Genomic DNA, 122,942 nt, shown 5'->3' with positions numbered 1-122,942 from the left:
GATTTTTCGGTGCAAAACTCACCCGGGCGGGTGATACACTCTGGAGTTCTCACGCCTTGAAGAAATGACCCGGGCGGGTGGTGCGATGGCTGCTGTAAAACTCACCCGGGCGGGTGGTTGCTGCTGCTGCGAAACGGAAGCTGTTCGGAGCATTTGGTGTTCATTTCCAGCGGGATTCCGGCAAGACTCTGCCCTCCACGTTGCTGCTATACTTCTCCTTTTGCAGCCAATGGAAATTTATGTGGATGATGAAGCAAAATTGACTCTTCATGGGCTTGTACAGGTACAGTGACATCAAGCTGACGGATTTGGAGAAGAACCGGAAGTTAAATGACTGATGCCTTGGATTTCAAAATTGAAGGCGTAAAAATTGAATATTTGATTTGCATCAAACTCACACCACAAACTCTGAACAATGTTTTTTTTAACATTGCAAAGCTGCCTCAGCAAGATCCTAGAAGTGCATGGGGGCAACAACTACAAAATACCCCACTTGAACAAGGAAAGGCTGAGAAGGACAGTGGGACTTCCTACATCCCTAGAAGTTGGGGAGAATCTGGTCAAAGAGAGCTTGGAGTATCTACTACTACCTCAGAATGATGTGGGTGCCTCATATGACATAGGGCATCTAATGAATGTTTTACAGCTCTAAATAGGCCACTTGGATCTTAGGATTTACAATATAAGCATCAAAGTAGTTTGGTGTTTAGGATGTAAACTTGTTTTTTGGTTATAGCCTACATTTTAGGTTAGGATTAATAGGCTGATTTTTGTGGTATGGTAACTAGGCCTGTTTGTAAATCTATAGCCTACATTTTGTATGAATTCCAAGTGTAATTTTGCAAGTCAGAGCCTCCAAACCATCAAAGGGGTGGCTAGGTTCACAAAAACACAACCAATACAGAGGCATCATAGCTGAGCATGCATAACTCTCAGAAAAAAAATCATCACAGAGGAGCAACATTGCAATTCAGACCCAACAAACCAATCAAAGGCTGCAATTTTGCAAATCAAAGCCTCCAAACCATCAAAGGGGTGGCTAGGTTCACAAAAACACAACCAATACAGAGCACTCACAAAAACTTCATCACAGAGAAGCAACATTGCAGGTCAGAGCCAACAAACCAACCATATACAGCAAAATAGCAAATCACAGCCTCCAAACCATCAAATGGGTGCCCATGTTCACAAAAAACCAACCAATACAGAATGATGTTACTAAGCATGTAGAACTCTCAGAAAATACATCATCACAGAGGTACAAATTTGCAAATCAAAGCCTCCAAACCATCAAAGGGGTGGCTAAGTTCACAAAAACCAACCAATCCAGTCAATACACAGATAATCAGATGTTATTCATCACAAAAACTTCATCATATGACAACAAACAAGATCAATTCAACTGAAACAGCCTCCAAACCAAGCAAAGGGGTGGCTCAGAATTGAGAAAATACCCACAGTTTAGATGAGATCTTTCATGCCAGGCAACAAGATTAGCAGCATAGCTTTCTCATTCTCGGTGTACTCCACCTTTGATGAGGAAGCTGGTTGAGGTCCAGATTCGTTACAGGGGAGGGATGGTTCAGACCCGTCAAAGCCCTCAGCCGGCGGGTGGCGTTCAGACCTGTCAAAGCCCTCAGACGGTGGCTAGGTTTCAGATCCGTCGAAGAAGCAAGCCGGTGGGGGAAGCTCAGATTCATGGACGACCTCAGACCCATCAACGCCCGCAAACCATCTCCAATGTCCAGATCGGTGGTAACAATCGACCACACGGTCGATTTCCCACCGTGCAATCACTTCCGGTGGTGTATCAGGGACGATTAGGGTTTCGGGAGGTGCATCGAAAGATGGCACCGATTCACACTCCGACAGTGGATCCCAACCTTCCACCATGAGAAGCGAATATAGAGAGACGAGAATGGTGGAGTGATAATAGTAGGAACCGATTAGGGTTCCAACAATTTAGATCGGCGATTAGAGTAGGAGCCGATTAGGGTTCCTACAATTGGGAATGGGGGAGACAGGAAATGGTGGAGAGAGAGAGATGAAAGTCAAATGAGGGGGTTGGGGGTGGGGTGGGGTGGGGGTGGGTTATGTTTTGTTTTTTTTTGGGTTTATTTTTGTGTTTATAATGGCATTTGAGTGTAATTTTGTTGAATAATGGGGTAAAATTCTATGTCCAAAAATGGAAAATTCTAAATGTAACTCTAAAACTGGGACGGACTTTTTTGGCAAAATGTCACTCTAAAACTGGGACGGAGGGAGTACATAATTAAAGTCCTAAAAATTTAAAATTACATAATTAAATTCATAAAATTAAAAAACCACTACTTTTCACCGAATTTCGCCCAAATGTGTTTGATTAGGTCTTCTTGTAGCTCCGCTTCAACCATGATATCGGTGAAATTCATTTTTGATTTTTTAGAGAGGGTTTGAGTAAGAGAGGATGATGGATGATGAATGTGTTGTATGAGAAAATGGATGATGAATGTGTGTATTTGTAGATGATTTTGGGATAAAAAAATTAAAAAAACGGTAATAAACGGATATATTTGTTGGGAATCCGTTTTTTTTTTTAATTTTTGGTATTATTTTCTATTTAAAAAAAGGAAATTACAACGGCATTGCCGTTGGCCAATCACACGCTGCCACGTCGACCTGCTCAGCGGCACGGACGTGCTCTTATTATTGAGCAGCGCTGTGCCGTTGGCGCGAGCACAGCGGCGGACGGGGCTGTGTCGCGCCGCTGGCACGGACGCTGTCTGCCCCGGAGAGTAGCGATGGGGATGCTCTTATTTACATAATAATAATAATAATAATAATAATAATAATAATAATAATAATAATTCACACAATTTAATGATTTTAGTATAACATAAACTTCAATTTATATACTGAATACTAGTGGTTAATTATCTTAAAATTATACTACCCCTAGTAAATTAAAATTAAAGAAACGAGTTATCTTTTAATAATACACTAAAATAATCGAACTGGAATAAGAAAATATAAAACACAATAATATAATATTCACCACAACATTTTCCAAGTAAAGTATGCAATGCAAGAACACTCCACAATCCAAGAATTGATGCACTGATTAGCGTAACTGCGGTATTGATCGATGCAAACAAAAAGTATAATTAACTAAGAATAGATCGATCTCATAATCCCAGCTAATTATGATAGTAAGAATGATTTAATTTAGTTTAGTAGTATAAGATAATGGATGTGGGGTTGATAGAGTAAAAGTAGAGAGAAAGAGAGATAAGAATAATGTTAGTAGAGAAAGAAATGTGGGAGCATGTGATCTAAAGGAAATAAGGAAAAAGATGGATTTAGGAATAAAGTAGTGACCAAATACAAACTTAGATGATGAAGAAAAAAAATAAAGCAAAATGGCATTGGATAGTGAAGAATTTTTTAGTCCCACAACCATGTGATTTTGTCCTCATCATTCTCTAGTTTCATGGATATTAATTATTTCTAACATAACAATTCGATTTAATCATACAAGGTTATTAGGTGACATGCATATTATTGACATTATGCAAATTAATAACAACATATGGGGAGCTAAGTCCATTTTCCAATAATATAAGAAAAGTATCCAAGTAAGGAGTCAACATCAAATGAGATGAAATGAAAATGAGTTCAACTCCAGAAATTCGGCTTTCACACAAAACCTTAAGCTTTACGCATTTAATGAATAAGATATAAAACTTAGAGAAATTAAATCACCAACTTTCAACCGCAATTAAATTCTTAAATGGCATTCATCATCTAACTAAATTCAGTCATATCCCATCTAATTCTAACCAACAAAACAGACTTTTTTGCCCAACCTCTCAAAAAAAGCCAAGTAATGATACTATTATAATTCATTGATTCTTGATGGGCATAAACCACCAAAAATTATTTGTCTTTCTAACCACAATTTAGATAGCTAAGTTGTAACCTGCAAATTAGTTTCGAGAAAGCTAATACTCATGGATTTGGGGTTAATTCTTGTTTGGGTGCATTTTTTTGCTTTTCCAAATATGGTGCTTATATTGATGAGTGATGGTTTGGCGAATTTTTGATGGTGATGAATGCAGGAAAATACAGACCACGACACAGAGATTTACGTGGTTCGATTTACTGAGGTAAATCTACGTCCACGGGAAGAAAAGAGGGCAGAGTTGTATTGCTTGATCTGTTTTCTACAGCTTACAATACAGACTTGCTATTTTATCTTTGATCTCTAGAGAACTTAACCCTTCTTTATCTGATCTGAGTTCTATTTATACATTGAACTAAGATCGTGGCTTGCATCACCACCAATGATGGTTGTGAATGTCGTGGAGGTCATGGAGATCCTGCATGGGTCCACTATCCTGCATGAGTCCACTATCTCTGTGCTTGGTCCACTATCCTGCATGTGATCCTGCATGAGTTGACTATCTTCCAGTTCGGTCGAATACTGAGACCGAACTGCTGAACTATTGCCGAGTAGCTTTTGCCGATCTGAGAGTGGAGCTTGATTGGTCGGCTTTTACCGAGCTGTTGGCTGGGGCCGAACTCTTTGGTAATGCCGAACTGATACTCTTCCTTGGGCTTTGGGCTGATGGGCCGTCACTGCTATTGGGCTTGTTTAGTACGTACCCCATCACTACCCCCCCCCGAAAGACGAAGTGAATCACTTCGGCGAAGCGAGTCACTTCGGCATTCTGGATAAAGGTACGGGGGAGGCTGAGGTCAGGGGACGTGCCTTGCGCGTGACTGCATTAAATGCGACAGTAAAATCCGGCCGTTGAATCCTAAAAAGGTGGGATTCGAAACGGTGCGATGATTTTGAAATCTTCTCCGAATCTGATAAATACGTCCTTTCTTCATCAGTTGAACACTTTTGCTATAGCTTCTTCTGCACTCTATCTCCTTTGCGTAAAAATTTCCTTCCGCTTTCAAGAATTTCTTCAGAATTTCTTCAGATTTTGCAAAGAGTAAGAACCATGTCTTCTTCTTCTTCTTCTGAGTTAGGTAGCGGTAGGAAAGGGGGCAAGGGGTCTTCTAGCCGGAAAGAGTCCGGGGAGAAGACTGTAGAATACTTTCACAGCGTCTTGAGTAAGGACACCGTGATATCTCTACACGAAAAATATTTTCTTCCCGGGGGGAAGGCGGTGGTTCCCGACGATGATCATAGGGCTAACGACCCGCCGGAGGGTTATGCCACCGTTTACGAAGCCTGCTTAGAATGCGGGCTTCGTTTCCCTCTTCCCCCACCTTTTGTAGAGCTTCTTGATTTTTTTCAACTCCCTTTAGGTCAGGTGACTCCGAATTCTTGGAGGCACTTGTCGGCTTTTGCTGCCGAACTCCGTAGGCTAGATAAGGATCTGTCTCTGCGGGCAATCCTTAATTTTTTCCAGTTTAAAAGGAAGGGATCTTGGTTTTACTTGATCCCCTTACAGCCTTTTAGGGCATTCTGCAAAACCAAGTGGCCGAAATGGCAAAACCGTTTCTTTTTTTATAATAGGACTTCGGCTCCGGGCTTTCCTTGGAGAGGGCCGAAGTCCGTGATTCCCCATCCTCGGTTAGAACCGTTGGCCGAGCTCGAGGGCGAGCTCAATAAGATTCCTATGATTAGGAAACAATACTCGGAAACTGAGCTCGTCAAGGGCGACCTCGTGTTCAATATCTCGTCTTCGGACGAAGAGACTGAGGGTGAGGATTTCTTTTTTATGCCTTACTGCTTTAGCGGCGAAAACTAACCTTGTTTCCTTGTTTTTCGGTAGTGAACATATTGAATAAGCTGAGCCGCAAATCTTCGGAGTCCAAGGAGCCGGAGAGGCCGAAAACCACCAGCTCGGCGTCTGATGCCGAGAGGACTCCGAAGAGGCAAAAAACCTCTTCGGATCCGAAGAAGCCGGAGTCGACTTCGGCAAGTAGGAAGGGGAAGACCCAGAAGCCCCCGAGAGCGCCAGAGAAAGACGTGGTCTTGGCGCCTCCTTCGGAACATATCTGTGAGCCGTTTTTATGGCCCACGGACTTCGCCGAGGTGAATTCTCTTCTTGATTTTCTGGCCTTGCTTTTTTCCTGTATTTTTTGTGGCCCCTTTGTTGACTTTTTTCTTTATCCATTTTCAGAGGAACGATATGCTCTCCAAGCTCGTCGCCGTCGAACTCTCCAAAGCGTCCAATGACTATGCTGAGATGCAGAGGAAGTTGGCGGCTGCTTGTCATCGGGCCGAACAGGCTGAGGCCAACTTTGAGAAGGCCAGAGCTGCTAGGATTTCGGCCCAGGATGAAGCTCAGTTTGCCAAAAACCAGCTCGTCATCCAGCGAGAGCAGACGAAACGGAGGGATGTTGCTGCCGTGGTTGCCCAAGGAGAGGCTCTCCGTGCTTTCGCGGAGAAACTCTTTCTGAGCAACCAATTTTCAGCCTTTGTCGGTGATCTGCTGAAACTGATGACCGATAAAGCCGAGCAGGGTCCCGAAGTCATCCTGCCGCTGTACGGCCGAGAGATAGCAGCTCGGCTTCAGAGTCTGCCGGTGCTTGAGGAGCTTGCTTCGTCCTCGGTCCTGCTTTCTGCAGACCAAGTTCGTAGTTGCCGAGCTGACCGCGATGAGAACATGGAGGCTATCTTTGCCTCCATAGGGTCAGTTTCACCCGCTCCAATTTTCCATGGAGAGGGTGAGACCGAGCAGCATGAGCGGCAGACCGGCGATGAGCAGGCCGAGCAGGAGGCGCAGCAGATCGGCTACGGTGGCGCCGAGCAGGCTGGGGAGAGCAGGGAGGCCGAGGCTGAAGCTGAAGCAGACAAGGAGAAGGAAGCTGAACCTCACCGAGAAGGCGGAGACGAAGCTAGCGGAGTATGATTTCATCTTCCTTCTCTTAGTTTGGTTTCTTCCTTCTTGTAAAACGGCCTTGAAGCCCTTGTGTAGAAAAAATTTTTTCTTATGAATGAAAAAAATCTTCTTTCTGCTCTTGTGTCTTCGTATAGCCTTTCGTACTCTCTTACTCCTGTTGTGGTTTACTACCTGCTCGGTAAGCTGAAATGCCGAACTGACGTAGCTGCTTTGTATTCTTAACTCTCAAGGAGCTGGAGGTACTTCACTGGAAGCGGCTGTACTCTTCGGCTTTAGACGAAGCTGAGAAAAGAGCTATAGCTGACCAGATGAAGAATGACGAACTCTTGGCTCGTTCAATGAAGCTGGAGGCCGATAATAAGGACTTAGAGTCCGAAAAGAAGGATCTGGAGGCCGAGCTGAACACTGCCGTCGCTGAGAGGACTGCGTATGAGGATTTCATCTACAGGCGTGGGGGAATGACCATCTCTGAAGTTCAGGAACGAGTTGACGAACTGTGGGAGGAATATCATGTACTCCGGAGGAACAATGCGCTGGAGAGCTCGGCTTGCCAACAAGTCGTGAAATCATTGCGGCGCTGGGCTTCTCGGTACGACATCATTCTTTCCCGGCGTCCCTCAATCGAGAGATTCCTTAGGCATTTCCCGTCAACAGATGGTCACACTCCAGCTCAAACCCCTGATTCACTTGCTCAAAACCTTACTCCAAGTCAGCAACGAACTCAGGAACAGCCGGAAACGTCAAGACAAGGACGGACTGAAGTTCGTAGAGGAGCTGTGATTATGAGTGAGCAAGATCAACAAATGCTTCGTGAAGAGACTCTTCGCCGCCGAGGTGCTAGAGCTTCCCGGGCTCAGGGAAGAGGTGGTAGGTCGATTAGAGCATCTCGTCGACCTGCTTATTCTTCAGCTGCCGAGAACGCCCGAACTCGGCTTCACGAGGATTTTGTGAATAGGTGGCTCAACTTTAGCAACCCCGGACAGTAGAATAGTCCTTTGTAATAGCGTAACGCCATTTTGTAGGGTAGCGGAGTTGTATGCCGAACAAGATTTGAAAAATGAAATTTTGTTTTCGCTTCTAACACTGTGTATTTACAGCTTAGCGAAAAAATTTCATCGTACTTGTCCTCGGTCTTATGAAGTAAACTTCTTTGACCGGACTTGGTCCTTGGTCTTATGAAATAAACTTCTTTGACCGGACTCGTCTTTGGTCTGATGAAATAAACATCTTTGACCGGACTCGTCTTTGGTCTGATGAAATAAACATCTTTGACCGGACTCGTCTTTGGTCTGATGAAATAAACATCTTTGACCGGACTAAGCTTGTGTCCTAATTTGGCGAGTTTTATCGCTTGGATCGGACTTTCCGTTGTCCTAATTTGGGGATCGGACTTTCCCTTGTCCTAATTCGGCGAGTTTTATCGCGTGGATCGGACTTTCCCTTGTCCTAATTCAGGCAAGTTTTATCGCGTGAATCGGACTTTTGTTGCAGTTCGTTTCAGACGAAGTGCTTGATTCTTAAGCTGAATTGTGGTCTTGTATCCTCTTTAGAAGCTTGGACTTCACAATCGTTGGCTTATTGCAGTTCGTTTCAGACGAACTGCTTGTTTAAGCTGAATTGTGGTCTTGTATCCTCTTTAGAAGCTTTGACTTCACAATCGTTGGCTTATTGCAGTTCGTTTCAGACGAACCGCTTGTTTAAGCTGAATTGTGGTCTTGTATCCTCTTTAGAAGCTTTGACTCACAATCGTTGGCTTGTATATGTTCTAAGAAGGGGATCAGCCTTCGAAGAACAAGATACCTCAGTAACATTTGTAAGAGACGACACGCACAGAGACAGACAAAACACACAGACAAAACGCACAGAGACAAACAAAGACCAAGCAAACCAAAGAAAGCACATTGACCGAACAGGACTCAAGACTGACTGACCGGACTGTCTCTTACAAATGGAACTTCTTGAGGTTGGAAATGTGCCATGTTCGGGGTACCTGTTCTCCTGACATGTGAGCCAATTTGTAAGACCCTTTGCCGAGGACTTCTGACACCCGATACGGACCTTCCCATGTGGGTTCGAGCTTGCCCAGCTTTTCTGCTCGGCTTACTTCATTGTTTCTCAAGACGAGATCTCCCACTTGAAATTGCAGCTTCTTCACCCTTTGGTTGTAATACCGGGCTACTTGCTCCTTGTACTTGGCTGCTTTTATGCATGCCAATTCTCTTCTTTCTTCGGCAAGATCTAGCTCGGCTCTCAGTCCGTCGTCATTCATTTCTGCTGAGAAATTTAGAGTTCGGGGACTGGGTATGCCGATCTCCACCGGAATCACGGCTTCAGTGCCGTACACAAGACTGTACGGAGTTTCACCGTTGGAGGTTGTGGGTGTAGTTCGGTAGGACCATAGGACTTGAGGGAGATTTTCTACCCATTGTCCTTTGGCTTGTTCTAACCGAGCTTTTAACCCTTTCACCAGGATACGATTTGTTACCTCCGTTTGTCCGTTTGCTTGTGGATGAGAGACCGAAGTGAACCGCTGTTGAATATTCAGCTCTTGGCACCAATTCTTGAACGTCTTGTCGGTGAACTGAGTCCCGTTATCCGAGATGAGGATGTGGGGTATGCCAAATCGGCACACTATGTTCTTCCAGACGAAATCCAATGCCTTCGAGCTCGTTATCGTAGCTAATGGTTCAGCTTCCACCCACTTCGTAAAGTAGTCCACGGCAACGATTAGGAATTTTATTTGCCGAGGAGCTTGTGGTAGTGGTCCTACTATGTCTATACCCCATTGCATAAAAGGCCAAGGGCTTTGCATAGTGGATAGATCGGTCTGCGGCATCCTTGGGATATTTGCATGGATTTGGCACTTCGGGCATGTCTTGACGAGCTGCACTGCTTCTTGTACCAAGGTTGGCCAATAATATCCCCATCTTAGAACTTTTTTAGCTAAAGCTCTAGCTCCGATGTGGCTGCCGCACGATCCTTCATGAACTTCTCTGAGGATGTAGTCCGTCTCTTCTGGCCCTATACATCGTAATAACGGCTGAAGGTAGGACTTTCTGTATAAGACTCCTCCATGAAGTTCGTACCGAAGTGCTCGGCATGTGATTTTCCGAGCTTCTCTCTTATCCTCGGGCAGTTGTCCTTGATCTAGATACTGTAAGATCGGCGTCATCCAGTTCGGCGAGCTGGTTACTGAATGTACCTCAGCTTCATCAATGCTTCGATGCATCAATTCCTCCACCTTTGAGCTTGAACATGCGGCTAACTTACTTAAAGTATCTGCTCGGCTGTTTTCTGCTCTGGGAATGCGGATTATCCGAAAATAAGAGAAACTTCGGCTAATGCTTTGCGCTTTGTCTAAATATTTCCTCATCCTCTCATCACGGGCTTCACTTGTACCCAACATGTGATTCACTATGACTTGTGAATCACAATGGATTTTGAGAGACTTGATACATAGACTTTGCGCTAGCTGGAGTCCGGCAAGGAGGGCTTCGTATTCGGCTTCGTTATTAGTGGTTGGGAATGAGAACCGAAGTGAATAGGTTACCTCGTGTCCATCGGGAGCGATAAGCAGAATACCAGCTCCACTTCCCGTTTTATTCGAAGCTCCATCTACGAATCCGCTCCAGCAGTCCGGCGGCTCTTCTTCGGATTCCAAGGGCTGTGCTAGTTCGGCATTGGCAGAATTTTTCTGTTCGGCAATGACAGGGATTGCTTGATCGAACTTGGCCTCTGCAAGAAAATCTGCCAAGGCTTGTCCCTTGATGGCTTTTCGAGGTAGGTACTCGATTGAGTGTTCTCCCAGCTCTATGGCCCATTTGGCGATTCTGCCTGATGCTTCTGGCTTGGTCAAAACTTGCCGAAGAGGCAGATCGGTTAAGACGCATACCTTGTGAGCATAGAAGTATGGCCGCAGTCTCCTTGCTGCATTTACTAACGCCAGAGCAATTTTTTCCAGAGGTTGATACCTTGTTTCTGGACCTCTTAATGCTCGGCTTGTAAAGTAGATGGGAAACTGCTTTAGGCCTTCTTCTCGTACAAGCACCGCGCTAATGGTTTGATCGGATGCCGCTAAGTATAAGAAAATCACTTCGGCATCTGTTGGAGCAGAGAGAATTGGAAGCTCGGCTAAATAACTTTTGAGCTCGTCAAAAGCCTTTTTCTGCTCGGCTCCCCACTCAAACTTTGGTGCCTTTTTTAACACTTTGAAGAACGGCAGTTGCTTTTCGGCTGCTTGGGAAAGGAATCTATTCAATGCGGCTAGACATCCAGTTAGTCTTTGCACATCGTGTATGGACTTCGGCATCGCCATGTTCTGAATAACTTGAACTTTTGAGGGATTTGCCTTGAGTCCGTCCTTTGAAACCCAACAACCCAGAAATTTTCCCGAATCTACCAAAAAGGTACATTTTTGGGGGTTGAGTTTGAGGTTGGCTTTTCGGAGCACGTCGAGAGTGGATTTGAGGTTGTCTTCGTACTCCGAAGTGCTTTTGCTTTTGACAACTATGTCATCGACATACACTTCAACCTGTTTTCCGATTAGGTGCCGAAAAAGCTTGTCTACCATCCTTTGATAAGTGGCTCCGGCATTCTTTAAACCGAATGGCATCTTTTTATAAGCGAAAATGCCGAAATCGGTAATGAAAGCTGTTTTCGGAGCGTCACTCTCATCCATCAACACTTGGTGATATCCTTTGTATAAATCAAGAAAACAGAAAATTTCGAAGCCGATCAAAGCTTCTACTTTTTTATCTATATTCGGAAGGGGATAGCAATCTTTAGGACAGTGCTTGTTTAGATCGGTAAAATCTATGCACATCCGCCATCCTCCTTCTTTTTTCTTGATCATCACAGGATTGGCCACCCAAGAAGGATATTTCACCTCGAATAGTACATCCGCTTTTAGTAATTGGCGGACTTCGTCATGGATGACTTGGCTTCTTTCTGCCGCAAAGAGTCTTTGCTTCTGTTTTACTGGCCGGATTGAAGGATCAATATTTAACCGATGAGTGATTACCTCGGGGGGCACTCCGGTCATGTCCAACGGAGACCATGCAAAGACATCTTTGTACTCCTTGAGGAGCTGAATGGTCTTTTCCCGGAGTAGAGGCGTTCCTGCGAAGCCGATCTTGACCGTTCTGGATGGATCATCTTCGTATAACTGAACGGTCATTGAGTTCGGCTCTGAAGTGACTTCGGTCATCTCGCTTGCCTCTGACTCCGGTTGCTGTGATTGCTATGCTTGATGGTGCCGAACTGATTGCTCGGCACTTTTAAGCGCAATCTGCAGACATTCTTTTGCTCTCTTTTGATCACCTCGGATGACCGCTATCCCACCTTTAGTGGGGATCTTGATGGTGAGGTGATAAGTAGAGCAAACGGCCCGAACTGTGTTGAGCCAGTCTCTCCCCAGGATGATGTTGTACGGGGACCGAGCTTTCACCACAAAGAACTCGATCATCGTATTGGAGCTTGTAGGCGCTTTTCCCACCGTGATCGGAAGGCTGATAATACCTTCAGGGCGGGTGTCCTCCTGGGCGAAACTTTTCAGAGGAAGTGGAGCCGGACTGAGCCGAGCTGGATCCACTTCCATTTTATCGAAACATTCTTTAAAAAGAATGCTGACTGACGCTCCTGTATCCACAAATACTCTGTGGATCAGTTTGTTTGCCACTCCGGCTTGAATGACAATAGCGTCTTGGTGAGGAGAGATGGCTGGGACGGGATCGGCATCTGAAAATGTAATCACTTCGTCTTTCTTCAGCCTTTTATGTTTTGGCTCCTCTTGATTGGAACCTCTGCGTTCTGCTTTTAGGGACGACTTAGTCTTCCCGGCAGGGAGAGCATCAATAGTCTGGATTACTCCATCATATTGCGGCTCGTCATCGTCTTCGGGATCCTCATGCCTTTTCGGATCCTGAGGATTGCAGTTCGCACCTCTCTGCCTTTTGTTCTTTTTCGGCTGCTTGCTTTGGTATTTTTTTAACGTTCCTGTTTTCACAAGAACATCAATACCTGCAGCCAAATTTCGGCACTCCTCGGTATCGTGACCGTGGGCTTGATGGAAGGAGCAATATTGATCCTGAGGTCGCCGCGCGGCTGATTTCGTCATCCGCTTTGGTTTTTCGAACATATCGGAATGTAGTTCGAAAATTTCCGCTCTTGACTTGTTTAATGGTACGAACTGAGCGGGCGGCTTCTCAGGATTGAGACGTGGCCCCAATCTGCCTTGTACCGGTGCCCTTTGAATTCTTTCAAAAGGAGTTCGGCGAGGAAGCACCTGGCCGCTTTGATCGGGCTTCTTTTTCTCTTCTCGGGATGAGCTGTCTAAAGACCGTTTTCGACGGTCTGCCTCATCCGCACGGGAAAACTGGTCCGCAATGTCCCACATTTCTTGAGCTGTTTGCGGACCGCACTCCACGAGCTTTCTGTAGAGAGCTCCGGGCAGGATTCCATTTTGGAATGCCGAAATGACAAGTAGATCATTGAGATTATCTACTTGTAGGCATTCCTTATGGAATCTCGTCAGGAAGTCGCTGATCTTTTCGTCGCGACCTTGACGTATAGAAAGCAGCTGAGCCGAAGTAATTCGGGCTTCCGCTTTCTGAAAGAACCTCCTGTGGAAAGCATCCATTAGATCTCGGTAGGATCTAATGCTGCCTTGAGGAAGGCTGTCGAACCACCTTCTGGCGTTCCCGATGAGCAGCTCGGGGAACAGCTTGCACATATGGACCTCATTGAGACCCTGGTTCGCCATATTATATTGATAGCATCCCAAGAAGTCATGAGGATCCACTAGCCCGTCATAAGTCATTGACGGTGTCCGGTAGTTCCGCGGCAAAGGAGTTCGGGTGATATCGTCCGAGAACGGAGTCTTTAATGCTCCGTACATGGCGAACCCGACATCTCTTCGGTACGGAGGAGATGGAGTTCTCCTGTGGTTCCGGTACCGAGGAGGAACAGGAACATGTCGGGGTTGAGGATTCTTTCTCCTGGAAGACACGTCACTACTGCGGTAGTGACTTTCATGTCTGGATGAGGAGGGAGAATCCGCCGTTGTCTTCTCCGGCTGTTGGCTCTTCTGCAGGAAGGTTAAGAACTCCTCCTGCTTCTCGGCCAAGAACAGCTTGACAGCTTCATTTAAATCGGGCTGCTGGGAAGACTCGGTGCGATCTCTCCTGGAGTGGCTTGTTCCTTCTTCGTGAGAACCGGAGGTAGATGTCTCCCGAGGCCGTTTTTCAGACCTGCGAGCTGGACTAGCTTCCTCACGGTTATCACGAACGGTATTATGGGTGTTATGTGATCTGGTATGCATTTTTTTTTTTTTTTTGGGGTGGAAAAAGGGTCAAAAATTCGCTTTATCACAAATTTGGTTCTCTGGTTCCCACAGACGGCGCCAGTGATGGTTTGGCGAATTTTTGATGGTGATGAATGCAGGAAAATACAGACCACGACACAGAGATTTACGTGGTTCGATTTACTGAGGTAAATCTACGTCCACGGGAAGAAAAGAGGGCAGAGTTGTATTGCTTGATCTGTTTTCTACAGCTTACAATACAGACTTGCTATTTTATCTTTGATCTCTAGAGAACTTAACCCTTCTTTATCTGATCTGAGTTCTATTTATACATTGAACTAAGATCGTGGCTTGCATCACCACCAATGATGGTTGTGAATGTCGTGGAGGTCATGGAGATCCTGCATGGGTCCACTATCCTGCATGAGTCCACTATCTCTGTGCTTGGTCCACTATCCTGCATGTGATCCTGCATGAGTTGACTATCTTCCAGTTCGGTCGAATACTGAGACCGAACTGCTGAACTATTGCCGAGTAGCTTTTGCCGATCTGAGAGTGGAGCTTGATTGGTCGGCTTTTACCGAGCTGTTGGCTGGGGCCGAACTCTTTGGTAATGCCGAACTGATACTCTTCCTTGGGCTTTGGGCTGATGGGCCGTCACTGCTATTGGGCTTGTTTAGTACGTACCCCATCAATGAGGGACCAATAATGATCTAATTAAATGAATTAATTATAATTGTCAATTTTTGGCTAGGTCTATTATGTTTAGAGTGTTCCCCAATTACACTAATATCTAAAGACTAAAAGTTATAATTGCATAGTACTTAGCCCTAGTAATACAATTTTCGATTATAAAAATGGAGACTAACTGTGAATGAATATAGATATAATCTATGTGAAGCAAGCTAGAAATATAATCTAACTACCAATGATTGACAAACTATAATCTTGAAGGCATGTAACTAATCAACGAAGTGAGGTGGGGACTAATGAGGTTTGTGGAGAGATTTTATTTACTACACCTAACTAAACTAATTAACAATGGGATTAATGGAAAATACAAAGGATTATAATTAGTTAGATCAAGAAATGTGAGTTGGAAAATTTTGAGAAAACTGTGTGAGCTTTCTTACAATTCTATTCCTTATGAGTGAAGTAGTTCAAGAATTAGTGCAAAAGAATTCTGGTGTGGGTTGTGACAGTTTTCTTAACTTGTAGTCCAACGTTGCAGTCGTAAAAACAATAAAATATTGATTCATATATTGACATTTATGGAACATTTCTTTTTGATTTGGGTTCAAGTCATGAATTTCATCTTCTTTTTTTGAGTTCAAAGCAATGTCATTGATTTAGTGGTTCTAGTTTTAGTTCACACTAGCTAGCACTAGTATCTAGCTCCATTATGTCGCTTCCATGAGTTTCTATTTTCTTTGGAATTGGCTATTTGTCGACACTAAATAAATAGTGTAATATCGAAGGTACATGCAATTTTAATATGGAAAAAGATATAGCTCCTTGGGTATAGTTTGGATATCCCTTTTTTTGTAGGGAATAAGTTGAACAAAATCAAAGAAGTATAGGAAGATGGAAATAAAAAAAAAGTGGTGCAATGATCCAAAGATAATTAAATTAATCATAAAAGACACAGGCTAAAAAATATGCAGTTTCCATAAAGAAAATATGGTGAATCTATGCCGATTATAAAAGATTCTTATTTTTACAAAATTTGATTTGCCTAGTATTAGTGAGTGGTTTATTTTAGAACTATCTCAAAATGAGAATTTGAGAACTATTGTTGGAAGTACAAAATATATCAAATGGTAAATAAAATATATTAACTGGAGCAACTGATATGCTTTTTTTTTTTACCATGGACTGATTTTGTGATGTCAACGGATAAGTTCATGAGTTATCATTTTAAAATAGTTCTGAAAATATTGTAATTTGATAGTATAAATTGAATTTGTCTATTTTCTCTATAGTCTCAAATAAATGAATAAAAAAACAAATAACACTGTGATTATAAAACAAACACAAATAATGCTAACATGGAGTAAAAATTGTCTATGAATGAAGCTTGGCATATGTATATAATAGTAACATTTTTATATGACGAGAAATGATACTCATATCCCTAAAAAAATAGTCTCATTTGTGGTTTATACAGATTTTAATAAAAAAAATGGTAAAGTACGAGAAAGAAGAGAAAAAGTATGTAAAGTAAGAAATATAGAGATAAAAAGTGGGTAAAGTATGAGATGAAGAAGAAAAAGTAGAAAAAAGTATGAGAGAGAAATTTTCCATTTTTAGAAATGAGACAGTTTTTTGTGAGCATTCTAAAATGATAAAATGAGATTATTTTTCGTGGATGGATGTAGTATGTTACATACCTTATGTAAGTACCACTATTTCGATGTTTAACGTTGATTCTAAATATATAAAACAAATAAACAACGCTAAAAGTGCATTGAACGGGAGTGTTACTCACATTAGATATGTAGGCTACAACGTATAATTTCCTTCTATAGATAAATCCATATAGAAAAACAAATAAAATTTTAATTAATTGTTACCTTTTAGTACCACAAACTTTTTAGAATATATGCTCCCCCCAAACACTAGGTCCAGATTGGATATAAATGGAGACAATTTATAGGAAGAAAATCGCAATAAATTATTGTTTGGTTTCAATTAAAATGTAGTAAAAACGAAAAAAATGAGAAAATAAAATAGTACTAGTATGGAATATGAGCAATATATTTATATCATAATTATGCAATGGACCAGTGTTTCTAATCGTTTGACATAAAATAGAACAAAGTCAGTGGACCACTCTATTATTGCAATACTCTTCATATTCACTTATTTGTAGCTAATCCATTTTTATTGAATTTTGCGCTTTATGAAATAGACATTACACTTACACATGTAAAGCTGAAAATTGATCTGAATCATTAATTAATTACCTGTTTTTTCTTTGTAGATTAGTTTTGGCTCTCATTGATCCTGTATGATAAATCCTTGTGGAAAAGAAAAAGAAAAACTAGGAGAATATATTCATAAGACTAACCTTGTGAACCCCAGCCAACCATAAAGAGGATTATGAGTGAGATTTTAGTTGTTATTAGTAAAAAATAAAATTGAAGTCTAAATTATGTGTGATTTGTTATATAATCAAATCAAATCAAACATGTCTCATGAAGATAATATCGTTGGATTGCTATTGGCATTAACGAAAGTGTTTGATGTGGTGGATTGAATATTTAGGCAATCATGTAGTAATAATACTGTCGTGGATTTGAATGCAATATTCCAAAAATACATGGAGACTTTTTAAAAAAAATTATACTATTTTGTTGTATATATCCACAAACGCTGCACTGACCAAAGACTAGCCGTTGATATTTGATTAATTAAATCCAAATTATATTCTATGTAAAAAAAATGCTTCAATCAAATAATCTCAGATAAGGAGTATTAGATAAATAAATCATATAGTCACTAGCTAGTGAATTCCAATAATAGAATGCAATAATATAATTATGTGGCATACAAAATGTTCCTTATGAATATTATTATTAATTATATTTCAAATAAATCTTGAAGACAATACTTGTACGGATATAGGAGATATAAAAAAATTATAGCGTGTGACATAATTTGGAGGTGAGCTAGCATTTTGCCAATTATATGTATCATTATTCTATTTTATTTTCTGATTTATCTTGAAAAAGAAGACAAGCATATTCACACATGCATGAAAAAGAATCATCAGAATTTTAGGGTGGACGCCACACATTTATTTGATAAGCCAACAAGAAGTTTGGCAAGATCATGTAATGTACTTTCTCGAACAAAATTAAACTCAGAATATATATGTCAAATAATCAATATTTGTTCGAAATTAATACAAATGATAATCAAAACTAAAGTAATGGTAGATTGTCTATCTTTAGAAATTGGATGCTCTGTATGGCATTTATACATGTAGTAAAAAAGATGGTACTCCTATATCCAAAAGTAAATATAAATTAATAGAAAATCCACGAAGATAAACAACAATTAAACCATAGCCTAGCCAAAAAACTATATCATCATCCATTTTTGAGAATTGAATGTGTCATATGTTGGCGCCGGTCAGCAACTACTAGCGATTTTAAAAGTGAAGATGATTTAGCAAATTTACCGTATCAATACCTACACCAGAGGCGGCCAACCAACGACTAGCACAGATCCATGACGAGAAGTATCAATACCTACACTCTCATACCAGAGGCGGCCAACGACTAGCACAGATCCATGATGAGAAACAACGATTACAGACTAAAGGCAATCAATGAAGAAAATATCATAGATGCAACACACAAAAACAAGCAACAAAAGTACATGAAAAATTGGATAAGTGCTCATGTAACAAGAAATAAAAACCCACAAATAAAATGAGTTAATAGTATATTTTGATGAATGTTCAAAATGAAGTGCCAAGTTTTGGGGGGGGGGGGGGGTTGGTGGGTGGGTGGGTGGGTTAGGTGGGTCCATAGGAGGAAGCCATGTGAGGTAGGAGACCACCAAGGCTGGCTATGTGGGTCTCTGCCCCTTTACTGCACCCCAACCACTATCCCTTTCTTTCTCTCTATTTTTCTTCTTTTCTTCAGCCTTTTTGCTAAACTCCAAATGCATAAATTCTAGTAACTCACATCAACACATATACCCATCTTTTCTCCTTTCTTACCTTGTTGAGACAATATTTATTAACTTCTATTCATGCTATGATTACAAATATAAGCTTACTCATCACAACATCTTTTAGTGCTATATATTTTTATGGGAAAATACTTATCCCAATACTATTTTGATTAGAAATTAATGCCATACACATGACACTAAAACAGTGTTACCAAAATTTAGTTAAATCAATAATTTGACTGTTTAAGTAAACATTTTGTTATACAAATAGGAGTATAATGAGTATTAACTCATGTAATTTTATCAAAAGAAATAAATGGGTTTGTTAATGATAGAATATTTTTACAGCAGGAACATAAAAAGCGGTGGTAAAGTGAAGGTACAAATACTCCAAATCCAAGGTTATAATGATGTACAAACTTATACTATTACAAAACCATGTGCCATAAATTGCCAAGAAATAATGACAATCACCATAATAAACACCAAAATAAATGTACTGCGCTTGGCATAATTATAGTTACCAAAACTTTATGTGGCCACAAAAAAAGAAATAGTTATTAAATAATACTAGTACTAGAACTTATGCAATCGAATCGAATCAGCATCTATTGATTTAGCCATTTAGGTCTGTGTATACGAACCCAAATTTAACAAATGGGTCCACTCCATTATAAAAGTCAAATGTATATATAGAAAAAATACAAAATAATAATCTATTTGTAGTAGTATTTGGCATACTATGGTTTGCAAATGATGTATTAGAATTGTTCCGATTTACATATTTGTCTTTTTTATTTTTATCGGACAAATATGCCTTTTATTCCATTTTGTTACTTCATTATTGGATTTATAAAAAAAAATTGCATGCATTCAATTTTAAGAATATAGTTCTTGTCTCTTGAAATCTTGTAGCCTTTCAATCTGCTAAAGAATCACTACAATAATACTACTACTAGATTTCTTGGTTGATATGTAGCTAGAGTGACTCATAATTTAGCTTATGTTGATAAAAATCTTATCCATAAATGACTTGGTTTTAGTTTCACAAAATTATAAATTAAAAAAATGTTGTAATAATATTTTTTTTCACTATGCAAAGTTTGATTAATATTTATCTTGCTTGTCATCTGTTGTTAGTTATGTTGCCGCACCAAATACGACCTTCTTCATTTTGTTCAATTTTACGGGTTTCATTTCCCGAATAATTATTCCACTATAGCCAAACGTACCCTCTACCTCTAGTCTCTACAAGGGTATACTTGTAATTTCGTCGAGACAGCAACGGGGCAAAGACAACTGCAAAATAAAATAAAAACCGTTGGAAGACGCGCGACCTATTTTGGGAAACACACGCACACTCTCATTTTTAATGTTTTTTTTTATTCAAGAAAATATTTTCACGTTTTTTGATGTATGGGTCCTATTATTACTTTGCAAAATAAATTGAGAGCATATTTGTGAAACCGAAAATAACCATATTTATTTACCCTTTTTTTCAAGTTTAGTCTATTCCAGTTTTACTTATGGCTATGAATATGATTAATTGATTATGAATACAAACGTAGAAGCTTTTAAATATGTGTGTGACTTCCACCCTTCTTGATGCTAATACTTTAAGCTTTTTTTTTCTTTGTTACACTAGACTTAAAATTTAGGAAAACATGATTACCCTATAAGAAAGAAAATAACGTAATATGAGAGCTTTACACTACTACTTATTTACAAATTAATGATTTTTTTTATCGATGTATCCTATATTACTCACTCAAGTACTTATTTACATTTTTTTTTCCTTTAGAACAATATTCCTAATTTTTTTGAGTTAATGAAAATAAAGAAAAGAAGTCCACCAAAACAATCAAAATTCACATCTATTCATAAATATTAAAGAATCTAAAAATACTCCCTAAACATAAAATTGACTTTTAGAAGAATATGGAGTATTCAAAAGAAGGATATATGATTTTTTTTTCCTCTTATACTAACTGAATGGTATGGTCAGCAAATAGGCATTCTTTCTGCAAGTCAGTGATAATGAAGCATTAAATTACAATAAATTATTCGAATACTGAACTCTACGTATTAAATAAAATTCACCTACAATATAGTCTACATAGCTAAGAAACATGACAAAAAAAATACCAATAATTTAACAGCAGCAATAAATAAATTTAATTTGGAGTGTATTGAAGTCCAAACTGCAGCTGTGTAGCAGCAGTCAGTAATGCTACTGACCGTTATAATTAAAATAGGAAAATACTATAAATACTGAAAAAGTAAAAATAAAAACAGAAAAAGCAATTTAATGAATTAAACAATTATATAATAATAAAAATAGAAAAAGTGAAAGTGGTTGTCATTGCAGTTACACACACCACACACACTAATTTACAGATACACACAGCTTCTCCTTCTATTCCCTCAACTACCCTTTACTCTCTCTCTCTCTCTCTCTCTCTCTCTCCATTGATATAGTAGTAGTAACAATCTAGATGCATATTGGCTGTCTCCCTAACTTCTCTCTCTAGTTGCAGCATCATTTTCTGCTGCAAGAAATTCTCTTCTGTCTTTCACCCTTCACTTCTGTGAAAAATAATCAGTTAACTGTTTGTCAAAAATCACACATTGGGAGGGTGTGTTTAAGCTAAAAATCCAATCTTGCTGTCAAAATGGAAACCAATTCATCTGGTGAAGATTGCTGTGTGAAAGTGGCGGTTCATATCAGGCCACTCATAGGAGATGAGAGGATTCAGGGATGCAAAGATTGCGTCACTGTGCAACCTGGGAAGCCCCAGGTACTACAAGCAGACGCAATGTGACTGAGATGGGGAGAATGTGTTTTGGGTTTCTTGAGATGCTTTTGGATTGGTGTATTTCTCTGATGGGATTGATAATTTGGGAGAAAGATCTGATCTTTGAGTCAGTTTGGTTTCATAGCATTGAAATTTTGGGGATTTTTGGAGGCCATGCATGTTGAAGTTTGTGTTCTTGATCTGGAGTTTGAGCAATACAGAGTTCTTTTATTGACTTTTGATTGGATTTTACCTTTTTTATTTATGATTTATTTGGATTTTATGGTTTCAAGAATAAGTAAAAAGGACAAAAAATGGGCTTGATTCTAACAATTTTGAGAAGGGTGACATTTTTCACAATCTGGATTCTTCAAATTACTCATCTGTGAGAGTGAGGAGCCTTTTTTTGGGTGGTAAAGTTCACTCTTTGATTTTAAAAATTACCTTCTGAATTGATTTATGTGAAAATTTCTTTCTTAGATTGTCATATTGACATTCCTGGTTATTCTGTTGCTTTGTTCACATAGATAAATTGTGTGTTGAATATGCTGTTTTATGCATATGTATTACTTTTGTACTATCTTGTTTAGTAGTTATGGTTATGGCTGTGATTCAGGTGCAAATTGGGACCCATTCGTTTACCTTCGATCATGTATATGGCAGCAGCGGCTCCCCCTCGACTGCCATGTACGAAGAGTGCGTTGCGCCTCTGGTTGATGGCTTATTCCAAGGATACAATGCCACTGTTCTCGCCTACGGACAGGTATAGCTGAAAATATGTTGAAAGATAGTTGCAGAAAATAGCTGTTTTGTTAGAACAATGGTAGCAAAATTGATGTGTTAGTTACTAGCTGAATGATACGAGTTTTCAATGTGGTGCAGACGGGGTCAGGGAAAACGTACACCATGGGGACGAGTCTCAAAGATGGAGCACACACCGGGCTCATTCCCAAAGCCATGAATGCTTTGTTCAGCAAGATTGAGATGTTGAAGCATGAAATTGAGTTCCAGTTGAACGTTTCCTTCATTGAGGTTTGCTCTCGCGCCTTAGCTGATACAATTTCTTACATTAGATGCAATTGTTGTTATATGATGTTTTTTGCATTTGAACGATTGAAGATTCATAAAGAAGAAGTGAGAGACCTGCTTGATCCAAACTCCACTCATAAACAAGATATAGCAAATGGGAACACTGCGAAAGTGACCAGCCCTGGTAAACCTCCAATACAGATTCGTGAGACATCGAATGGTGTGATCACACTTGCAGGATCTACAGAGTGCAGTGTGAAGACGCTGAAAGAAATGGCCGATTGCCTTGAGCAAGGATCGCTGAGCAGGGCAACAGGGAGTACGAACATGAACAATCAGTCGAGGTTGGTGATGCAATCGCATTTAAGATTTCCTTTTTTCATTTCCAAAAAATGATCAACACTTGACAATATGCAGTTCAAATATTCTGACTTTACTGGAGAAACCTAGTTTTCATAATACAATCCGATGCAGAAATCATCGTCCTAAATGTGTTTCAGTTATTGATGAATGTGATATTCCTTTTGCTCTTTCAGCCGCTCTCATGCCATCTTCACCATCACGGTGGAGCAGATGCGTAAACTTCACCCTGGTAATCCTAATGATACCAATTATAATGACTGTATGACCGAAGAGTATCTTTGTGCAAAGCTGCATTTGGTAGATCTCGCTGGATCAGAGCGTGCAAAGAGAACAGGATCTGATGGACTACGCTTTAAAGAAGGTATTACAAAAGTGTTCTTGTTGTTGATTCTCCAATCCGCTTCTCGTTTGAATGTTTTGTGACACACCTTTTTGCACAGGAGTTCACATTAACAAGGGGCTTCTTGCCCTTGGGAATGTTATAAGCGCACTTGGTGATGATAAGAAGCGGAAAGAAGGCGTCCACGTGCCATATCGTGATAGTAAACTTACTCGACTATTGCAGGTTCGACATTGACTCAATGAGGAGGACTTTAGGTTCATATTAATGCAATAAAGTTTTATAGCCAACTTGTTATATTTTCGAATCTTAACGTCTTTGGGTGTTGACAGGATTCTCTTGGTGGGAACAGCAGAACAGTGATGATAGGTATTGTCTTTAACTGGCTTCGGACTTCTGTTATACGTTGAAGATTTCAGTAAAAATTAGAAGACTACAAAGTTCCTTTGTCTTATATTTGAACTCCTTTTCTCCAGCATGCATTAGTCCGGCTGACATAAATGCTGAGGAGACTCTGAACACTCTAAAGTATGCGAATCGCGCTCGGAATATCCAGAACAAGCCTGTTGTAAGTTATTCAAGTGTTTGCTCGATTTCCCTTCTGGTTCAGCATGGCATTTCCCGTGTGCTAGGAACCTACTTTTGTCGTAAAATCCTTTCATTGAGATCATTTTCCTTACTTGATGACCAGGTTAATAGAGACCCCATATCGAACGAAATGCTGAAGATGCGCCAGCAATTAGAATTTCTGCAAGCTGAGCTTTGTGCCCGTGGTGGAGGCGTTTCATTTGATGAAATACAGGTAAACTCGATGTTTTGTGTTGTGGACCACATTAGGGTAGTACGAAGTCTTTCCCAAATACTTTACTCCACACTCTACTTTAATAGTAGATCCTAATTCAAAAGTAATTACGATGCAGGTTCTCAAGGACAGAATTGCTTGGTTGGAGGCTACTAATGAGGATCTGTGTCGGGAACTAAATGAGTTTCGCACAAGAGGCAGTTCAGTTGAGCAATTCACGGACAACGCTAAGGTAATTAACTATATGTAACAGGCCATATAATTCTCAAAGAGAAAATGGATCTGTAGTATCACATTCTAACATCAAAGGAACTACAATTTCATAGGTTGGAGCCAATGGTGCCATAAAAAGTGAAGGTCTTAAGAGGGGATTGCAAAGTATCGAATCATGCGACTACCAGATGAGTGAAAGCAGTATGTTTCTGTGCTCCTACTGAAAGTATCTCAAATCCCAAATCTTTTTTTGATTCACTCAAACTTTACAAGTTATGACTTCATATATCCAATTATCATATTTTGTAGGTGATTCAGGAGATATTGATGAAGATACGGCAAAGGAGTTGGAACATACATATTTGCAGAATACTATGGATAAAGAGTTGAGTGAATTAAATCGACAATTGGAAAAAAAAGAGGTACCATTTAAGTCCTAAAATCCAATCCTTATTGTTGTCAATCCAGAGTACATGTTTAGCTTAACATGAAATAAATCTTGCAGTCAGAGATGAAACTATTCGGAGGATACAGCACCACTGCTCTTAAGCAACATTTTGGAAAGAAATTAATGGAGCTTGAAGAGGAAAAAAGGACTGTGCAGGTGTTTTTCTCTAATAGTATAACACTTGGATATACATGAATATAGAATGATTCAATAGTGAAGTTCTTATCTTCATCTGTTTGTTGCTGCAGCTCGAGAGGGATCGGCTGCTGGCAGAAGTTGAAAACCTTTCTGCTAATACCGAGGGGCATACACAAAAAATGCAAGATCTCCATGCACAAAAACTAAAATTTCTTGAATCTCAGGTTCCTTATTTTCCTTTTTTCATAGAAAGAAAAACATATTCCAGATTAGTATTTCTTTCGATCAATCTGCCAAGATTTATAGTCTTGTTTTTTTTTTTCATTTCTCCAACGCCAGATACAAGATCTTAAGAAGAAACAAGAGAATCAGGTGCAGCTTTTAAAACAGAAACAGAAGAGTGATGAAGCAGCGAAAAAGTTGCAAGATGAAATACAATGCATGAAGGCACAAAAGGTCAAATTTTACATTCTCTTTGTCGACGTATTTCCCACTTCACTCTCTGCGCGTAGCTTCTGATACTTCTGGGTTCTTGTAGGTTCAACTGCAAAACAAGATAAAGCAAGAAAGTGAACAGTTTCGACAATGGAAGGCATCCCGGGAGAAAGAACTACTACAGGTAAATTTTGTTGATAATGAAACCCATAAGAAAAGCATTTTTTAACTTATAAAACTGAACCAAACAAGGTTACGAGTTACTTTTTAATGAGTTTTTATCTTGACTGTTTGTACAGTTGAGGAAGGAGGGAAGGAGAAACGAGTATGAAAGACATAAATTACAAGCACTGAACCAGCGCCAGAAAATGGTGAGATACTTAGCTATGCGGATTTAAGGTTCTCACCTTCAGTTTCAAGTTGTTGAAAGAAATGAGAACATTTCGAGGAAATTTTTACAGATTTATGTTGGTTGCAAGCATGTCTTCGTCTTGTTGATCTTTCCCCTAAGCATGATTTTTTGCATTAAACGGAGATGGTGCATAAAATTTACAAGATACTAAAATGTTGTGTACAAAAAATGTATTTCAATTCAGGTTCTTCAAAGGAAGACTGAGGAAGCTGCAATGGCTACCAAGAGGTTGAAAGAATTGCTAGAAGCACGCAAATCTTCAGCTCGTGAAAACTCTGGTAGGTGTTATTTGTTGGTTTACATAGTATCTTATTGTCATTTCATTTACACATATTTTATTTGACTCATGTTGCATCTTTTTCCAGTGACAAGCAACGGGAATGGAGTTCATGCGCAGGTAACGCCTTTCTCGTCCTTGTAGATTAGATGTCAATCTTTTCCACCTATTTGATCAAACCAAGTAAAGTTGATTTTAATTTACAGAGCAACGAAAAGTCCTTGCAGCGATGGCTTGAGCATGAGCTTGAAGTTATGGTCAATGTTCATGAAGTTCGTTATGAGTACGAGAAGCAAAGTGAAGTGTAAGTAGCATTTAGTTTGTTTTTTATTTATCGACCTCTCATGCAGGTGAATGCATGTCTATGTTTACTCTCATCAAATGCTAACCAAGATATCTATGTATATTCTTGTGGGATCCTGTGCAGACGAGCTGCATTGGCAGAAGAGTTGGCGGTTTTGAGACAAGTTGATGAATTTGCTTCGAAGGGAGTAAGCCCCCCTCGAGGAAAAAATGGCCTCTCTAGGTAAGCTTATTTCAAGGACCTCTGTTCTACTTACAAATTCGTCTTACTTAATTTGTTGTTTGTTCAATGTTTAGGGCATCTTCAATGTCACCAAACGCAAGAATGTCGAGAATTGCTTCCCTTGAGAGCATGTTGAGTATCACATCAAATTCACTTGTCTCAATGGCTTCACAGCTTTCAGAAGCAGAAGAACGAGAGCGTGGTGTCATTAATCGTGGACGCTGGAACCAGCTACGTTCTATGGGAGAGGCAAAAGGCCTGCTTCAGTTTATGTTCAATCATCTTGGCAACGCAAGGTAGGCGAGATGGAACCTTTTTTAACGTATAGTTCGTTGAGGCTTCAATAAACAAGCCATTAGTACATTGATTCGATGCCATCAACAGGTGTGAACTGTGGGAAAAGGAAATGGAAATCAAAGAGATGAAAGAGCAAATGAAGGAACTCGTGGGATTACTGCGACAAAGTGAAGTCAGAAGGAAGGAAGTTGAGAAAGAGCTCAAAGTGAGAGAGCAGTCTCTTGCTACTGCGTTGTCGACACCACCATCCGTAAGATTTTTTTATTGTCAATTCGAAAAGTTCTTCGTTCTTTACACATTCGAGTGTCTTGACTTTTCTGTCACTACAGGGAAACTCTCACAAACACATTGTTGATGACATGTGTGGTCCATTGTCTCCAATTCCAGTACCAGCACCGAAGCAACTTAAATATACAGCAGGGATAGCTAATGGCTCGTGTGTAGAGTCAGCAGCATTCGCGGACCAGATGAGGAAGGTTTGTTTTATCTTCCCTAGGCTTACTGATTCTGCATAGTGATTTCTCGTTGCCTTAAGCCGAGTTTCTGTTACGTCCAGATGGTACCTATTGGCCAGTTATCGATGAAAAAACTAGCCCTCGTTGGACATGGTGGGAAACTCTGGAGATGGAAGAGGAGTCATCATCAATGGTCTTTACAGTTCAAATGGAAGTGGCAAAAACCGTGGAAACTCTCGGAATTGATTAGACACAGCGACGAAACGATCATGAGAGCCAGGCCCCGTCCACAGCCTATTTCGGATGCTATGTACAGAAATGGTCACTAGCTTATACATCTGTGTAATGTATATCCTTTACTCACTCCAGCTCCCAAGAGATGATCCTCCGGGAAATACGTTCAATAAGTGCAGGTGAGTTCGTTAAACGCACTATTTCTTCGATAGATTGAGGTCATGATATAACATACACTCATCACAAAGTATAAACGCAGGTCGAGGTATAAGTGGCGGTTGGAGAAAAACATTGTCCGTAGTGTAGAGTATTGGTAGAGATATATATGGTAGCTACGACTCTCAGCAATCGCGTCTTGTTGGATGGTTCGTCTCTGTGAGACTTGGAGGAGAATGCGTTTTCATCGAGGACGGGTTTATTTTAGGTCTACATTTATGTTGTATATATTTGTCCAAAGTTGATTTTAGCGCTTGTGATTTCTTCTTTGGTTTGTTTTTGTGTTTTTCACTCTTCTTTGTAGTTTGTATTGTTTTGGGTAATTGGCGTATGTTGTACATTGTGTGTAAGCACAGTATTTGTTTTGAATAGGAAACAGTCAGTGATACTTAGGCAAAGATGTATATCTACTATTGATTTGTTGTGGATTTTTCATTAATATAACTCTACAACTTAATTGTCCACATCGATGATGCATCGTGGCCACATACAAGTGTAGAACAAATCAATACCAACTTAGGCTATTGAAAATTTCGTATATATGATAATTAAAGGTAGACTAAAATATTTGCGCTTTGATTTAAACCACTATGAATGGCACTTCACCATTCATGTTTGCCTATTCTATTTACTTTGATAGCATTATAATTAGATCTGATGAGCATTTAACGGCATTTCACCATTTTTTTAAATATATTTTTAGTTGATTTGATTATTTCCAAGTCCATTGAATTCACTTTCCTCATAAAATGACTCCATTAGCAAAAACACAGTGACATATAGTATGCATTATCAACAACAGAAATTACACTTAATTTTAAATGTGTCTAATCTACATCAACCATTCCTTCCCACCAACCAAGCCACTGCAAAATTGCTACAAAAAGAAAAAAGAAACCTAACACCCACACTACACCACTCTCAACTCCAAGACTATAAAATGTGATTTGATTCATAGAGTATCAACATATTTCCAAGCTGACTAAGTCAAAATGCACGACACTAAAACTTTCATCAAAGTTCAAATTCTCATAGCCACAATCCTACTAGGTCTAGGCTTCACCGGCGGAATATACGTTCCGCCGCTGGGCCCCACTCCATCAGTTACCGACATAATAACCTTCGCCGACCAGAGGCTAGCCGCCGTATTCCCAATCATTCAGAATTTCAAGAGCATCATAACCTCGGACCCCTTCAACATCACCGCCACGTGGACAGGTGGGGATGTGTGCGCCTACCGAGGCTTCTACTGCGAGAGCCCGCCCGACAACCAGTCCGCCACCGCAGTCGCCTCAATCGACTTCAACGGGTTCCGCCTCGCCGCCCCGACGCTCGACGGCTTCCTCGACCGGCTCCCGGACCTCGCCCTCTTCCACGCCAACTCGAACGACTTCGGCGGCGCGATCCCCTCGAGGGCCGCGTCGCTCCCGTACCTCTACGAGCTCGACGTCAGCAACAACCGCCTCTCGGGCCCGTTCCCCGAGGCCGTCCTCGGCATGTCGGGCCTCGTATTCCTCGACCTCCGGTTCAACGCCCTCTCGGGGGCCGTCCCGCCTCAGCTCTTCGGCCGCGCAGTTGGCCTCGACGCCCTCTTCATCAACAACAACCTACTCGCCACGCGCCTCCCCGACAACCCGGGGGGCCCCACAAGCATCGTGTACCTCACGCTCGCAAATAACCTAATTTTCGGCCCAATCCCGAGGAGTATTTCTAGAACCTTCTCGAATGTCTCCGAGATTCTTCTTCTCAACAACCTCTTGAGCGGCTGCCTCCCATATGAGATCGGGTTTCTCACGGAGGCGGCCGTCATCGACCTAGGCGGCAACCGGCTCACGGGGCCGGTGCCGTGGTCGGTGGGGTGCCTGCGGAGCCTGGAGGTGCTGAACCTCGCCGGAAACCAGCTGTACGGGCAGGTGCCGGAGGTGCTGTGCTGGCTGGGGAAGGCGGCGAACCTGTCGCTATCGGACAACTATTTCACGCGCGTGGGGCCCGCATGCTGGCGCCTGGTGATTAGTGGGGTTTTGGACGTGAGGAGGAATTGCATTCCGGGATTTCCGGCGCAGCGCTCGGTCGCGGAGTGCGCGGCGTTTTTCGGGCGGCCGAGGTTTTGCCCGTACATGCGGATGTACGGCCATATCCCGTGCCGCCTGCCGCCGCGCTACGTGGCCTCCGCCTCTGATCGGCCTCAGCTTGCTCCGTCGCCGTCGTGATCTTCGTTTCTACTAATAGTTTGTCGTTGGATTCATCGTAAAAAATTGTGGATATTTATCATATACGGTAGTATAGTATTTAATTTGCTAGATTTCAGTTTTATAAATTTATTAGTGAAAATTCTTGAATTTTTTTTTAGATTTTAGGAATATTGAACCAACTAGATTGCACTTATTTTTGAGATAATAATAAATGATCGAAATGTAAAATTTGAAATAGTGAACTACGCAAATGGTCCCTGAACTATGCGTTTTGCACGCAAATGGTACCTACACTTTAAAAATATCGTGGGTAGTCCCAGAACTAAAGTGTAATTACATTTTTGATATTTTTTCACTATTTATTACAATTTTGCACCAAAAATGCCCCAATGGTATTTTTTGAACTTTCATATCTAGGTATTGGATTTAATATTTTCTTTACCTTTCTCTCTAGTACTAAATATGATATTTTCTTATAGTTTGAGTACCTAAAATGATATTATTCACTTCATTTTTTCAATCACATAATGTCATATCTTCTTTCTCTTTCTTTCTCTAAATTTTAGGAGGTAAGAAATTAAAATAAAAAAATACACCATGAAGTTCTTAAATGTATGGAATAAAATTTAAAATTACAAATTTAATTATCAAAATAAATTTTAGCTAAATTTAATTTGATTATGATTATTTTTTTAATATTAAATATTATAATTAATTAAAAATTAAGAATTTAGTTTTAAATAAAAAATTAATTTTTAATATTAAAAAAATAATCAAATCACAATCAAAATTAAATTTTGCGACAAATTATTTTTATAATTAAATTTATAATTTTGATTTTTATAATTAATATATTTAAGAATTTCATAGTACTATTTTTTATTTTAATTTTTTACTTCCTAAAATTTTTAGAGAAAGAGAGAAAGAAGATATGACATAAAGTGATTGAAAAAGTGAAGTGAATAATATCATTTTAGGTACTCAAACTATAAGAAAATATCATATTTAGTACTAGAGAGAAATATAAAGAAAATATCAAATCCAATACCTAAATATGAAAGTCCAAAAATACCCTTCATGCATTGGGGGCATTTTTGGTGCAAAATTGTGATAAATAGTGAAAAGTATCAAAAATGTGATTACACCTTAGTTCAGGAACTACCCATGATATTTTTAAAGTTTAGGTACCATTTGTGTGTAAAACGCATAGTTCAGGGTTCATTTGCATAGTTAACTCAATTTGAAAATATATTAAATTGAAATATTGCTTGTTATGATTGTTTCTTACAATATCATGAAAAATAAGTTAGACTTAGCAATTTATTTTTGGGATTACATGTTAATTATTAATACTTATTTTAAGTTTTAATTATTTTTTGGGAGTATTCTCCAACTGCCATAAAATGTACTACTGTTTTGTCATTGCAAGTTTCACTGCCATATTACACACAGATTTCATTATAAAATTAATAATAGAAAAAATATGATTTGCATTTAATAAATATTCCTCACTTACCCTTTCTTCGCATTTTTTTTGTAAAATTCGTGTGAATCTTAAATGAAATAATTAATGAATCAAGAAGGAAATGTATGTAACTTAGTCCCGTCAAATCAAGGATTATATTATAAGTAATTACTACTACTCCATTTGTGACTAATTTATGGTGCTTGTTCCAGTGGTTACGTGACACAAGTTTCAATTTAAAGTAATGAGACGAAAAAAGTCTGGAAAGTTGATGAATTCTTCCAATCGATCGATTTTATTTGAAATTAATCTAAAATATCGAGACAAAAGTATTTTTTTTTCTTTTAATTGTTAAAGCTCACAACTTTGTCAGCAAGCACTGTGCTTACAGCTTAGTTTAGTGAAAATGTGAAATTAATGGATAGTAGTTGAGGTGGCAGGGACTAAGATTGCTTTATATATTGCAGATTATTGAACTTTTTCATAGGTAGTGGAAGCCCTTTTTGCCTTTAGATTGTGGCAAAGCCTGATTTTCTTTGGTTAATTACTTAATTGCATAGGGAAATTATAATAAGTTTATGCTAGAGCTACTTTTATTGGGTGTTAGATTTGTGGTTTTTGAATATATGGTGTGCAAATAAGACGTGTTATTGGTCGATTCAGAAAAAGGTTTCGATAATTGGTTGGTTGAATTGAACGGTGATACCCCTTAATTAAGGGCCACTTTACGTAATTAGTTGTTTTATTAAATATTTTTTAGGTGTATTATGGTTGTTTTCATATTAGACTTGAAGGGGTCGTGCCACTTAAATACGACAATTCACGAGGAAGATAAGTTTGGTGTAGTCCAATAAAATGATGACGACAATGCTGAAATAATGAAAATGATCATTGTTTTATAATAGCTTGAAATTCGCAATGGACTTGCAAAATGGGTTGATGGATCTCATCAGCTTTGATGTATTGTACAGTAGATTTTGGTCAGTCTAATATCGTTTAAGGGGTGAAATCGTCATTTTATTATTTTTAGTGGTATTGATTTCTATAATTTTATTTTATTTCTTTTGGGTGTTCATAGATTTTCAAACCACTTATAAATAGTGACTTTTATTGTTTTTGGAGTTAGGTTTGATCATTAATATATTTTGATTTCAAAAACTAGGTTTTGATATCTCATTTCAGTTATTCTTGACTTCTTGTGCCACGTTTACATCATAGTAGTATTTGATTGTAAATTATCAAATTTAAAGAGTTATTTTTAGTGATCGTGAATAGAAGGCTAAGGCTAAGGCTAAGGCTAAAATAGTCAAAATGGCGGTTTCTTTCAAAATATTTTAAGTGATTAGTTTTAATCTAATCACTTTATAAGTCCGTTGTGAGTAATAATCAATCGCCAAATACGGAAAACGTTGGGCCTACCAAGGCCCAAAACAAAAAACTTGTAAGAAAATTAATTTTATTACTATCCAACGTTGCAATACCTCGCCAAATTCAGAAGGCGCTACAATTATACGAGGCCTTTATTTTTCAATAAATTAGTCCATTGTAGCATACAAGTAGTACTAGATTAAAAGATTTTAACTAATCCATCATACAATATCTATCTTTTTTTAAAGGAAGATCAACGATGGTTCCCCATCTACCCCCGAAGTGACTCGGACCCCGGCCTAACGGTCATACAATATCTAACTCTCTTTTATACTCCATAGAAGATACATACTCCCACGGTCCACAAAAAATAGTCACATGACTCACATTTCTAAAATAAAAAATTTCTTACTTATATTTTACGCATTTTTTCTATTTTTTTCCTTCTCTCTTATTTTACCAATCTCTCGTTAAAATTCGTACAGTCCACAAGTGAAACTATTTTTTTTATGAAAGGAGTATAAAACTTGAAAAACACGTGAAAAGAAAATTTGAAATAATAAGATTTTATCTAAGATTCAAAGCATCAGTAACTAAGGATTTCCTTGAACGTTTCTTAGTTGTATATCACACCACTTCATCTATTACACAATATATACAAGCTCATAAACATAGTAACATACTCACATCTCTTTTGATGATTTCTCACCCCTTTTATTTTTGAACGTTTTAGAGTCTGTGTTAATATTTGCGCCATTGTTATGTGACTTTGTCAGTTGTTGTTTATTAAAAAATGTTTTAATTGAGATTGTTGTTGTTACTTTAAGGCTCGTCATTATTTTGGCTTCAGACAATCAAATCTCTTATTCATTCTCTGTATTATCACTATTCCCACACTGTTATTTATTTAATCATTGTGTTTGAAAATACAAATTTCGCCATAATTTTTTAAATAAATAATTATTAAAATATAAATGCCATGTTGAATTAATGTGCATAAATCAATAGTTTTGCTATATAGAAAGTGCCATATCAATGTCCACTAAAATTTACTAATTGTCACTATAAAATGAGCTCAACAGCGGCGGAACTCATGCCTATATGGTAGAGTATAAAATTATTTTTAGAGGGGCAATAAATATTAGTATTAGTATTAGTAATTTAGTATTGTTCAACAACTCACTAGTATAAAAGACAGGATATTTTATATCTCACTATTTATTTGTTTTCTTTCATAATTGTACTCCAACATAGGTGAAATTAGTAATTAATTACTCCAGTACTTATATTACCAAATTCAACTTTCATTTCTTGTGCCAACAAAATTTACCAATAGTATATCATAGAGTAATTAATGTTCTACTTGATCACTATATGTAAATAGAGTTTTGTAGAGCTGCGACGTCAAATCGGATATTTTAGCTCGAGGATTTTGCTTGTCAATTGGAAAAATAAAATATAAAATGATGTATATGTCCATAATTAATTACAATGTTACTACTAGTATAAAAGTTTTTATGCAAAGAGCCATTTTTTGGACGTCATTCGTGAGGTAAGCATCTAGATATAGTACAATAGCAACATCTAAATATAATGTTACTATATTAATAAGGTCAAGGCGCCGACTGCAATTTTCATAAATAAATTAGTACTACTAATGTTTAAAATGGTCCAATCTTTAAAATATTGCACCCTTTAGAATTGAATAGGGGAATGCTTAGTCATATTGCATAGTGATGCAAAATAATAATTAAAAAACAATCCAATCGCACCTGCGCCATTTGTGCATACCAATGGTCAACATTAGATCTTTAAAAAAGTCATTAAATCCGACATCCTTTGATTTTATTCTCACACAAGATCTTTTTTTAACAACCTCTAATCTTAATTAAATCAATTTGTAATGTGCATCGAAGATTGATACGGTTTAATATTTTTATTCGGTCAAATAATTACTTTATACGGAGTAGGTTATAAGTTGAGGTGATTATGTTCATTTTTAATGACAAAGATTAAAAGTTAAAAAATTTAATACGGGGCTTGTCTCGACAAATAACCATCGAGCTCACGCTCAATTGTTCAATTAGTTAACAATAGAATCGTATTTATGGTTGATCAAGACTCCTTGGAATGAAAACATTGTCAAATCAAAATTATGTTATAATTAAAGTTGTATTAATGGATACTAGTGGCATTAATTGATAATGGTTAATAGTATTTTTTTACATAGTGATGGAATTAAGATAAAATTTTCGAAGATTGGTACCTAATTCCTGACTCGCTATTATAAATTTCTCAAAACTTTGAAAGTGCAAAGAAAAATTATAACTACTACTACTACTACTTATTTTAATGTGTTGTTATGAATTAAATTTTTATTACACCATTAAGTATAGCATTTATCGTCTACAAAGAGGATAGCACTTATGGGGGCATTCATAGTGTTACTCAAGTCAACTTCACATTTATTACCATTCATAACTAAAGGTAGGTTCATAATGAATTGGTGATTTGAATATCTCATTTGCTATTTAACAAATTATTTTTAAATAATTTATCTGTCTATCATCCATAATTAATAATCTTATTTTACAAATTTTAATTTATCCATACAAGTTAATCAACTTTTATTTTTTATATACTTTACAACTTTATTTTAAAATCCGTGTTCTCCATTATTAAAAATGATAATGAACATAGGGAGTATTACAATTGGCTAAGCATCAAAGATTTATTCAATTATCAATACATTACGATGGTCAATAATTTGCTCCTTTTTGTTTGATCTTATCGTTACAAAGCCTATTTTATCAATATAAATACAATGAGTAGTTAAATTAATAGTGCAGGCCCAAAATAATGAAAAATCTTCTAATTGACTTAATATCAATTAACTAGAGTTTCTTATGGATTATAAGTATTTGTAGCATGTTCATTATTTCATGTTGTCGATTATAAAAAAATGAGGAATGTTATTTCATATATATCGGCATATTTTAGCTAATATTTAATTCCCAAAAAATTCCAAGTTTGATCGAGTTGCAATCCTCCACCCACCATCAATTATCTCTTCCAAAATAATGGTCAATAATGTCAACTGCAATATATTCATCACTTGATTTTTCTTGGACCACAATTATTTATTTACTCGTTATATCCATTTTTCAATCAATAAACATTTGGTGCAAGGAAAAGGAATAAGTGGCCAACTCCAAGACATATACATTGCGTGGGCCTTGCTTTATTAAATACAGTATATCCAATTTTCAGTAGTAGAAATTACTAAACTTTAATTTATATATAATTTTATTGTGAGGTGATAGTTTTCTACACACACACACGAATTAATAAAACGAAACTAAATAATAAACAACGTATATTTTGACCAAAATATCCATCCATGATTAAATTTAATCACCCACCAAAGTCCACAATTTCCTCTCCTCACTAAATTCATTTCATACACTAAAAAAAGCAAGAGAGAGAGTGGCAGTAGTAAATAAAACCAAAATGGGGCCCAATGCTTGTCTTTTTTCCGGCCATCGTTGACCAATATGGATTCTCTCTCCTCTTTTTCTCCACGCCTTTTGGACGGCGGAGATCGCATCTTGGGCGTGCGACGAGATCTTGAGCGTCGATCAAGAGGATTCGAGAACGGGCGCCTCCGCATTGGAATGGGCGTGATTGTGATCTCCTTCATACGTTACTATTAGCATTGTCGGGTCGTCCAAGGCCCGCTCCACGTGCTTTCGGGCTGGGCACCCTTTTAAACTACTACACTTGTAATATCCCCTGCATTTCCAAATTCCACATAACAAGCTTTACATCTACTTATTATATTTCCACTTCTTTAATCATTGAACATTAACAAGGAAATAAAGACAACTGGTCCGAAAAAACACAAAATTTTGTCAAATTATGATACATCGCATAACTTTTAATTTCGCATTGTTTGAAATCATCTCGAAACAAAATAGTTAGCGACTTAGTTCGTCTACAAGTACTATAGTATTACGGATGTAATGAATATGTGCCTAGAACTGAATTTGAGAGTGAATCAGAATTTGACTAAATTTCATAATTTTGAGATAGTTTATCCTAAAATAAACAGAAAATTACCTAGGGTGAGGAGAGCCTTTGATGGGCTTTTGACCGTATTTTCTCCAAGAGTAATCATCTGGAGGAATATCGGCCATCTTCATGCTTATAGCTGCAACTCTCACGACCTTTTTCAACCTTGATTTTCTGTCACAGATCACAAAATTCAGAAGAATTAATGGTAATTAACTTTGAATATTTTCTATTTTTCCTATTTTTTGGGGGGTTGACTTGTAATTTTGATTAAATATGTTAGTACCTTTTCTTCGGGCAGTGACAGCGGCTGCCCGACGACGCGCCGCCGCATTTGGCGCTGGAGTCGTCCATGGAGCTGCACTTCCGCTTGAACGACGACGTCGACGCCATCGGCCGGCCGCCCGATGACACTTGGGAGAGGTTCGTGATCTGGAACCCCGACTCGCTGTCGCCGGTCACCGACGAGAGGAACGAGTTCGCCGGCGAAGAGAAATTGATAGTCGTCGTCGACTCCTTCCTCTCAAGCGATCCGTTCCGGATCAGCTGGTGGTGGTGGAGGTGCGGCAGCGGCGGCAGCCGCTGGATCGGCATCGGGTGGTAAATCTTCGAACCCGGTTCTTTCTCCGGTTGAGCGGTCGGACCGGCCGGTTCGGTCACCGGTTCGATTTTTGGTTTCGGATTTGGGGGGTTTGGAATCGGGCCGCGGCGGAAGCGGGCGTGGCCGGTCCGGGTCCGGTCGAGGAGGGAGATGAATTTCTTGAATTTGTCGACGGCGACGTCGGCGGCGGCGCGGTACTCGGCGGAGGGGCTTTGCTGGTGGGAGTGGGAGAGTAGTCTGATTAGCTTCTCGACGCTCTGGAGGCCGGCGGCGGCGGCTTCTTGGGCGGCATTCGCTTCCGTTTTGGCTGAGAAATTGTAGCCCGGCATCAATTCTACTGCCATTTTTCTAGAGAGAGGAAGAAGAGAAAAAACAAGCAGAGTATAGTTGACGGATTTCTCAGAGAAGAAGTACATATAGAGAAGGAGTCAAACATATGTTGCTTTTTCTGTTTTTTAATTAAAAAAAAGTGTTATTTTGAAGAGTGTTTTTTTTTTTACTTTAGTGTCGATTCTGACCCTGCTTTGCTGTTAATTAGAGGAGCCATTGAGATTTCTCCACGTCACCAATTTAGAGAGAGAAAGGGAGACGGCATTGACTAATATTTTTATTGTGTGTGGGGCCATAAGTGGGGTGATGATTATAGGGATACAGAAAGTCAAAAGGATTGTAATGAGCCGTTGGATCGGACAAAGGGTAAGATGGTTGTATTTAATTGATTATGCTAATGCTAATCCCTCCGTCTCATCAAAATAAGTGAGTGAAAACTTTTCGGCACGTAATTTAAGAAAATGGATTTTGTTAGTAAAGTTGAGAGTGAATAAAGTAAGAGACTTAATAAAGTAGAGACAAAAGGTAAGAGAGGGAATGCCAAAAAAGGAAATAACTCACGTATCTTGGAACGTCCCAAAAAGGAATGTGAGTTCTTGGGATAGAGGGAGTATTAAATTAATAATTTAACATTCCTTTTTAGGTTCCATATAATTAAAATACAAAGGATAAATAGCTGAATGGTTCCAATTAATACAAATACATGAGGATAAATAGTTAGAATATTATAAAATTTACTCAAATTTGGTCTGTCACACAATTATAAAATTTAACCAAATCAAAATGTTTGAATTTATTTACAATTATCATACAATGAAATTATGTCTGATATGAAATCATATATGAACGTCATCACAATCCAATTAAATAATATCGGATCCTTATAAGAAAAAAGATGATGTTCGATTAAAGATAAAAATAGTATATTACAAGACCAAACTCTTTTGTCATGATAAATTACGACCATATCTTAATTTTATATTTTTCTAGGCAATTTTTTAAGAGAGAACATCATTTTTGGTCTACGAACTTTGCTAAAGTATCGTTTTAGGTCCGTGAACTTTGAAAATACCATTTTAGGTCCGTGAACTTTGAGTTAGTATCATTTAAGGTACTTTTTACTATTTCCAAGTTTTTTTTGGACGAAAATACCCTCAATACCTTAAAGTGTATATATTTTTAATAAATTTATCATATACTCATAATTTTTTATAAATATCTTTACAATATATTTTTGACAGATTTTCTAAATATAATTTGACCTTAAATATTATCACTTAATTTTGTGACATGCAAGTAAAATTGCTTCTTCAATTTTTTATATTAATTTTTTTAAACTTGAATAAAGAACTTTTCTTTAATAATAAAAAATTGAATAAAGATCTTTTCTGTCACAAAATTAAATGATAATATTGAAGGTCAAATTATATTTAGAAAATTTGTCAAAAATATATTGTAAAGATATTTATAAAAAGATCTCTATTCAATTTTTTATTATTAAAGAAAGTTCTTTATTCAATTTTTTTAAAAAATTAATATAAAAAATTGAAGAAGCAATTTTACTTGCATGTCACAAAATTAAGTGATAATATTTAAGGTCAAATTATATTTAGAAAATTTGTCAAAAATATATTGTAAAGATATTTATAAAAAATTATGAGTATATGATAAATTTATTAAAAATATATACCTTTTAAGGTATTGAGGGTATTTTCGTCCAAAAAAACTTGGAACTAGTAAAAAATACTTCAAATGATACTAACTCAAAGTTCACGGACCTAAAATGATATTTTCAAAGTTCACGGACCTAAAACAATATTTTGGCAAAATTCATGGACAAAAAATGATGTTCCTCTTTTTTTAATCACGAAAGGAACGAGCATTTGATCAAGTTTTTCGCTAGGAAGACCTTGAGATATTTTGTATAGCTAGAGGGACCCACAATTATTCACTATGTCAGCAATTCATATTATTTCAATACGAAATAAGAAAGTTATGAATGGTGTTATCACATGGGATTCCTCTTATGGTTTCGACATTTTTTGGATGATAGGGAATAAAATGACTAGTTTCTCATTATTTTATTTTATCCCTTTAAATTTCTTCCTCAATTAGGGAATTCTTTTGACTTACTTTCTCACCCATAAGGATGACTTGGCTCTATTTTGGGCTCTTATAATAATGTCACAATTAAAGTACTAGTTTTTACAATTATAGAGTTATTTTTTGTTTGGTGAATTAGATGATATTGAATAGTATGAAAATTGTTTAATCCTATAGATTAAGTCAGCTATTTAATTTTGAGATAATATCATAAAGTTTTAATTTTGGATTATGAGTTTGACATTTTTCTATAACAAAATTGATTTACGTTAATTCGGGTCAATTAATCTCTGTACTTGAATATTTTATGTGGAGCTACTGTTTACATATTGTGTTCTACTAAAATTTCTATATACTGTAATTATTATATCAAGTCGGTGTAATCGGATATTGAATATTGAATATTGTATCATGCCGGATCACTCGTATTTAAAATTATGCTCTTACTATTAAGCAAAACAATGTTTGTCAGTGTTGTGGTAAAAAAAAATTGTACTACTACTACTACTATCTTGAATTTGCGTGGGTTAAATTGACCATTTTCTAATACTCCATAAATTAAAACCAAGCACAAATTTGTGATCTTATCCATCACAATATTACGAACAATATTGCTCAACAATAAAAAGCGCCAAATATATAAATAGATTATTTACAATAATCAGATGGTTTAATCAAAATATTGTAAGGATGAAGGTAATCGTATATTTAAAAGTTTTTTTAATGTCTTGAATTCTATTGAAGTGTTTTGATACTCAGTTATAAGATGTGATTTGAATAACTCAGTTATAAGATGTGATTTGAATAGTATACATGCCCTTGATTTTATAATAGAACACCACTCAAATAGTATTGAACTCATCCTCATTTGTATTTACAGTTTTTATATTGCAGTCAATTCCTATATACTGTCTTTATTTTAACATAGAACACGAAAATAATACTCTTATGTTGACTCCATCTTCTTCTAGATGAATTCAACATTATATAAGATATAGTTAAAAACACCTCTAATTATACACCACTATTTAAAGTTTTGAGAGGAAAAAGTTGACAAATTAAATAGTAACTACATGATTTAGAGGATCTCCAATGTACGGATGTCCCACTCGGACATTCACTAGGACTTCCCAAAAACACCTCCTGTCACGTCACTAGGACTTCTCATCCCACTGCCACGTCACTAGAACTTCCCCTGCACAATCCGCCCTTCCCATTGCCCTTCCCACTAGGACTTCCTGCAATAAAAAAATCACAAATTCACAAATAAAGCAATTTACGTTTACGGAAATAAAATTTCAACACGAATACGAACGGGGAAAATTAACAACTTCATTAAAAAAAAATACACGATTCGGAAAAAAAATTACATAGTAATAAAAAAAAATTAATCACATCAAGGTCAACCCCTCCGCGTCCAAACCTCTTCGATAATATGGTGCTGAAGTCGAACATGGGCATCTGTTTGTCGCATGTCGGCAAATGCACGCATCCGCTCGACCTCTCCATGAGGTACCCCCATATTCACATTCGCGGTGGCCACGCCGTGACTTGGACCTGCACCCGTATCATCTTCATTGGTCCACTGAGTCAGTTCCGCAGCTTCATTTTCGACAATCATGTTGTGCATTATGGTACATGCGTACATGACATCGCCGATGTTGGGAATATACCACTGCCCGTATATATAGAGTTTAAAAAAAATTAATATCGGACGTCTGACCCACGCCACAATGGCGGACGTCCGCCCGCCTGTCGCCCGGACGTCCGAGGACATCCGACGTCCTTACGGGACGTCCGTATCCGAGTTGCTTCGTTACAATGGCGGACGTCCCGGTCGCCCGTCGTGGATGTCCGACCGGACGTCCGCCATTGGAGATGCTCTTAGTAGTATTTTGGCAATTGAAATTCAACTTTTTTTAATGCCAACTTCTAAAACTGAAATTTTTCCTTATTCGAAACTGATAAATCTCACATCAAGGTATTTGTGTTTTCGAAAACACCACTCTCATAAATGCATTGCACTATATATTTTGGCAGGAAAAAAAACATGGAAAGACTATTGTATGTGAAATCAATTTGCACATTGAAAATCTAATTTATTAGTGGTTGTTAGAATTCGATTCGACCATCAAACTAGTCTCTATTATTACATAAATCTTTTATTATAAATTTTGAAAATTCACCCTATTAAAACTATAAAAATGAGTCATAGCTGATTTATTACTCAATTTATATACGTCATTCGTCTTAACTTAGAAAACAAAAATCATACTCCTTTGCCATTGACTTCGTCTTAGTTAATTAATAAGTAGGCTTTTTTTCCTTAACTATGAAGAATTGCTTTTCTTCTGATGGGGTACGGACTAAACAAGCCCAACAGCAATGACGGCCCATCAGCCCGAAGCCCAAGGAAGAGTATGAGTTCGGCATGACCAAAGAGTTCGGATGAGTTCGGCATTACCAAAGAGTTCGGCCTCAGCCTACAGCTCGGTAAAAGCCAACCAATCAAGCTCTGCTCTCAGGTCGGCATCAAGCTCTACTCTCAGATCGGCAACCAAAGCAGTTCGGTCTCAGTATTCGACCGAACAAGGAGTTAGTGGACCCATGCAGGATTTCCACAACTTCCAACACACCCACTACCACGTGGCGTCAACTCAGGCCACGATCTTAGGCCATGACCTACACGACATCCACGACCTAGAGTGATGATGTAAGCCACGATCTTAGTTCAATGTATAAATAGAACTTAGATCTGGTAGAAAAGGGTTAGAATCTCTCTAGAGAATTAATCATATAGCAAGTCTGTGTTGTAAGCTGTAATTCGCAGATCAAGCAATACAAACCTGCCCCCATTTCTCCCCGTGGACGTAGATTTACCTCAGTAAATCGAACCACGTAAAATTCTCTGCGTCATAATCTTCATTCTCTACCAGCATTTATTAACATCAATAATTCGCGGAATCATCACTGGCGCCGTCTGTGGGAAACAGAGAACCAAATTTGTGATAAAGCGAATTTTTGACCGTTTTTTCAACCCAAAAAATGCATACCAGATCGCAGAGTACCCGTATTCCTGCCCGTGAGAACCAGGAGGAAGCCAATCCATCCCATAGGTCTGGAAAACAGCCTAGGGATAAATCCACCACCAGTTCTCATGGCGAAGGAACAAGCCGCTCCAAAAGCCGTCACACCGAGTCTTCCCAGCAGCCCGATTTGAACGAGGCTGTCAAGCTGTTTTTGGCTGAAAAGCAGGAGGAATTCTTAACCTTCCTGCAGAGAAGCCAAAAGCAGCCGGAGGCGAAAACGGCGGATTCTCCCTCTCCCTCCATACGAGACAGTCACTACCCGCAGTAGTAGCATGTCTTCCAGAAGAAAGAATCCTCGGTACCGGAATCACAGGAGAACTCCATCTCCTCCATACCGAAGAAATGTCGGGTTCGCCATGTACGGAGCATTGAGGACTCCGTTCTCGGACGATATTACCCGAACTTCCCTACCACAGAACTACCGAACTCCGTCGATAACCTATGACGGACTCGTGGATCCTCATGATTTCTTGGGACGCTATCAATATAATATGGCGAACCAAGGTCTCAATGAGGTCCATATGTGCAAGCTGTTCCCCGAGCTGCTCATCGGGAACGCCAGAAGGTGGTTCGACAGCCTTCCTCAAGGCAGCATTAGATCCTACCGAGATCTGATGGATGCTTTCCACAGGAGGTTCTTTCAGAAAGCGGAAGCCCGAAATACTTCGGCTCAGCTGCTTTCTATACGTCAAGGTCGCGACGAAAAGATCAGCGACTTCCTGACGAGATTCCATAAGGAATGCCTACAGGTAGATAATCTCAATGATCTACTTGTCATTTCGGTATTCCAAAATGGAATCCTGCCCGGAGCTCTCTACAGAAAGCTCGTGGAGTGCGGTCCGCAAACAGCTCAAGAGATGTGGGACATTGCGGACAAGTTTTCTCGTGCCGATGAGGCAGACCGTCGAAAACGGTCTTTAGACAGCTCATCCAGAGAAGACAAAAAGAAGCCCGGTCATAGCGATCAGAGGCATCCTCGCCGAACACCTTCTCCACTAAAGGAGAGATAGCGGTCATCCGAGGTGATCGAAAAAGAGCAAGTGTGTTCGCAGATTGCGCTTAAAAGTGCCGAGCAATCAGTTCGGCACCATCAAGCATAGCAATCACAGCAGCCGGAATCAGAGGCCGGCGAAATGACCGAAGTCACACCGGAGCCGAACTCGATGGTGTACGGCACTGAAGCCGTGATTCGGTTGAGATCGGCATATCCAGTCCCCGAACTCAATTTCTCCTCAGAAATGAATGGTGATGGACTGAGAGCCGAACTAGATCTTGCCGAAGAAAGAAGAGAATTGGCCTGCCTAAAAGCAGCCAAGTACAAGGAGCAAGTAGCCCGGTATTACAACCAAAGGGTGAAGAAGCTGCAATTTCAAGTGGGAGATCTCGTCTTGAGAAACAACGAAGTAAGCCGAGCAGAAAAGCTGGGCGAACTCGAGCCCACATAGGAAGGTCCATATCGGGTGTCAGAAGTCCTCGGCAAAGGGTCTTACAAATTGACTCACGCGTCAGGAGCACAAGTACCCCGAACATGGTACGTTTCCAACCTCAAAAAGTTCCATTTGTAAGAGACAGTCCGGTCAGTCAGTCTTATGTGTTTTCTTTGTTTTTTACTTGTTCTTGTCTCTACGTGCGTTGTGTCTGTCTATGTGAGTGTCGTCTCTTACAAATAAAACTGAGGTATCTCGTTCTTCAAAGGCTGATCCCCTTTTTAGAACATACAAGCCAACGATTGTGCGTCAAAGCTTCTAAAGAGGATACAAGACCACAATTCAGCTTAAACAAGCAGTTCGTCTGAAACGAGCTGCAACAAGCCCACGATTGTGTGTCAAAGCTTCTAAAGAGGATACAAGACCACAATTCTGCTTAAGAATCAAGCACTTCGTCTGAAACGAACTGCAACAAAAGTCCGATTCTCGCGATAAAACTTGCCTGAATTAGGACAAGGGAAAGTCCAATCCACGCGATAAACCTCGCCGAATTAGGACGACCAAGTTCGGTCAAAGCAGTTTACCTCATAAGACCGAGGACGACCATGTCTAGTCAAAGAGGTTTACTGCATAAGACCACTTCGGTTAACTGGGAAAGTCCGATCCACGCGATAAAACTCGCCGAATTAGGACAAGGGAAAGTTCGATCCCAGCGACAAAAATCGCCAAATTAGAACAGACCAAAGACGAGTCCGGTCAAAAGATGTTTATTTCATCAGACCAAAGACCAGTCCGGTCGAAGATGTTTATTTCATCAGACCATAGACAAGTCCGGTCAAAAGATGTTTATTTCATCAGACCAAAGACAAGTCCGGTCAAAGATGTTTATTTCATCAGACCATAGACGAGTCCGGTCAAAGATGTTTATTTCATCAGACCAAAGACGAGTCCGGTCAAAGATGTTTATTTCATCAGACCATAGACGAGTCCGGTCAAAGATGTTTATTTCATCAGACCAAAGACAAGTCCGGTCAAAGATGTTTATTTCATCAGACCAAAGACGAGTCCGGTCAAAGATGTTTATTTCATCAGACCAAAGACGAGTCCGGTCAAAGATGTTTATTTCATCAGACCAAAGACGAGTCCGGTCAAAGATGTTTATTTCATCAGACCAAAGACGAGTCCGGTCAAAGATGTTTATTTCATCAGACCAAGGACCAAGTCCGGTCAAAGAAGTTTACTTCATAAGACCGAGGACAAGTACGATGAAATTTTTTCGCTAAGCTGTAAATACAGTGTTAGAAGCGAAAACAAAATTTCATTTATCAAATCTTGTTCGGCATACAACTCCGCTACCCTACAAAATGGCGTTACGCTATTACAAAGGACTATTCTACTGTCCAGGGTTGCTGAAGTTAAGCCACCTATCTGCAAAATCCTCTGGAAGCCGAGTTCGGTTGTTCCGAGCAGATGAAGAATAAGCAGGTCGACGAGATGCTATCCTCGACCCAACGCCTCTTCCCCGAGCCCGAGAAGTCCTAACACCTCGGCGATGAAGAGTCTCTGCAATAAGCATCTGCTGATCTTGCTCGCTCATAGTCACAACTCCTCGGCGAATTTCAGTCCGTCCCCGTCTTGACGATTCCGGTTGCTCCTGAGCCCGTTCTCGTCTTGACGTTTCCGGCTGTTCCGGAGTTCGTTGTTGGCTGGGAGTAGGATTTTGAACAAGGGAACCAGAGGTTTGATCTGGAGTGCGAGCATCTGTTGGCGCGATATGCCGGAGGAATCTCTCAATTGAGGGACGCCGGGCAAGAACAATGTCATACCGAGAAGCCCAGCGCCGCAATGATTTCACGACTTGTTGGCAAGCCGAGCTCTCCAGCGCATTGTTCCTCCGGAGTACATTATACTCCTCCCACAGTTCGTCAACTCGTTCCTGAACCTCTGATATGGTCATTCCCCCCGCGCACACGGATGTAATCCTCATACGCAGTCCTCTCAGCAATGGCCGTATTCAGCTCGGCCTCCAGATCTTTCTTATCGGACTCTAAGTCCTTGATATCGGCCTCCAGCTTCACTAAACGAGCCAGAAGCTCGTCATTCTTCGTCTGATCGGCTATAGCTCTTCTCTCAGCTTCGTCCAAAGCCGAAGAGTACAGCCGTTTCCAGTGAAGTATCTCCATCTCCTTGGGTACAAAGCAGCTATATCAGTTCGGCAGCTATACCGAGCAGATAGTAAAATACAACAGGAATAAAGGCGAGTACGAAAAGTTATACGAAGACAAATGTAGAGAATTTTTCATTCACAAGGAAAATTTTTTACACTAGGGCTTCAAGGCCATTTTACAAGGAAGAAACTAGACTAAGAGAAGGGAGACGAAATCATACTCCGCCTGCTTCGTCTCCGGCTCCTCGGTCTGGTACAGCTTCCTTCTCCTGGGCTACCTCAGCCTCGGCCTCGCCTCCTGCCGGCCTCGCCTCCGCCTCCTGATCGGCCTCCTTCTCCGGATGCCCGGCCTGATCGACTTCGGCCTCCCGCTCCAGCGGCTCGGCCTCACCCTCTCCGTTGTAAGTCGAAGCGGGTGAAACGGGTCCCACGGAGGCAAAGATAGCCTCCAGGTTCTCGTCCCGATCAGCTCGACAACTCCGGACTCGGTCTGCAGAAAGCAGGACCGAAGATGAAGCGAGCTCCTCAAGGAGCGGCAGATTCTGAAGCCGAGCTGCTATCTCTCGGCTGTACAGAGGCAGCACGACGTCGGCCCCCTGCTCGCCCTTATCGGCAATTAGCCTTACCAGACTACCGACAAAGGCCGAGAACTGGCTGCTCAAAAAGAGTTTCTCCGTGTAAACACGGAGACCCTCTCCTTGGGCAACCACGGCGGCAGCATCGCTCCGCTTCGCCTGCTCTCGCTGGATGACGAGCTGGTTTTTGGCAAACTGAGCTTCATCCTGGGCCGAAATCCTAGCAGCTCTGGCCTTCTCAAATTTAGCCTCAGCCTGTTCGGCCCGATGACAAGCAGCCGCCAACTTCCTCTGCATCTCGGCATAGTCATTGGACGCTTTGGAAAGTTCGACGGCGACGAGCTTGGAGAGCATATCGTTCCTCTGAAAATGGATAAGGAAAAAAGTCAACAGAGGGCACCAAAAATACAGGACAGAAGCCAGGCCAAAGAATCAAGAAGACAATTCACCTCGGCGAAGTCCGTGGGCCATAAAAATGGCTCACAGATATGCTCCGAAGGAGGCGCCAAGACCACGTCTTTCTCTGGCGCTCTCGGGGGCTTCTGGGTCCTCCCCTTCCTACTTGCCGAAGTCGACTCCGGCTTCTTTGGACCCGAAGAGGTCTTTTGCCTCTTCGGATTCTTCTCGGCATCAGGCGCCGAGCTGGTAGCCTTCTCTTTCTCCGGCTCCTCAAGCTCGGAGGACTTTCGGATAGCCTTATTCAGCATGAACACTGCCAAAAAGCAAGAAAACAAGGTTAGTTTTCTTCGTTAAAGCAGTAGAGCATAAAGATAAAGAGAAATCCTCACCCTCGGCCTCTTCGTCCGAAGACGAGATATTGAACACGAGGTCGCCCTTGACGAGCTCAGTTTCCGAATACTGTTTCCTAATCATAGGAATCTTATTGAGCTCGCCCTCAAGCTCGGCCAACGGTTCTAACCGAGGATGGGGAATCACGGACTTCGGCCTTCTCCAAGGAAAGCCCGGAGCCGAAGTCCTATTATAAAAAAAGAAACGGTTTTGCCATTTCGGCCACTTGGTTTTGCAGAAGGCCCTAAAAGGCTGTAAGGGGATCAAGTAAAACCAAGATCCCTTCCTTTTAAACTGGAAAAAATTAAGGATTGCCCTCAGAGACAGATCCTTATCTAGCCTACGCAGTTCGGCAGCAAAAGCCGATAAGTGCCTCCAAGAGTTCGGAGTCACCTGACCTAAAGGGAGTTGAAAAAAATCAAGAAGCTCTACAAAAGGTGGGGGAAGAGGAAAACGAAGCCCGCATTCTAAGCAGGCTTCGTAAACGGTGGCATAACCCTCCGGCGGGTCGTTAGCCCTATGATCATCGTCGGGAACCACCGCCTTCCCCCCAGGTAAAAAATATTTCTCGTGAAGGGATATCACAGTATCCTTACTCAAGATACTGTGAAAATACTCTACGGTCTTCTCCCCGGATTCTTTCCGGCTAGAAGACCCCTTATCCCCTTTCCTGCCGCTACCCGACACCGAAGAAGAAGAAGAAGACATTTTTCTTACTTTTTGAAAGTGAAGAAAGTCTGAAGAAGCTCTTGAAAGCGGAAGAAAATTTCTCGAGAAAGAGAGAGTATAGAAGACGCAACAGCAAAGGTGTTCAAATGAGGAAGAAAGAGCATATTTATCAGATTCGGCGAAGATTTCAAAATCGTCGCACCGTTTCGAATCCCACCTTTTCAGGATTCAACGGCCGGATTTTACTGTCGCATTTAATGCAGTCACATGCAAGGCACGTCCCCTGACGTCAGCCTCCCCCGTACCTTTATCCAGAATGCCGAAGTGACTCGCTTCGCCGAAGTGATTCACTTCGTCTTTCGGGGGGGGGTAGTGATGGGGTACGGACTAAACAAGCCCAACAGCAATGACGGCCCATCAGCCCGAAGCCCAAGGAAGAGTATGAGTTCGGCATGACCAAAGAGTTCGGATGAGTTCGGCATTACCAAAGAGTTCGGCCTCAGCCTACAGCTCGGTAAAAGCCAACCAATCAAGCTCTGCTCTCAGGTCGGCATCAAGCTCTACTCTCAGATCGGCAACCAAAGCAGTTCGGTCTCAGTATTCGACCGAACAAGGAGTTAGTGGACCCATGCAGGATTTCCACAACTTCCAACACACCCACTACCACGTGGCGTCAACTCAGGCCACGATCTTAGGCCATGACCTACACGACATCCACGACCTAGAGTGATGATGTAAGCCACGATCTTAGTTCAATGTATAAATAGAACTTAGATCTGGTAGAAAAGGGTTAGAATCTCTCTAGAGAATTAATCATATAGCAAGTCTGTGTTGTAAGCTGTAATTCGCAGATCAAGCAATACAAACCTGCCCCCATTTCTCCCCGTGGACGTAGATTTACCTCAGTAAATCGAACCACGTAAAATTCTCTGCGTCATAATCTTCATTCTCTACCAGCATTTATTAACATCAATAATTCGCGGAATCATCATCTTCTTTTCTTCACTTTTCTTATTTTAGAGAAGAAAATTATTGGTTGTGCTTTTCTGTGTTGAAAATGAGTTGATTTTTGTTAGTAAACGGATAAAAGCAGGTTTAGGAATGAAGAATAGAATAAGATTCTTCTTATTCAACAATTATTCCATTTTCATACTTTTTGATTATTGATTTTGTCCGATTAATGTCAAGTTATGAAATATCTAGGAATTTTTCTGGATACCTGTAAATTGAGTAGGATTATCATGAATTTGATGTGCTATACTTATATTCATATATTTTCACGTTAAAACCATGCCAAATAAATTTGCAATGATTCGAAAATTTTGAAATATAATTCAAGTAAATATAACATTTTTATGATTAAATTACAGAAATTTAATAAGAATTCAAAAATGTGTCTATTGATATTAATCTTACAATGTAAAAGTAACAGAGATACAAAGTGAATTAGTTGTATAATTAAAGCTAATTTGTTATGAAACACCTTCATCATTCTCAAATTTAATTATTAAAAAAAATTAATTTGAATATTAAACTACTAATACCCCGTAAAAAAATTTAAATTGTTACGGTGCTAGATTTGAATAGCTATCATAGTTTGAGTGCTGATTGGTCAAATTCAATAATAGTAGTATAAGATAGGATTATATTTCACTATTTAGTTTATTTTATTTCATTTTCACTAATTAGTTAAATAGGAGTACTAGTATAAATTTGATGCTCAAATTATGGAATAAGATTTCATCCATTTGATGCTTAAATAGGAGTGTTTTTCACCCATTTGATGCTCAAATTATGTTTCCAATTCCATTCCAACTTGAATAATTTTAAAGCCGAAAGCGGTCATTTATTTCAAAATAATTGAATCAAAAAGCCAAAACCTAAATTTGTACCCTCAAAAGTCTAAAAAATGGAAGGCTCAACTTGAATTCAGTGTAACTTTGTTCTTTGCTTCTCATTTTGTTGTATAATTCTCTTTACATATTTACTACTTTTTCGTATTTTATTTTTTGGCAACGTCCTTCACCCTTCTTTGTGCATGTAAGAATAAAAGTAAACTGAAACAAAGTATAAACTTTAATACTAATTGATAGTATGATAAAAGTATCATACTACTTAGAAACAAATTAATTCTTCAAAAAATCGTGAGTTTCTGAGACAAATTATAAACTTTAATAATCAAGACCCTTAGACCATTCACATGCTTTTGATCCCTCCCACTTATAGTTGAATAAAAAATAAGTACTATACGTTTTCCGATTATATATGAAAAGTTCTTGAAACATGACACTCTTGAAGTCTACAGATTGGATGACAGTATCTATGCGCAAGCATGCAACGGTCGCGTGCTCACCACCTTACAACGTCGTGCTTTGGTGCTAAGCACGCGTGCTCAGTCTTAACGATGGTAATCGAGAGACTTGAAAAGGCTATGCATATTAGAAGCTTTTGGAAGAGAATTGTATTTCTTTTTGATGATTAAACCACACGGTTCTTCTCCCTACTTAAAGGGAAGATTACAATGTAATTTTGGTAGTGAATCAATCTATTCTAGGACTATGTATTTCACATTAATTTCATATCAATTACATATCATTCTTCACTAATTACTTCTCTTCCTTTGGCAAGTCTTGACTTTGGTATATTTGACACTCTCCCTCAAGTTGAGCAATGGTATCTCCAATGCTTAACTTGGTCAATACTTCTTTAAAGATTTTCGGGTGAACCGCCTTGGTTAGGATGTCTGCAAGTTGCTCTTCCGAATGGACAAATGGGAACTCAATAATTCCTCCTTCCAACTTTTCTTTAATGAAGTGCCGATCAACTTCCACGTGCTTTGTTCTGTCATGTTGCACTGGATTTTCAGAGATGCTAATCGCAGCCTTGTTATCACAGAACAATTGGCTCTTTCTAGTAGGTGGGAAGCCAATTTCCGTCAGTAGCCTTATTAGCCATAGGATTTCCATGAGTCCACTTTTCATTCCTCGAAACTCGGCCTCGGCACTTGATAGGGCCACCACCTTTTGTTTCTTACTCCTCCACGTAACCAAGTTTTCACCTATGAAAGTGAAGTAGCCCCCTGTAGATTTTCTATCCACCGGATTACTTGCCCAGTCAGCATCAGTGTATCCATCAATCTCCAGGTCTTCTCGTTTTGCTAGGAATACTCCATATCCTATAGTGTCTTTCAAGTAACGCACTATCCTTAAAGCGGCTTCCATGTGATTAGCTTGAGGTTTGTGCATGAACTGGCTCACGATGCCTACGGCATATGCAATGTCGGGTCTAGTATGTGAGAGATAAATGAGTTTTCCTACCAGCAGTTGGTACCTTTCTTGGTCAGCGAGTTCCACTCCGCCTTCTAGCTTCAAACCATGGTTGGGAATCATTGGAGTGTCAGCTGGCTTGCATTCGAGGAGACCAGTTTCAGCTAACAGGTCTAGGACATACTTTTTCTGTCTTAGGAATATTCCGTGTTTGGATCTCAACACTTCTATCCCCAAGAAGTACTTCAGTGCTCCTAAATCTTTCATCTCAAATTCCTTGAACAGATTTTCCTTCAATTTCTGGATTTCCTCTACATCATCTCCAGTGATAATCATGTCATCAACATAGATAATAAGACATGTTACCTTGTTGTCTCTCCGTTTTGTAAAGAGTGTGTGATCAGACTGACTTTGTTGAAATTCGTGCTTGAACATGGCTTGGCAGAACCGGCCGAACCAGACCCGGGGGGACTGCTTCAACCCATACAAGGTTTTCCGCAGTCGACATACTTCTCCTTCTCCAAATTCTCCGGTTAAGCCTGGTGGGACCTCCATGTATACTTCTTTATTATGTTCTAGCTCTCCATGTAGGAAGGCGTTCATTACATCAAACTGGTGTAGATTCCAGTCTTTGCACGCTGCTACAGATAGTAGTGCTCGAACAGTCTCCATCATAGCAACTGGGGAGAACGTCTCTTCGTAGTCCACTCCATACACTTGGGTGTATCCTTTTGCCACGAGTCTCGCCTTATATCTCTCGATTGAACCATCTGCTCTCCTTTTTATGGTGAATATCCACCGACATCCAACTGGCTTCTTTCCTTTTGGCAACGTACACTTCTCCCATGTGCCATTCTTGACTAGGGCATCTATTTCCTTTTTCATAGCTTCTCTCTAGTGTTTGTGTTTGCTTGCCTCCTCAAAAGTCTGTGGAATTTCTTCTTCCTCATATAGAGCAGTCTCGAAGGCCCGTGCCATTTCCGATAGGTGACTTTGTGCAATATTAGATACTGCGTATTTCGCCTTTCTCCCTTTCCAGTCCGGTGAGTATCGTCGAGGAGGCACTCCTCTTGTTCTCCTTGGGGGCAACTCGTATGGATCCATTTCACTTCTTCCACTGGTTCCGCTTTCCTCATTATTTCCCCTATCAAGGTTAGTACCGTCCACAGGTATGTTATCAGAATCTGAACTAGTTACCTCAGGAATCGCAGGCGGGGTTGACGGTTGATTCGTGTCACCTTGCTCGTCGTTCTGTATTACCGGATGTGACGGCCCAGCGGTGTTGCTAGCTTTTTCAGGTGGACCAACGTCTGTGACAGGATTTGGCTGTGACTCTCCCCCTGTCTGTGGTTCCCCTGATGGCTCTCCCCCTAATTGGTAGTTTTGAGTATCTGGTAGCCAATCTAGGGGGTCATTCTTTGGACTATGGTCTGAAGGTTGTGTCTCCCCCTGACTACTAGATTGGGTGAAGAAGTATTCCCCTTCCACAAAATCACAGTTCATGGTGGTATGTATTCTACGGGTCTTAGGGTCATAGCATCTGTAACCTTTTTTATTTTTTCCATAGCCTAGGAAAACACATTTGAGAGCGCAGGGATCAAATTTAGACCGCTCGTGTTTAGGAATGTGGACAAAGACCGAGCATCCAAAAACTTTAGGTTCTAGGGATAGAGATGATGGGATGTCGAAGTGTTGGGAAAAAATATCTAAGGGAGTTTTGAAGTTGAGAATGCCAGTAGGTAGACGATTTAGGAGGTACACAGCGGTTGCTACAGCTTCTGGCCAAAAAGACTTCGGTACTTTAGATTCAATTAAGAGAGCTCGGGTAATTTCGAGTATGTACCTGTTTTTCCTTTTGGCTACCCCATTTTGTTCTGGATTGTACGCACACGAGGTTTGATGGACTAATCCCTTACTCCTAAAAAACTCTTGCATTTTATTGTTGACAAATTCCCCCCCATTGTCTGATCTAAGGATATGGATGGTGTGTTGAAACTGAGTTTGAATAAGATTATAGAAATCTACGAACCTATCAAACACGTCATGTTTATTTTTCAAGAAATAGATCCAAGTCATGCGAGAGTAGTCATCAATAAAAAGCACAAAATAACGAAAACCTTGTCCCCCAGGGATAGGAGCGGGACCCCAAACATCCGAATGTACTAAAGCAAATGGGGATTTTACTCTCGTGTTGTTCAATTTGAAGGAATGTCTATGGTTCTTAGCCAACACACAAGTATCACAATGAAAGGAGTTCAAGGATCTAGCTAATTTAGGAAAAAGAAGACGAAAGTATCCCAAAGATGGGTGCCCTAGCCGACGATGCCAAAGCCAAGCTTGTCTGTCTGTCGGTCCGGGAGTCAGCATCATTGCAGCACTCTGTTGGGCTATCTCGTCCACGTAGTACAGTCCGTCTCGCTCAGTGCCACGCCCAACTATTGTCCCCGTCTTGATATCCTTTAACATGCAGAAACGAGGTTGCATCAGTAATTTGCAGTTCAGTTCTCTAGTCACATGACTTATTGATAACAATTTATGTGATAAAGACGGAACAAAAAGACAATTCGAGAGGCATAGAGTGGCGAGATATTGATTGTGCCTGCCCCCGTAACTTGTGCTAGGTCCCCACTGGCAGTTTGGACATAGGATTTTTTTGATTTGGCTATGGAAACAAAATCGGAGGCTTCAAACGATTTCGTGTCTGTTGCCCCACAGTCAAAAATCCATTGAGGGTCTTTTGGACCGGAAACAGTTGTAGAGGAACAGGCTAAGGCATCAAAGGAGTTCCGGCAGGATATGGTTGGCTGATAGTTGAATTGTTCGGAAGGTTGGGGTGCAATTTGCAAAGTTTTTGCAAGTGGGGGGGCAGTTTGGATTTTTCCGGAAGTTTGGGGGTGTTCTTTGTGTTTTTCTTTCGGTGGGGGTGAAACTGGGATTTTTGTGAATTCAGGGGATGGCTTTGGGATTTTCAGGAATTTTGGGGTGTATTTTCATTTTTGTCGAAACTTTGGGTTGTATTCTCGGAAATTCGGACAAAAGGGGGTTTTTCTGCAATTTTTTGGTCAACTGGGGCAGATTTGGTAATATCATAATTGACTTGGGGGGAAATTAGTAGGGATTTTTGGTGTGAGGTTTATTTTGGGATTTTCTCAAAATTGAGGGACTTATTTGCAAAATGGAGGGGGTATTTAGAAAACCCCCAAATCGGACAGAAGTTGATCCTAGCCGCCTCTAATACTTTCTCCTTCACTTCTTCTTTCTTCCCCACCGCAAAGCCTCCACCGCCAACGCTCTTTTTGGATATGTGACAATTGGAAGGCGGCGGTGGATCGGTGCAATCCGTCGGAGCGTTGGCCTCGCGCCTCCTCTATTTCTTCCTCCTTCCCCACCGCAAAGCTGCCGACGCTCCTTCACCCTCCGAGAGCTCTAGCGCCGACGAACCATTATGGTTAGGGCACTGAGCGAAGGGGCGGTTGATGAAGGGGATACCGATTTGGTTGGTAGTTGAGTCGTGCGTGCCTGACCACACGGTCTGGTTGATCCGGAGCTTGTCTGGATTGAGGGTGGACATCCAGTTTTTTCGATCGGAAGGCGAACCATTGCGGTGGTTACGCGAGCGGGAGTCGGTGGCGCTGCCAAATTCTTCCGTTGTGTCAGGTTTAGATTCACCGTCACTTGTCTTCTTCGAATGGTAGGAATTTTGGTTTTGATTTGTGTTGGCTTTGTACAAATCAATTAGATTTGAGATTGTCTCGATCAATAGCTCGAGAGTGTGTATTTGGCTAACCTCCATTTGAGGTTTTTTGTTGATTTCCTGCTCTGATACCATCTTAACGATGGTAATCGAGAGACTTGAAAAGACTATGCATATTAGAAGCTTTTGGGAGAGAATTGTATTTCTTTTTGATGATTAAACCACACGGTCATTCTCCCTACTTAAGGGAAGATTACAATGTAATTTTGGTAGTGGATCAATCTATTCTAGGACTATGTATTTCACATTAATTTCATATCAATTACATATCATTCTTCACTAATTACTTCTCTTCCTTTGGTAAGTCTTGACTTTGGTATATTTGACACTCAGCACCACTCGTTGAAGAACACGAATGCTGAATGCCCTAAGTTAGTGACATTAAAAAAACACCACAATATAGACCATAAAAGTTATTTCTAGCCCTTTTTAATTTTAGTAGTATTATATTTTTGCTCAAACCATACCATAATTAAATTAGGGATATTGGCATTTAATATAACAAAACTTTCAAAAAGTTGGGTTTTTCCCCCGAACTTTAAAATTGACAATAATATCACGAACTTTACCCCGAGTTTGTTTTTTCCCACGAAAGAAAAAATTCATGTTATTTTAGTAGATTAAAAAAATAATTTTGGAGGGTGTGATTCAAGAAAAACTATTTTCAAAGATTGAAAAACTTGAAACTCTCAAAATTGTTGTCGAGAAATTACGAAAAAAATTCGTATCATAATATTATTTGTGGGAATTTTTTCAATCGTGGGAAAAAACAAACCCAAGGTAAAGTTCGTGATATTATTTGACAATTTTAAAGTTCGTGTGAAAAACTCAACTTTTTGAAAGATTTGTGATATTAGATGTCAATATCCCTTTTAATTATTCACGTGACATTTCAATTTTTTAGGTATATCATATAAAGATCAATAATGATAGCACAAATCATATTCATAATTTAAATTCTAGTACTAATTATTTTTATACTCTTATTTAATTTTATATATATTTATTACATTTCGATTCTTTCAGAAAATTTAAATAAATATAATTGAAAAGTCAAAAATTACATTGAAATTGAAATAATTACACGGAAATTGTGTTTAGCGAGGGAAGTAAATTAAACTGATTTGGTTAAATTCACCAATTGGGTCAAATCACCGACGGCCGGCGCAACGCCTCTCCCAACTCCGACCGCCGCCTCCCTGTAAATGTAACTTTCATCATTTCTGATTTTGTTTTCGGATAATAAAGCAATTGAATTTCATTCTACATTCATATGCTGACTTTGATCGGCTTGATTCAGTAGTAGTGAAGGAAGAAGAGATGAACCAACTGCAGCAATCGGCTCTTCTCAACGCCGCGTCTCGCTTCCCCATACCAGCAGGAGCGAAGTTTTCGTACGGCACATCAGGATTTAGGGCGGATGCTTCGTTGCTCGAATCAACGTTGTTTCGCGTGGGTATATTGGCGGCTCTGCGGTCCATCCAGACGAGGTCAGTGATCGGCCTGATGATCACCGCTTCACACAATCAGGTTTCCGATAACGGTGTCAAATTAGCTGATCCATCTGGTGGAATGCTCACTCAGAGCTGGGAACCCTTCGCCGACACCCTTGCTAATGCCTCAGATCCCCATTCCCTCCTCCAGGTTCGATTAGCTACCTCTCATTGTTGATGAATTTTTTTGTTTTTGAGACTTCTGTTTGGAGCCTATCCGTTGATTGAATCATAATTGTGATCAATGAACCATAATTGGGGACTGATGAATCCTAATTGGGAATTAATGTACCCTAATTGGGGTGGATGCATTTTACATCAAGATGTACAGAAGTTTTTGCCAAATTTGTGATCTTTTGTGCGTTAGGGCGGTTTTAATTTGGGAGAAGCGAAGTCTCGACTTCTATGTGATGATTTTTGTTTTAGTTTTTGGAGCTATGCTTTTGTTTGACTTGGTAATCGAGGTTTGGGCGATTGTGAGATATTGGCATGGTGCTGGATGTGCATGCTTTCTATAATTGAAGTTCGATTCATGTGGAGGTTTCAGTCCTGGTTGAATCAGAGATCTTCTTTTGCTTATTGAAACAGTTGCTTGGTGATTTCATTAAGAAGGAAAACATTATACTTGAAGGAGCCCCTGCAGGGGAAGTTTTATTGGGAAGAGATACTCGGCCCAGTGGGGAGACTCTTCACGAGGCTGCTAAACAAGTAATGCTTTTGCTACCCTTTTTTTGTGAGTATAAACTCATGTCATCTAGTATTTGGTAGCATCTAACATAATGTTGCATTTTGATGCCTATTTATTGTTTTTCATTTGATTTCTTACAGAAATTGGATATGTATCATGCATTCTCTTATCTAAAAATTTTTTTCAAACCGAACTTGGCCCTTTCGTATCCATTTTGTTTCAATCCTAGGTAGGGTTTTGTTGTTTAAAAGTACTGATGGGGGCAAGCTCATTAACATTTAATAGGGCATAACTTCAATTATGGGCACCACTGCCTCAGATATGGGAATCCTGACAACTCCTCAACTGCACTGGATGGTTCGTGCAAAAAATAAGGGCATTGAAGCAACTGAACTCAATTATTATAACCAGATGTTGACGTCCTTTAGGTTAGTTTTAGCATTGTTCATTGGAATATTTTATACTATGTGATTATCAGTCTGGCATTGAGATTTTCGTCAGAGGTGCCATGTAAATCTGTATGTGATATTTCAGGTGCTTGTTGGATTATATTCCCCAAGGAGATAGCAGCAAAAATGTGAGCGATAAATTGATTGTGGATGGCGCTGATGGTGTGGGAGGAGCAAAGCTTGAAAATTTGAAGACATTGTTAGGTTATTTGACCATTGATGTTCGCAATTGCGGTGAGGGTGTACTTAATGAAGGTGTAGGTGCTGACTATGTGCAGAAAGAGAAGATGGTTCCTCGTAATTTTGGCCCCGCTGATGCTGGCATGAGGTGTGCTATCTTCCTTCTTGATCCTATATTAAATTAGCCATGCGTTTTCATGTAAGGGCCGCATCACTTTAAGGTTTATCTCTAAAATGCGTAAAAATTGTAAATTTTTACATTTGTTATTGTTTTTTTGTCTGAGTGATGGTGTACAAGTATCTTCCTTTCATGAAGTTGTTGTCTTTTGATTGGTAAAGGATGTTTTGCACAGTTTTTTTAATGAATGCATGTATAATTATTTTGGGGAAATGTCAAAGAAGGCTTCATGAGTTGTAGTACAACTCAAAATAATATTAAACAATTTAAGTTATGGTTTTCCTCAGAAACATTTCTTACAAAATAGTAATCATTTTCGAGGCTACTCCATCTTTTGTTAATGGGGAACTGAAACCCTGAACTTGTCTGGCTTAGTGTTTCAGGTGTGCCAGTTTGGATGGAGATGCTGACCGGCTTGTATATTTCTATGTAATATCAAATAGTAATAAGATTGACCTTGTCGATGGGGACAAGATATTGTCTCTATTTGCTTTGTTCCTCAAGGAACAATTATTCCTTCTTAATGGACCCGAAGATGGAAAGACAAACAATTCCTATAAAGCTTCTCTAGGTGTGGTACAAACGGCTTATGCTAATGGTGCATCCACTGATTACCTGAAGCAGATGCGGCTGGAAGTTGTTATGACTCCAACAGGTGTCAAGCACCTGCACGAAAAAGCTGCCGATTATGATATTGGCATTTATTTCGAGGCCAATGGGCATGGAACTGTCTTGTTTTCAGATGCCTTTCTGTCGTGGTTGGAGATAAAAAACCAGGAACTTTCATCAACATCAAAAGGTGAAGTGAGCTCTTCTTATGCTACCTTTTGTTCTGTGACCAACTTGCTTCTGATAAAGCAAATCTTCTGTTCGGTTATCTCTAGATTCGGATCAACACAAGGCTGCTTTGAGGTTATTGGCTGTAAGCAGATTGATTAATCAAGCTGTTGGAGACGCATTAAGCGGGCTGTTTTTAGTGGAAGCCATCTTGAAACATATGGGATGGTCTATCCATAAATGGAATGAACTTTATCAAGATTTACCTAGTAGACAGCTTAAGGTTAGTTTCTCCTTATTAGATATATTCTTCAATGTTCCTTGTATAAGTGTGAAAAAAAAAGAGAAGAAGATCGAAGACTCCTACTCCGAAACATGTTTTCCCTAAGAAAATGTTTTCAAACCAACAAAACTGAAACCTACCAAAGCCTAAAACTTTTCATTAATGTAATATCATGTGCCTTAATCTTCCTTCACTTCTTCAGGTAAAGGTTGTTGACAGAACCGCGGTTATTACTGCAAATGCAGAGACTAAAGTTGTGAGCCCGACCGGTATACAAGAAGCTATTGATGCTGAAACTGGTAAGTTTATCTTGTTACACATGCCGAACTACACAGTTAAATATGTTTCACTGAAGCATTCGAGATTACTTGGTTACATGTCCCAATGGAATTGCTCACCGTATACACTTGATGAACATGTATAAACTGCAACACGAAACCATGGTGTTTCTTTGCCAAGTACTGAAGGTGTTTTTTTGTCAGATAAATACCCAAAAGGAAGATGTTTCATACGGCCTTCAGGAACTGAAGATGTGGTAAGAGTGTATGCTGAAGCATCGAACCAAGAATCAGCAGACGACTTAGCTAAGTCGGTGGTGAGGCTTGTGGAACAATATCTTGGATTTGACCATAGCTAATGAATCCCTTATCCGTTGAGGTACGTAGTTTCTGCAATCACGAGCTGACGGGATGGGACGTCTACAACTACTGAGCTTGTAAAAATCCCGATCTACACTTTTGCAGATTAATTCCTATTTCCTCAAACAAGTACTATTTGACAGTCTTCAACTTGGTTGTTCCAAGAATGATTGAACCGTTGGTATGGAATAAAGGATCTTGACCTCAAATTGTAGAATCTATGCTTTGATCTATTTTTAAGGAGCCTGTTCGAGTTAAATACATATATCTAAATGTTTATTTCTAGTTTTAACAATCCATCAACCTAGTACTCCGTATTACTTCCTGTGTCCGCGACTATGAGTCTCATTGTTAGTTCGATGCGGACACGGATAGAGGAAGTAGTTTGCTAGAAATTATTTTTCTAGGGAATAACCATAAAACGAATATTACGTAGTTTGTGTGGATTATAGTGAGTGTAAGCTAATTTTTTACATGGATCTGTTACTCTGTATTACTATGTCCATCACATTTAAAGTGAGTATTTTTCATTCAGACATAATTTTATTGCATTATTGTTTTGTGTGTTTAGTGAAGAAAATAAAGGCAAAAGAATGAAATTTATGTCTTTAGAAAAGATTTACACTGAGTGGGATATTAAAAAGGAAAAATGTGTCAATTAAATGAGATGAATGAGAATATTACAGTGAGAATAGGTGTGGAAGCTATGAAGGAAAAAAATGATTTATGTATTGGGTAGTTTCGTGCAATAAAGGTGAAGTTGAAATATGAAATGATAGTTTACTTTATCGTTTCGTTTAACAACACATAATATCGAATATACGAAATATTTTAGTACTTCGTATCTGGATATTTGAGCTTTAATTTCGTTATATTCCAATCAACTTAGATCAGCCAATCAAATTCCAAAGATCCGTTGTGTGGGACCACTTCTGAGTTCTGACCTTGAAGAAGCAAACTACACAGGCATTTTTTATTTTATCTTTAATTGTTAGATAGTTGAAATTTTAAATCTCAAATTTTTGTATCTTGTTTCAAATTAATTTCATTTTAAAAATATTTCAATAATGTCTAGATCTTTAGATATTTGGTTCGAATTTGGAGTTGAGATATAACTAATGTTGAAACTCAAAATTAATTAAGGGGCTTTTGGAACTCTATGTATTGAATATTGTCATTCTCATGATCTCATCTGTTAATTTTGTCTTCAGATTTCTAGCTTGGAATAATGTTTAAATATCAACTTTAAGCTAGTGCAAACAATAAGAATGGATCAAGGAAAGGTTTAAATATCATTACAAGGTCTATATGAATCAAAGTAGTAAAAAAAACTGTAATTTTAATATCTATTGTTTTTATTTACTACTATAACGGGAGAGGATAACTAAGGGATATAATCAAATACAAAATCTAAATATTGTACAAACTCTAAACTATGATTCGTACCGTTAGATAATGTCAACCGATGACAAAATAATATAGCAACAACAAATGTTAACACAATGTCAACGGTTGACATTGTGTTGTATCAAAATTTTAAAGTTTTACACTATATTAACACTTTGTTGAAGAGTTTAAAATTTTTATTATATAGAAATTGCATTTTATCACCTGATAACTAAACACGCAGATTGAAAATATCAAAGCATCGCATTTATTCCGATATATTTTAGACATTAAAACGTCACTTTCTTCTATTTATTAATGTGTCTTTAGTTAGGTATTGTTTTTTAGAGTAATTTAGTTAGGTATTAGTATTGTTAAAACCATTTATATATGGCATTGGATATCGTGACTTTGCTCTTTCTTGCCCCCAGCTAGACATAAATTATAAATTGATGCTCGAATCAATTTAATAAAAATTGAACTAAGGAGGTGGTTGAGTTTATGCTCCTTCTAAAGGTGAGAAAATTCTTGAAAATTCATGAAAAAAGTTGTTATGGAGTTGATATGTTGTTTCTAAAAAGGTGAGAAATTTTAATAATTTCATAAAAAAAAGTCTAAATCTTATAGAAAGCCATTTATAATTTTGATCATATTGCCTACGAATTAGTCATTACTAAAATAATAACCCAAATAAGCCCTATTAGAGTAGATCTAGTTTTAGATAAGATTAGATATATTAGACCGCGTTTAATTAAATCATCTAAAGTTCCATAAAAATTTGAACGGAGGCCCTTTTTAATTAAATAATAATATTGATAATTTTTTTAAAATAATAGATATAATAATAACCACATGCCATTGATATAAATAAAATAAAAGACCTAGTGGCTGGTCCCTCCATATTATGATATAGTTGAATAAAAGCTACTTGCAAAAGATAAACTTTTTTAATTCTGTGTTAAATAATCTTTTCTCTTATTTGGACGCAAAACGAGGTTCCCCATGAAGGAAATTAGGTGGTAATAGAATAATGTTTTTTAATTTAATTATAGCAGTCACCAATAATGGAACGAAAAACACTTTAGAGCATGTAAAATGTTAAACGTCATCGACAGTATTTTAACTCATTAAATTAAAAGGGTTAAAACTTAAAAGATGCATTCAACCAAATCGGCCACAATTGGTGTCTAGTCTAGATTGATGATGATAGTCATAACAACGACAGTCCATTTTAGTTATAATGTAAACTTCGAAACTACAAAATTTCTGCATTTAAAAAAAGATGATATAAAAAAATAATTGGTGTAATATGAAAATGGGTACATATGAATTTGAGATGTTGAAATACTAGGTTTGAGTGGAATGGTTATATATGTAATAATTAAAAAAATGAGTTATGATATAATACTAATATATATACTTGAAACAAGGTTGAGATGGTAATGGTCCAGGTGGATATAAGAATAATGCAAATAATAAAGTATATAATTACAATATATAAATTGTAAAATGTACCATTCAAATTCCACCTCTCATCTTTCTTCGTAATCAATCCAAGAATAAAAAGCACATCACCGCATGTGTGTAATCCTCAACGTGGCCTACTATACATCGATCAACAACGGATACCCTCTTAATCAATGATAACTTTATAGGCCATTTAATATAGTCGATTAGGGTTATGAATTAATTGTTTTGCACTTCTTGAACGATGAAAGATGTAAGAGCATCTCCAATGGCGGCGAGCAGGCCGGCTAGCCGATTTCCGGCGCTCGCCGAACCATTGGAACCGACGAGCGCCATTTCAGCGAAAAAATCGGCTAGCGCTGGCCGATTCGCGAGCGCTCGCCGATGCGCTCGCCGCCATTGCAGGCTCAGGACCGGCGAGCATTCGGCGAGCGAATTTAATTTTTTTTTAAAATTTTCGAAACACTATATATACGCGACGGAGACGAGGAGTGATGCGGAGGTCGTGTTTTTTTAAATAATGTAATTTTTTTTAAAATTAATGTATTTTTTAATGTAATTTTTTTAAGTAATGTATTTTTTTTATTGTATTTTTTAATTTAAATAATATTATTGAATTTTCTCGTATCTGTGTCGTACATTTAATTCCGTATTTTGTGTGATTGTCAATTATTTGTTTTATATAATTAGGGGTGATGTGGCTAGGCTATTGCTGGGCTATTTGGTTGTCCTGATGAGGTGGCAGGAGGATTTTTAGTGCTGATGATGTGGCAGGAGGAGTTTGTGGCTGGGCTATTGCTGGGCGAAAGCCACTGGAGATGCCCTAATGAACTATTAAAGATGAATTAAAGGTGCAATTGTATATTGATAGATAGAAATTGCAGTGTAGATATATTCACATAGAATGGAAAGAAGGATTTGGAATGATACAAATTAAAGACATATGAAGTATACATAAATTCAAGAAGTCGCCACAGTCACACCTTGACCTGTAACATAATACACTATTTTCATGAATCTATAAATTTAATCGATTCTATTTATTACTTATTTTCTTTCATCTTCCAATTGCTCTTCCTTGCCTTCCATTCAACTGTAACTATCTAATGAGAAATCAATTGGGAGTTTTAGTTGCCTGTTGCTTCTCTTATTCAACCTCTTATTTTTTCAATGATTCTCTCTTATTTGTGATCGTAACATTTTGTTTCTTGTTATCTATGATTATTTGATTATTTTTTATATTTTTGTTACTTGTTTGTCATCGTGCTCTTTTTACTTTTAGTTCACTTATGTATTGTGTTGAAGTTAATTTTATTATTGTTGTAAAATCACTTATTTATGGCGAATAAAGTTACGAACAAAGTCGGAATATGTGTGGCTCTCTTGCTTTTATTTTATCGTGATTCACTTTATAACTATATGATGGAGTATTATCATATTTTACAAATATAATCTATCATAGTTATAAAAATTAAAACAACAACAACATAATATAGCCATCTTTTATGCGTGTGGATATAGTTGCTACACACATGGGATTGATTCATCGTATGGTTAATTTGACCAAATTTACCGAAGGCAAATGGATTGCTACAAACCTTTAGAATCGATATATGATTGATTGATCAACCAAACCCATGTTACTAACTTTATGGAAATTTGATTTTTTATCCCTACATGGATCATGTGTTTTTATTTTCTCACCCTCTGCAAGAGATGACGTGTCTAGGGGTATGAAGGATGAATATAAATGGAAAATCATAGATTATTTTATTAAATTATAATTCACCCACCAATTGGACTTCTCCATTTGTCTTCTTCCTACAAGGTCATTTTTGCCCAATACCATCTCACCAAAAACACTATACGCATCCCCTAAATTAATTTCCGCACTCCAAAACTTACCCAGCAAGACAACACGCACGCCTTCTCCTTTAAAACAGAGCAGGGCGTGCGAAGCAATTCCGGAGTGTATCTAGCAAATATCCAATAATTTCAATATTTTAACCAAAAAGAAAAAGAAAAAAAAAATCAAGTTTTTGCCTTATAAAAAGAGCTTCAATTGTCCCAAACTCAACACACAGTTCCAACACCATCAACAGCAATGGCTTCTCTTCTCACTCTCTTCCTTTCCCTCTCCCTCTCCCTCTCCGTCCTCCTCTTCGCAACAGCTCTGGCTTCCGATATTTCGATCGTGTCCTACGACGATAACCACTTGAGGTCTCTGCACGCGGCGTGGATGGCCAAGCATGGCAAAACCTACAACGCTCTCGGGGAGAGCGAGAGGCGGTTCGAGATCTTCAAGGACAACTTGCGCTACATCGATGAGAAGAACGCGCTGCCCAACCGGAGCTACAAGCTCGGCCCCAACCGGTTCGCCGATCTCACCAACGACGAGTACCGGAAGGCTCATCTCGGAACCAAACCTGACCCCAGCCGCCGCCTCTCCAGTGTGAAGAGCGATCGCTATGCGCCGAAGCTCGGCGACAGCTTGCCGGACTCGATTGACTGGAGAGAGAAAGGCGCCGTCGTGGATGTCAAAGACCAAGGCAGCTGCGGTAACCTCCCTCTCCCTCTCCCTCTCCCTCTCTCTCTCTATCTCACACACACACACAGAGTGTTGTTATTTTGTTGCTTTGACTGATGAATTTAACTGAATCCTGATTTAGTATGTCGATCTAATTATAAATTTTGAGTAATTGCAGTTAGATTCTTCTAAATTCCTAATTTTACTCGGATTTGTGGCTTCTGTAAATTAGTAGTGGATCAGCTGCTGTATGTTCGGTAAGTTGTGGAGGTGATAATTTTCATTGAAGTTCCTAATCTGTTTTAATGACGGTGGATGGATACATTGCGTGTGAACATGAATTTCCCCAATTTGTTTTTTAACCTAGATTAATATCTAGAGTTTTTTATTTGTTTACTAATTACTATGCGGCGGCTACCTACCATTGCTTTGCATACCTCATGCGGAGTAGAATTTATGTTGTGGACGGTGGACCTAACACCTTTTGTAGCTTTGCTCCACTTAATTACCTTTTGATTATAGAAAATCATGAAAAAATTGTTGACTAAATGTTGTTCCTTATGAGTTATGATGGTTGATCAAGAAGAATTGAATTGGTTGGAATTATGCAGGGAGTTGCTGGGCTTTCTCCACGATTGCTGCTGTGGAAGGAGTAAACGCCATTGTAACTGGTGATTTGATTTCACTTTCGGAGCAAGAACTGGTTGATTGCGATACCTCTTACAATCAAGGCTGCAATGGTGGATTGATGGACTATGCATTCCAGTTCATCATCAAGAATGGCGGTATTGACTCCGAGAAGGACTACCCCTACACCGGCAGGGACGGGAGATGCGATCAGTACAGGGTTAGTTCCTCTCTCTGTGTGTAGATTGAGATAAAGAAAACTACTTTGATTGAGAGCAGTCTCTAACTACAGTTCTTGGTTCATTCTTTGCAGAAAAACTCCAAGGTTGTGTCGATCGACAGCTACGAAGATGTTCCGGTAAACAACGAGGCTGCGCTGCAGAAGGCTGTGGTCAGCCAACCAATCGCCGTTGCCATCGAAGCCGGAGGGAGGGACTTCCAGCTTTATGAGTCTGTATGTATACATGACATGAAATTATGTACTAGTATTAGTGAAGTGAAACACAAGAAATGCTGCTGATGCTCTGTTTTCTCTTGCTTTCAGGGTATCTTCACAGGGTCATGTGGCTTGGCCTTGGACCACGGCGTGAACGTGGTCGGGTACGGAAGCGAGAACGGGATGGACTACTGGATCGTGAGGAACTCGTGGGGCGGCGCGTGGGGGGAGAAAGGGTACCTGAGAATGCAGAGGAATGTGGCGGCGAAAGAAGGCCTGTGCGGGATTGCAGTGGAGCCATCTTACCCTATCAAGAAGGGTCCGAACCCGGGCCCCACCCCGCCATCCCCACCTTCCCCGGTAGCGCCCCCCAGCGTCTGCAGCAAGTACTACGCTTGCCCCGCCAGCGAGACCTGCTGCTGCATCTTTCAGTTCGTGGGGATGTGCCTCGAGTGGGGCTGCTGCCCCCTCGAGGGCGCCTCGTGCTGCAAGGACCACAGCAGCTGCTGCCCACACGATTACCCCGTGTGCAACACCCGCGCCGGCACCTGCTCCATTGTGAGTCTCTTGTTATGTTTTTCTGGTTTTTTATTTGTCTGCCATCGGTATAAAGAGAGAACTGAAATTGGTAGTGAGTGGTGGATTGTGGGATGAAACTTTAACTGACCTAGCAATATAACACACTCGGCTTTTGCTATGATACAGAGCGCCAACAGCCCGCTCGGGGTTAAGCCGATGCAGCGGATGCGTGCTAAGCCGATCGCAAGTTATGCTAGGGATGCCACCGCCGCAGTTAGCAGCTTCTGAAGGAGTTCGGACCGACGGCGAGGGAGAAGGTGTGATGGCAATGTCGTCGGCGACAGTGGATTTGCTGCAAGGTTAAAGCAGGGTCGTATTTTTTATGTATGATTCTGGATATTTATGGCTTGGCTTCTCAATTTGGACCCTACAAACTCATTTATCTTTACTTCCATCACACTATGTATATGTGTATGTGTATGCTAATCAATAGAACTTTCATTCAGAAGGGAGTTTTCAATTTACAATTGATCTGAATGGCCATTTGAAAATTCAATGCGAATCTATGTTACTCCCTCAGTTTCTCTTTACTCTTGCTTTATTTCATTATCTATTTTACTCTTTTTTTTATCTTTCTTCCTTTATTCTTCTTCTCTCATATTTTTTTAACACAATTTTTAAATCTCAGTTCCTAAAAGTTTTGACTCAATGGAGGGGTACATATACTAAAGAAAATGTCATTCTCACATTTGTAACTGTCCAATTCTTTGAGGTGAAGTGCTCATTACATTTCAAAATTTTAATTCCTTTTATTTTATGTTAATTTTAATTTCTCTGTTTTTAAAATATACAAACTGGCTAATTATAAAATATTTATTATGTGTATCAAATTGAATATGATAGGTATGAATTAAAGTGACGTTTGGTTTCATAAATAAAATAGTATCAAAATATAATTTAGGATTAAGTTGAGAGATTATTTTAGTTGGATGTGGTTGACTATGACTAATTATCACATGATTATTCATCTTGGATTAAGTTGTGAAATTTAATTTCATGAACCAAACATACTAATGATATTTAATCTCGATATAGTACAATTTTACAAATCGAACAATTCCTTAGCACGTAATGATATTTCTAAAAAATATAATTGAAATGTTTGAAAATGGTGTCCATATGGTTAGGTGTGAATGGGATTTTTAGATAATATTCTATTAACGGTATTAGTAAAAATTACAAATAATATGATGATGCTTAAATTGCATAGGTATAAATATCATCCTGATGACATTTTTTATAGTACAATATTATTAATATTGTTGTATTAATATTATAAAAAATTCATGGCATTTTTAGTATGTACAAGTCAAATAGTAACATGTAATTCAATCCTATATACCTATGGAGTGTTAGAATCGAAAATATCCAATAATTTCTTTTTGGATATTTAAATTAAGCCCACGTAGTAAAACAAATAAAACGGAAAGTACCAAGAAATTTCCGACAGATGACGATATTTGAAACGTGATTTGTGATGTTCGAAGTTGAGCCGTTTGATTACCCAAACGAATATTTTTGGGATCTGAAATCTTGCCACGAAATAAATTGTCCATCTAATCATTCAATTGACCCACGAAATCAGCCAGTGCAATTTATGTTCGTACTCTCCTTTTGTCCACAAAATAATTATAGAATTATTTTGCTACTCCCTTCATCCTGTTAAAAATAAAAGTTTTTCTTTTTTAATTGTCCCATTTAAAATGAAATATTTCTTAAATTGAAAACATCTATATCTCTACTTTTTCACATCTCTTACTTTTACTCTCTCTTCATTAACTCACAAAACAACACTACATAAAAACCCGTGCCGATTTTCAAATGTTGCATATTTAATTGGACGGAAGAAGTATTACTTTAGCACTTAAAAAATTAATTTAGTTTTTTTAGAAATATTTTTGTCAATAAAGTGAGGTTCATTTTCTATTAATAATATTTTTTTTTCAGATATTTCTTATGTTTTAAAGATCGTGTGGTTTCCAAATTCTCTAATTTTAAAGGACAAAATCCAACACCTAAGAAATATAGTAGAAAGTGAGTTGAAAAGATCAACGAAAGTGTGTCCTACTACGTTTCGGGTACCATTTAAATGACCTATATTAATGAAGATATAGTGGACCACTTTGCTAAAAAAACTAGCTGAATGGGTAAAAATGTTCAGAATGATGAAAATTCTCCAAATATGATTATACCATGTACCTCCTCCGTCCGCTATTAGGAATCTCATTTGGCGGCAGGGATTTTTAAAAATGTTACTAAGAGTTTCCACAATAATGTGGACATTTTGATGGACAAGCCACTTTTTTTGTCCAACAGCCACAAAAATTTGTCCACAACAATAGTGGACACGCCCAAGCCACAAATCACATTATTTTATCAGTTGTTGAGATATTTTAATTCAGTTAGAATAAAAAATATCGGACTATAGAAAAAAACACATAATTTAATTTTAAAAAATTAAAACACATAATTTATTCCCACACAATTTTATTTCCACAATTTATTCTACAACTATTTCTCTCTCTTCACTTCATCTTCCCTAAATTTTGTTTCCAAATTTATTCTACAACTATTTCTCTCTCTTCACTTCATCTTCCCTAAATTTTATATCCTCCTCGGATCTACACGCCCTCTCGTATGCTCACATAAATTTTATAAATCAGCACAAAATTAAACCTCGCATTTATAGAATAAATGAAGAAAATAAAAAAATAAAAAAGTAAATTTTCTGGCGTCGCGGCTCACCGGGCCACGCAATAACCCTCCGCGGCTTCTACCCCCCGCCCCGTCCACGCCGACTACTCGGTTGTGGGCTGTCCGCCGCTCCCAGCCCCGGCTCATCCGTCCACCGCAATAGGGAGCCGCGTTGTCGCCGCTGAGTCGACGGCCGCCGGGGCTCCCTTATTGTGGACACTCTAAAAGTGGGTGAAATAAAGTTAGTGGAACAGGGTCCCATTTATATATATTAGTTCAAAACATAAAGGAAATGGCAAATTGCCATCAATATATTAAAATTAGTTAAAAGCCCACATCACTATAATCAGAAGAAAAAAGAGATAACAAATTGCCGTAAAAAACACAAAATTTGGTCAGATTTTAGTTCAATACTATTTGACAATTTTCACAAAAAGAAACTCGGAATAATAAACTTTTTCTATATAAAATGATTTTAATGGTACACTCTTTTGCATTTAATGAATACATTAAATAAGTTGATAGGTTCATAGCTTCCACTACTATAAATGTGGATGCACACGACACGCTACAATTCCAGTCAACTTCAAGGAGTTTGATACACAAAGATAAATAGCCATAAAAAGAAATGAGCAAAGATTTAGGAGAAATGGTAGAGATGAAGTTTGCCGGAATGGATTTTAGGTGGGCGTTGAGTTCCAGAAAAAGATTGTTTGCTTCCGTTGTTACTCGGTTACTTCCTCGTTGCCGCTTCCAACACCGTTAAACTCCCCCAACTAAATATTCCAATTTTACCATTAATAATTAAGATTATTAATGTAGTTCAACAAATTCAGATAATTAATGAGTTTGTGGATTACTTTCAAAAAATTGCAAATGTAATTCACACCACCGGCGCCGCTATTCTCAAACCGGAAATTGGAATGCTGTTTTCTTCAATTTTCCTGCCAAACCACAGCCGCCACCGCGCCGCCGCTCTTGTTCCCAAACTCCGCTTCTCTTCTACGGCAGCTCAACGCTGCGTCTCCTTACCCGAGGACGATCTCATCCAACCGCACACCATAGCACCCTCCTCCCCCTCGGATCCAAACCCCACCGCGCAACTTCTCTCCGACTGCCTCTCCGATGGCAGGCACTCCGACGTGCTCTCCGTCCTCCGCCGCACCCCGCCCTCTCACTACCTCGTCTTCTACTGGAACAACCTTATCAAGCGGAGCATCTCCTTGCAAAACCACAGAGATGTCCTCCACCTGTTTGATGAAATGCGGCGCCTCCAATGGAAGCCCGACGGCCATACATATCCTTATGCTCTCAAATCGTGCGGCGACCTTACCTCGCTGGCAGCGGGTATGTCTATCCACGCGCTCGCGTTTCACTCTGGTTTCACTAATTGCAATGTGTTTGTGGATAACGCCGCGATTGCTATGTATGGCCGTTGTGGCGCGTTTGACAAAGCGCGCCAGTTGTTCGATGAAATTCTTGAGGGAGGCGTGTTCGATACAGTCTCGTGGAATTCGATTATATCTGTGTATGTGCAGTTTGGCGACAGTAGGAAGGCTCTGCAGATGTTTAAAGAGATGGTTTCGAGAGGGGATATAGCGTTGCGGGCGGATGCAGTTAGCTTGGTGAATATTTTGCCTGCTTGTGCTTCTCTTAGATCACAGAGGAGAGGGGCGGAGGTTCATGCTTACTCTGTAAGGAGAGGTTTGATCGATGATGTCTTTGTGGGGAATGCTGTTATGGATATGTATGCAAAGTGTGGTCTAATAGATGATGCGAAGAATTTGTTCGACAGGATGGAGATCAAGGATGTGGTATCTTGGAACGCGCTGGTGACAGGGTACTCTCAGATTGGGAAATTTGAGGATGCTTTAGGGTTGTTTGATAGAATGAGGGAGAAAACTATTGAATTGAATGTGGTGGCGTGGAGTGCTGTGATTGCAGGATACGCACAGAGGGGACTTGGTAATGAGGCTATTGATGTATTCAAGCAGATGATTGTCTCAGGATCACAACCAAACGCGGTTACCCTTGTCTCAGTTTTGTCGGGCTGTGCAGCGTCTGGTGCATCGAATCCTGGGAAAGAGACACACTGTTATGTGATTAAGCAGGTATTAAATTTGGAGGGCAATGACTCAGGGGATGATATGATGGTCATCAATGGTTTGATTGACATGTATGCGAAATGCAAGAACTTGCAAGTGGCTCATGCCCTGTTCGATTCTATTGAGATGAAAAATAGGAGTGTGGTGACTTGGACGGCCTTGATTGGAGGGTATGCTCAACATGGGGAAGCAGGTGATGCCTTAGGGCTTTTTGCTGAAATGCTAAGTGAGGGATGCAGAATGATGCCAAATGGCTTCACTATATCTTGTGCACTTGTAGCTTGTGCTCGTGTGGGTGCACTGAGGCTTGGTTGGGAAATCCATGCCTATGCACTCCGCAATAGATATGGGGAGGCTATGATATTTATCTCGAATTGCCTAATAGATATGTATGTCAAATCTGGTGATGTGGATGCAGCTCTAGCTGTGTTTGATAATATGAGCCAGAAAAATGCAGTCTCATGGACGTCCATGATGACGGGATATGGAATGCATGGTCGTGGTGAGGAGGCTGTCCAAGTTTTCGAGAGGATGAGGGCTGCCGGTCTTCCAATTGATGGAGTTACTTTTGTGGTATTACTTTATTCATGTAGCCACTCTGGGATTGTTGACCAGGGTATTAGTTACTTCAATCGTATGAAGGATTTTGGAGTTGTTCCTGAAGCTGAACACTATGCTTGCATGGTTGATTTGTTGGGCCGTGCGGGTCGCTTGGATGATGCTATGAAGCTCATTAGGGATATGCCGATGCAAGCAAACCCGATTGTTTGGGTGTCATTGCTTAGTTCTTGCAGGCTTCATGGAAATGTGGAAATTGGGGAGCATGCAGTTAATCAGTTATTAGAGTTAAAATTTGAAGTGGATGGCTTGTACACGCTTCTGTCAAACATATATGCCAGTGCTAAGCAATGGAAGGATGTTGCAAGGATTCGACTGTTGATGAAACAGGCAGGAATCAGGAAGAGACCTGGTTGTAGTTGGGTACAAGGAAGAAACGGGACAGCAACCTTTTATGTTGGGGACAAAACTCATCCAATGACTAAAGAGATATATGATCTCCTTCATGATCTGATTTATCGTGTTAAAATCATGGGCTATGTTCCAGAGACTAGCTTTGCGCTTCATGATGTAGATGATGAGGAGAAAGGTGATAATCTAGTTGAACACAGTGAGAAATTGGCCCTTGCTTATGGCATTCTGACTACAACCCCTGGGATGCCTATAAGGATTATGAAGAACTTGCGTGTCTGTGGTGATTGTCACACAGCCATTAGTTACATATCAAGAATAATTGAACACGAAGTTATACTCAGGGACTCAAGCCGTTTCCACCATTTCAAGAATGGATCCTGTTCCTGCAAAGGATATTGGTGAATGGAGATTTCTATCTCAATGATTCTTGGGGGCTGAGTCATCCGTACACCATGTCAGCTATATCTGGATGAATGGCATTGAGGTATCAAGATACATTAATTTTTTTCTTTTCTTTCTTTGTTAGTTTTAATTTTTAAATAAATTGATCTGTAAATTTTGTTGAGTATATTGATCCATGCTATTGGCTTCCAATTGTTTTTTTGTAGGGTCCAAATGATGTCTGTTTGCAACAAAAAGGGGTTGATCAATTAGAACTGTACTTTATAGTAGAGCTTAGAAACTACAGAAGTTGACATAAAAATTAGGAGATGAGAGACTTTTACTTGAGTTTAATGGTTGAAACATTCTGGAAGAGACGCAATGCATAGGTTATAATCTAAGAGCTTCCTATGTCATCATCCCTTCGCTTTTTCTTGACACACGTGCTCTTAAATTTCTTCCATATCTCTAATGCCCACAATTGACTGTTGCATGTTTGACCCTTAAATGCTTCTTGACAATCCTCATTGTTTTCCTGTGGCATGAAGCTTGAGTTCTTTATGACTTTCTAAACAATCCTGGTTGGAAGTACTTGATTTCTTACAGCATAATGCTTGCATAAACAGAATTTGTGTTTTGCAATTTCTTTTCATGAAATAGGGTCAACAAGTCCTAGTAATCTAGTTTCATTGGTAAATACATAAGAGGATATGTCATTTTCATCATTCGTTCTTTTGCCTTGTGTGCAGATATGCTCGACTGCCCTACGTTGAAGGAGAGCATCTGAAGTCCATCATGTATCAATAGCTAAGGTGCTGGTTTTATTTATTGTCAATTATTATCACTCCTATCATTTTGTTCTTTCCAGCCTTCAATGTCGTCTTGGCGAGCGACTTTATGATACAGATGTCTAAAGCCTTTGATTTTAGGTTTGTACGGTCGTCTCCTTCTTCTATAAGTTCGTCATAGAGATATGGACCGTGCAGGGAGAAGTCCGAAGAGAAAGCACCCAAGCAACTGCATTTCATGAATGATTTGCTATAGAGAAGTTTCTAGATTACTTATTAATTCACTTTGAAATTTATAATTTCGAAGGTCTAGTATTTCTGGCAATTTTTTTTTATATTTCGAGAAAAATTAATCATATGCCTGTACAACTTTTGCATTCAAATTTAGAATTTGTAGTCTGTTGCAACGTAAAGGAGTGATGCAGCTTTCTTGATTGCCTCTACACTGGGAAAACTCAATTAAATCATTTTACTTATTCTATTTACTTTTCATGTTAACAGCCTGTTGATATTTGAGATGCACAATATTACAAGGACAATTCATATTTTAATGTATATTGATTTTATATTTTGAATAAGAATCTTTCTACAGATGATAGTCTTGAAAATTGTGGTGGGGTTAAACTATTACAGTACATATATTGATCGTTTCATTTAATATTTTTATGTGCCATGCAACTGCAAAATGTCAGTAGATTAATGCCCATTCTGCAATGTTTTTAGATTTGGCGACACAAAATTTGTTGAGATATAGAGAAGTATATCCCAAATATAAAAGAAATACTAGTAATGTTACATTTTCGTCGGCATTCATAGAGAAACGATGAGATTCGAATCCTAGACCTCTCAGTGGTGCAAAATATTTCGAACCATTCGATATGCAGCCTAAATGAACACCGTTGGCCATCCGCAACGCTGTCTCTTAACCGTCTCATCTCTTCACTATTCATGGGCCCCACTGTACTTTTCACTCCATCTCTTAACTAAGAGACAGCACTTGCATCCCTCCATCTCTTAATCATCTCATCCCTTAACTATTCATTCAATTTCATTTTTTATTTTTATTTCCAACAAATTCAATTAATAAAAACACACTTCATTAAATAAATAAAATTACAACTTAAAATTCTAAAAAAAATAAAAAAAATCACATTAATAAAATCCTAAAAAAAATAAAAAAATACATAATTTAAAATCTTCCGCTCACTCTCTCTAAATTCAAAATCTCAAAACTTAAAGAAACAAAAGAAGATATCATCAGTTGCGACGTCTTATTCCGTGGGATCAAAGCTCGAGGCAACAAAAATTCGCAGCGATAGACTTGGGGAGGTGAAGGATTTTATTTCGAATTTGGGAGAGAGCTCCGACGAACTTTTAGTCTGTGGATTCCGACGATACTTGAAAATTCATGGTGTTTGATTTTTTTTATTCGACGCATTTGCTCAAATTGATCCATGAATGGATTAAATTTGAAAGAAGAATAATGATTTGAGATGAAAAATGTAGAGTGCTTGAGTGGGAATAGAGAGTTTTTTATGGTGGATTAATTTGATAATTATAGAAGTGATTGGGGGCTTTAAAAAATGAAAAATTTGCAAAAACAACTATAAACGACTAGTATATTTTTTGGGATTTTTTTTAATTTTCGAGTTTTTCCTAAATTTAAAAAAAAAACAAAAAAAAAACATTTTTCGGATAAAAACGACGCCCACTCGCGGGCCGGTGAGTGGGCTTCACGGACAAACCGGAGCTCGCCACGTCGCCAACGCGCGTGGTGAGCTGTCTCGCGAGACTTCCCTCCGCGGCGAGACAAGGGACAGGATGGGGACGGGCTGGGGACGAGAAGGAGCCCGCAACGCTGTCTCGATGCGGTCTTGTCTCTCCGAGACGAGATAGAGCCCGCAACGAGACGCGTTGCGAGTGCCCTTATACTTTAGCCTAAACAAAAAAGATATGGCCAAGTGCATAATTTGTTTTCATGAACAAAACATATCAAAAACAAACAATCAACCACCAAAACTACTGCAAATAAACAACCACAAGTTCTTACCAAGGTACTGAAGGTAGTCATTTTCATTGTCATACATAAAGTCAAATGGAGTAAGGGAGTGCAAAGGCCTTTTTCCCTTCCCTAATCAAATCGAATGAGCATTGTTAATACTTCTCTAAAACACATCAATCCATTAACTTTGAAAATAACCAGGCACACACTCGAACGCAGGGAGTTACAGGCATCAGCCCCTTCCGGATCTGCTCCTCAATCTACCACCAAACCTCGGCCACCTCTTGAATGTGCACATCACCAAGCCTCTCCTTGAGAAAGACCCTAGCCTCGTCTTGAACGAAGTGGACCTCCCGTTGCTGCTGCTTGATGCAATGCTAGGGTCTCCACTTCTCCCACCCGGTGGAGTATCAACATCAGCAGCATCGACAACTTCCTGCTCGCTAATGCTACCCTCTGGCAATTCAGGCTCGACAGCATCCAAATTCACGGAAAGAAATCCCCTTTTCGCCCTCAGCCAATCCGCTCCCTCAGACGTCACCCCCCTACACTTCTTCACCTTCACCTTCACCAGATTAGGGCACCCACCCGCCAACGCCTCCATGCCATGATCCGACATCGGACAGCTCTTGATGCACAGCTTCTTCAGCGCGAAGCACTTTGCAGCAATGCAAGATATCTCCGTGTCTCCAACAGTTTCACTCCCACAAAGGGCTAATCTCTCCAAACTCTGGCAATTCGTAGCCAGCTTCTCCAAACTCAACCTTGTCGGATTCACACCGATCAAGACCAATTCTTGCAGATTAGGGCAGTTATTAGCCACAGCAATCAAACCATCATCACCTATCCTATTAGTCTTCCATCCATCAATATGGAGCTTCCTAAGCAACCTACATTTCTTCGCGACAGCCATAAGCCCTATGTCCGTGCATTCGGGCGTCTTCACCAAATGCAGCACCTCAAGATTAGCACATTTAGAGAGGGCAGAAAGCCCTAAATCACTAACCTGAATCCTCTCTAAATGAACCTCAATCAAAGTATCAACCCTATCAGCAATCAATTCTAACAATTTATTCCACTCTCCAGAGCATCTAAAAAGCTTCAAACTTCTCAATTTCTTAGCCCCAATTATCAAAGGGCCAAAACACTGCCCATTGTAAAGATCTTTCAAACAAATAATTTTCAAAGAATCAGCAGCTTTACCAGGCCCAATTGCTTCAGCTGCCGCAGCGTCAGTAATCCCTCGCAATCGCTTCACCGAGAGCTCCTCGAGCAATCCGCAATTCTCGATCAACGCATTCATCCCTTTAGCCCCAAAACTGGTAGACCCGCACGAGAATTTCTGCAGATTTCTGCAATTCGCGGCGAAAATCGACATCCCCTCGTCGGTGAGCTCGCGGCAGGCGCGGAGCTTCAGCCTCGTGAGATTCCTGCACCTCTGCGAGATCAGAATCAGCGCCTCGTCGCCGACGCTGACGGATCTGCGGTCGCATTTGAGCGCGAGCTTGGTGACGGAATCGAAGCGGGCGAAGAGGCGAGGGATGGCGTCCGAGAGCTCCGCCACCGCCTTCAGCGAGAGGCGGTGGCGGCTCTGCCCCTCCACCGCGAGCCAGCGGCGGCACACCACCGACGCGCGCTTCCTGTCGCCGGCGGAAAGGGTTTGAAATATGCACGCCAGGCATTCGTCGGGGAGGCTCAGAGAGTAATCGATTTCGGCGGAATCGCTGAATTCGGCGGCGGAAACGTCGGGATTTTCGGGGGGCGGCTCGGGTGGAAACGGTGGGATAGCGGCGGTGGATTTGGAGGATCTGGGTCTCGCGGAGGAGGCGGTTTGGCCCATCGGCGGCGGCGGTAAATGTGGGGTTTTCCTCTCTGTGGTCTTCAACTATGTCAGTATATTTGCTTTCTGGTTGTGAGGGAAATGGGGAATTTAATCGAGAATCAGAGTTGTTTGGAGATAAAAAGTTTTTATTTTTGTGCTAATTTTGGATTAAACAAGAAATTATTGTAATCAGTTGAGGCAATTAAGGTGGAGGAGTTGGCCATTTCCTTTGCCTTTTCAGTTTGGGATCATTATCTTTCGACTTTATTGTAAATTCAAATATTTTTGTCTTTTTGTATATTCGTTGCAAATATATGTGTGTTTACATTTCTTATCTTGTTCAAATTTAGTATGTTTGAAATTTGAATAGTAAGTTTTTAAAACAAAATATTTTAGTAATTTTCAAAACATTCAGTAATGGATAAGAGTTAGGTCACAAATTGCTCACAAAGGCAATAATGGGATATAGGAAATTAAATTTGTAAAGTTAGACACAATAAAAATGGTTATCGTTGATGTTGGAAGGTGTAGATAATGCAGCGACCAGCCGACCATCATTGAAAAGGAAATTGTTAAGATGCTCAGATTAGAATTTATAACAAAAATATCTAAAGAACGAACTATAATATTTAGCTAGCGGTACAGCTTAAATATGAGAATCCGTGGCGCATCCCTTGTAATTGGAGTCCCTAATCACCACTTGCACACTAAATCTTCAATCAATTTGAAGTTTTGATGTTAGAGATATCAACTACAAATTTTTGGAAAAATTAAAATAAAATGCGAGTTTCATATGAATCAAAAGATTGTGCATTAAAGTTGAGTTTAATTTTCAAAATCACTGAAAATTTGAAATATAATTTGCAATTGACTCTTTTTGTATATAGTATATAGTACTCCATACGTCCCCCATTAATTGTCCACTTTGGTTCCGGCACGAGTTTTAAGAAATGTAAAGAAAAGTTAGTGGAATATGAGTTCCACTTTTATATATTAGTTTTATAATAAAATGTGAGTGAAATGAGTTAGTGGAATGTGAGACCTACTTACCATTTATGGTAAAAAGTGAAAGTGGACAATTAATGGGGGGCGAACGAAAATGACAAAAGGGAACAATTAATAGGGGGCGAAGGGAGTAATAAATAAAAACTACATTTAAAATACGTTATTATGTGATGCATTTAGCTAAAACAAATTGTTTTGAATAAAACCACATTTGTCTACAGCAACGTGGTCACATTGATGTATGGATAAGTTCAATCATGGAATTGTAAGGTAGGCCCACATTCACCATGTGATTTCTCAACTATACTTCAACAAATTAAATTACATTAACTCTTCTTCTTTCATTTATTAATTCTCACATATATATCTTATTTTTTCTTTAAATCTTACTCCATTTTGATACTTTAGTTTTTTGGGGGGTGAAGGGGATGTGTGAACTTCCACAACTAATAAAGACATTTGATTAATATAGCAATAATTAATGAAGATTACATAGCCACTAACAATTTTTTTCACTGAATAAGAATGCATATTTGATTAAAGTTAGAAATTAAATAAATGCGCATCAATACTTATCAACTGAAAATTACCATGCACTGTCATAGTCACTATCAATTTAAATCAATTGGACAATTTTCATATGCGGTTTAAATCAATTCGTCAAAAATAAAAGGTGAGGTTTTCTAGAAGAATAATGAACCACGCCACATTTGAACAGCAGCGCAGTTGGTTCTGGAGGAACAGAATTACAAGAACGAGTATTAGTTATATTTATGTGGTGATATTTGGTTCATTAGATAAGATAGTAATGAAATATATAATAGATATGAGATAAGTTATAATAAGATTTATCTAGAATTAAGTTAGTCATGAGGGTGGAGATGAGATAGTTATTAGATACAATGTAATCTTGATATTATATGGTCATTCGATTGTCATGATAGGTAATTTTATCACTTATTCGATTATTATTTTTCTCTAAAGTTTGGGTTGTGATATTATATCTTGACCCGTCTCTATGTAACGTTCGGTTTATTGGACAAGATATAAGCCCCGTTACTCGACATCATAAAAGGAAGGGCACCAAACATAATCACTATTTGTTTGATGCGTAGGCCATTACGTCGAGCACTTTAAGCCAGAAAATGTGAAAAGGAAAGCAATATAATAAAAGTCACAAAGAGTCCAAATATTCAATTCAATATTCTACTAATGTTGTGGACTTATTTAATTTAATTGGACCATCAAAGTTGGAGTCTCATTCTCTAACATCACATGTCTCCTAAATCCATTCCTATAATCTAATGTCCCTTCAAAAAGAAAAATCCACAGCCGCCACCAAACATGAAACATGATACAAAAACCGAACCATTTTCATAATTTAAAATTTATAGTCAAAATTTCCATTTCACACCATCTCTTTCCTCTGCATGCATGCAAGTCTATAAATAGGTCCAAAACCCCCCATATTCTCCAACAACAATAACAAATAATCACCAAAACTCTCAAAGCTTGCAAATCTTTAGGTTAAAATTCAAGATTTTGCATAAATTCCTTAGTAATTAATGGCAAAAGGTGCCACATTTTTCTCAAAAATTCTTTTTCTTCTTCTCATCCTCAGTTCTTTTGTGTTTGGTAACGAAGCACGTATACTGAAACCTGAGAACTCCAATGTTTTGGATGGTTTCTACGTGGCAGCCATCAAGGTGCATGGCGGGCCGAGTCGCGGCGGTGAAGGCCATGCAAGAACCAATAGAGCTAAAACTCTTGAGGGAATCAAGAAATCTGGACCAAACCCTGGAGTGGGAAATTAATTAAACTAGTTCACTGCCTAGAAAAAATGATTCGGTTTCTGTTTTTTCCTATTATTCTACGGAGAATTAATTATTGTAATGTTGATTTGATTAATTATGCGACTAGATTGTAGTGTATGTGTGTTATTGCATTTGTTTTCTCGTGAAGAAATATATTAGTATTCGTTTTGATATGGAGTACTATATTTTATAAGTTTCTTGTAATAATTTAGTAAATTCTGGTTGTTTTAAAAAAAATATTATTCTGAATTTGCTCCTGAACGATTTTTATTTGAGAAATTACCATAAAATTATTTTCGGAAGAAAAGGTATTTGTGATGTTAGAAGAAATGAAGCACAATATACATTTAGTGGGCATTTGTAAAACAAATTACAGTACTTGTTTGGCACAAAAATAGTGAGTATCAGTTATGTACATATATTTTTTTTATAAGCTGAAATGTTCAAGCCAAAAGAGTGGCGAGCCGAGAATACATCATAAAAAGTCTCTCATCAAATCAAGCTAACAAAGATTAGCAAAAACAAACGCTAAACACCACACAAGGACAAAAGCTACCAACACAGAAAGATCCCTGTAAAACACGCCCCACGCAGCATACCCAGACGAGAGAAAAGAGCAGCACACAAGCGGAGAGAAAGCAAACTTTCGAACATGATCGCACTACCAAGTCAAGCCCAAAACAATAAGCAAGCACCCAGGTTCCCATCATTTATGTACATATAAAAAACATACTCCTATCTACTACTAAAAATTAATTAAGTTTGTAAATAACATCAATATGTGCCGATATTGGATTGATAACAAGGAAAGGAAGGGCGTCGTGTGCATGTGTTAGCTTAATGGCTTAGTGGTCTTTGGACGAGATCAATCCTAGGTTTGAGAAGTGGTTTATAATTTTTTTTAAATTTATTTATCCATAAATAAAAGAATTCGTGAAGAATAATCATTATTTAATTAAATAAAGAAAAATCCCATTTAGTTATGTCACAGTAATTCATTCCCACTTCATATTATAATAAAAAAGTACTTGTACATTAGTACTTATGTTTTTAACATGTAGATAAGGGCAAATTTTTTTTTATGAATGAAAAATGCTCCGGCCAAAGGGGATGGGTGAGTAAAAGAGTCTTCGATATTCAAAAGACTAAGCACAAAACAAAAAATCATACATCATCTAAACAAACGCGATAAAAATTACTCATTGCTAATAGCTCAACCTAGCTACCACCTAATCAACAAATCACTAAATAATGGAGTAGTAACTTAGTCTCATCGCACTTTTTTATTTCAGTCCGTCACAAAATATTTACATTAATTCTATCTTAAGCAAGAATTAAGGTATTTAATTGATATATTAGAATTAATTAGTTAAGTGTTTCCTTATTAAGTAATTTCTCAATACATTTAAAATACTAATTTAACTATACAAATAAATTAATCCCAAATTTAAGACCTAAAATGAAAAGTGCGAGTAACATGAGACTGAGGGAGTACAATATGATACCCTCACAATAACACCTCGACCCCCATATTACCCTCAACAAACAACCAAACCAATCGATAAGAACAAACTTTTATGTATATTATAATACATAATTATTTATATTAATGTATTAAAATTGAATAAAACAAAAAAATATATATATAACAAGCAACCGCACCAGTCGATAAGAACAAACTCTTACGTATATATAAAATTTATGTATTAAATGTATTAAAATTGAAAAACATATAAATTCGGTGTGACAAACACCATGAAATAAAGGGCACCAAACAAAATCACTATTTAATACGTAGGCCATTACGTCGAAACCTTTAAGGTTGAAAATGTGAAAAGGAAAGCAATATCACGAAACTCACATAAAGTTATAAACATTGACCTAAAATCAAATTCAATATTCTACTTATATTGTGGACTTAATTGAATTTGCACAATTAAAGTTGGACTCTAATTCTCTAACACTGAATTGCCCCCTATATATAAAATCCATTCCAAATCTCTAATTTCATGGAATTTTCATAAATTGAATTTCCAGTCAAAATTTCCATTTCACAACCACCTTTTCCTGCATGCGGTCTATAAATAGGCCAACCCTCTCCAACAACAACACCAAACTCTCATAGCTTACAAATTTTCAAATCAAAATTCAAGATTTTGTCTTAGTAATTGATGGCAAGAGGTGCCACATTTTTCATGAATCTTCTTTTTCTTGTTATTCTCAGTTCTTATATTTTTGGTTATTCTCAGTTCTTATATTTTTGGTAACGAAGCGCGAATGATGAAACCTCATAGCTCTTTAGAAATGGAGATAATGAAGGTTTTGGATGATTTGTACATAGAGGCCGTGAAGACCGGTGGCGGGCCGAGCCCCCGCGGTGAAGGCCACGCCACAACCAATAGAGCTCTAACTCTTGAGGGAATCAAGAAATCTGGTCCAAGCCCTGGTGCCGGAAATTAATTAAACTAGTTCACATGTCTCTAATTTTTTTAGTCAAAATGATTCAGTTACTGTTTTTTCCCCCTATAATTCAACTCCCTATTAATTATTGTAATGTTGATTTGTTATTCTTTAGTTGGTAATATTGTAAATAAATAAATTATTCGTTTAAATATTTTATGTGTTCTTTTCTAAATACTCAAATTTTGGTGATATATAGGTAAGTTTCTGATAGGGTCCTCGATTTAGTGAATCTCGCAAAAAATCATCTCCAGTATCTTTTATTTTATTTGATTTAGTATCTTTTATTTTAGTTAGTTATATTCCATATCTTTTGTAATCTTTTATTTTAATTGTCTTTCTTGATTAGCAAGATATGTTTAGGGTTTAGAATTCTATAAATTATAGAATTCTCTAGCATTTTGAAACATTGAGAAATAAAGTTAAAACTTGTTCTCTTTCCGGTTCTGGCGGAAATCGCCCCCTAGCACCTCAACTAGGGTTTATCTTCCTTTTGCTCTTGTTACAAACGTGTGTGCTCAATCCCGATAGAACAAGGTTCTATCAATTGGTGCTTCCATTGAGAGCTCTTCCTCCATCACATCAAATTCTCTATTTTTTTTTCCAACCAGACGCCTTTTCTTTTTCTCATCAAAACCGCTCTCCCTCAAATTCTATTTTTCAATTCCCTCACACGCACAACCCACCATTCTATCCAAGTCACACTTACGCCAGATTCTGCACGAACTATGGAATCACAACAACATGCTCTCGAGATTCTCATGGACTTACGCCGTCTAGTTGTTGCTCATGGCGAATTTCTAGCCAAGTTCGGGCAGCATACCGTGGAGGTGCGGGAAAGCCTTGCCGAGGGTTCACCTCCGCAGCGTTGGTCGCCCCCTCCGTCGGTAACTCAGGAACCGATGGGTTTCAAGTCTTATTCCATGCCACGCCTCAAAGCACCACGTTTCGATGGAGAGAATGCCCTAGATTGGATCTGTAAGGTCCAAGAGTATTACAACCACGACTACACTCCGCTCGATGATCGTCTATATCTCACGAAATACTTGTTCGATCCGCCGGCGACCGATTGGTTTCATAATTATCAAAAAACTGACATTGATGGTTCGTGGGAGGATTTCTTGGTGGCGGTCTATCATCGTTTTACTCCGGAGTTACTTGAGGGTGATTCACATATGGTGGACGATGTCCATCAATCTGAGCCTATTGTTGATGCACCGAAAGAAGTCACGTTGGATTCTTCAATAACTGATGCAGCGCCAACTTTCTGCAGCGTTGATGATGTCTCGTGTGATACGATTTGGGAAGCATATAACGTAGGTGTGGAGACTACCCACTTTGCTCCCGAATTAGAGGATGAGGTTTCACATGTTGTTGATGATGATCAGTTGGTTGATCAGCCTCCAACTATGGAATCGACCAACAATATTATTTCTAATGGAATTGGTTTTGATACAATAAATTGCTATGAGAATTCAGAAACTATTACCGAGGAGGTATTTGCTTCGGCCTTCTTTGAGGAGGCAAGTTCTTGTGTATTTGATCAGGTCAATCTTGGATCCCCTATATTGTTGAGAATTCAAAGACTGCTACGAGTGAACCAGTTTATGTAGGTGCATATTGCATATTGGACTCTAGCATTGTTCTTGATGAAAAGATGGCTCGACAGAATATGGGGGAGTACATGAAGCATGCTTACGCATCCTCTATTCCACCGAATCTTGAGGATTTGATAGTTTACAAGACTATGGAGGCGGGATGTAACAGGAGGTTTCATGAAATTGATTATGGAAAGGACGATGCAGCAGCTGCTCTAGGAAACCAACATTTTGAACTGCTAAGCATTACTTTAGATGATACAAGGGAAAGAGGTTTGAAAGTGCCGCCTGACCGAACGACCTGCTCCAGCCGTGCTGCTAATGCTTCTGCCGTGGACTCGCTGCTGTCACGGATTTGCACTGCTGTCACGAACAAGCGGTCACTGTTGCGAGTAACTTCAGCCGCTGTCGCTGCTCCAAACACGCGCAAAAGCCGCGAGTCAGCTGTGAACTCCGTCGGATATGCACGCAAGTCCAGATTGGGTCACGAAGTATCCTTGTCTTGTTCTGGCCGAGACCCAAGAGCATTCTGGAGGCATTCTGATATTGACGTAACATGGGCGATGTCGTCGACTCTCTCTACAGCTTCAACACGATGGGGACGTGAACTTCTTCAGTTTGGCGAGAAGAAAGGAGTGTGTGTTTTCGACCCGGGAGATTTTGAGAGTACATCCACCTTGAGAAGGAGTCACTCATGTTCTTATTGGAGTGATTATCGTGGTTTTATAAGGAAGTTAGTAGCTCTTAAAGGAGTTGATGCATTGGTGAGAGAGGTGGCTAGCACAAAGGATGGATCAGAGAGCGTTGTCGATGATTATCCAGAGACGATTGTGGATGGTTACTTCGTTGATGCAACAATTGTCAAGCAATTCGGTTGGAAGGAGATCCTTATTGGGTACAATGATAGCTATTACGGAAGAGAATTAGTGTCCTACTTTGGTGCGATGAAAGGAGTTCGTATTTTTGACCTTGGAGATTTTGAGAGCACTTTCACCTTGGACGAGACACTCGTGCTCTTAATTCATGACCCACCTTGAGGGCAAGGTGGTTTTCAACGGCGGGAGAGTTGATAGGGTCCTCGATTTAGTGAATCTCGCAAAAAATCATCTCCAGTATCTTTTATTTTATTTGATTTAGTATCTTTTATTTTAGTTAGTTATATTCCATATCTTTTGTAATCTTTTATTTTAATTGTCTTTCTTGATTAACAAGATATGTTTAGGGTTTAGAATTCTATAAATTATAGAATTCTCTAGCATTTTGAAACATTGAGAAATAAAGTTAAAACTTGTTCTCTTTCCGGTTCTGGCGGAAATCGCCCCCTAGCACCTCAACTAGGGTTTATCTTCCTTTTGCTCTTGTTACAAACGTGTGTGCTCAATCCCGATAGAACAAGGTTCTATCAGTTTCTCATATGCTAAAGTAAATCTATAATTATATAAGAAATGAAGGAGCTAGGAATAAATATGAAAAGTTGAATTGCACTACTCTGTTTCGAGTTCGACCGAAAAAAATTGCTCGTGTTCAGAATCAATGGCTGCTCCGCTACTCAGAGCTACTCCGCTGTGCACCTTCGCCGCTGATTCTACCGGCGGCGGCGTTGATCAATCGACCTCTATAGCTCAAGAAATGGGACCTATCGGGTGCGAGGAAAGAAGAGTTTGCAAGACGGTGGAAAACCAAACCAAACCAAACCAAAATCAGTAGAATTGGAGTTTGTTGCTTTCTGAAATGATAAAATATCTACTTTGCTCCTATGATTGTTTTTTTGGTAAACAAATTTTTGTGTATATATTCTGCTTAGATATTTAGATTCGACAGGAAACCGGTAAAAGTTGTTTGGATTGTGAACTTAGATGTCTTTGACTCTTTGGTTCAAAGTCGATGAGCTATTGCAACAATTCTGTGTGCCTGTGGAATAGTAGTTACAACTCTTAATCCGTTTATTTTTTATCTAGTGCTTTTAAATCTTTTGTTTTGAGTTTTTTTAAATGTTTTTGTTCTTCCACAACTGTATTTTTATCTTAGGGGCCTGTTCAAGTTGCTATATATGGGCAGAAAATGGTGTATTTCTGGGCTTAAACCTTTGTTCATGTTTTTTGTTGATTTTGAAGTCAGCCCGAGAAATAGATTTGGGCCAGCACTGTTTGAGCCACAAATACCATTATTTGAATTCTCGACATTTTGGTGGTATTATATTCTTGCATTGAGAGTTGTGCCTAGAAATGAGGGACATATACCATATTTGCCCTGCGAATTTGGAGGTGGCGGGATGTGAATTTTTTTGGGTGAGCACATTTTAGGCAGAACACTCCTTATTGCCTTTTAATTAAATAATAAAATAAAGCTGCTAAATCTATTACAAGTCTAATTATGAATTTTGAACAACAACAATTGTCAAAAAATTACATGATTAAACATTGACTAATCTGATCAAGATAATATTCTAGGCTATCCATATCAAATAAAATGAACAGGCCCTTATTGAATAGTAGTACTTAGTCATTTTTTGTATTATAAATAAATGGATGATTGCTTGAAGCCAGAGTACTGAAGTTTGTGGAACTTGTGCAGACAAAGCTGAATGTTGCCGGAAAATCGTAGCATATCTTCTGCATTTCTGATGGCCAACTGCTGAATTCTTTTTACTTTTCAAAATGCCAAGAATTAATTGATTTCACAGTTAAATCCATATATTTTTGGTATTTAATTCATATCTGAAAATTCCCAATTGCAATGCTCGATCACCAAACAATTTACTCCAAGATGTAAGGAGTGTATTTTTATAAGAAATAATATTGATTTGAATTACGAATTTTGCTTCAATTATGGGTAGTCCGTAGTATTTGAAACGGAATCTTAATTCAAAAGGTTTAATTTTTTCTCAGTTTTCTCATCTATATATAAAAATATTTTTGGTGATGTTCAAAATGACATTATTTCAATAAATTGATGTTATCTTTTCTTATAAAAATTGTTACATTACCCCCCGGATATTTTTGTATTTCTATTACAATAGCATAAGTGAATCTTTGATAAGGTCAAAATTGTAATAGGAGCACATTAATATTTTTTCAAAATCTCAAATTCAATTTTGTTAATGGCTGACCCAATATAAGGGCATAAGGCACTTTACAACAATGATTACAAATTGATTATTGTAATTTATTGTAATACAGGTGCCTTTTAATCTCGGCATGATAATGAGACACATCTTTTACTAATAATTACTATCACAGACATTATCATTGCACACAAATTAGAGTATCCACCCCCGTGCTCTTGCCAAAGAACACGGATATGGACCCGAACCCAATTTTATTACTTTTTGTACTCAATGCTCTTAGACAAGAGTATAACACTCACATTCATGCTCTTCCGCAATGACATGCTCAAATGTCCCACCATTCTATTATTCAATTTAAATAAAAACATTTCCACAATATTAAAATACATTAAAAATATCCGGAATACTATTACAAATTACAAAAAAAATTAAAAATTACATAATTAAAATACTAAAAATTTAAAATTACATAATTAAAATCCTAAAAAATAAAAAATGCATAATTAAAGGCTAAAAAATACCCCGTGGAAGACTATTCATCTTGCCATATGCCCAATGTTATTCGGAGACCTCGTATCATTGCCAAATGTGATTCAAGTTGCTCGGGGGTCATATTTGACCTATCGGCCAAATTGAGTTGGGCCAAAAGGGTGGCACAAAGGGAGCGGGAGCTGGAGCAGGGGCGGATGGAGTCGCGGCGCGACCGCGGTTGGTCATCGCCTTCTTCCTTCCTTGAGGCCGGCGTTGGGAAGTGCTTCGGCCGGCGTCGGGGCTACCCAAATTAGCTCCGGCGAGCTGGCTAGCCACCTCATCCTCGCCGGCGTCGGATAAGGATACCGATCTCTACCGTTTGCTGGAGGAGCTGGAGGATGATGATACGCCTCCCCTATACTTCGGATGCACACGCACCTCCTGCCAAGCGCTGAGGTACTTGAACGGTTTGTAATTTATGGATTGGTAGGTCGCCAAGGCGGCATTGATGATGTCGAGCTCGCTCCTACCGCTCCCCGCCGACCGCTCTTCCTGCAGGTAATACCCCTGGAACTTTTGGATTTCTTCGTTGGCGCTGAATATGGTATTGTGCACCATACTCTCATTGCGCTCCATGGTTCCAGCCGGACGGTTTTCATTGTACCTGCGAGAGATGCGTCACCAAAACCTATCCCCACTTTGGTTCGTGCCTATCTCCGGATCTTCGGAGATAATCAAATAGGCTTTGAATAATTGATCCATCTCCGTCGGAGTGTACGAGGTGCGGACACCACGAGGAATAGGAGTAGGAGTAAGAAGGGGAGGAGGAGGAGTTTGAGAGCCGCAACCGTCGCTCCCTCCCGATCTGGGTTCAGGTGCCCAACCGTATCGCCCATCGGGGGCATCTTGGTCGTCCACCGGGTAAGGCCGGTAGCCGCCCGGAACTTGAGAACCTTGGGTTTGAGGAGGGGCCAAAAATTGAGTTTTTGAACTAGAAATGGTTGTGAGCCGAACCATTCGTGGTTCCAACCGCGGGAGTTGGAGGGGTGATTGCCGGAGCCAGACATTTTTTTTGTAAGTAAGAGTGAAAGATTGAGAATTGATAAGAGAAGATGAGAGAATTTAGATGAGAATTGTGTAGTGTGGTGTGAAATATTTTGTGTGGAAGTGGGGGTATTTATAGATGAAAATGTGAATTTTGGGGGAAAATTTGAAAAATAAATTAAAAGTGGGGAGAAAACGGATATATTTTTTTGGGAAGTGGGAAAATATTTTTTTATAATTATTCAGATTTTTTAATTAAAATCTGATTAAAAAAAAAAAGAAATTGCCAACGGCATTGCCGTTGTCCAATCAGGAAACGCCACGTCAGTTGCTCGCTGGCACGGACGTGCTCGATGCATCGAGCAGCGCCATGCCAGCGGCAAGAGCGCAGCGGCGAGCAGGGCGGTGCCGCGCCAATGGCACGGACGCCGTCCGTTGGCGCGAGCACCGCTGCGGTTGCTCTTACTGGTTACAAGTTTCTTTTTCATTAACTGACTCGGGTCCTCCACAAATACTAATGACACCTGGTATACTAGTATATCCTAAGGAGTACAATACTCCGATTCAAGATGTCCACATTTTTATATTTGGAAATAAATCTCTCCATCCTTATTAAAATATTTAATTATTTTCTTTATCTACCTACTTATTCTAACAATTTCTTCTAAAATTTCGTGTAAAAAAAATGTTTACATCTTGAGTATCCGGATAGAGGAAAGAGTAATACATTAGATTGACTTTTGAATGAATGATGGATATCATTATGTAATATAGTTTATTCTATTTTAAGATTTATTGTTTTTAAAATAAAATTTAAGTTAGAACTAATGTAATGTGTTTAAAATAAAAAGAAAAGAATAACTATGTAAACACAACTATATCATAGTATATACAAAATAATTAGTATATTGATTTATATAATTATATTATAATACACCCTATAATTTTAGTATATTTGATAATCTTAAACTATAACATAATAAAAATATTATAGACTATTTGATTTTAAAAATAAATTACTGAAAACAGAAAAGTAAAAAATAAATGAATAAAATAAAGAAATGTAAAAATCGGAATAAAGAAATGAAACTAAAAAACAACTACAATTAAATAGAAAGGGTAATAGTGTAAAGTTATTGGAGCAATTAATAACCTATTTGAATCATTAATAGCCAATAATATCAAAATTTACTAAAATGACACTTTATGGCCAGCCACATTATGGCTGCATAGCATTTCCCAAAAAAAAGAGGTACATTTAGAGTAAAAACATTAAAAAAAAAGAGGTGCATTTAGAGTAAAAACATTTAATAGTTGAGTGGAAATACTGAGTGGGAAAATGAAACCACATTCGTCTTCTGTCATTCCAACGCATCAGTAGTCCTTTTATTTGTCTCTATCTTCTCTCTCCAAATAGAGTGAGAGACATAGATAGAAACGCATCATCGAATGGCTCTCTCCCATTCGCCACAAACAATTAATAAATCATTACATATTTGTATTGGGCAACCCAATTATTTATTGCAACCTTACATATGTCTGTCTTTTTCTCTTCAAATTATGTCTTCCAAAATTATTCTCTTATTCATTGCTACAACTATAACTATAACTACAACTACACTTGGATTCTAATTCAATCACTTCGTTTCGCCCGTCTATAATTTAAGTTTTTATTGCTGATATATGTAACTCGTTAGAATTAGTGATGGCCTCGATTATTTCTGATATTCAGGACTATTCATCGAGTTCGGCGTAACAGTTTATTGAATTGACTTGTCACAAATTTTATTTTAATTTGGCTCGTCTACACTTAGTGTGATAATAATACACAATTATTTATATATAAAAAAAATTAATTCACGATTTATAGCCAAAAAACAGTTGTCAATACCACACTACACACAGTATATATACACAGTGGTGTAGAGCTTTAATTGATCACCTTTATAAAAAACCTAAGTAGCACGAATACAATTGAAATAATGATCATTGTGATGGTAATAGAGCATGTCATTATTTTAGATACTACTATTACACACAACAGTAGAACAAGCATATATACACACAAATATGAATCACATGACATATTGCCCGGAGGGGCGTAGCGCAGTTGGCAACGGAGGAACAAATCTTGCGCCAATGAGTCTGGGTTCGAATCTCACTGCTGTTGTGTAGTTGCTTTCATCTCTCAGGCACAAGGGTGGGGCCTTGGGAGATGGGCTTCTGGCAGCCAGTGGATTAAGGTCTCCCCCTTAACTGGCTACTGTGTACCCTGATTAAACCCCCTCACATGATGTCGGGCCGGAGTGTGGGAGCCGCCAAGCAGACATAATCGCCTTTTTTTTGTTGCAATGAATCACACGACATAGTTTTACAGAGGTTTGGTGTTTCCAATTAATAGCGTAGGTACTTCATCCAGTTGTTTCCAACTTGAAGGGTTGAAGGCATATGCAAAATCAATTGAGAAGAGTCATTTTCGATAGGCGTTTTACTACTACTATATACATGAAACAATTGTCATTATTTACTTTTTTATAGTATATATTCAATTTATAAAAATATTGGTGGACTAAGTATTCTATAGATTCACCCATTTTTACATGTTTTCTATTTCGAGTTGTATGTTTTATTCATATTTTTCTCGTTTTATTTTATAAGATCATGAGAATTGTTGTGTGGAAGTCCACACCGCCCCAAGCATTGATTAAGTGTTAACTAATTACTGAGGAGTTATAATCAATTGGAAAATATACGTTTTTTAATGTCATAGATTCGTATTACACTTATTTAGTTAGAGAAGAGAACTTTGCCGAAGGAATAAAATATTCCAAAATAAGGGATTTGAATTCTAAATGCGGGAAAGATAATCAATAATAATGCGTATTGATTCCCTTTGCCTCTATAGTCACTCTATTTTTTTTCATAGTATGTTTTTCACATTATTATTTACTCCATACTCCTCAAATAAAAAGGATAGGAGTCATAAAGTAAAATATACTCTATAAGATAAAGAAAATATTGTTTATCTTTTAAGAAACTTATCACTGAGACATTTAGAAAGAAAAATTGTGCCACTTTCAATAAAAGGGATATATTATAGTAATGTCTTTTTTGAGATCTTTAATTTATATAGTGAACTATATGATTCCTGAACTTTGATTGCATCAATTTTATTTGAAAACAATAAATATTATAGAAAGTTCTTAAAATTTCCACTTTGCACATTTTTTTAAAACTAAAATGCCCTTGTGAGACAAGTTTGATGTCATTTACATTTTTGTTTTTCTTTTTTGACAAGTGGATTATACAAATCCTACTAAATCATTATACTCACACTCCATTATATAAAAGTGAGACTCATATTTCTAACTATTTAATTAAATTTAATTTTCTTTGTAATATACTTTTAAAAATCCACACTGAGTATAAGAATTAGGGAGTACTTATGTCCCACTATAAGTGTGTTATTTTTTTTTTATAAAGATAATAATAAATAATTAAAATGGAGAGAAAGTAGAGTAATATAAAATAAAAATTTGACCAACTTGGTTGTCAAACAAATTCCTTACCCCATCCATAAAAATCCAATCTTTAGCACTTTCACAGATGTCTCGCACCACTTTCCCTATCTCTATTTGACTAGAAAACCACAATGTCTCATCCCCTTCTCCTCCCTTAACCCACCATGCTTCCCCACACTCCCTTCCTCGACCTCGACCCTCTCTTCTGCGATGAAGACCACTTCGACTCCACCCAAAATCAAGAAACCTCCTATTCCTTAATCTCTCATTCTTTCTTCAATCTCTCCCAACCAGACCACGACAGCGACAACGACGAGGAGCTCACCTCACTACTGCACAAAGAGCAGCAAAACGCACCGCACCAACAAGATCCAACGCCTAACCCCACAAGGGAACAAGTAGTTCAATGGATGCTTCGAGTGGTTGCCTACTATTCCTTCTCCCCTCTCACTGCGCTTCTTGCAGTCACCTATCTCGATAGATTTCTCCACAGATGCGACAAGCCATGGATGTTTCAGCTCGCTGCTGTCGCTTCTCTCTCTATCGCTGCAAAAGTTGACGAAACCGATGTCCCTCTTCTTCTCGATTTTCAAGTATGTCCATAAAAATCCAATCTTTATCAAAAAAAAAAATTGGATCTTTTCTTGATGTTGATGAGATGGGCGTGGCTGATTTGTGCAGGTGGAGGAGCCCATTTATGTGTTTCAGCCCAAAAACATCCAGAAAATGGAGATTCTGATTCTGTCTACGCTTGAGTGGAAGATGAATCTCATCACCCCATTTTCGTTTCTTGATTACCTTGCAAGAAGGCTGGGGTTGAATGAGCATCTTTGTAGGGATTTTCTCACTAGATGCGAGCGATTGATTCTCTCTGTTGTTACTGGTAATCAAAATTTAAAAATCCCATCTTTTTTCCTTTTTAAAAAAAATAAAAATCTTGATAGTTCATTCCATTAAATCCAGACAGCAGATTCATGGGGTATCTGCCTTCAACAATGGCGACTGCTGCAATGGTGCATGTGATAGCCAGCATTGAACCCTCCATCGATTTGGAACAACAAGATCAACTATTGGGAATTCTTGGAAGCAACAAGGTATACTCATTTCTACTTATAAAATAAAAAAAGGCCCATTTTAATTTTTTTTTTACTAAAATTCTTGCAAATGTTTGAAATTAGGACAAGGTGAGAAACTGCTGTACTCTAATTCAAGAAGTGGCAACAAATGTCGGAAACAAGAGAAAGTTAGGATCTTTGCCTTGTAGCCCCAAAGGGGTGTTTGATCTGTCATTCATCTCCGATTCATCCAACGATTCTTGGGCAGTGGCTTCAAATTCTTCCTCAGTTTCGTCCTCGCCGCAGTTCAAGAAAATCAAGACACATCAATTTTCAGAATTCTAATTAATATAATAAATATATTATATATGTTGAATAACATTTGTATTCAGTTAAAAAAATGCCAATCGTCCTTGCAAGAAAATCATTTTGTGGGCCATCTGAGAAATGGGGGTAAAGATGGTTGGCATTTTATGCGGATGAAGGTAATAGAAATGCAGAGAAATTAATTTATGTTGATTTTGTGAATATACTTTATTATTTATAGATATGGGTGTAGTTAAGAAACCTTTTTGTCTATAGCAGAATTTTTTTGTCTTTGCATTGAGATTTCAGAGAAAGAGATGTGTGAGAGAAAAATCAATTGAGGGGAGAAACCATCTGTCGGCCACTGGGCTTAATTCTGATTTGGAATATTAGATTAAATGAAATATTCTATATATACAAATAATTTATTTCACTATGTTTTAGGTGTGTGCATTAAATTATGGTATTAATTTAGTTTTATGTAATAATAACTGTGGAATAATTTTTCAAACATGGATCCCATCTTACTTTTGCTTAATGATACTATAATAGAGCCTGTTTTTAATTGGATTTAGAAACATTAATTACAAATACATGGTAAATTTAGAATTTAAGTTAATGTTAATTCTCTTTTGGCTTCAATTGTGCAAGTAAATTTTACTCTTTTTTTAGGATAAATTACTTTTGATGGTTTCAATTACGTACACAGCTTTTTATGGCGTACATGTCCGCCATTAGGAGTCTCATATATGGGCGACACGAGTTTTAAGAAATGTTAAGAAAAATGGGTCAAAAAAATTTAGTAGAATAGATGTTCACTTGTATATATTAGTTTTAAATAAAATGTGAGTGGAATGAGTAAGTGGAAGGTGAGACCCTATTACCATTTATGGTAAAAGTGAATCGGAACTTCTATTCTCGGACTACCTAAAATGAAAAAATGGGACTCTTATTCGCAGATAGGGGGAGGGAGTATTTCTTTTTCTTCTTCAACCAAATATCCTAATTAAAAAAGATAGATCAAGAAATATGTAATCGGCCTTTTTCCTTTATGTACTAAATTATTAAAATAAGATTAAATTAGAAGTTTTCTTGTAACTTTCACTGCATGCGAACTACTGCAAATTGAAATATGCTGATTTTAGCTTTTTAGTTTCAGAGAAAAAGTAAATTGAATGTTGCAAAAGCATATAGTTATCCTTTCCTAGGGGAGCTAAAAGCAACGGTAGGGGAGCTTTGATTTTCTTGGTGGGGTTGTAAAATGAGTTCGACATATATATATATATTTAGTTTAGATTTCGCGATTAAATTCTCGGGCCAAAAGTTTATTCTTGTAAATTAGTATGAGCATGACATTTCTTGACAACAAAGAATTTAGAAAAACGAAACTCATAGGGTCAAACACATTGAATAAGGTCGTTGCTGATAACTAAAGACGATGATGTTACAACACCTCTAAAGACTGAATTTAATTACTCTAATTTTCCGACTTCATGGACTGTCGATGGGATCGAGTGGAACCATGACCCTTGCAATTTTGCAATCACATTTAAACTTATTGATTTATTTGCATAGAATTATACCCAATTCATAGCATCTTTTTGGTGTATATATATGTGCCGTTGATGGAGTACGAACTAAACAAGCCCAATAGCGGGGACAGCTCGGCTAGCCCAAAGCCCAAGAAAGAGTTCAGTTCGGCCAAGAGTTCAGTTCGGCACAATCAAAGAGTTCGGCCCTAGCCTATAGCTCGGTAAAAGCCAACTAATCAAACTCTGCTCTCAGGTCGGCATCAAGCTCTACTCTCAGATCGGCAAAAGCTGCTCGGCAATAGTTCAGCAGTTCGGTCTCAGTATTTGACCGAACTGGGAGGTAGTCAACTCATGTCAGAACCTCCACGATCTCCACTACACCCACGATCTATTTAGTGGTGTCAAGCAGTCATTAACTCATGCAGGATAGTGGGCCCATGCAGGATCGCATGACCTCCACGACATCCACAACCATCATTAGTGGTGACGCAAGCCACGATCTTAGTTCATCATATAAATAGAACTTAGATCAGATAGATTGGGGCTCTCTCAGACTCTCTCGCTCTCTAGAGACAGAGATAAAATATAAAATAGCAAGTTTGTATTTGTAAGCTGTAGAAAAACAGATCAAGCAATACAATCTTGCCCTCTTTTCTCCCCGTGGACGTAGATTTACCTCAGTAAATCGAACCACGTAAATCTCTGTGTGTTGATCTTCCTTTATTTTTACAAGCATTCATCACCATCAAAAATTCGCGGCCTCATCACTGGCGCCGTCTGTGGGAAACTCAGAACCAAATTTGTGATAAAGCGAGTTTTTGATCCTCCTCCACCAAAAAAATGCATTCCAGATCACGTAACACCCATAATTCTGTCCGTGACAACCGTGAGGAAGTAAGTCTAGCTCGCAGGTCTGAAAAACGGCCTCGGGAGACATCTACTTCCAGTTCTCACGAAGGAGCAAGCCACTCCAGGAGTCATCGCACAGAATCTTCCCAGCAGCCCGATTTAAATGAGGTTGTCAAGCTGTTTTTGGCCGAGAAGCAGGAGGAGTTCTTAGCCTTCCTGCAAAAAAGCCAGCAGCCGGAGAAGAAAACGGGGGATTCTCCCTCCTCCTTCAGACATGAAAGTCACTACCGCAGTAGTGATGTGTCCTCCAGGAGAGAGAATCCTCACCCCCGACATGTTCTTCCTCGCCGAACTCCTTTTGAAAGAATTCAGAGGGCACCGGTACGAAGTAGATTGGGACCACGTCTCAATCCTGAGACGCCACCCGCTCAGTTCGTACCATTGAACAAGTCAAGAGCGGAAATTTTCGAACTACATTCCGAAATGTTCGAAAAACCAAAACGGATGACGAAATCGGCCACACGCCGAAGTCTTGATGCATATTGCTCCTTCCATCAAACCCACGGTCACGATACCGAGGAGTGCCGAAATTTGGCTGCAGGTATTGATGTTCTTGTAAAAACAGGAACGCTAAAAAAATACCAAAGCAAGCTGCCGAAAAACAAAAAACAAAAAGCAGAGGGGTACGAGCTGCTTTCCTCAGAATCCGAAAAGGCAACAGGATCCCGAAGACGATGACGAGCAACAATATGATGGAGTAATCCTGACTATTGATGCTTTCCCTGCCGGGAAGACTAAATCGTCCCTGAAGCCGTAATTCCGGTTGAGATCGGCATACCCAGTTTCCGAACTCTAAGCTTCTTCTCAGCAGAACTGAAGGAGGACGGACTGAGAGCCGAGCTAGATCTTGCCGAAGAAAGAAGAGAACTGGCCTGCATAAAAGCAGCCAAGTACAAGGAGCAAGTAGCCCGGTATTACAACCAAAGGGTGAAGAAGCTGCAACTTCAAGTGGGAGATCTCATCTTGAGAAACAACGAAGTCGGCCGAGCAGAAAAGCTGGGCAAACTCTAACCCACCATCAAAAATTTCCATATCGGGTGTCAGAAGTCCTCGGCAAAGGGTCTTATAAATTGACTCTCAAGTCAGGAGAATAAACGCCCCGAGCATGGCATATTTCCAACCTCAAAAAGTTCCATTTGTAAGAGACAGTTCAGTCAGTCTTATGTGTTTTCTTTGTCTTTTACTTGTTCTTGTCTCTACGTGCGTTGTGTCTGTCTATGTGAGTGTCGTCTCTTACAAATACAACTGAGGTATCTCGTTCTTCAAAGGCTAATCCCCTTTTTAGAACATAAACAAGCAGTTCGTCCGAAACGAGCTGCAACAAGCCAAAGATTGTGTGTCAAAGCTTCTAAAGAGGATACAAGACCACAATTCAGCTTAAACAAGCAGTTCGTCCGAAACGAGCTGCAACAAGCCAAAGATTGTGTGTCAAAGCTTCTAAAGAGGATACAAGACCACAATTCTGCTTAAAAATCAAGCACTTCGTCTGAAACGAACTGCAACAAAAGTCCGATTCTCGCGATAAAACTTGCCTGAATTAGGACAAGGGAAAGTCCAATCCATGCGATAAAACTCGCCGAATTAGGACGACCAAGTTCGGTCAAAGCAGTTTACCTCATAAGACCGAGGACGACCATGTCTAGTCAAAGAGGTTTACTGCATAAGACCACTTCGGTTAACTGGGAAAGTCCGATCCACGCGATAAAACTCGCCGAATTAGGGCAAGGGAAAGTTCGATCCCGGCGACAAAAATCGCCAAATTAGAACACAGACCAAAGACGAGTCCGGTCAAAAGATGTTTATTTCATCAGACCAAAGACGAGTCCGGTCAAAGATGTTTATTTCATCAGACCAAAGACGAGTCCGGTCAAAGATGTTTATTTCATCAGACCAAAGACGAGTCCGGTCAAAGATGTTTATTTCATCAGACCAAAGACGAGTCCGGTCAAAGATGTTTATTTCATCAGACCAAAGACGAGTCCGGTCAAAGATGTTTCTTTCATCAGACCAAAGACGAGTCCGGTCAAAGATGTTTATTTCATCAGACCAAAGACGAGTCCGGTCAAAGATGTTTATTCATCAGACCAAAGACGAGTCCGGTCAAAGATGTTTATTTCATCAGACCAAAGACGAGTCCGGTCAAAGATGTTTATTTCATCAGACCAAAGACGAGTCCGGTCAAAGATGTTTATTTCATCCGACCAAAGACGAGTCCGGTCAAAGATGTTTATTTCATCAGACCAAAGACGAGTTCGGTCAAAGATGTTTATTTCATCAGACCAAGGACCTAGTCCGGTCAAAGAAGTTTACTTTAAAGGCCATTTTACATAAAGGAAGAAACCAAACTAAGAGAAAGGAGACGAAATCATACTTCGCCAGCTTCGTCTCCACCTTCTCGGTGAGGTTCAGCTTCCTTCTCCTATTTGCTTCGGCTTCAGCCTCCCCCGTATCCTTATCCAGAATACCGAAGTGATTCACTTCGCTTTTTCGGGGGGGGGGTAGTGATGGAGTACGAACTAAACAAGCCCAATAGCGGGGACAGCTCGGCTAGCCCAAAGCCCAAGAAAGAGTTCAGTTCGGCCAAGAGTTCAGTTCGGCACAATCAAAGAGTTCGGCCCTAGCCTATAGCTCGGTAAAAGCCAACTAATCAAACTCTGCTCTCAGGTCGGCATCAAGCTCTACTCTCAGATCGGCAAAAGCTGCTCGGCAATAGTTCAGCAGTTCGGTCTCAGTATTTGACCGAACTGGGAGGTAGTCAACTCATGTCAGAACCTCCACGATCTCCACTACACCCACGATCTATTTAGTGGTGTCAAGCAGTCATTAACTCATGCAGGATAGTGGGCCCATGCAGGATCGCATGACCTCCACGACATCCACAACCATCATTAGTGGTGACGCAAGCCACGATCTTAGTTCATCATATAAATAGAACTTAGATCAGATAGATTGGGGCTCTCTCAGACTCTCTCGCTCTCTAGAGACAGAGATAAAATATAAAATAGCAAGTTTGTATTTGTAAGCTGTAGAAAAACAGATCAAGCAATACAATCTTGCCCTCTTTTCTCCCGTGGACGTAGATTTACCTCAGTAAATCGAACCACGTAAATCTCTGTGTGTTGATCTTCCTTTATTTTTACAAGCATTCATCACCATCAAAAATTCGCGGCCTCATCAGCCGTCATATTCTACATTATATTAGCAAAAAAGAATTGAAAACATTATTAATTTACAATAAGTATGTGGGAAACATTACTTGTCCCTACTGAACTTTCCTCCACAGATATTTTTATAACCGAAGACATTTTTGCATGTTGGGTTGTGTTGTTATTCAAGTTCTAACAAACATTATTTCTCAACTACTAAAAAACATTTCTTTCTAGTATATTTTAGTGGGAAAACTTTAATCTATTCATTAAATAAATTTTTATGGACATAGATTTATAGGGAAAAACCTAGGATACTAATCATGAATCTCTATATACTTAACTTATATGTATGCATTCATTTTCTATACATAAAATACTTATGAATTATTCGATTTTTTTACAGATTAATCTCATTAAATCATCTGAGCTTCATTGCTACATAGTAATACACATCATCATATTAATCACAGATAACTTAGGAGAAATTAGATAAATAATTTTAAGTTTGTTACATATCATAGCTTTGATTATCGAGCCAACTAAATAGTGCACCTTTGAACTTAAAAGTAGCGTGAATGGCGGTGGGAGCATTTATACACCAACACCACACACACACACTAATATTTATATGAATATAAATAATATCGTTATTCATTAAAGTGAAATAATTTCCGCTCAATTTGACTGTTTTTGGAGTTGATGGATCTCTATGGAGTGTGGGTTGTATGAAATGAATTATTAAGCAACGTGACACTTTTTTGGATTATTGCATAATTTTCCTCTATAATGTTTCAACTTTAAGCTGGCATGTGGAAATCATTGATCACCGATTTTTAATTTCCTTTAAATGATAGTGTGTTGTGTGCTGAAATTGTCGACTATGATATTTCATTATAGGTATCAATATATGTGGAACATATAAGGATGATAGATGCCTTGAAATAAACACTCAAAGTCACAGACAGTGAGTAATCTTTAATACGAAAAAACTAAGTACAACACACAAGAAATAACACTTTGTTCTCACACGAAGCTGTGGTAAAGCCAAATAACAAAAAAAAAACAATTAGGATTACAACTAACAACATTAGAACATAATAAAAAAAAGTTAATAAATGATAAGAATCATAGGGGAAAAAAGTTAATTGGGTAGATTAAGATTCGATTAAAATTAAAATTGGAATTAAGATTCACCCAAAAAGACACAATAGAAGAAGAGAAAGGAGAAAAGGTGGAAGTGAGAGAATGGGAGACAGTATCTTTTGTTTTGGCTCTTTTGGTCGTCAGGGGCAGAGAATAGACTTTATCATATTTATTCAAACCAAATAATTTAATTAGAAAAAGATACACATTCATTATTTTATTTTAATATTGTGGAGTTGGTTCCAGTTAATATTTTTTTTCTATTTTTAGACATATTTTCTGCCATGTCGAACCAGCCTTTCTTTTGAGTTTTGACCTTGTCAAGGCTAATGCGCTCTGCCTCTTTTTTCTTTTTACTCCTTTTCAATTTAATTTTTATTTCCTATTTATTTTACTATGAAAGTTTTTTGTCTTCTTCTGATGCTACAGCCACATATATGTGAGTTATCCAATTTTTTTTTAAGAATAGATGTTACACACATTGAATTGAAACTTGACTTACAGCATCGACCAAGTGTTTGGGATTATAATGGTAAAATTCCATTAATAATAATAATAACAACAAACTCTTGCTGAATTGATGCAAATAAAGACTGATTGTTAGAAATTGGGAATGTTAGGAGAGGCTTAAACTAAAATTTCAATAAGCATTTCTAAAAAAAATGGTTCGAGGATCATCATAATTTGTTTTTAAACTCATCTTGAATCAAGAAATTAGTGGATAATAATTTGATTGTACAATTTACATGTATCAGTATATACATTATCAAAATATACTCCATACAGAAGGAATCTTGCATTATTTTTACCTTTTCCTTTTTGGGCATAAACAAAGCTGACTATAGTACTAAAACTGTGCTTGGGCATCATCATATGTCTCTGCAACAAAATTGAATTCAATGAATGAGTGGCAAGTAATTGTTGAATGATTATTGCTAAAACCTGACATAATAACACTGTAGTTGAACAAATTATTGGTGTAGTATAGTGTATTTTGGCTAGAGTTGATACTACTAATGATAGACTGAATTCGATCAATTACTCCATACGATTAAGTAACACTAGATGGATAAAAAGTGATCCGGCTCGTTTGGATGGGCCGAGCCACACATATAATTCCAAAAAGTTTCGGCCCATCCAAATCTCACTCGAGGTCAATGGGCCAATTTGGTTCGAATAAATCTAAACTGACCCAATTAGTTATACCCGGCTTGGTTTCACCCAAATCTTTTGACAACTCTAGGTTAAGGTCGAATAATACTAGAGCGGTAAAAGGTAATCAAGGTGAATTTTGGAGGGGCCGGTCCTTGGATACTTAGGTCAAAAGATCGGTACTTAAATTCAAGCCAACAAGGCAATTGGGTTAAAATATATTCCAAACTGACCCAATTTTATCCATTGACTCGATATGCTCCGCTTGGTTTGGCCTGAAACTTTTGAGTTATGCTCAACTTTAATGAAAATTGTAAAGTACAATGACAGTAAAAACATTAGTAACAAAATAAATATTTATAAGTTGGTGTTAGTGGACCACATATTGAAATCTTTTCAGTTATTTTCCACCTAATGTTCTTGTCTTGGATGATTTTAGTCTCACAAAAATATGCCATCATCGTACACTTGGCTTTTCCTATTCAGGTGATAATGATAGGATCAAGGACATATCTGATATGATTGACATAGTTAACACAAAAATAAAGAGAATCAGTTAATTTATTTTCCCCATAAACATTTTTATACTCCACTAGTTAGGCCATCCGCAATAGGAATAGTCCAACAATAGCCCAACCATAGCCTAGCCACTGCCCATCATCAGCACTAAAAATCATCATGCCACATCATAAATAGCCCAGCCATAGCCTAGCCACATCATAAATAGCCCAGCCACATCACTAATAACAATTATATAAAATGACATAATTAACAATCACACAATATACGGAATTAAATTTACCCCACAAAAAACGAGAAAAATCACTAATATTAATAAAATTTAAAAAGTACAATAATTAAAAAAAAAGTACAATAATTCACTCCTCGTCGCCGTCGTCGTCTCCTCCGTCGCTGTCGCCACCATCGTCTCCGCCTCCGTCGCCGTCGCCTCTACTCCCGGCAGCTTCCCTCCGTGCCGCCTCCAAATCCTCCTGCATGCTCAGGAGCAATGTTTGAAACAAACTCTGGGGCGATAGACGTCCCCCGGCGTCCCCTGTGTCGCCGGTACCCCCCGGGCATCAACTGCATTCCGGGTGCCCACCCCGGCATCTGGACACTGGGTGCCCACCCCGACATCGCCGGAAACGCCCCCGGCGGACTCCCCCCCGCTGGTATCCCGGGCATCATCTGCTGCCACGGGTACATGTTGTAGTATGGGTGCATCTGACTCGGGTGCATCTGACTCCATCCACCTCCCACGGGGATCGGGGTAGTTTGAGATCCGCTACTCCCTGAAGTAGGCTCGTTGTTGAGATCCATTTACCGTTGTTGATCTTGTACAGAAATTTAGATAGAGAGAGTACTCGTTAATACAAGTGGTGCGAATGAAAATGACAGGCAAGTCGCGTATATATAGTGTTTCGGAATAAAAAAAATAAAAATTCGCGCTAGGCGGTGCGCTAGGCGATCCGGACGCTGCAATAGCGCCTAGCGGATCGCCTAGCGCCGCGGAACCGCCGAGCGCTAGGCGGTTTTTTTCCGCGAAATCGGCTAGGCGGCTGCAATAGTTCGCCTAGCGCACCGCCTAGCGCCGACGCTCGGCTAGGCGGTGCGCTAGGCGCTATTGTGGATGCTCTTACAACTTAACAATCCACATATAGTATCATCTATTATGCCATATTTTATTTACTCATATGATTTTTTTTTTAAATTAATTAATTTTAAATTTATTTAATCATCTTATTTTCAAATATTAAATTTTGTGAATATTAAGTATCAATTTAATTAATCGCATAACCCCCTTATCGGTGTATATTTTTTCTTCTAGAAATTCTAATAAGTACTAAAAGAAAAGTACATGACCACAAAAGTTCTAGAAATCCACATATAGCTTTGATTAGTTGGAATATTAGTTTAATTTTGGGGTTTATCTTACCCTTGTAATCTTTACTTGGGTTTAAGGGCCCAATTAATAGTTTTTTAATTAGCAACCCAATCTATAGTGTAATGTGGGCCTGCGTTGCTAGTCCAGATTTTTTATATTTGAAAACAAACCTAAATCTTTTTAATTATTAATTCGATTATTTAATTCAAAATTGAGTACCAAATAATTTAGATGTGATAACTTTATCATATTTTCGCAAGTACCCTTAAATTGTTTTAATAAACACCGACCAGGACGACAGAAGTTCTTGAAAAATTAAAGCTAAGTACTGCCTCCGTCCCACAATAAGAGTCCACATTTGACATTATCGTCGCCGCGAAGAAGATGAAGAGATGTTCGTTCTTTTTTTCTTTTTCGGTTTGCAGAGCAGGAGACGACTATGTTCGTCGGTCGGCCAAACGGGAATATCGGAAGATGAATGGGTTTATATTTAGGAGGCCCATTTCATGTTATGGTCTAATAGTATAAAAGATTTGGAGGCCCAATAAATCAATTCTATTTATTTCTATCTTAAAATTATGCTTTTGTTTAATACTCAATACATTTGGAATTTATTATATAATCTACCACTGTAATTTCAAACGAAACCAATGACTAAAGTATTTAATGGCTAAGACAATCATTTTTTTAGAAACAAATAAAAATGATAACTTAACTTATATTTAGTTCAGTAATACTCATCAATAATCCAAAACAAATATTTTACAAAACAAAAATTCGAATTCATGCCTACATTATATTGACTACAAATAATGTAGCTATTAAACTAATTTAGAGACAAGTTTAGATTCATAATAGATCGGACATATTAATTCGTATTCCTAAACACTAAACAGTAAGCCAAACTAAAAAAATCAACCTATAATAAATTAATGGGTAAATAGCCTAAAAAGCCACAAACTTTGGTTTTTCCCACTAACTATAAAAGTTGCATCTAAAGTCACGAACTTTATCAGATCGTACAAATTTCCCAAACTACCCGATCCGGCGGCATATTTCCGTTAAAAACTGATCCACGTGGCATGCCGAAGGCATGACTTGGCAAAATTTCTGGCTTAATCCTAAACTCAGGTAATATAACCTCTTTTTGGCTGATTTCAAAATCGCAACCCTAATTCAATCGACGGAAAACGTAATCGACAAGAGTGAAATCATCGACAAACGGTTTAGGGATGAAATCGGCGACGTGTAAAGAATATTCAATAAAAAAAAGCATAACACGACGTCGTTTTGTGCCCAGTCAAAAATTTTGTCAAGTCACGCCTCCGGCATGCTACGTGGGATAAGTTTTTAACGGAAATATGTCGCCAGGTCGGTAGTTTGGGAAATTTGCACGATCCGATAAAGCTCGTGACTTTTGGCGCAACTTTTATAGTTTATGGGAAAAATCAAACTTTCCCCAAAGTTTGTGACTTTTTAGGCAATTTTCCCTAAATTAATTTGGGTGTGAAAGTACAAATGGAAATATGTTAAATGTAGAATTGAAACCAGGTAATTATGGTAGAGAATAAGTGGATAAATTAAGATAAATAGAAAGAAAAAAGTGGGTTAAAGTATGAGAGAGAAACCTTCTATTTTTATAAATATGGTTTTTTTTATAGAAATTCCACAAAATATGACTATTTATTGTGGATAGACAAATATTTTATAATAATTGAAAAAATCTCCTATATAATTTTGTCATATGAAACGCGTGATTCTCGTGACAAATATAAAAAAAAATCAGGTATGATAGGAGGATTACAAGGTATAAGAGTGGCGTAGGGTCCATCAAGATTTAAGAATTTTCAAAATCTCATTAAAAAATGAATGAAGTGGCTAAACAAACGGCCGAAAGAAGAGGAATAATCCGGCGTTGGGGTCTAATCACTTCCTAATCCAATCCTTTCGGTACCACAGAACCATGATTAATAAATACGCTAAGTTAACCAAACTACATAAATTAACTAATAATTATTTGTGTGGATTACAGGTAGCAAGTTACAGCATCAATCAACATTTCAAAGGATTAGGTTTGTTTCTGTTTGTGCGAAAAAACATTAGTCCCACACGTTTCCACCCATCTAACTGTTTTCTGCGCCGTCTTCAGGTAGTCGGTTCAACCAAAGTCCACAATTTTAGGTAATTATTCGACATGTTCCGAGTGTTTGGTTGCTCAAGATTGACTTGGTTCGAGATTGTTCCATTTCAAATGTGTAGTACATTAGGCCATCCGCAATGGGCGGACGATGGCACGTCCGATGGCGCGCATCGTCCGCGCCATTCATCGTCCGCCCCCACTGTGGGTGTGTGGCATAGGCCGCGGACGATAGTCGCGGCCTATGCTTCGGGCGAGAGTTAAACCGCGGACGATGACCATCGCCCGTGCCATCGTCCGCTCTATTGCGGACGTCGCGGACGATGGTTGCGGACGATGACCATCGTCCGCCCCATTGTGAAGGCCGCGAACGATGGCACGCGGTTTCATTTTTTTATATAAATCTCGTTTCTCATTCAGTTGTGCATACGAACATATCGACTATCTCTCAACATATTCTCTCTCAACATCCAACGAAAATGAATCCCGGCGAAGACACCAATAGTTCTAGTTCGTCTGATTCCGGTCGTTCGATTGACGAGATTGTTCCATTTCAAATGTGTAGTACATTACATTATTGATAGTTATCTTCACAATAAATAAAATATTGAAAATTTAAGATTATGAGTTGACCAAATAAATTGAATGAGTAAACGCGTGATATTATTAAGCAGGTTGACCGTCCGATCTCACTTACGTAGCTGCTTCCAAATATCAATATCCGACTTTTTTCCATCAATTTTCGTGGAAAATTCCAATTTCACATGCTTACAGTTAAAACTCTAATTTTATTCATTATAACTGTCATGAAGAAAATTAAGTGCCATTAACTAAATTTAACGTTTTTGTATCTTGTCATTTCATTGGTTTCTTTTTGTATCAAATATACTATTTTTAAATGGTTTTATTTTGGTTCTATTTCTTGTCCATACAATACTCTATACCAACATTATATGCATTTGTTATCGGCCTTTCTTTTAGTATAAAATACGAGTAGTATTTTTTAAATAATTTTATTTTCGGTTCGATTTCTTATCTACAATCTTACTTTTTCTTCCCTCAAATTATTCAAGCTGCCTAAACAGTCAATCGAATCGACAAAATTTGTGGTCAAAATCCACCACCATGAATTTGTAATTAAGTGTTTTTCTTGGCTTGTTTTTATCGTAAAACTTTTTCCAAAAATGTGTGTGAAATTTGGATGCAGAAACTTCTCTTCGGCTGCCTGCTAGCTACTTTAGGTAGAAATTATTAATTCCAATAGTTTATTGCATGTGAAGAAAATAATAGGTTCTTGTGAATAGATACATAAATTTGGAAATGTAATTAACCCTTAATTAAGAGCTACACCTAATTTTATTACAAACACTGACAATCATAATAGCATATGGGAGATTAAAGTGACAACTTAAATATTAGTGGCATTTGGTTAATAAAATTCCCTTCACAATGATATAGGACATTAGAGTTAGTAAAAATCAATCGTCTTGCAGAGCTATCGTCGACCTTGTTAGTCACTACTGTCTTCCGCATGCCACAGTTGGGCTCATAACATTGACCCTCCATCATATAATACCAATAATGGAACTTGTTAAAATTCTAATATCTTGTCCCACATCGGCTTGGTGATGATCATATCTCTTCTGTATAAGTGTGGATAACCCTTTAAGGGGTGAGTGACTCATTTCTAATAGAACTCTGCTTGAAAAATGAAAACTTTGAGGTTAGTTGCCAGCTATATTACTTACCAAAACTAAGTAACTCCTACTTCAGAAATTACATAGGGGCAAAATGGAAGAGTCTTCCGAGTAATAAATGATGCAACTAATAATGTCAATAAATTGTAGTTTGCGATTGAAAAGTTGGACTTTTAAATTAATAATTGAAAGAAATGGGACATTGGGGTGCAGAAACTTGTCTAACAAACAACAAAAATATCGGTTGGAATTTGCAAAATGTGGGGTTCTCATTGAATTAAATGCTACACAAAAATCCACAACCGTTTGGTTTGTGCAGTAGGGTTTAATGGCTGAATATTTTGACTTTTGAACAATGGGTGGTTAATAATTTTGTATTTTTTCATCATGGTTGTTCGGCAATTATGTTTCATGGGGCCATCTAAATGTACAATCTGATGTACCAAATTCATTATATAATACTTCTACATAATTCTTTTTCAAATTCTAGATACTAGTACCTTTTTTTTATCATATGTAGTTTCAAAGTTTTCTCCAAATTTGATAAACATCCAATTATATTCTATCCAATTTAAGCTAAAATTCTCATTATTTTACTTCCGTAATCTTATCCAAATTATAGTAATCATGTTGGGCAAAAATACTTCATAAAAATTCTCATTATTTTACTTCCGTAATCATATTTGAAATTATATTCTATTCAATTTAAGCTAAAATTCTCATTATTGTGGTTTTTGGCATTTATTTCTTCATGGAATCAAAATTTCCAATACTTGAATCCACTATTTTGGTATAAATTAACTGTATCAAACGTATGGATAAGATGCCTTGGCCAAGGATTGGTCAATTCATGACTTATAAAAAATTTCCCACTTTTAGTTGCTATCGTCGAAGTTGAAATCGATTCTAGAAACTAGTGTAATTACATATTTACATTAGATAAGGATGAATCATACATTCTTCACAGAATACATGGCTAATGTTAGATTTCAAATGAGAAGTCTCAGTTTCATATTCGTCTTATGTCTTCTAGCTAACATATCATCCACATATATCACACGTACGATACTCACATGTCATAGATATATAAACAACAACAAAATCATAGCGTAAAGCACTTCAAAATATAAAACAACAATAAAATTGGTAACATATAGATAATCATAAAACAAATATTGTACTACTATTATAGAAGAAAAGCATCTAACAGGCACAAGAAAATTGAGACAGAGTCAACACACGCACTGGTCTTATTAAAGATGCTAAATATTGACAATATCTAAGAGCATCGTTAACGCCACTGGCCGGACCGCACCTGAGTCCCTGCCCGCGGCCCCGCGCGCTGGAGATGACGAAGTTGCGGCCCAGGCCGGTCCCGAGGACTCTGTCGCGGCCCAGGGACCGTCCTGGGGTCCGGCCTGCATGGCGTTGCATCGTGACGGGCCGCACGCATGAGTCCCGGCCCGGCGTTGGATGCCTTCCGGGCCGGGCCGCAAGTCCCCAACAATTTGGTTTTTTTTTATTGCCTATATATACTCCATTTTTGCACCATTTTTTCCACACTCTCTCAATTTCAATCCTCTTACGTTACAATATTTTCGGCTTCTATGGATTGGTTTAACAGCGATCAATGACAAATGGACGAATTTGTCAACGCCAACCACTGGTACGTCCCGCCGTCGTCGGGCCCTAATGCAACGCCTACGCCTACCAACATGGAAATAACATCGCCAGTTAGCACTGATGAGTACAAAATCAGTGATATGGAGCCCGCTGTAGGGAAGGGCAAGGGCAAGGTTGCGGATGATGAGGGGCCGAAGAAGTATAGTCCGCAGGAGACATTGTGGTTGGCCAAGAACTTCGTCGATGTCTCCGAGGATCCTATCGTCGGCAACCAACAGAGCGGCAAAGCGTTCTGGGAGCGGATTGCGGAGAAGTACAACGTTAGTCGACCAAAAGGATCGTTCGAGCGTAGCTACGTGAAGCTATGCAACCATTGGGGTCGGGGTCCAGAAGGATGTGAACAAGTGGAATAGCAAGTGGACTAACGTAGTCCGGATGTGGCCGAGCATGCACAGCGAGCTGGACCTCGTGGAGAAGGCCAAGGAGGATTTCTTCTCTGTAGTGAAGAAGCACTTCAAGTACATCGACGTTTGGAAGCTTGTCGAGAAGAGCCCGAAGTACACCGGTGGGGCAGAACGGCGGCAAGTGGGGCGCCGAAGAGAACCAAAGTTTCCACCGCCGGACACTACTCTTCGAGCGAAGAAGGTCCGACGATCGACCTCAACGTGATAGACGACGACGTCTTCCTCTCATCTCCTAGCATTCAAAACCGTCCGATGGGAACAAAGACGGCAAAGAGGAAAGCGAAGGGGAAGGCAACTGCGAGCTACTCCGCTATGCCGCCACCGCCGCCCAATCAGTCTCTGGACCAGATCGCCGACTCTATGTCGGAGATGAGTATTAACTAGCGGATGAGCCAGCTGACAGAGTTGACATCGAGGGATACATCGCCTATTTTCCCGCCCAAATGAAGAAGTAGTTTTGCTAGGATTTGTATTTTTTTCTAGGACTTGTAATTTTTTTTATAGGATTTGTAATTTTTTTCTAGGATTTGTAATTTCTTTTTTCGAATGAACAATTTATTTTCCCGATTTTAATTGTTCGACGTATTGCATTTGCAAGTAAAATAGGTTGAAGTTGTGAATAGTGACATTTATTAGTTGCGGCCCGGGTTGGGGCCTGGAGGGTTAGAGCAGTTGTGGCCTGGGACTGAAATTTAGGGGAATGATGACGTGGAGGGGACTTGGGGCCTGATTCCGGGTCGGGGTTAAGGATGCTCTAAAACATCAAAGCCTAAGAGCATCATTAACGCGTGGGGTCGGGCTGCAATGAGCGAGTCCCGGCCCGTGCGTGGCGTTGGAGGCGAGAGAGTTCCGGCCCAGACCGGTCCCAGAGCCGCAGTTGAGGCCTGGGGACGCTCCCGGGGTCCAGCCTGGTCGGCGTTACGTGTGTCTCGGCCGCAACGAACGCATCCCGGCCCATCGTTAGATGCTCTCCGGGCCGGGCCGCAAGTCCCCAAATCTTTTTTTTGAATTTTTGTCTATAAATACTTAACATTTGTGCACCATTCTTCCGCACTTTACCCACTTCAATCCTCTTGTATTCCCATATTTCCGACTTCTATGGAGTGGTTTAACAGCGATGAACGTCAGATGAACGAGTTTGTCAACGCCAACAATTGGTACGTGCCGCCATCACCCCCATCGCATACGACGCCTAGTCCGGGGGTGGCTACCAACATCAACATAACATCGCCAGTTAGCACTGATGAGTACGAGATCAGTGATATGGAGGCCGCTGAAGGGAGGGGCAAGGGCTAGGTTTTCAGATGATGAGGGGCCGAAGAAGTATAGTCCGCAAGAGACATTGTGGCTGGCCAAGAACTTCGTCGACGTCTCCGAGGATCCTATCATCGGCAACCAGTAGTGCGGCAAAGTGTTCTGGCAGCGGATTGCGGAGAAGTACAATGTTGGTCGTCCTAGAGGGTCGTTCGTGCGTAGCTACGTGAAGCTGCACAAGCATTGGAGTCGGGTCCAGAATGAGATGAACAAATGGAATGGCAAGTGGACCAACGTAATCCGGATGTGGCCGAGCGGGCACAACGAGATGGACCTCGTGGAGAAGGTCAAGGCAGAGTTCTTCGCTGACGGGAAGAAGCACTTCAAGTACTTTGACGTTTGGAAGATTGTCGAGAAGAGCCCGAAGTACACCGGTGGTGCCGAACCGACGGCAAGTGGGGCGCCGAAGAGAACCAAAGTTTCCGCCGCCGGAAACTACTCTTCGAGCGAATGAGGTCCAGCGATCGACCTCAACGTGACGGACGATGACGTCTTCTTTTTATCCCCTAGCACTCAAAGTCGTCCGATGGAAACAAAGACGGCAAAGAGGAAAGCGAAAGGGAAGGCAACTGCGAGCTACTCTGCTATGCCGCCACCGCCGCCCAATCAGTCTCTAGATAAGATCTCCAACTCTATGTCGGACATGAGTATTACCTGGCGGATGAGCCAGCTGACGGAGTTGACATCGAGGGATACCTCGACAATGTCGGAGTTCGATCTCGAGTTGCACCATGAGATGATCGTCTACCTTCGCGCACAAATGAAGAAGTAGTAGTTTTATCCTTTTTTAAAAAAAATGTATGACTTGTATTTTTATTTTCTAGGATTTTTAATTTGCTTTGTCTAGGATTTGTACTTTTAATTTCTACTTAACAATGTATTTCTCGGTTTGAATTGTTCAACGTATTGCATTTACAAGTAAAATAGGTTGAAGTTGTGAATAGTGCAATTTATTAGTTGTGGCCCGGGTTGGGGCCTGTAGGATTAGAGCAGTTGTGGCCTGGGACTCAAATTTAGGGGAATGATGATGTGGAGGGGACTTGGGGCCTGAATCCGGGCCAGGGTTAAGGATGCTCTAAGCGGCAACCAACCCAAGTAGTAACAGAATAACAGAGGTTCAAAAGTTAGGAAATATCCAAAACTTAAATTACTTGAAAATGGAAACAAGCTAGACATGCAAAACCAATATGAAACGACTGTATCTTCACTCTTTAGAGTGGTGAAACGAGTTAAACTAGTTAATAAAAACAGAACCAACGATGGAGCGCCCCTCATCTCTGATCTAGGAGGCAGAGAGCATTTTTGGAGTTGGTGTGAAGAACCCAAAATTCTAGAGTGTGTGTATGTTCTTCAGTGTTGATTCCTCTCTTATAGGACGACTTTAAGTGCTGATCCCTAGGGATCCTTTTCTGCGGTTTCAGAATTATACTCTTGTGAAAAGGTGTCTTCTTAATTCTCGTTCTTTTCCTACTCCATGCAGCGCCAACACACTTGAAATGTATTCTCTTGACCACATGGGACAATACTTCTGCATTTATACTCTTCTTTGCTCTATCGGCATTCCTCTGGAACATTTTGCACTTCTCTTGATCTAGTGGCATATCTACACACTAAATTTACCCATCATTCGTGCATTATCTCCCCACAAAAATCCGAAACATGACCACAAATTCGTGCATTAACTCCCCACAAAAAATCATACATTATCTCTCAACAAAAATCCGAAACATTACCACAAATTCGTGCATTATCTCCACACCAGTGTTTGTTTTCTTAGGCTAAGAAAAAATTTTGGACTGATACTACAACCTCTCACAATAGGTAGCTAAAATTTATTTAGGTCGTGCTAATGTTTTTCTTTTGCAAGGAACTGACCGAGTCACCTATTGTGATGACCTGTTCCACTACTCGGCCTACATGTAGAAATCTTGGACTTGTTTATTTTTATGTATGTACACATTTATTTATTTAAAAAAATATATTTATGGAGTGCAAATATAAAAAATATTATTAATATTATTTAATCTCACTAAGGTTCGAAGTGGATGTAGATTTTATGTATTCAGACGTTAAAATAACCGTACTAGGACGTGTACATCGAAACATTTTTTAGTATACAAGCACAATCTTGTTTGATTATTAAAAGAGGTAAATAAGGTTATGGTCCAATCATACTCGCGTGGATCAAAAACATTTGCAGAAATAATTTAGGTATCAATTTATAGTCCAATAGCTAAGCAATTCTATTAGGTAAGGTAACTATCTAATCAAAATATCATCCCAACCTCAATTCCAATGGTCCCAATTTTTATATGAAAGGCCAAAAAACTCGTGGACAAGTATAATTTCTTGGGATTTTGTGGCTAAATGATTAGCTAAATTGTTAGATATTTGTAATGATTATGTAGAGAGAGTCATGGCATTGTTGGTTGGAATCAATGAAAGAGAAATTAAAGTTAAAAACAACTTCACGGTTAAGATTGCTTGCTCAACTTGTTCTTATCCTCAAAGTATTTAGTACTAAGAGAGATGTTGACGTCTTCAACTTTTTTATGGGTAGGTTTGGTTGGAAACTCTCCACTTTTGAAAACTGTGGTGTAACTTTTACCATTTGCCAACCTATGTGAAATATCTAAGTAGATCTAGGGACCTCAATAATTATTTTGATTGCTCCTCTTTATGCCTCATAAATATTATGCATGATTGGATTTTTTTACATTTTTTCTACTATATAAGGATGAGAAATTGGTAGACATGTGTAGTAGTGCCCTTATTATAGTACTACTAAAGATTTTTAATTTGGGATATTTTATTAGGATTATAAATTTCTATTTGAGGCTTGGAGTTGTTGGGAGCTCATTCATCTTTGATGGATGAGGTTATTAGATAAAGTTACGACTTAGGAGTGTGTTTGCTTATCTTTCTCTTTAATAGTTTTGAATAAAGTATTTCTTACCTATAAGTTGATTTTGTTACTATCACTGGTCATCTTTTTGGTTTGTTCGTTTTAAATCAGAGAGGTAATTATAAGAGTGGAGTAATTTATATAGTGAATCTTGACAATCTTTCTAGAATGACTTGAATTTTAAACTTTTTTTTTTAACTTCGAGCTTTATAGAAAATTTAAATGTTGATTGTGAGTGAGAACCCAACACCGGAAATGCCAAATACGGAGTATATTCTTGAATTAGATATACAATAAATGAGTGCAGTTACATTGATTTAAATGGAAATAGTGCAATTACAGAGTGCATTTGATTTCGATATATTTGAACCTTATAGATTATCATAATTAATACTCCACATCATAGTGTGTTTTTTAAATCAATTTTCTTATGGTGGGCGTTGAAATTGAGGACGTAATAAAGCAATGAGAAATTATTTTTTTCAGAGCAATGATTTCATGTTTATTTAAAATATACAACTATAGTTTTACGATTTTCTCATGGCAAGGTTATTTCCTTTAAAATAAGTGATGAATATTTATTTAAACAGTATAATCTGCATTATTTTTTTCCATTATAATTTATTTCATTAATCCCACCTCGATATACAAATTAAACCATTACCATAAAAGATTGGACTCTTATATCTAATCAATTAATTATCCACCAATTAATATATAAACAAGGTTCAAATACAATATTACTATAATGGACGAAATAAATCATTATTCACCGATTTATATATGCTGACTCAGCTGAGTAGCATAATTTCTAGGATTGAGATTGAGAATATGAAATACTCATACTATATTATGTAAGTATGTCACTTTATTGTATTGAATAAGCTTGTATCATCATTTATAAACAACTGTCGTATTAAAACCAAACCAAACAATCATTATATGGCACATCATGAGCAACTTATTCTTCCATTTTATGCAAAATCATTTTACTCTTTTTTAGTATGGTGCATTTAATTTTTAGTTTTAGGAACAACCACTGTAGTAAAGGTGTAAGATATGCCCTTTGTCTGGATTTAAAATAATGTTTTTATTTAATAATCACAGTGATGGTTTGGCGAATTTTTGATGGTGATGAATGCTGGAAAATACAGATCACGACACAGAGATTTACGTGGTTCGATTTACTGAGGTAAATCTACGTCCACGGGAAGAAAAGAGGGCAGAGTTGTATTGCTTGATCTGTTTTCTACAGCTTACAATACAGACTTGCTATATGATCTTTTATGTCTAGAGAGCTCTTTAGAACTTAACCTTTTTCTATCTGATCTAAGTTCTATTTATACATTGAACTAAGATCGTGGCTTGCATCACCACTAATGATGGTTGTGGATGTCGTGGAGGTCATGGAGATCCTGCATGGGTCCACTATCTTGCATGAGATCCTGCATGAGTCCACTATCTCTGTACTTGGTCCACTATCCTGCATGTGATCCTGCTTGAGTTGACTATCTTCCAGTTCGGTCGAATACTGAGACCGAACTGCTGAACTATTGCCGAGCAGCTTTAGCCGATCTGAGAGTAGAGCTTGACTGGTCGGCTTTTACCGAGCTGTAGGCTGGGGCCGAACTCTTTGGTAATGCCGAACTGATACTCTTCCTTGGGCTTTGGGCCGATGGGCCGTCACTGCTATTGGGCTTGTTTAGTACGTACTCCATCACTACCCCCCCCGAAAAGCGAAGTGAATCACTTCGGCGAAGCGAGTCACTTCGGCATTCTGGATAAAGGTACGGGGGAGGCTGACGTCAGGGGACGTGCCTTGCGCGTGACTGCATTAAATGCGACAGTAAAATCCGGCCGTTGAATCCTGAAAAGGTGGGATTCGAAACGGTGCGATGATTTTGAAATCTTCTCCGAATCTGATAAATACGTCCTTTCTTCATCATTTTGAACACTTTTGCTATTGCTTCTTCTGCCTTCTCTCTCTTTTGCGCAAAAAATTCCTTTCCGCTTTCAAGAATCTCTTCAGAATTTCTTCACTTTCAAAGAGTAAGAACTATGTCTTTTTCTTCTTCTTCTGAGTCAGGTAGCGGTAGGAAAGGGGATAAGGGGTCTTCTAGCCGGAAAGAATCCGGGGAGAAGACCGTAGAGTGTTTTCACAGTATCTTGAGTAAGGATACTGTGATATCCTTACACGAAAAATATTTTTTACCTGGGGGGAAGGTTGCGATTCCCGACGACCTTCATAGGGCTAACTCGCCGCCGGAGGGTTACGCCACCGTTTATGAAGCCAGCTTGGAATGCGGGCTTCGTTTCCCTCTTCCCCCTGCCTTTGTAGAGCTGCTAGATTTTTTTCAACTCCCTTTAGGTCAGTTGACTCCGAACTCTTGGAGGCACTTATCGGCCTTTGCTGCCGAACTGCGTAGGCTAGATAAGGATCTGTCTCTGAGGGCAATCCTTAATTTTTTCCAGTTTAAGAGGAAGGGATCTTGGTTTTACTTGATCCCTTTACAGCCTTTCAGGGCCTTTTGTAAGACCAAATGGTCGAAATGGCAAAATCGCTTCTTTTTTTATAATAGGACAGCGGCTCCTGGCTTTCCCTGGAGAGGGCCGAAGTCCGTTATTCCTCACCCTCGGGTAGAACCGTTGGACGAGCTCGAGGCCGAGCTCAATAAGATTCCCATGATTAGGAAGAAGTACTCGGAGTCTGAGCTCGTCAAGGGCGACTTCTTGTTCGACTCCTCGTCTTCGGACGAAGAGGCTGAGGGTGAGGATTTCTTTTTTATGCATTACTGCTTTGACGACGAAAACTAACCTTGTTTTCTTGCTTTTTGGCAGTGTACATGCTGAATAAGATTAGCCGCAAATCCTCCGAGCTTAAGGAGCCGGAGAAAGAGAAGGCTACCAGCTCGGCGCCTGATGCCGAGAATAATCCGAAGAGGCAAAAGACCTCTTCGGGTCCAAAGAAGCCGGAGTCGACTTCGGCAAGTAGGAAGGGGAAGACCCAGAAGCCCCCGAGAGCGCCAGAGAAAGACGTGGTCTTGGCGCCTCCTTCGGAGCATATCTGTGAGCCATTTTTATGGCCCACGGACTTCGCCGAGGTGAATTGTCTTCTTGATTTTCTGGCCTTGCTTTTTTTTCCTGTATTTTTTGTGGTCCCTCTGTTGACTTTTTGCTTTTTCCATTTTCAGAGGAACGATATGCTCTCCAAGCTCGTCGCCGTCGAACTCTCCAAAGCGTCCAACGACTATGCTGAGATGCAGAGGAAGTTGGCGGCTGCTTGTCACCGGGCCGAGCAGGCTGAGGCAAACTTTGAGAAAGCCAGAGCTGCTAGGATTTCGGCCCAAGATGAAGCTCAGTTTGCCAAAAACCAGCTCGTCATCCAGCGAGAGCAGACGAAACGGAGGGATGCTGCCGCCGTGGTTGCCCAAGGGGAGGTTCTCCGTGCTTTCGCGGAGAAACTCTTTCTGAGCAACCAATTTTCAGCCTTTGTCGGTGATCTGCTGAAACTGATGACCGATAAAGCCGAGCAGGGTCCCGAAGTCATCCTGCCGCTGTACGGCCGAGAGATAGCAGCTCGGCTTCAGAGTCTGCCGGTGCTTGAGGAGCTTGCTTCGTCCTCGGTCTTGCTTTCTGCAGACCAAGTTCGTAGTTGCCGAGCTGACCGTGATGAGAATATGGAGGCTATCTTTGCCTCCATAGGGTCAGTTTCACCCGCTCCAATTTTCCACGGAGAGGGTGAGACCGAGCAGCTTGAGCAGCTGGTCGTTGATGAGCAGGCCGAGCAGGAGGCGCAGCAGATCGGCTATGGGGGCGCCGAGCAGGCTGGGGGGAGCAAGGAGGCCGAGGCTGAAGCTGAGGCAGACAAGGAGAAGGAAGCTGAACCTCACCGAGGAGCCGGAGACGAAGCTGGCGGAGTATGATTTCGTCTCCCTTCTCCTAGTTTAGTTTCTTCCTTCTTGTAAGATGGCCTTGAAGCCCTCCTTGTGTAAAAAAATTTTTTCCTTATGTATGAAAAAAATTCTTCTGTCTACCCTTGTGTCTTCGTATAGCTTTTCGTACTCTCTTACTCCTGTTGTGGTTCACTACCTGCTCGGTAAGCTGAAATGCCGAACTGACGTAGCTGCTTTGTATTCTTAACTCTCAAGGAGCTGGAGGTACTTCACTGGAAGCGGCTGTACTCTTCGGCTTTAGACGAAGCTGAGAAAAGAGCTATAGCTGACCAGATGAAGAATGACGAACTCTTGGCTCGTTCAATGAAGCTGGAGGCCGACAATAAGGACTTAGAGTCCGAAAAGAAAGATCTGGAGGCCGAGCTGAACACTGCCGTCGCTGAGAGGACTGCGTATGAGGATTTCATCTGCAGGCGCGGGGGAATGACCATCTCTGAAGTTCAGGAACGAGTTGACGAACTGTGGGAGGAATATCATGTACTCCGGAGGAACAATGCGTTGGAGAGCTCGGCTTGCCAACAAGTCGTGAAATCATTGCGGCGCTGGGCTTCTCGGTACGACATCATTCTTTCCCGGCGTCCCTCAATCGAGAGATTCCTTAGGCATTTCCCGTCAACAGATGGTCACACTCCAGCTCAAACCCCTGATTCACTTGCTCAAAACCTTACTCCAAGTCAGCAACGAACTCAGGAACAGCCGGAAACGTCAAGACAAGGACGGACTGAAGTTCGTAGAGGAGCTGTGATTATGAGTGAGCAAGATCAACAAATGCTTCGTGAAGAGACTCTTCGCCGCCGAGGTGCTAGAGCTTCCCGGGCTCAGGGAAGAGGTGGTAGGTCGATTAGAGCATCTCGTCGACCTGCTTATTCTTCAGCTGCCGAGAACGCCCGAACTCGGCTTCACGAGGATTTTGTGAATAGGTGGCTCAACTTTAGCAACCCCGGACAGTAGAATAGTCCTTTGTAATAGCGTAACGCCATTTTGTAGGGTAGCGGAGTTGTATGCCGAACAAGATTTGAAAAATGAAATTTTGTTTTCGCTTCTAACACTGTGTATTTACAGCTTAGCGAAAAAATTTCATCGTACTTGTCCTCGGTCTTATGAAGTAAACTTCTTTGACCGGACTTGGTCCTTGGTCTTATGAAGTAAACTTCTTTGACCGGACTTGGTCCTTGGTCTGATGAAATAAACATCTTTGACCGGACTCGTCTTTGGTCTGATGAAATAAACATCTTTGACCGGACTCGTCTTTGGTCTGATGAAATAAACATCTTTGACCGGACTCGTCTTTGGTCTGATGAAATAAACATCTTTGACCGGACTCGTCTTTGGTCTGATGAAATAAACATCTTTGACCGGACTAAGCTTGTGTCTTAATTTGGCGAGTTTTATCGCTTGGATCAGACTTTCCCTTGTCCTAATTCGGCGAGTTTTATCGCGTGGATCGGACTATCCATTTGTTGCAGTTCGTTTCAGACGAACTGCTTGTTTTTTAAGCCGAATTGTGGTCTTGTATCTTCTTCAGAAGCTTGGACTTACAATCGTTGGCTTGCAGCTCGTTTCAGACGAACTGCTTGTTTCTTAAGCTGAATTGTGGTCTTGTATCCTCCTTAGAAGCTTGGACTCACAATCGTTAGCTTGCAGCTCGTTTCAGACGAACTGCTTGTTTCTTAAGCTGAATTGTGGTCTTGTATCCTCCTTAGAAGCTTGGACTCACAATCGTTAGCTTGCAGCTCGTTTCAGACGAACTGCTTGTTTCTTAAGCTGAATTGTGGTCTTGTATCCTCCTTAGAAGCTTGGACTCACAATCGTTAGCTTATATATGTTCTAAAAAGGGGATCAGCCTTCGAAGAACAAGATACCTCAGCAACATTTGTAAGAGACGACACGCACATAGACAGACAAAACGCATATAGACAAATAAAAAGCACATAGAGACAAAAACGCACATAGCCTTAGGACCGAACTAGACACAAGACTGACAGACCGGACTGTCTCTTACAAATGGAACTTTTTGAGGTTGGAAACGTACCATGTTCGGGGTACTTGTGCTCCTGACACGTGAGTCAATTTGTAAGACCCTTTGCCGAGGACTTCTGACACCCGATATGGACCTTCCCATGTGGGTTCGAGTTCGCCCAGCTTTTCTGCTCGGCTTACTTCGTCGTTTCTCAAGACGAGATCTCCCACTTGAAATTGCAGCTTTTTCACCCTTTGGTTATAATACCGGGCTACTTGCTCCTTGTACTTGGCTGCTTTTATGCAGGCCAATTCTCTTCTTTCTTCGGCCAGATCTAGTTCGGCTCTCAGTCCGTCCTCATTCAGTTCTGCTGAGAAATTAAGAGTTCAGGGACTGGGTATGCCGATCTCAACCGGAATCACGGCTTCAGTGCCGTACACCATCGAGTTCGGCTCCGGTGTGACTTCGGTCATTTCGCCTGCCTCTGACTCCGGCTGCTTTGATTGCTATGCTTGATGGTGCCGATCTGATTGCTCGGCACTTTTAAGCGCAATCTGCAGTCTTGCTCTTTTTTGATCACCTCGGATGACCGCTATCCCTCCTTTAGTGGGGAAGGAGTTCGGCGAGGAAGCCTCTGATCGCTATGATCGGGCTTCTTTTTGTCTTCTCTAGATGAGCTGTCTAAAGACCGTTTTCGACGGTCTGCCTCATCGGCACGAGAAAACTGGTCCGCAATGTCCCACATCTCTTGAGCTGTTTGCGGACTGCATTCCACGAGCTTTCTGTAGAGAGCTCCGGGCAGGATTCCATTTTGGAATGCCGAAATGACAAGTAGATCATTGAGATCATCTACTTGTAGGCATTCCTTGTGGAATCTCGTCATCACAGTGATGGTTTGGCGAATTTTTGATGGTGATGAATGCTGGAAAATACAGATCACGACACAGAGATTTACGTGGTTCGATTTACTGAGGTAAATCTACGTCCACGGGAAGAAAAGAGGGCAGAGTTGTATTGCTTGATCTGTTTTCTACAGCTTACAATACAGACTTGCTATATGATCTTTTATGTCTAGAGAGCTCTTTAGAACTTAACCTTTTTCTATCTGATCTAAGTTCTATTTATACATTGAACTAAGATCGTGGCTTGCATCACCACTAATGATGGTTGTGGATGTCGTGGAGGTCATGGAGATCCTGCATGGGTCCACTATCTTGCATGAGATCCTGCATGAGTCCACTATCTCTGTACTTGGTCCACTATCCTGCATGTGATCCTGCTTGAGTTGACTATCTTCCAGTTCGGTCGAATACTGAGACCGAACTGCTGAACTATTGCCGAGCAGCTTTAGCCGATCTGAGAGTAGAGCTTGACTGGTCGGCTTTTACCGAGCTGTAGGCTGGGGCCGAACTCTTTGGTAATGCCGAACTGATACTCTTCCTTGGGCTTTGGGCCGATGGGCCGTCACTGCTATTGGGCTTGTTTAGTACGTACTCCATCACACAGCAAATGAAATCAACCTAAAAATAAATACGCTTTCAATGACCGTAGTTTGTTCCGGAATGTTAATTCGGCACTCTGTGTAGAAAAAAAAATGTCACGTAGTTTTTCAGTTTTAATTGGCTAATTTAACTCTAAATTTCTACATTTTAGTCAAACTATAGTTTTAAATACTCCCAAATTTAAAATCTATACATAAATTATCAAATTATCTATTTACTACGGTAGGATTTTGTTACGATACTATTCATTTGTTGATTTTGCGGCCAATCAAGATTTAGATATTGACGAAGCTTATTACTTGCTTACTTTGCATTATTTATTGTCAACAAAAATAACTTCACATTGTAGACAGTGAAACACTGTTGTGTTAGTACTAAATTAAATAATTTTGTATATGCAATTATGATTTATATTAATAAATATTAAGGTATAAGAGAGAAAAATATAATACTCCATCTGTCTCATAGTAGATGGCATACTTGAATAATGACACAAGATTTTATGAGATGTTGTTTTACGTATTAAATGAAGAGAAAAAAATAGTATTATATTTATATTAATATGGGAGATAACTTTTTCCAACAAAAGAAATGTGACATACTTTGTGGGACAAGGGAATACAATGTTTTTTCGCCGCCCACAATACAATGTCATTATAGTTTAATTACAATAATGTCATATAAGTAAGTGATAAAAATGTTTCCATCATAAACTTGATTGATTGCAAAATAAAAAACAAATCATTATTTTTCATTTATAAAAAAATTTTAAAATTTGTTTGCAAAACTATAATTTAGGTGAAGTTTATGAACATATAAATAAACATCATACTTTAATTTTTCATATCTTGATTCATCACTCAATTTTTAAAATAACATAGTCATAGATATGATAGGACCATAAGGTATGGATGAACCGAATTCACTCATATAGTCAAATTAACTTGATAGCATCAATATGAACAAAAAAAATACTAGTACATATAACATACAAATTGGGAAATATAATGTCTCGGGGCTCCTATCCTTTTCTATTAATTCTATAGTTTCTTTTTATTATTTTAATAACATCATATAATATGTTTAAATTAAAGTGTTTATTTATTAGGGGAAAATATCTTGAGAAA

At 39.1% G+C, this 122,942-nt stretch overlaps 9 protein-coding genes across 13 annotated transcripts; 7 read left to right on the top strand and 2 right to left on the bottom strand.

Moving 5' to 3' along the window:
- Window positions 1–21,248: 21,248 nt before the first annotated feature.
- On the top strand, window positions 21,249–28,209 carry LOC121754314 (kinesin-like protein KIN-4A). 2 transcript variants are annotated; one of them, XM_042149697.1, is made up of 26 exons: window positions 21,249–21,629; window positions 22,243–22,389; window positions 22,509–22,658; window positions 22,746–22,999; window positions 23,192–23,379; window positions 23,459–23,583; window positions 23,691–23,727; window positions 23,835–23,926; window positions 24,050–24,160; window positions 24,279–24,392; window positions 24,487–24,574; window positions 24,683–24,795; window positions 24,879–24,977; window positions 25,070–25,183; window positions 25,299–25,415; window positions 25,498–25,578; window positions 25,694–25,765; window positions 25,991–26,084; window positions 26,172–26,203; window positions 26,290–26,387; window positions 26,511–26,609; window positions 26,684–26,905; window positions 26,994–27,156; window positions 27,236–27,382; window positions 27,463–27,774; window positions 27,855–28,209. In XM_042149697.1, exons 1-25 carry the CDS (start codon window positions 21,504–21,506, stop codon window positions 27,688–27,690), a joined length of 3,111 nt encoding a protein of 1,036 aa, XP_042005631.1. In that variant the 5' UTR covers window positions 21,249–21,503; the 3' UTR covers window positions 27,691–27,774; window positions 27,855–28,209. The 2 variants fall into 2 exon arrangements, with proteins under 2 accessions (XP_042005631.1, XP_042005636.1); XM_042149702.1 differs by lacking the exon at window positions 21,249–21,629 and adding an exon at window positions 21,658–22,039.
- A 454-nt stretch (window positions 28,210–28,663) lies between these two features.
- LOC121801254 (uncharacterized protein At4g06744-like) lies at window positions 28,664–30,238 on the top strand. Its single transcript, XM_042200708.1, has one exon. The coding sequence runs from the start codon at window positions 28,804–28,806 to the stop codon at window positions 30,019–30,021; it is 1,218 nt and encodes a 405-aa protein (XP_042056642.1). The 5' UTR covers window positions 28,664–28,803; the 3' UTR covers window positions 30,022–30,238.
- A 5,977-nt stretch (window positions 30,239–36,215) lies between these two features.
- LOC121801244 (probable WRKY transcription factor 7) lies at window positions 36,216–37,916 on the bottom strand. Its single transcript, XM_042200696.1, has 3 exons — window positions 37,194–37,916; window positions 36,956–37,081; window positions 36,216–36,628 (listed from the first exon to the last, which is right to left on the bottom strand). Exons 1-3 carry the CDS (start codon window positions 37,850–37,852, stop codon window positions 36,475–36,477), a joined length of 939 nt encoding a protein of 312 aa, XP_042056630.1. The 5' UTR covers window positions 37,853–37,916; the 3' UTR covers window positions 36,216–36,474.
- An 18,828-nt stretch (window positions 37,917–56,744) lies between these two features.
- LOC121754289 (phosphoacetylglucosamine mutase-like) lies at window positions 56,745–60,622 on the top strand. Of its 4 annotated transcripts, XM_042149680.1 has the most exons (10): window positions 56,745–56,884; window positions 56,978–57,321; window positions 57,759–57,878; window positions 58,144–58,286; window positions 58,393–58,635; window positions 59,049–59,464; window positions 59,550–59,725; window positions 59,928–60,024; window positions 60,208–60,382; window positions 60,469–60,622. In XM_042149680.1, exons 2-9 carry the CDS (start codon window positions 56,998–57,000, stop codon window positions 60,360–60,362), a joined length of 1,674 nt encoding a protein of 557 aa, XP_042005614.1. In that variant the 5' UTR covers window positions 56,745–56,884; window positions 56,978–56,997; the 3' UTR covers window positions 60,363–60,382; window positions 60,469–60,622. The 4 variants fall into 4 exon arrangements, with proteins under 4 accessions (XP_042005614.1, XP_042005600.1, XP_042005608.1 ...); XM_042149666.1 differs by having other exon boundaries at window positions 60,208–60,622; XM_042149674.1 differs by having other exon boundaries at window positions 56,748–56,884; window positions 56,981–57,321; window positions 60,208–60,622.
- Window positions 60,623–65,288: 4,666 nt separating this feature from the next.
- On the top strand, window positions 65,289–67,904 carry LOC121754280 (low-temperature-induced cysteine proteinase-like). The gene is made up of 5 exons (XM_042149656.1): window positions 65,289–65,774; window positions 66,355–66,590; window positions 66,684–66,824; window positions 66,915–67,364; window positions 67,512–67,904. Exons 1-5 carry the CDS (start codon window positions 65,321–65,323, stop codon window positions 67,611–67,613), a joined length of 1,383 nt encoding a protein of 460 aa, XP_042005590.1. The 5' UTR covers window positions 65,289–65,320; the 3' UTR covers window positions 67,614–67,904.
- A 2,721-nt stretch (window positions 67,905–70,625) lies between these two features.
- On the top strand, window positions 70,626–74,810 carry LOC121754270 (pentatricopeptide repeat-containing protein At5g16860-like). Its single transcript, XM_042149646.1, has 3 exons — window positions 70,626–73,640; window positions 74,287–74,349; window positions 74,467–74,810. The coding sequence occupies exon 1, from the start codon at window positions 71,003–71,005 to the stop codon at window positions 73,556–73,558; it is 2,556 nt and encodes an 851-aa protein (XP_042005580.1). The 5' UTR covers window positions 70,626–71,002; the 3' UTR covers window positions 73,559–73,640; window positions 74,287–74,349; window positions 74,467–74,810.
- Window positions 74,811–76,345: 1,535 nt separating this feature from the next.
- On the bottom strand, window positions 76,346–78,375 carry LOC121801235 (putative F-box/LRR-repeat protein 8). Its single transcript, XM_042200685.1, has one exon. The coding sequence runs from the start codon at window positions 78,165–78,167 to the stop codon at window positions 76,560–76,562; it is 1,608 nt and encodes a 535-aa protein (XP_042056619.1). The 5' UTR covers window positions 78,168–78,375; the 3' UTR covers window positions 76,346–76,559.
- A 14,824-nt stretch (window positions 78,376–93,199) lies between these two features.
- On the top strand, window positions 93,200–94,730 carry LOC121801227 (cyclin-D3-1-like). The gene is made up of 4 exons (XM_042200675.1): window positions 93,200–93,722; window positions 93,811–94,012; window positions 94,093–94,223; window positions 94,308–94,730. Exons 1-4 carry the CDS (start codon window positions 93,294–93,296, stop codon window positions 94,527–94,529), a joined length of 984 nt encoding a protein of 327 aa, XP_042056609.1. The 5' UTR covers window positions 93,200–93,293; the 3' UTR covers window positions 94,530–94,730.
- Window positions 94,731–109,731: 15,001 nt separating this feature from the next.
- On the top strand, window positions 109,732–110,130 carry LOC121792426. The gene has a single exon (XM_042190371.1). The coding sequence runs from the start codon at window positions 109,732–109,734 to the stop codon at window positions 110,128–110,130; it is 399 nt and encodes a 132-aa protein (XP_042046305.1).
- Window positions 110,131–122,942: the final 12,812 nt, after the last annotated feature.

This window comes from Salvia splendens, chromosome 1, assembly GCF_004379255.2.
Source record: "Salvia splendens isolate huo1 chromosome 1, SspV2, whole genome shotgun sequence".
Taxonomy (NCBI): Eukaryota; Viridiplantae; Streptophyta; class Magnoliopsida; order Lamiales; family Lamiaceae; genus Salvia; species Salvia splendens.
This window is presented reverse-complemented; position numbering and strand designations above follow the sequence as displayed.

Bases quoted from the DNA above. Each gene is read 5' to 3' on its own strand.
- LOC121754314 (XM_042149697.1), top strand. From the start codon at position 21,504: ATGGAAACCAATTCATCTGGTGAAGATTGCTGTGTGAAAGTGGCGGTT. The intron at 21,630-22,242 runs GTACTACAAGCA...GCTGTGATTCAG, and splicing joins TGCAACCTGGGAAGCCCCAG to GTGCAAATTGGGACCCATTC. The intron at 25,766-25,990 runs GTGAGATACTTA...ATTTCAATTCAG, and splicing joins TGAACCAGCGCCAGAAAATG to GTTCTTCAAAGGAAGACTGA.
- LOC121801254 (XM_042200708.1), top strand. From the start codon at position 28,804: ATGCACGACACTAAAACTTTCATCAAAGTTCAAATTCTCATAGCCACA.
- LOC121801244 (XM_042200696.1), bottom strand. From the start codon at position 37,852: ATGGCAGTAGAATTGATGCCGGGCTACAATTTCTCAGCCAAAACGGAA. The intron at 37,082-37,193 runs GTACTAACATAT...GATCTGTGACAG, and splicing joins TGTCACTGCCCGAAGAAAAG to AAAATCAAGGTTGAAAAAGG. The intron at 36,629-36,955 runs GTAATTTTCTGT...TTGGAAATGCAG, and splicing joins AAAGGCTCTCCTCACCCTAG to GGGATATTACAAGTGTAGTA.
- LOC121754289 (XM_042149680.1), top strand. From the start codon at position 56,998: ATGAACCAACTGCAGCAATCGGCTCTTCTCAACGCCGCGTCTCGCTTC. The intron at 59,465-59,549 runs GTGAAGTGAGCT...GGTTATCTCTAG, and splicing joins ACTTTCATCAACATCAAAAG to ATTCGGATCAACACAAGGCT. The intron at 59,726-59,927 runs GTTAGTTTCTCC...TCACTTCTTCAG, and splicing joins TACCTAGTAGACAGCTTAAG to GTAAAGGTTGTTGACAGAAC.
- LOC121754280 (XM_042149656.1), top strand. From the start codon at position 65,321: ATGGCTTCTCTTCTCACTCTCTTCCTTTCCCTCTCCCTCTCCCTCTCC. The intron at 65,775-66,354 runs GTAACCTCCCTC...GGAATTATGCAG, and splicing joins CAAAGACCAAGGCAGCTGCG to GGAGTTGCTGGGCTTTCTCC. The intron at 67,365-67,511 runs GTGAGTCTCTTG...GCTATGATACAG, and splicing joins GCGCCGGCACCTGCTCCATT to AGCGCCAACAGCCCGCTCGG.
- LOC121754270 (XM_042149646.1), top strand. From the start codon at position 71,003: ATGCTGTTTTCTTCAATTTTCCTGCCAAACCACAGCCGCCACCGCGCC.
- LOC121801235 (XM_042200685.1), bottom strand. From the start codon at position 78,167: ATGGGCCAAACCGCCTCCTCCGCGAGACCCAGATCCTCCAAATCCACC.
- LOC121801227 (XM_042200675.1), top strand. From the start codon at position 93,294: ATGCTTCCCCACACTCCCTTCCTCGACCTCGACCCTCTCTTCTGCGAT. The intron at 94,013-94,092 runs GTAATCAAAATT...CATTAAATCCAG, and splicing joins GATTCTCTCTGTTGTTACTG to ACAGCAGATTCATGGGGTAT. The intron at 94,224-94,307 runs GTATACTCATTT...GTTTGAAATTAG, and splicing joins GAATTCTTGGAAGCAACAAG to GACAAGGTGAGAAACTGCTG.
- LOC121792426 (XM_042190371.1), top strand. From the start codon at position 109,732: ATGGACGAATTTGTCAACGCCAACCACTGGTACGTCCCGCCGTCGTCG.